This window comes from Dama dama, chromosome 21 (genome assembly GCF_033118175.1).
Source record: "Dama dama isolate Ldn47 chromosome 21, ASM3311817v1, whole genome shotgun sequence".
Lineage (NCBI taxonomy): Eukaryota > Metazoa > Chordata > Mammalia > Artiodactyla > Cervidae > Dama > Dama dama.
The window spans coordinates 71,171,321-71,275,612 of NC_083701.1; the positions used below are offsets into that span (position 1 = coordinate 71,171,321).

A 104,292-nucleotide genomic window follows, 5' to 3' on the forward strand; every position below is an offset into this window, starting at 1 on the left:
CGCTAGTGGAAAAGAATCTGCCTGGCAATGCAGGAAACATAAGAGACATGAGTTTGATCCCTGGGTTGGGAAGAACCCCTGGAGAAAGGAATGGCAACCCACTATAGCATTTTTGCCTGGAGAATCTCATGGACAGGGGAACCTGGTGGGCTATACTCCATAGGATCTCAAAGAGATGGACACTACTGAAGCAATTTAGCAAGCATGCAAGCTTTCATTAAAAGTGGGAAGTTCAGAGTCTTCCCATTTGCATAGTGAATTGGAGCCACTGTAGCCTGAATATGAATGGAGATATGGTAATTCAGTACCATGAACTGGGAAATGCATTTTAATTACCCCAGGCATTTTCTTTTTGAAAACAAATTGCTTCTGTTGTTATGACAATATGAGATCATGAACCCATTCACCTTAATGGTGGGTAATAAGGCCTATATAGCTAGTCATAAAAACGCTTTGTTTGCAGTGCTGTTTCTAGAAACTCCTATCTTATGGAAAAATCTTTCTCATTACTGAAAGCTTTTTAGTTATTTAAGAATCCTGGAAATGAAAGGATTCCCATGAACTTAAGAACATCCTTCTTACCTTAATTAAGGAATCAAAGTATTTGAAGACAGTGGTAAGAATTATTTCTAAATTTACTTAAAATCTATATAAACTATACATTTTTTTGCTGGTACCATAAAGTAGAATTTAATCTGGAAATGGCTGAAAATCATCTGAAAAAAGACACTGTATGTACAATGAGGTAACAGTCTGAGACAATAGACCAATAATAGTTTCAAGGAAAAATATTTTCTATTGAATGATATTTCTTCCATTAAATATATATATACATGAAGTCACTCAGTCATGTCTGACTCTTTACAACCCCATGGACTGTAGCCTACCAGGCTCTTCAGTCCATGGAATCTTCCAGGCAAGAGTCCTGGAGTGGGTTGCCATTTCCTTCTCCAGGGGATCTTCCCAACCCAGGGATTGAACCCAGGTCTCCTGCATTGCAGGCAGACGCTTTATTGTCTGAGCCACCAGGGAAACCCATTAAATACATATATATTATTTTTTTTAAAATCTCACCTTAGAAAATGAAAAGGTAAAATTTAAGAGTAGTGAATGCAAATTAAGGGAAGACTAATAACCTAGTTTTACAATTAGATTAGCACAAAATTTAAAGGCAATGCATTCATAGCTAATGAGGCTAAGTATGAGTTGCCACAAGTTGAGAAAAATAATCTGGAAATAAGTATTAAAATTTAAAGTATGCACACTTCTGAAATAGCAGTACTATTTTTTGGGACTCCATCCTGCTCTAATAAAAAATACATGTATTGGAAATTCTCTGGCAGTCCAGTGGTTAGGCCTTGGAGCTTTCACTGTGGTGAGCCGAATTCAATCCCTGGGACCCTGGTTGAGAAACTAAGATCCCACAAAGTGAAAAATGTCAGTTGCTCAGTGGTATCCAACTCTTTGTGACCCCATGGACTGTAGCCAGCCAGGCTCCTCTGTCCATGGAATTCTCTAGGCAAGAATACTGGAATGGGTAGCCATTCCCTTCTCCAGGGGATCTTCCTGACCCAAGAATTGAACCCAGGTATCCCACACTGCAGGTAGATTTTTTTTTTACCATTTGAGCTACCTGCAAGCTGAGGGCCAAAATACAAACAAAACAACAACAAAAAAATACATGTACCTAAGATAAATGGATAAAGGTATATGTTGCATTGTTATAGCATTGTTTGATGCTGCAAAAGGAAAAAAAACTAGAAATAAATCGAATGTCTATAATTATAGTTAATCAAAAAATATTATTTGACTATTAAAAATTAGGTTATGATCTTAATACTGGAGGAATCCTTTGATTTAATAATAAAAAGTTATGGAGTAATATGAAGAATATAGTCTCTTTTCTGTGAAATCAATTTTTAAATAAAAACCATATGTGCATATTTGTGTATTTATACAAGCATGGAGCTTTTAATATTGATTGCCCAAGGTAGTCGCAGTACTAAGAGGTGATTTAAAAGGGAGCTTTAGAGCTCCATAATCTACAGTACTTCCTCAAAAGCCACTCTACAGATACATAAAAAGAAGGAAAGTGCTTCCCTGTTAGTTCAGTGGTAAATAATCTGCCTGCCAGTGCAGGAGACACGGGTTCCAAGCCTGACTCGGGAAGATCCCACGTGCTGCGGAGCAACTAAGCCTGTGCACCACGACTGCAGAGCCGCAGCTACTGAAGCCCGGCGCCCTGGAGCCCATGCTCTTCAACAGAGAAGCCTCCACAACGAGAACCCCAAGCACAGCAACGGGAGGGCAACCAGTGAAGCAATGAAGACCCAGCGCAGTCAAGAATTAAAAATTAAAAAAAAAAAAATTAAAAAGAAAAAGAACTAAAAAGAGTGTTCCTGCTATTTGCACACAACTCCAAGAAAAGTCACCTGTTCCTTTCTGCTGCTGCTAAGTCGCTTCAGTCGTGTCCGACTCTGTGCGACCCCATAGACGGCAGCCCACCAGGCTCCCCCGTCCCTGGGATTCTCCAGGCAAGAACACTGGAGTGGGTTGCCATTTCCTTCTCCAATGCATGAAAGTGAAAAGTGAAAGGGAAGTCGCTCGGTTGTGTCCGACTCTTAGCGACCCCATGGACTGCAGCCCACCAGGCTCCCCCGTCCATGGGATTTTCCAGGCAGGAGTACTGGGGTGGGGTGCCATTGCCTTCCTCAAATCTGTGTGACTTGAAGAAAATCAGTCCGTTTGCTCTGTAATTTCTGAACCTAATCAAATCACTACACCTAAACAATGCTGCATGGAAATTCTGAAGTCTTCTTAGCTTCAACAAAGTGAAATGGATAAGAGACAGCTTTTTCACATACATCTTTTTTTTTAAAAAAATTGTTACCATGCAATATTTTCAAAACTTAAAATGATACTCCAAAAAAGTTGTGATGGAACTAATTAGGAACTTATACCGCTGTGTGTTGAACAGGGGAAACGGGGAAGGAGTGTTCAGGAGAAACTGTTCAGTGTTCAGGAGGAGTGTTCAGTTGTAACTACCAAAAGTAATAGAAATGTTAGTTGTCTTTTAATTGGTTTGTTCATGTTCCTTCATTGTTTTCCCCAGCATTTTTTTCCCTTCTCTCTGAACTGTACCCAAAGTCTAGACATTCTTAGCTGTTAGGACTAGAAACAGTCAAAGTTCTTCCTCAGACCATTCTATAGTCAATTCTTTTTCACTTTCTCTTTGAAGTTTATCTTCCAGCATTTGTTTCCAAATTCACATGCTATATTTTTTCTTATAAAGTACCTGTTGCTAATATAGTGGCAAACTAGATTTAGGATTAGTCTTCCAGAAATTATGAATTTGCCCAAGCTATTGGTCTTTCATTCCCATGACCATTTCTCCTTACAATCAAAGTGCCCACCATGGAACAAAGTTTTCTCTGTGCCTATTATCTAGGAAAAGTTACATAATTTAAGCTTCAACTCTCATGAAAGCAAATCAGGAAGTTTATGCATACATAGTATCTTGTGAATAATTTCAATATATCTAATATATCATGTGTGTGTGTGCGTGTGACTGTATCCCCATAAATGTAAGCTTCAATAAGGCAGGCATCATGTCTTTTATTTCATCATTTTCCAGTGTCTAGCAGAGTGCTTGATGTAAGTACTATTAAATGTTCACTGGATACATAAAAGTATAAACAAATGAACATTTAATGAATGCCTACTTATTCCAAGAATACAGTTATTTGGGCTTCCCTGATAGCTCAGTTGGTAAAGAATCTGCCTGCAATGCAGGACACCCTGGTTCCATTCCTCAGTTGGGCAGATCTGTTGGAGAAGGGATAGGCTACCCACTCCAGTATTCTTGGACTTCCCTTGTGGATCAGCTAGTAAAGAACCCACCTGCAATCCAGGAGATCTGAGTTCTATACCTGGGTTGGGAAGATCCCCTGGAGAAGGGAAAGGCTACTCACTCCAGTATTGTGGCCTGGAGAATTCCATGGACTGTCTAGTCCATGGGGTTGCAAAGAGTCGGACATGACTGAGTGACTAAACTGAACTGAACTGAACTGAATCAGACACTTAAGATACATCTTCAGTGGACCTCAGTTTTTAAAATATTCAAAACCAAATACTTTAGAAGTCTTTCAGTTCAGTTCAGTTCAGTCGCTCAGCTGTGTCTGTCTCTTTGCAACCCCATGGACTACAGCACGCCAGGCTTCCCTGTCCATCACCAACTCCCAGAGTTCACCCAAACTCATGTCCATTAAGTCGGTGATGCCATCCAACCATCTCACCCTCTGTCATCCCCCTCTCCTCCCACCTTCAATCTTTCCCAGCATCAGGGTCTTTTCAAAAGAGTCAGTTATTCTCATCAGTGGCCAAAGTATCAGAGTTTCAGCTTCCGTATCAGTCCTTCCAATGAACACCCAGGACTGATTTCCTTTAGGATGGACTGGTTGGATCTCCTTGCTGTCCAAGGGACTGTCAAGAGTCTTCTCCAACACCGCAGTTCAAAAGCATCAATTCTTCAGTGCTCAGCTTTCTTTATAGTCCAACTCTCACATCCATTCATGACTGCTGGAAAAACCATAGCTTTGACTAGACAGACCTTTTTTGGCAAAGTAATGTCTCTGCTTTTTAATAAGCTGTCTAGGTTAGTCATAACTTTTCTTCCAAGGAGCAAGTGTTTTTTAATTTCATGGCTGCAGTCACTATCTGCAGTGGTTTTGGACCTCCCAAAAATAAAGTCTGTCACTGTTTCCATTGTTTCCCATCTATTTGTCATGAAGTGATGGGACCAGATGCCATGATCGTAGTTTTCTGAATGTTGAATTTTAAGCCAGGTTTTTCACTGTCCTCTTTCACTTTTATCAAGAGGCTCTTTAGTTCTTCTTCACTTTCTGCCATAAGGGTGGTGTCATCTGCAGGTTATTGATATTTCTCCCAGCAATCTTGATTCCAGCTTGTGAATCATCCAGCCCAGCATTTCTCATGATGTACTCTGCATATAAGTTAAATAAGCAGGGTGACAATATACAGTCTTGACGTACTCCTTTCCCAATTTGGAACCAGTCTCTTGTCCCATGTCCAGTTCTAATGGTTGCTTTTGACCTGCATACAGTCTGTAAGTAAATAATAAATCATCATTTATTATATTAAAATACATAACATGTTCAGTTAGATTTTTCTTTCCCCAATTCTCATGGTAACTTCCAAAAACTTCTGAAAATCTCTTTAACAGAACTTGCTTGGCATAGCAAAAAGGAGAGATACGTGTGTTCCAGCCACTGAGCAGGGTCTTGCCTCATTAGCTCACCTCAGTATGGTTTCTCTTTCTTTAATTTGCTAAGTCTTTCTACACCCAAAGGAAGTAAACCACAGTATCTCTAAAGATCATTTCCTTCTCCTTACATTTTGTGATTTTATAGTTTAAATTCTGTCACTTTTCAATTATAATTCTGCTTCAAGTTGAAAAAAAAAAAACATCATCCTGCTTTCTCATATTGGCAAGGCTTGTTTATATAAACAATCTTAACAAATACTCATGTGATGGTCCTCAACAAGCACAAAATAGAGTAGCTATTGATACCAATAGATTCATTGCATATGTTCATCAAATTAATCTAATATTTGCTAAATTTTCACCTGACTTTGTTCAAACAAATAACCGAAATGTCTTGGAGAAATCACACACACACAGAGGCACAGACACAATGTAAGCATCCTTTATGTGGTTCTACGCTTCATTAGCTTTCCTCTTCCATCTGCAAGTCAAAACCTCTTCACACACGATATTTCACTATACTCTTCAGGAATAAGATCCCTTTCGGTCCTGAGAATGTGGAGGGAAATGAGTGTTCTCAGCAAGCTGTCTCCAAGCTGAGGCTTTCCCACCACCTGCTGCTTTCTGCACTTCACAGCTAGGGCTCCAGCTCGCTTTCCTGGGAGGAGAGGAGGAGACGGGAAGGGAGGGGTGGAAGGTTGCTGCAAGGGCGGGATTGAGGGATGGGAGGCCGGGGCAGGCGTGGCCCGGCCCGACTGCGGGATAAATACGGAGAGCGGGAGCCGGGGCGCAGAGAGGACTCCCGGGGACGCCTGAGCCGAGCAGCACCGAGGACAGCGACTGGCGGCGCCGGCGGCCTGCGTTCCCTTCTCCTGCAGCCCGGGATTTCTTCTTACACACACACACACACACACACACACACACACACACGTTCACGCTCGCGCACGTGCACAGACACACACGCACCTATACCCTGAGGCTCTCAGCCCACTTCAGCGCGGACACACACATACTCCACGCAGACCACCCACTCCGCTCTACGATGGCAGAATCCCACCTGCAGTCATCTCTGATCACAGCCTCACAGTTTTTTGAGATCTGGCTTCATTTCGACGCTGACGGTGATTATCTTTTATCTTTTTAACTGTTCGAAGAAGCTTGTCCCACCCTTTTCCTTTCCTTGAGCCTCCTGATCCGATTATCCTTCATTTCTTTTCTTTGCTTCTTCCCCCATCTCCCTAATCTCTCTCCAGTTGGCTGCCAACCATGAACTTTAAAGTTTATGTGATGTTTCTATGTTATCCCAAAACCTTGAAAGTTTTTTTCTTTCTTTCTCCAAGGATGATACTAATAGAAGGTGGGGGGCTGGGGTGGAGGGTAGCGAGAGCGAGAGACCCTACCCTGAAAAGTTTCTACGGCTGCACTCATCACCCCAACCATCCTCCTTTGCCCTTAGTGGGTCTCTCCCAGGAGGGGACCGCTGCCCTGTCGTGTATCTTTTGCGGGTTAATCAATATTGAGGCCAAGATAGGACCTCTCCGGTGGCCGGAAAATAGCTGTTGTGGAAATTGAACGGGGAAGAAACTTAGAGTGCAATGTCTGACAACCGGGGGCTTCTTTGTCTTTACAGGAAGTGGTTACCTGGAAGGAAAGGAGCTTCAGAACCTGATTCAGGAGCTCCAGCAGGCGCGGAAGAAGGCTGGTTTGGTAGGTTGAAGTTTGCAAGGGAGGAAAGAGACCTTTGCCCTTGAATAAATATTCTAGCATTCTCATAAAGAACTAGCGAAATCAAATGGTTTCCGGGAACGTAAACATTTATTTACTGAAAAGGGGAGAAAGAGTGCCTTTTGAAATTGTGTAGGGAGAAAGAGAGGGAGAAGGAGGGGGAGACGCAGAGACAAAGGAGAGAGAGAGAAATTCCTTAAAGGGAAAAAGCCCTACAATATGAAATCAGAGCTTTTAAAAGATTGTATACTTGTGTTTTAATCGTACTTAAAAGGAAAGTGTGGGTGAGACCTGTTAGCAGATCACCACCTCTTCTATTGAGTTCAGTTAGGTAATTTTTAACCTCTCTCTAATAGCCTGAAAAGTAAAGGAGTAGAAATACATTTCTGCCCCTTGGAGGTCAGGAAACCAATCTGCAGATTATGGATCTCTTATTCTATTGCCAATTATTATTCTTGTAATGTTGATGTGGTTGGAGTGAGAAGAAAATGTCTCTCCTCACTGGGGGTTAATTTGTACAACTTTGCAACATAATAATGAGCAAGAAATTTAGCAAAAAGGGGATTCATTTCTGTTGTGAGGAAGAAAATCAAAAGTTAGAGATGTAAAAAGTAATTTTAAGAACTTCACACATTTTAAACATGCAAAGTGATTCTCTAACGGGAAGCAATTAGTGGCATTTTGAAAATAAGCTATATTTGTAATTTAAGCTATCAGTTAATTTTTACTAATTGTGAATAACTTCCTTTAGGCATAAATTAGCCTGTTAAGAAATGATATTCTCAGCATAGAGATTTTACATTATATATAAACAAATATATATGAAGATACAAAGATATATCTTTAGAGGAAAATATAATTGTGTGAGCTTTTAGCAAATCACCACCTCCAGCACTGAGTTGTATACATAATAGTATACATAAATATGGGCTTCCCTGGTGGCTCAGATGGTAAAGAATCTGCCTGCAATGCAGGAGACCTGAGTTCGATCCCTGGGTCAGAAAAATCCCCTGGAGAAGGGGATAGCAACCCGCTCCAGTATTCTTGCCTGGAGAAACCCTTGGACAGAGGAGCCTGGTGGGTTGTGGCCCGCAGGATCACAAAGAGTTGGACAAGACTGAGAAGTATGGTGATACATATATATATCTATACATATAATTCACTAATAGTCACCTTTTTGTTCTATCTAAATTGAAAATTGTGTGGCACACATCTCTGTACAACATATCAAAAGAACGCCTAGCCCTCCAGGCTCCTCTGTCCATGGGATTCTCCAGGCAAGAATACTGGAGTGGGTTGCCATGCCTCCCTCCAGGGGATCTTCCCGACCCAGGGATCGAACCCAGGTTTCCCGCATTGCAGTCAGATTCTTTACCATCTGATCCACCAGGGAAGCCCAAGAATAGCCTATCCCTTCTCCAGGGGAATCTTCCAACCCAGGAATTGAACAGGGGTCTTCTGCATTGCTGCAGGCGGATTCTTTACCAGCTGAGCTATCAGGGAAGCTCCAAAAGAATGCCAGAGGACACTAAAATGATTTATAATGCATTAAAAGCTATCAGTTGCTAAAATCCAGTGATTTAAATCAAACAGATTTAAAACCAGAGAGCACTCTGGGACCCTGGGTCAGGAATCTACCCTGGAGAAGGAAATGGCAACCCACTCCAGTATTCTTGCCTGAGAACCCCAGGGACAGAGGAGCCTGGCGGGCTACAGTCCATGGGGTCACAAAGAGTCGGACATGACTGAGCACGCACACGACACTCTGGGAATTGTTTTACCAGGTTTGATATTACATAAATTTGAAAGTGTAATAGGACGGGATCAAATAAAATTGAAAATGTTTTATATACTCTCTCCATACCATCTTATACATTACCATGTAAATAAATTCATGCAATATTATCATTATAGATCTATGTATCTTTGACTAATAATACAAAACATTTTCATCTACAGTTAAAATACATATATCTAAAATATCTGGTTGGGAAATCTTTCTTACCATAAAACTTCTAATTAAAACCTTTAAAGATGTTTCCAGCAGCTAAATGATTATATTTTAATTTTTCTAGAAGTAATTTTAAATATTTATTTTCAGCTTAGGAATTCAGACATTTAGAAACTCTATACATGTTTTCAGATATTTCTTTTCCTCTTCCCATTTTAATACATATACTTTTTGTAAACAATGACTTGTTAGAGTTTTTTAAATTTTAGATCTTAATTATTTTTTTCTACTGCTAAGTTTCCAATCTTAGAATATTGGAAGATGTTATTGTTGGATTATAATCCAATAGTACCAAATCTGAGCACAGGTTCAGGATTATATGAAGTTGCTTAATAGCTTGATTATTGTAATATAGGTTTGAATAGTTAAAATCTAAATCAAGATATGAATTGAAACATTCATGTACTGGACAAATATTTCACTACTGGCCTCACTGTATTAAATCAACTTTTATCTATTTTTTCTTCTCTTTTTTTTTTAGAACTTAAAGGTTGAACTTATAAACCAGGTTTCTTTGCATTTCTAGCAATAGGATAACAGGTTTTACTGTATTAATGGAAAAATTATTTGGCTTAGCATATTAATAATGTGAAATTTCAAAAATTTCACTAGTATTAACTGTGGGTGAATATAACATTAATGAAATATAATAACTCAATATACTTTCAGAACTAGCATTTTTAAAATTTACATTTATTTTTTTATAAAGCTTTAACCTATTATCATTATCATTGTAATTATGTTTTGCACTGTTTAAGGTAATAAAGGCAAGTTGAAATTAATCCATATTGGAAGGGGTTTTTTAAGCCTATTTTAGGCTGCCTAACTACTGTTTGTTACCTTCTATTAAAGATATTTACCTTTAACCAAAGTAGGATTTTGTAACACTGGTAATAATAATATTCAGCCTCAGTACAGTCCTCACACTCTATTAAGATATTTATCCCTAGATCAAATGTGTGTGATAGATGCTATCACCATTTTGTTAGTTATGATAAAAACCAAGACCTTAATTTACTTTTCCAAGGACACAGAATAGGGCATTCATAAAGGCTGACCTATTTTACATCGGCTTCAGTTAATGCAATAGGGCTATTTTAAATGGGCTATGTTGAGGACCCAAGGGTATAAATCCAACTTCCTGAATACTAGTTCTATCTATGTTCAGGTCATTAGTTTACTGTTCAGAGCTATCTGTTCTGTCAATATGTGAAGAGGTTATGTAAGCAATAGAATAGATTGAAAAAGATAAGTCAAACGAGATGAAAGCTTTCACTTCGTCCCTCTTCAATATATCTTCTGTACTAACTAAATGGGAGCAAGAACATCCTCTCGGTAGAAAATGGAAACAAGGAAACACTGGAGAACTGCTCCCTAAATTACTCTTGGAGGCAAAGATCCTCAGCATATAGTCAGTAATCCAAACTAAGGTCATCAGTATTGCCTGTTTCTAATGAAAGTACAAATTGATCGAGTCATTTTTGTTAATCTGACACAAATTTTTCTGATTTTTAATTTGTAAAAGCATTTCCAGCTTCTTCCACACTGGAAACTGTCTTTGTTTACAAATGCGTTGCTTTTGAACATTCACATTTGCTTGTCCAAATTGAAAACACAATATTAACTTCCATGGATAAAGCATGTTATAATAAGGAATATGTTATAGGATAATTAGTACAGCAATATAAAATAATCTTCCCGGAAGCAAGTAGTGGTAAGGTACATTCAAAAGGATCACTATATTTAAATTCACTAAAGGCTATGAACAGAATAATTCTGACTACATTATTAAAGGATAACGTATTCTCAAAACTAATAATAGAAGATAAATCATAATGACTGATTCAGAAATTATGTCTTTCATTTCAAACCAGTAAAACTGGTGCATTAGTTATATCCTAATATTCATGAAAAGGTTAATCAATATGCATAATTCTAAACGATTCTAATTCCAGTTTTTCTTTGTAAAAAGTTATTAACATGATAACAAGCATACTGTTTGCTTTTTTAAAAAAACCTTCTTCTTACCTGGCTTATTATAATTTTAGGAGTTATCACCTGAGATGAAAACTTTTGTGGATCAGTATGGACAAAGAGATGATGGAAAAATAGGAATTGTAGAGGTAAGGAACTTATGCATTGTTCTCACATAGTTTTAATAAGGGAGCTTTTTGGAGTTGTATTCAACTCAAACTTGATAGGCAAAACCTGTTCTAAGAGGCTTATTTTACTTACATAACATGCTATCTTTTGTTCAGAGATATAAAATCAAAAACTGCTCAGAAATGAAACAGACCTAAGAATTTTCATAATCCAAGCCGAAATTTAACATATTACAAAACTAAGACCTAAAGAAGTCAAATGATTTGTCTCTGGCTATGCAACTGTCTGCTGGCCCTGGTGCAGTTAGAGATTCAGGTCTCCAACTTCTGGGTGAGTACTTGTCCCATTACGTTACCAGCCTCAGTTCAATAAAACGCTAACCAAGAACCATGGTTCGCTGGTATTTCTTATTAACAGTGCAGAATTTTCTGTTAGAATATAAAATGAACTATTTGCAGTCCCTAAAGATGATATCATGGCAAAAAGTTGCATTTTGTTTTCTGAAGTTCCATTTTAAATTGCCAGTTGGCCATGTAAAAACACAAGAACTCAAAGTGAGTGAATATTTTATGATGTGTAGGTATAGTTTTCTTTTGAGTCTTTAAAAGTTGAAACTTGGGTGTCAAATCTTATCTTTTCCTAGTGAGGACAACTTTTTTGTCTATGAATCAAGGAAGCAAAACTTTGACTATACATTAACTCTTTTGCATTCTTCAGATATGTGAAACGGTACTTTTACTTTTATAAAATCTAATGTCTCAGCTATTTTCTTTATCTTTGGAACTCATTAGAGAAATTGAGTGGATAACTTTGTCCAGAAAAATTAATAAGGTCATAGTTTAAAATATATCAAATAATAGACATAATTATGTTCTTTATATAATGTTCCTAGTGTATTAGATTGGGAAGTATTCTTAGTCATAATTTACCTTTGATTCAGAGAACTAACCTGGTTTTCAAAAATTGATGTTATAGGACACCAGTGATGTCAATGTGAAATATACTTATTTTTAAACAGCTACTACAAATAGAGTTAAAGAAGGACATACTATTATTATCTTTGTAATTAAAATATTTCCCTGGAGTATACACTTTTCCCTTTGCCTATGCATAACTCATTACTATATAAGTAGATAAATTAATAGTAATGGGACTTATAGATTGACATAGAGGCCAACTAATCAAGCTATGAATCATCAAGGATAAAAAATAACATTGAAATGAACATAAATGAGATGACATAAATCTAATTATTCAAAACTAGTCAGAAATTCTGAAATCAGTAAGATTATAGATGCGGCTATTTGAGAGTTTGGCATATTTTATAATTCTAGTACAGGAAAGATTGTCGTCTTGTATTTAATGTATTTCACCTTAAGGACTCTAATGGACTCAGCTATTTTTAATTTCTTCAGTGACCCTAGGTTGCAACAGTAGCACAAAAAGCATGGATCTTATTCGCATAGATTCTACATTTTTAAAAGGATAAGATGAATAAATCTATTTTGAATCTATATTTTACTGCATATTATATGGAATAACCATTCATGAAGTATTATTTGAGGTCTAATTTGAATGAGAAGCTAGGAGTTACTACCAGATACATTTTCCTAGAGATTTGATGTAAGGAATTTCCATAGAAGCTTGGGAAAGAAACTGTTACATGAAAGAAAAGGATTTCTGTGTGAGGAAAGATAGAGATAGTTAACAAAAGAGAATGAAGAAGTTAATGAAGACTGAAATGAAGACTTGAGGAACTTTTATAGCAATAACAGTAAGAAAGAATTTTCATTTATTTGTATGACATTACACAATTATGGAACCCACTCCAGCACTCTTGCCTGGAGAATCCCTGGACGTAGGAGCCTGGAGGGTTATAATCCAGGGCAAAGAGTCGGACATGACTGAAGGGCCTCAGCATGCACACAATTATGGAGTGTTTTCAAACATGTGATCTCATTTGATCCTCATAACAAAATAAAATAAGCTTATAGTTGAGGAAAGCTGTAGCTTAAATAGAATTTCAGCCACTTTCCTCTAAACCACTCAGCCTTTTCTTTTTTTTTTTTTTTTGCAATTAATAATCCACATATTTTCTGCATCAAAAGAAAATATGTTCAAGCTTCTGTTCATTGATTACTTATGGCAAGGCTTAAATTTAGCCAGGTTGAACGGGGATGCACAAAGTATAGAGCAGTTATTTGACCCAATCACTTGAAACATGATTTGGGAAGAACTGTCAATCAGTGAAAGCAGAAAGAGTTTAAAGGAAGAGAAGGGAACCCATGTAAGACTTAATTAGAAAGTTTAATTATTCCAGGACATGGAACTTATTGTTGCATGGGACCCAGAGGAAAAGTTAACCAAGATTTCTCACTTTAAGGGTAAAGAAATCGAAGCTCAGAAAGGTTGAATGATGTGTCTAAGATCCCACCGGCAAGGAGTAACAGAACATTTATATAGGCCTAGATCTGACTCTGATTCCAGAATGCTTTTTATTAATCAGAGTTATCAGCCAAGACACAGAAGGAAGTGAGGAGGGTCAGTACTTGGAGAAAGGAGGAGGAGAGAGTGGGGGAACAGGGAAGAGCTTGCTGCTGTAGTTCACAGACAGGTTGATCGTACTTAACCTGGTTAAGGAGCAGGGATGAGAAAAAAGGAGAGATTACAAAAATCATTGGAAAAAAGGAATCGAAAGCTACAGATTACATGTGCAAAATGGGGAAATGGAGAATGGGGAATGCCTGAATTTATAATGTGCCCTCTGGTGTCACCAGGAGATTGTGTTAAGTCAAGTTCATCCTTTCTGTTTTCCAATCTGACACATTTCACTTGCTAAGAAATCCTATGTATAACATGGAACATAAATACACGAATTTCAGCCAGCTTTGAAGGAATAAAAAAAAACCAGGTTTTCCAAAATTTATAATAGTTTACAGATTCCTATCAGCTCACATCAAGTACACCATAACTTTCATGTTCAAAGGGAAAAGAGATTAGATTTGCTTATGTATTGCCCACTTAGTAGGTGTATTCAGGGGCTCATCAAAATCTAATCGAAGTAAACCAAATGGTATTTATGTGGTAGTCTGCTTTCCAGGTCAAATTGACTTGGCTTTAATTGAAATGTGTTGTTCAAAAGATCAGAAAATATAGTGGGTAACTTTCAAACTTTTGTTTTAAAGAAGTTGACTGACACTTTCCAACAACATGCTCTTACTACCTAGACATGTAAAAACATGTAAAAAGAAGGGTAATGTATGAATATGCTTTCTTATGAACTTTTAAGTTTCATGTCTTTTAAATAGATTTTCAAATTCACACAAATACAGCTTGATAATAAAGAGATTGTTGATACAAACTCAAAACAGGAACTCTGAAATTCTGAGAGAATTTAACAAATACCATGACAGTCAAAATGTTCTAAATTTATTCAGACTAATAGCTCTATTGCAGAGAAGATTGATTAAAATAGTCAAAGAGGGAGACTGAATGATTTAGCAGATAATAGAAATTCCTTCTCTGGTGCTCACATTAAGTATAGATGTTTCCCTTAGCTGGATGTCAAATCTGCAAACTTTTCACCTGATCGCTTGGGCATGGTATGAGAAAATAGCATCCTCTCGAGTTTTACTGTGTCTATTTGTCCAGGTCAGTGCACCCACCGGAAAAATAGATCTGAAAGCTATTTCAGTTGTAAAATTGTAATAACCCTCCCAGGGAAGCAGGCATTCTTCTAGACTTTCCTTCTTTTCTTGATAGTGGGATTTAAGCATGTAAGTTTAACCATAATAAATGTAATTTTTTAAATAGTAAGCTAGTTTTCTACCTCAGGCTTCCCTGGTGATTCAGCAGTAAAAAATTCACCTGCAATGCAGGAGGCTTGCAGGAGGTGAGGGTTCAATCCCTGGGTCAGGAGTATACCCTGGAGGAGGAAATGGCAGCCCACTCCAGGATTCTTGCCTGGAAAATTCCAAGGACAGAGGAGCCTGGCGGGCTACAGTCCATGGAGTTGTGAAGAATTGGACACGCCTGAGTGACTAAGCATACACAGTTTTCTACCTCGGAGTTCGGGGAAATGACTGACAATAGAATCTGATTTAGAACTTCATTCTTGATAGATTTTTTAAAAATAGCTTATTAAGACTGAAGATTTTAATGGAGGGTGATAGTTAAAGGACAAGAGTCTCAAAATCAAAAAGTCAGACTGATTTCAAATCTGGCTCCAACTATAAGCTATGTGATAGCAGGTCATTTACCTTCTCTGAGCCTCTTGTTTCCTTGGCTGTGAATGAACATGGATGACATATGAATATCAACATCAGATAACACATGTCAAAAATAGATAAGCCCTGGTACACTATAAAAACTCAACAAATGTACTTGCTATTATTATTAAAAATAAAAATATTTCATTAGAAAATTTATGCCACTTTTCTTAATGTCAATCTTTTCTCCACTCTTATAACTTGTCAAATTCAAATTATTAAATTCAACTAGCCTTTAATTTGTGTGAAAAGATTATTTGCCTTTAAAATTTTCCAATTTCCTGGACTCACTTCTCATTGGCTAGAAAAATATTTCTTTGGCTTCCAAACCAAGAAAGTGAATGTTTTACTAATATGTGTCGAAAGAATCTAACATGCACCAAGACTGTCTTCAAAAATTATGCCTTGTGTGTGCTTTAAAAGATATACCTCAGGCATTTATATTTCTTGTAAAATTGTCCTTCACATGTCCTCTCCTAGCACCTAGCGTGTAGCTTTACCACTGTAGTTATCTCTTGCTTTGAAATTGTCTGAAATAAGATTTTTCATTATCTGCCTCCCTGTAAAGTTCTTACTGTCAGTGACTATGACTCCCCAGCATGCAGTCCAGTGCCTTGCAGGTTCTGAATCATGGCCACATGAGCCACAGCAAGGGATTTCAACCTAATCCAAAACATAGTCAAGAGCTCCATATTATGGCTAGTAATAGAAGAGAGGTGGTGAAGATCCCTGTTCTGGGACAGGTTGGTTCCTTTGGGGACCGTATCTGAGTTGAAGAGAAGCAATGAGGAAGTTTATTAGGAAGTGCTCTTGGAATCAGTGCCAGTCCAAGGGAAATAAAAGAACAAAGCTGGGCAGAGCGAGACGCTGGGCTGTGATACAGTCTCAACTTTGGCTGACCTTACAGTGAGCTCTGAACTGGGACAACCCTTCAGAGATGTCCCAAGTTTTGAGTGAGAGAGCTAGGTTTTATATCCCCATGTGCATCTTGGGGTCACAGCTCTCGTCAGCCCAGGTAATCTCCCCAAGAGACCTGCCAGCTGAGACCACAACAACACTCCTAGCACCTAAAGAGAACTCTGATGGCAGTCACAGTGGCCATCCCAACCCCTATCCACAGCTTAGCAGCAAGCTATTTGAATTCTCGCAGCCTATGCTGACCCTGGATGGTCAACTGCCCTCATTCGTTGGTTGAGTACAATATCTATGGAAATTCTTGCAGGCGCCAGGCAAAGAAACATTAATTAAGTCACAGACCCTTTCCTCAAGATGTACATAGACTGAAAGAGAAGACAGGCAAGTAGAGAGAAATTTTTGCCTTCCCACTCTCAGTGACAAGCAATCCATTTTTGTAAATGAAGCTTTGAAAGATTCTCCTAGTAGCCACAGTTATCTGCCTTCCATTCATTTCCTTGCTTCTCTTAACTCTCTTCTCCAACCCATAATAAAGGTTTGAGAGTTTATTAAAAAGCAGGCAGGCAGATTGAAAATTAAGAAATCACCAATAATCTTGGAACAAGTAATACAGAATACTACTGTTAACAACAGTGACTTAGCGAAATAGAGGCAACAACAGCCCTACTTAACAGCTTCTATAAAAGACCTCAGGCACCTTGTAGATATGGTCATAGAGTCGACAGCTGGAGAGTTACTGCCCCCAGCTCTGAAATTTGAATATTGATTCATATGCTTTCCCTAGTGGTCCAGTGATTAGGACTAGATGCTTTCACTGCCAAGGGTCTGGGTTCAATCCCTGGTCCAGGAACTAAGATCCCACAAACCACATGATGTGGCAAAAAAAAGACACACACAAAAAGATGATTTGTTATGTTATTTGTTTGTTGTGAAGGGGCTTCCCTCATAGCTCAGTCGGTGAAGAGTCTGCCTGCAAGGTGGGAGACTGGGGTTCGATCCCTGGGTTGGGAAGATCCCCTGGAGAAGGAAATGGCAACTCCCTCCGGTATTCTTGCCTGGAGAATCCCTTGGACAGAGGAGCCTGGTGGGCTACAGTCCATGTAGCTTCAGAGAGTCAGACATGACTTAGCAACTGAGCACACAGCCACATCTTATCCACACGTACTTATTGCTTCTTTCTTAGTGGCTGGTTTGACTTATGACAGTGTTTTATGTGTTTAAGACTCATTGCTTATGTTTATAAAATATGATGGCACTGATAAAAAATAAAGGAAAAAAAAACATGGCACTGTATTGAGTTTAACATTAAAAGTTCAATTAAATTAAAAGATTGACTATGTTGCATGTAGATATAATATGTATTTTATTATAATTAAACCAACTAGAACCAAAATAGCAGGGGTGAAGAAATACACATTTATACTAAACATGAAGAGCAGTTTTACCATCTCTATATTTGACATTCTTAGAGACCTCTGGACTTTATGCAAGTTATGTGAAGTTTAATTTTTGAAACAGAAGAGGTTAAAATTTCCCTAATTTTACATGTGGTCATTGCTTGCTAGTTCCATCTTTTAGTTTTTCTGTTTTTATCTATTTTATGGGTTTTGATAAGTAGATTTTTTAAGAAAAATTATGATTTTGTTCAAAACAATGTACAGTAATTTTGAAAATCCAAGCAATATAGAAAATCACAATGAAGATAAAAAATATGCTCACTACAAATCATGTTAAGTAGGTATTTTTAATGAAGTAAAATTATTAACCAATTCCAAACATTTATGTCAAGCACCTAACATGCTGAGCACCACACCAAGTATTCAGGGGATGCAAACAAAGAATAGTCTTTGCCCTCCTGAAATGGGTGGTCTATGGGTAGGTCTACCAAAAGCTTACAAAGTGGTATCTGACAATTTACATACCAATAAGGAAAGAGTTGGCACTGGCTATTTCCTGTTTCCTAAATCAATGCTTGCATTAACACATAACCATACTAGTGACCTTTGTTTGGAAATAAGAAAATGTTTTCTGACAGTCATATCAAACATCCTAACAAGATATCTGGCTCTGCCCCTTAGCTTCATCCCATTATTAGTGCCTGAATGATTCTAATTTGAGATATTATTTCAAAGGTCTAAAAACAAGATAAGTTAAAGGACATATACAGCATAAAGAAGCTGAGGTTACTTGCATATAAGATAGAATGATGCATTTTATATTTTAAATTTTTTAATGGACCTAAAAGGACAATTTTTTTTAAAGTGTGAAGAGTCTTATATAATTTGGTGGACTTGTGGCATATATACTCACCTAAAGGTTAATCTAGTCCACAGGTTTTTTAGTCTAAAATTCACAGATGAGGGTCCATGCCTGTACTTCAGGGAATTCACCAACTTCTGGAAATTAGATGAAATATAGTGTTGTAGGTTCATTCTTTAATGGTGAAGGTGCAGTGATTCTAACAGATTCTCAAAGTCATTTTGAACCCAATACATTTAAGAGACACTGGTTTCTATTTCAACTCCTCGTTTTAAGTGACGAGCATGCTAAGTTCCAGAAACGGCTGAGGGAGTTGCTGGGGACCACAGCTAATTAGCAGCTGCCCAGGAATAGAGCACACACCTTCATTAGGCCACCAGTCCAGCTCCCGCCCCTCCTGCGCACAATAGATAGATTGTACTCATCTTAAAATGGGATCTGGAGTCCTTCCCTTCTCCAAAAAAAAAAAAAAAAAAAAAAAAAGGAGCACTGAAGTTACAAAATGAGACCTTAGGAGAAATGTCATTGGGTCACTCAAGGGAGATCATCAAATAAAATTTAAGCCCTGGACTCAAGCAACAGATGTCCTTTTAGCAGACGCCAAACATTTGAGAACTGATATTCCCATTCAGCTCCCACTGTTCACTGTTAAGTGTCTTTTCCCATCTCTCTCTCTATTGTTTTACAATTGTCCTGAGTTTATATTGCATGCATCTCCTAACAAGCTTTCTCCTCCGACTTCAGAATTCATTTTTGGCCTTGTGTCCTCTCTGCTACGTTCATGTCTCTCAGCTTCTTCTTTTATGAAATGTATGGCCCCACATCATCCTCTGGGTCGTCACAGGAAAAGACCTGATCTGTGGCCCGGCAAAGATGCAGGGGCCGAGCCGCGGGATGAGCCTGCTCGTGTGTCTAGCGATGAGAAGTGTCAGCCACGCTTCCTTGAGCTCCCTGGGCATGCCTGCTGCAGCCTCCTCGCTGACCCGAGAACCGGTCCCTCGAGGGCAGCAAGCGCTGCAAAACACCATGGCACTTTGTAGGGACAAAGTATCCGAAAGGGAAAATCGATGGCCATGTTGCTCCTCTCCTAGTTTTCCGGGTAATAAAATTATGGTCAAATAAAACTAAGAGCAGGAAATGAGGGAGACTTGCGTTCAAGCTCCTTTCACCAGCTTCGTCCATCTTTTCCAGCTGGCTCACGTGTTACCCACAGAGGAGAACTTCCTGCTGCTTTTCCGATGCCAGCAGCTGAAGTCCTGTGAGGAGTTCATGAAGGTATGGGAAACCTCTGCCACCGAGTGATATCTTCAGATATCTGAAAGTAGGGACATTGTGACCTTTTCTAACGTGTTTGGTCTTCCTTATCCAAAATTATTTACAGACATGGAGAAAATATGATACTGATCACAGCGGCTTCATAGAAACCGAGGAGCTTAAGGTAAGCAAACAAAAATGTGCACATTTTTCCCTTTCAAATACAACTATGAGTTTTGTAGTTTTAAAAAAAAAAAAAAAAACTTCCCACAAAAGAAACTAACGCTAAGCAATGGCACATTTTCATCCAATCTTCCACATGGTTAATAAAGTACCACATCAAAAAAGAGACTGCAAGTACTTCTTGAAATTCTGTTTAGCAACTGACATTTTCTGTGCTGTGTACAAATTGTTAATAAGGGAAAGATAGATGATAGAGAGATAGATATATGATGGTACACTAAGCCAAATAAGTCAGATTATTTTCGTTAAAATTTGACATTTTATTTCATAAGGTAAACAACTATATAGATGTCTGTTTAAAGATAAAGAAACAACTCTTGGACACCAATTGTATGCCAGGCACTTTATACATGTCTTATTTAATCTTCATGTGAGTTCTGCGGGATTAATGTTACCTCAGTGAGGAAAAAAGGGAAGAGAATTTAAGCGTTGAACTGAAGGCTATACGGAACAGGGCATACAGCTGTGATCTGTGAACTAGTTTGCTTCCAAGGCCCCTGGCTTACTGCATCTCAGTAACAACAAGAAAAACAGTCTTCATAAAATCAAACTTCTGAAAAACTGTAACTTTGAAAATGAATTCAGCAATTCATATCTCAGAAATGTACATAGGAGCTGGTAGGAGAGGAGGGAGATAGGAAGGAAAAGGTAAGGAGATCTGAAATCAAGTCTTGTCTCTGGACAAATCTCTTTATCATTCTGTCTCATTTTTTCATCCTTTATTTGAGGGTAGTAACACCTACCTCTCAATTTACTATGAGGCTCAAGTAAGATGTTGCATCTGAAAGATTTTGTGAAATACAGGTAATATAAATTATATTATCCATGAACTCAATAATTTACTAGCCTTTCAGAAATACAAAACCATCTTTCTCTCATTTCTCTAAATTGACCTCAATACTTCTCAGTCTGAAAGACTCTATTTTCTCTATCTTTAGGATATAGAATAACTAAAAGAGAAACAAATATTGAGCACCTGCTATGTGGCAGGCATAATACTAGATGCTTAAAATGTATTTTGACATTTAATCCTCAAAAGAAAATTTGCAGGGGGGGTATTATAATTCCCATTATACAAACAAACAAACTGTAATTCAGAGAAATTAGATAATTTTTCAAGAGTACTCAGCTGCTTGGGAAAAGAACCTAACTTTGGACATAGACTATCTGATAATAGTAATAATTTTCTTCCCCACAACATCAAAAGTTTTCAGCTTTAGTCACCAAGAGTTACCTCTTATGCTGTTATGTATGTAGGGAAACATGAAAATCAAACATGGTTTCCTGGTCATAGTTTAACATTGTTTGAGTTACACGTATTTGTATAATTGAGGGCTTCCCAGGTGGCACTAGTGGTAAGGAATCTGCCTGCCAACGCAGGAGACTCAAGAGATGTGGGTTTGATACTTGGATCGGGAAGATCCCCTGGAGGAGGCCACGGCAACCTACTCCAGTATTCTTGCCTGGAGAATCCCATGGATGGAGAAGCCTGGCGGGCTACAGACCATGGGGTCGCACAGACTGAAACAACTTAGCACACATGTATAATCACAAAATTGCTAAAGCATATGGAATTAACAACACTTAAAAATACAAACATTTTTCACGTGAAATCACCAAAAACTATATTTTTCACAAATTTGTAATTCAGCAACCCACAAGGTGACAGTTAAATTACTGTGTTTTTATTCTACTGGACCAAAAAAATTCTTTTAAAAATCATTTCAAGTTTAGAATGAAACTTTAGCTCATTTCCAATACTGACCTTCTTTGTTCTAAATTTTATTCTCAGAAGAGATTCTAAATAGAAGTACTTCTCTTTGGGGAATTTTGAAGATAAGTTGGCATTCTTTTTTAATGGATCTTTCAAGAAAGCTAATTTTAAGATTCCATAATGGAGTAAAACATTGCTTGCTCTCAGACATGACTTTGAATCTCAGCGTCCTGAAGTTTCTCCCAGGCTATTTTTGTGACCACCATTTTAGTCTCTGATGAGGATTTTTAACCCAATTAGTCTCTGACAAAAGCCTCATATGGTTCAAAAATAAAATTCATCCCCAACAGATAACTTCGAATTTTCCATGCTTCACTTTGAATTTTAAGTGGAATGTTTGAAGTGAAAATAAATTTATGAAACCAAGAAAAAAGTCTCCTTCCTTGAAAATAATGAAGTTAGATCATCCCAGCAGAACTAGAAAATTTGGGAGGCAGATAAATGACATCAAAGCTGAAGAAACCCAATCCTTCGGTAATGTCTTAACATATCAGCTCAGTTTTCCATAATTTCAGTAATTCATTTTCTGAACAAATAAAGAAATTGCAAATGAAAAGCACTAGACAAAGTGAAAAACTATTGTATTCTTAAGTACTTACATTGTCATTTATATGGCAAGCTTTTGAAAGCTTTTCTTTGATTTATTTCTCTGGTGAAAAAATTAAAATCACTCCTAAACTCCAACTGTCAAATTAATAATCATCTTTTTTTTCATCCTTCCCATATTAATTTCTGCTTTGATGTGATTCATATCCTTCAAGAATTAGGTAACGCCTGCAGCCAACTATTTTAGTTTGAACAGTCAGGTGAAACATTCTAACCAAGGTGCTTTGGGCTGCATCGAACCTAAAAGCTAATCCAGCCTCTAGTGAAATGTGCTTCACACTGGCTATACACTGATACGGAAATACAGATTGTAAGGGCAGAAAATGCACTTGAAATTAAGGGTAGATCTCCACCTTGTATACTAATAATCGTTCACATACCTCAGAAAGGTATAGGGGATCCATTCTGTTTCTTGGGCTTCCCAAGTAGCTCATAAGCAAAGAACCTGCTTGCCAATGCAGGAGACATAAGAGACACAGGATCAATCCCTGGAGGAGGGCATGGCAACCCACTCCAGTGTTCTTGCCTGGAGAATCAATCCCGTGGACAGAGGAGCCTGGCAAGTTACAGTCCATAGGGTCACAAAGAGTTGGACAAGACTGAAATGACTTAGCATGCACCCAGGCATAGTGTTTCTTATTTCTCAGAGAAGAATCACATGAGTATCTGTGAAGATACCATTAGGAAGACATGCATCCTTTGGGCTAGCTGGCTTTATAAGTTTTTACTCTGAATCCTACATGGCGCACAATCTTAACTTTTCTTTAAATTGAAATCATAAACACATAGCATACCATAGCATGGTCTGACCCATCAGGTCTCAATAAAAGGCAGATGTCATGCCTCTCAAGGGAGCGTCACTGCTGGATGCCAAGACGTCCTCTCCTAGTGTCCTCCTTTCATCCAGTCCTATTCTCAAAAAGAGGCTTTCTTTGTATTCTTGGGGTGTTCCATTCCAAGGCAGGCTGTAAAGAAAGCAGATTGTTATTGATGAACTTTATCTGTTTTTTGTCTTAACAGAACTTTCTAAAGGACTTGCTGGAAAAAGCAAACAAGACTGTTGATGATACAAAACTAGCTGAGTATACAGACCTAATGGTAAGACTGATCTTGAAAAGATTATAGCCAAGAGCCTATGAAATATTACGGTGTTCTGGCTAATTCCCAAGACTATACGGGATGAAATAAATAAACCATGGTGTGGGCATTATATGCATACATGTATCATTTCATTTGAAAAGTGAAATACCTATGAAGCTTCTACCTTGTAAGGCTAGCTTCAAGGCTTCCTTGTATGAGTGTTTCCTTTCTTGTGGAGTTAGGTAATTTTCATCTATCAAAAGATCACTTACTCAAAAATTTATTCTGTAAGGATTGATTCATATTTTCTGCTTATACTCTTTGATGCTGTAAAAGAGGAAAACAAAGTAAATATTTATTTTCTTATTATTATTTGGAAAGTTTCAGGATGTGCTATGTAGTGCCAGACACCATATCTCCCACATCTTGATACATACAAACACATATTTGCAAGAAAAATAAACAATGATGTTCCAGAAGTCTAGCGTAAGATCACTTTTACTCTATTTTATATTGTTGTGATAAACTTTGGTAATTGACAAGTCATAGAATTGAAATTTTGCACTGAAAGTTTAATAAATGCTAGTTTCTAGAATTTTGCCGCCTATATAGGTAACTGATTACTCAAACTTCTTTATTTTGAATTTCCTTCTCTATGCAACAAATATTTTTTTTTCAATACAAAATAATGCCTTCTGTCTTTCAGCTGAAATTGTTTGATTCAAATAATGATGGGAAGCTGGAATTAACTGAGATGGCCAGGTGAGTTTAGGAACTATGCAAATATTATCATTATAAGCTGACCTTTGTTAAAAATCTAATGCAGTTATATAATGTTTTTCTCTTAAAAGATTACTACCAGTGCAGGAGAATTTTCTTCTTAAATTTCAGGTATTTCTCTTTTTCTCTACCATACATAACATTTCTCAAAAGGTTAAAATGTGGGATATCTGCCAAGGGAAGCACAATGAAATATAATTGTAGCATTTTAATCTTTGCCCTCTTCTCTATCATCTAGGGAGTCAAAATGTGTGGGAAAGAGTTCAATAAAGCTTTTGAGTTATACGATCAGGTAAAAAAAAAATTGTTTCTTATCTGTAATTTGATTTTTTAGAAAAATTCGGAATATGCTCAAAAAGGGAAAAAGCCTCAAACTCAAGGTTATATTTAAAGAAACATGAGCTATTAAAATTACTCAGCCCATTTATTCTTGTCATAGGAAATGAATTACGTTATATCCCAAATTAGACGAATTTGATTCAAATCCCATGCTACAATTTATCTCCTGTGAACTGTGAATAAGATACCAAACTCCTCTGATCCTTAATTTCCTCATTGGTAACCAAGAGATAATAATACTCAGTCTGCAGGGTAGAATGAGGGTTGAGCTAGATGAAAATATCCTGCAGGGATTCTCCCACGTAGGGTATAGTGAGATCACGTGTGTGAGGAAAGGTTGTGCATGACGTCAGTAGTTAACACGCTTTGTTCCTTCTGATTTCTCTCCTCCTGGACCAGGCCAGTCCTCTGGAGGCCCTAGCACAGCTCTCTCACTGCGTAAGGTGATAATGGCCCGCCTCTATTACCGGCCGGGAATATACTTTCCCCATGCCTATGTCCTCCCTCCAGCAAAACACTTGTGATTAATTTCTTACTTCAACGAGAGGTAGTGATATTGTTAACATACAGGGAAATAGTAAATGTAAAATCACTTTGAAAATTTCAAAGCATTTTACAAAGGTAAGGTCCTGAATGAGAGGAAATTCGTATCCGTTTTGGAACTTTGGAGCAGTTAAAAATTTGAGGGTCTGACCTACGAGGTTAGCATATCTGCCAAATTTGCAGTAGGCAGATTTTCTGAGGATTTCAATTATTTCCATTTTACTACCTTTGCCTTTTTTATGGGTGAGCTTGCTTACATATTATTTTATTACCCCTCCCATAGGATGGCAATGGATACATAGATGAAAATGAACTGGATGCTTTACTGAAGGATCTGTGTGAGAAAAATAAACAGGTAATCTAGTTACCTTGCCATTTCCTTCTTAAGCAAACTTGATGGATCCATCCAGATGCAACCACACATCTACTTTGGAGAATCTACTTTAAAACTTTATAGAGGAGAAGTAGATTTCAGTTCTTAACTTGATTTCATACTGGTCTGAATCAGTGTTTAACTGTGATAAATAGATTTGAAAAGCTACCTTGTGTTTTATTCACATTTGTATAAGAGTTTAATCCAACTCTTCTTAATGGATTGGTATAACAAGCAGCTCTGCCTCATATTTTATTACTTGACAGTGGTTAATTCACTTCCACGTTTAACTGGATTATAATACCGTCTATGTCCTATTTAGGATCTGGATATTAATAATATTCCAACATACAAGAAAAGTATAATGGCTTTATCGGATGGAGGGAAGCTATACCGAACGGATCTGGCTCTCATTCTCTCTGCTGGTGACAACTAGGGTTGAAGACTATGACCACTCATTAGTGATACATTGTCTCTAAAAAATAACTGTGCACCATAAGGATGTAGGCTGTCTTTTCTTTTGTATCTGTAAATTTAACTGCATATAGATAATTATCCAAGATCTGTGGCACAGTCTTTTCAAATTGTTTCTATACTCTTTGTAATGTACAGTTTTTGTAACCATATGACTGAAGGAGGATGTCTATGCTTAGGCCAGTCAATACACCCAATGAAAAAAAAATAACCTAACATATTCTTCCTTCCGTACATGTCGTTGGACAAGACTTCCCTCAGAAATCCACCAGGATTAGTCTCTAAAATCCTAGTCTCTGATGTGTGTCACTGTTGAATAGAAGGATTATACGTAACAAGCTAAGCATTCTTATTTCAGACAATCTGAAGTCTGCCCAACAAAATGGTTCTAAGCTGTATTTCCAATTGGAAGAAATGTGCTTTTGCATCTAAAATACCAAACTATCAATCAATAGTTAATCACGGCTCTATGAGGTTAATAGTCTCACTTCACTGGGCAAGAATTTAGTGAATCAGCAATACTTCTACTGCTTGAATTCTTATCAATCTACTGGTTCAAGTTGATTTGATGACAAGGAAAGGCAGACAATGCATAGATCTACCTAATTCTACGTTTGTATTTGTATTTATAAGTCTACTGTCAAAGAGTATGACCTCAACCCATTTTCTAACTGGTTTCATGTCCTGCAGCCTATAATTATTCTAGGAAACTGCTGTTTTATGTCATAGTCTATGTACTATCTGATTAAATTATATATCAAGTATCCTGGTGTTTACTTTGCATACTTCTTGGATTTTCTTTCTGTGTAGAACTGTTCTTCTCCACCAAGGGTAACTGTTGCCTCTGAAAATAATTTTTTTCTGGATACGACAGCCCTATTTTTACTACATAAGTGAATTTTAAGGTAAAATTCATGGCACCCTGATTATTGAATGTTACACAAACAATTTTGTCTATTCTGTGAATTCTATATTTCATACTGATCAGCATTCAAACTAGTTCTATTTCTATCTATAGTTTCAAATGAGTTAAAAAGAACATCTGGAAAGAAATGCTAATGCAATCATTTATCTTATTTAGCAAGGGTAATTCTAAAACATTCTCTTGACACACATTCAAGCCACAGTTTCATATTTGTAGCTAGAACATACTATACTGGTTATAGTTGACATGTCATGCTTGGTGATTTCTCATTTTTTGATTGTGAAGCAGGGAACTATGAGAGATGTGTCTCTGAAATTTATAGTCACTACCAAAGAGTCAGTGGTTCTGGATCACTTTGAATGTTGCCATTCTATAAATTCAGCACTGATTTTCTCAATTCATATAAATAACAAAAAGTGAGGTATTTCTTTCCCCCAAGAATGAACAGAAAAGAGATTGCCAAAAAATAAAATTTATCATATGATTTCAGTGGTAGACTGGCTTTGCTTTTAGTGTGTAAATGGAAGCACTGGACTTAGGCTGAATTTAACTACTAAGAATAAATAAAAATGAAAATAACTTTAATAATTTCTTGTATTTTTGTTTTCTTCCTCAAAAAAGTCAGTGAACATGTAACCCATGATCAATCCATGGGAAATGTAGGTTACCAAAATTATTACACCCTAAGACATCTAATGGACTTCCATGGTGGCTCAGATGGTAAAAAATCTGCCTGCAATGCGGGAGACCTGGGTTTGATCCCTGGGTCGGGAAGATCCCCTGGAGAAGAATAGCAACCCAGTCCAGTATTCTTGCCTGGAGAATCCCCACAAACAGAAGAGCCTGGTGGGATACAGTCCATGGGGGCACAAAGAGTTGGACATGACTGAGCGACCAAACACAGCACAAGACATTTAAATAAATGTACACCTGCCTGACTCATTATTATTGACTTATGGGATGCCTCATTGAATTAATAGGTGTCTCTGACATTAAGATTTACAAAGGAATCTCAACAAACATAATCAAATATTCATGAAAGATGTTCTCTAGAGAAGTAGGAAGAGTGCAGAATTTCCCTACATTTCATCTGCGGGTGAACAGATGTTCATTGCAAAGTATACACCATAACTAGACCAAGTTTGGTACTCTTACAATAATAGCAAGGAAAAAGAAAGAAAAGCAACAACAAAAATTCTGATAGGAGTATGTCTGAGGGAACATTTTAGAGTGCTGACAGTAATAAGGGCCACAAATTGAGCACCAGGCCCATCAGGGTGGACTTTAACTCCTAAGCACTCCCAGGGAAAATTCTTACAACTCAGCTAAATTAGTCACAATTACATACAGGTGACAGGCCAGCCTCCTGGAGCAGAGAACAGAACGAAGAATGGAAAATGAATGTGAAAGAACAAATGTAAGATAACTTGTATAACACCTTCCTCATATCACGAAATCCATTCCAAGTATGTTACCAGTCTAAATGGGAAGTGTATGCAGACAGAAAGAGAATATCTCTAATACTTTAAGCATGTAAAAATTCCTTAACCAATTATGAAAAAGCAGACTGAAAAATTGAACTCTATTAAAATTAAGAACTCTGTTCCCAGAAATATACTATTAAGAGAGCAAAGTTGTTTGTAGCTTCAAAAACCAAACACCAGCGTGTGAAAAGGTATTCATGTTGGCTCACAGTCTTGAGAGTTTCCCAGGTGAAACCCCAAGCTGGCTCCAGTACACAGGGCATGAAGGGGCCTAAGAAAGAGGCAGACCACTCCAGGCTGGTAGGTGGCAGTTTTAGTAAGGAAGGAAACTGACATACAAGCTTGGCTGGGGTATTAAGTGAGTAGACCTCCACACTCACCCACCCGAATCTGAGAGTTTCCATAGAGCCTTGACCCTGGGTTCGGTCATGCATTCAAGCCAGGTGGTCTCACAGTACATTACTTAGTCGTGGCTGAAATAGCTCTGTTGTAGGAATGTCAAATGGACATTCCAGGAAGGAGGGAGTGAGGAGCCTGGACTCAGCTCTTGGGTCAACCTGCAGTCAAGTCCACTTGATGACCTCCTTCAACGATTTGTAACACTGACAAAGGTACAAATATATAAACATTGTTTCCAAAAAATAATGTTTATATTTAACACAACATAAAAATGTGTAAGAGAGCTGAACAGGCATTTCACAAATAAAAGGATATCTAACTATTCAAAATAAAAATAATCAGCTTTATTAGTAGTCAGGAGCAATCAAATTAAAATAAGTGGAATACTACCATGCACTCACCAGAGAGGCTAAAGTTAAAGAGGTTTTTGAATGCCAAGTATTGGTGAGGTTGTGGCACAGTGAACGTGTTTACACACTGCTTGGTGGGAAGTTAAGTTGTGAAGACCTTGAAAAGCCATTTGGCAGTATCTACTAAATTTGAATGCACGTATACTTCATGGGCTTCCCAGGTGGCTCAGTGGTAAAGAATCTGCCTGATGATGCAAGAGACACAAGAGGTGCAGGTTTGATCCCTGGATCAGGAAGATCCCCTGGAGGAGGGCATGGCAACCTGCTCCAGCTCCAGTATTCTTGCCTGGAAAATTCCATGAACAGAGCCTGGCGGGTTACGGTTTATTGGGTTGCAGAGACACGACCGAGTGACAAAGCACACACACACTTCACAATCCAGAAATGTCACTTTTAGGCTTAGCAACCTAACAGAGAAAGGTGTGTGTGTGTCTTCCAAAAAAAAAAAAAAAAAAAAGGATGCTTAAAGCAAGCAGCATAATATTTGACATAACCCAAACTAGAAACAATTCGATGTCTACCAACAGCAGAACAAATAACCCAGTATATTCCTATGGTGAAATGTTATGTAACAATGAGAATGAACACAGGGGACAAGCCTACACATGGATGTCACCAGATGGTCAACACCGAAATCAAACTGATTATATTCTTTGCAGCCGAAGACGGAGAAGCTCTATAGAGTCAGCAAAAACAAGACTGAGAACTGACTGTGGCTCCCACCATCAGCTCATTATTGCAAAATTCAGGCTCAAATTGAAGAAAGTAGGGAAAAACACTAGGCCATTCAGGTACGACCTAAATCAAATCCCTCATGACCATACAGTGGAAGTGAGAAATAGATTGAAGAGATTAGATCTGACAGAGTGCCTGAAGAACTATGGAGAGAGGTTCGAAACATTATACAGGAGGTGATGTCCAAAACCATTCTCAAGAAAAAGAAATATAAGAAGCCAAAGTGGTTGTCTGAGGAGGCCTTACAAATAGCTGAGAAAAGATGAGAAATGAAAGGCAAAGAAGAAAAGGAAGGATACACCCATATGAATGCAGTGTTCCGGAGAATAGCAAGGAAAGATAAAAAAGCCTTCCTCAGTGATCAGTACAAAGAAACAGAGGAAAACAATAGAATGGGAAAGACTAGAGATCTCTTCAAGAAAATTAGAGATACCAAGGGAACATTTCATGCAAAGATGGGCTCAATAAAGGACAGAAATGGTATGGACTTAACAGAAGTAAAAGGTATTAAGAAAAGGTGGCAAGAATACACAGAAGAACTATACAAAAAAGATCTTAATGACCCAGATAACCATGATGGTGTGATCACTCACCTAGAGTCAGACATCCTGGGGTGTGAAGTCAAGTGGGCCTTAGGAAGCATCACTACGAACAAAGCTAGTGGAGGTTATGGAATTCTAGCTGAGCTATTTCGAATCCTAAAAGATGATCCTGTTGAAGTGCTGCAGTCAATATGTCAGCAAATTTGGAAAACTCAGCAGTGGCCACAGGACTGGAAAAGTGAGTTTCCTTCCCAAAGAAAGGCAGTGCCAAAGAATGTTCAAACTACTGCACAATTGCACTCATCTCACACACTAGTAAAGTAATGCTTAAAATTCTCCAAGTGAAGCTTCAACAGTACATGAACCAAGAACCTCCAGATATTCAAGCTGGATTTAGGAAAGGCAGAGGAACCAGAGATCAAATTGTCAACATCCACTGGATTATAGAAAAAGCAAAAGAGTTCCAGAAAAACATCTACTTCTGCTTCATTGGCTATGCCAAAGCTTTTGACTGTGTGGATCACAACAAACTGTGTAAAATTCTTAAAAGAGATGGGAATATCAGACCACCTTACCTGCCTCATGAGAAATCTGTATGCAGGTCAGGAGGCAACAGTTAGAACTGGACATGGAACAACTGACTGGTTCCAAATTGGGAAAGGAATGTCAAGGCTGTGTATTGTCACCCTGCTTGTTTAACTTATATGCAGAGTACATCATGGGAAATGCTGGGCTGGAGGAAGCCCAAGCAGGATCAAGATTGCCTGGAGAAATATCAATAACCTCAGATATGCAGATGACACCACCCTTATGGCAGAAAGTGAAGAAGAACTAAAGAGCCTCTTGATGAAGGTGAAAGAGGAGAGTGAAAAGTTTTAACTCAACATTCAAAAAATGAAGATCATGGCATCTAGTCCCATCACTTCATGGGAAATAGACAGGGAAACAGCGGAAACATTGTCAGACTTTATTTTTTGGGGCTCCAAAGTCACTTCAGATGGTGACTGCAGCCATGAAATTAAAAGTCACTTGCTCCTTAGAAGAAAAGTTATGAGAAACCTAGAGAGCATATTAAAAAGCGGAGACATTTCTTTGCCAACAAAATCCATCTAGTCAAAGCTATGGTTTTTCCAGTAGTCATGTCTGGATGTGAGAGTTGGACTGTGAAGAAAGCTGAGCACTCAAGAATTGATGCTTTTGAACTGTGGTGTTGGAGAAGATTCTTGAGAGTCCCTGGGACTACAAGGAGATTCAACCAGTCCATTCTAAAGGCGATCAGTCCTGAATGTTCATTGGAAGGACTGATGCTGAAGCTGAAGCTCCAATATTTTGGCCAACTGATAGGAAGAGCTGAGTCATTGGAAAAGACCCTGATGCTGTGAAAGACAGAGGGCAAGAGGAGAAAAGAGTGACAGAGGATGAGATGGTTGGATGGCATCACCGACTCAATGGACATGAGTTTGAGCAAACTCAGGGAGATGGTGAAGGACAGGGGAGCCTGTCATGCTGTAGTTGATGGAGTCGCAGAGAGTTGGGCACAACTTAGCAACTGAACAATGACAAAGCAATTGCTATATAGAGAAAATCCAAAAATATAAGAATACATGTTTTATAATTCTAAATAGAAACTTCAAAAGCAGCCTAACTTAGGTGTTAGAAGTCGAAATACCAGTCAGTTTTAGGGAGGAGAATGGAGTCCCAGTGGGGAACGTAAGCAAGGCTTCTGAACTCCTGGTGACATTTTGTTTCTTACCTGCTTAGTGGTTATACAACCAAATTCTCTTTGTGAAAATTCATGATTTGAGTATTTTTAGCAATCATAGTGAAGTGAAATGAAAGTCACTCAGTCGTGTCTGACTGTTTGTGACCCCATGGACTATACAGTCCATGGAATTCTCCAGGCCAGAATACTGGAGTGGGTAGCCTTTCCCTTCTGCAGGGGATCTTCCCAACCCAGGGATCGAACCCAGGTCTCCTGCACTGCAGGCAGATTTTTTACCATCTGAGCCACCAGGGAATCATAGGTCACTTAAAATTATTTTTGAAAAATTAATGGTGTCCAAAGCCTCCCTGAAAAAGCCAGCTATATAAAGATAAGGAAAAGCACATTCATAGGATAAATAAACTGCTAGTACAAAGGCCCTAGGCCAAATAATTCTGAGGAATAGAAAGAAAGCTACTGGGAGCCTGGGTGAGGGGAGAGGGTATATAACATAGAGGAGGCAAGATCATCTCTACCAGCATAAGCAGTTGAGATTTTTGTATTAAGCACCATGTTTTCTGTCTCCAGACCCAAGGATTATTTTACTGTACACTTGAGAACTGCAAGACCTTGGAGGGAAATTGAAGCTAAAGGGATTGATGCTGTGAATGAATTTATGAAAATACAAGAAACATTTTTATGTTCAGTTACAACAAAATAAAATTGATCAAGAACCAATCCCCCCCCTGAAAAGTTAATGGGCCTTTTTCTTTTCAAGGCTTTTCTAATAGAACTGTATCTCATAAAGACCTTACTGTTGTCTCCTTGTTTAAATGATGACCCCAAGAACCTGGTCCAATTGAGCAGGAAACATAAGCTTAACTTAATCATACGACCTTGGTCAAGTCCTAACTTCCTTGAGCTTCAGTTCTGTTTATAAAATGAAGGGGTTGAAGGGGCAGAGTCCAGATGGAGGAGAGGGAGCACATGGAGTCCACATTTCTGCACCACCAAGACACTGCCAGATGCTTGTGGGAACCTCAACACCCAGGCAGATGGGTTGAACCCCTGGGCAATAGTGCAGGACTTTGCAGGGAGGGAGGGGGAAGAAGCGGAGGCCAAAGGTGGTCAGCGCCCCTGGGGGCAGCTGGAGGAGGGGGGTATCCATACACCGGAAGAGGCACACTTACCTTGAGGGGCCAGCGGGGGCAGGAAGGGACCTGGGGTTTGGAGGATCAGAGGGGAACGTGGCTCACATCTCCCCACTGACTCAGCCTGGGGGGCCTGCTGAGGCCCTGTGCCTGGTCCTCCACCTTCCAGGGCTCCCTCTGCTCACAGGGGTCCTGGGGGGCATAGGAGGGTGGTGAGGAGGAAGAGACAAGCTGGATGGGGAGGGACCCTTGGGGAACAGATATCAGAAGTCACTGGCTGTCCCCCAAGCATCCAGCCCGGGGCAGCCTGTGGAGGCCCCAAGCCTGATACTCCACGGACAGAGGCGCTTTTTTGTTTTTGTTATTGGGTTCTGTTTCACCTTCCAGTTGTTTCATATGTATATTCTCTAATATATGTTAATCTTCTCAGTTTATTTGGTATTCTTTGTTACTGTTGTTATTTTATTTTTTCTGCCACACTGCACAGCCTGCAGGATCTTGGTTCACGGGCCAGAGGTCACGCCTGAGTTCTTGTACAGGAGTGCCAAGTCCAAACTACTGGACTAACAGAGAACATCAGAGCCCAGGGGATATTAATCAAAGTAAGGTCTCCTGGAGGGCCACGGCTCAACACTGAGACCCCGCTCTACCCAACTGCCTGGAATTTCCAGTGCCAGAAACTTCAGGCCAAACAACCAGAAGACAGGAAGCTATCAAAAAAAAAAAAAAAAATGACATGACAAAAAGTTATGTTACAGACAAAAGACCAAGGTAAAAATCTGTAAGACTAAATACATGAAGAGGAAATAGGCAACCTGCCTGAAAAAGAATTTAGACTAATGATAGTAATGATTGAAAATCTTAGAAATAGAGGCACAGATTGAGAAAATATAAGAAATGTTTAACAAAGACTTAGAAGAACTAAAGAACAAACAGATGAACAGCACAACAACTGAAATGAAAAATACAGTAGAAGCAATTAATAGCAGAATAAATGAGACAGAAGAACAGATAAATGAGTTGGAAAGTAGAATGGTGGAAATAACTGCCAAAGAGTGGAACAAAAAAAAAAAAAGAGGGAAAAAAATTGAAGACTTTCTTCGAGATCTCTGGGACATCACTAAATGCACTAACACTCGAATTAGAGGAAGAAGAAGAGAAAAAGAAAGGATGTGAGAAAATATTTGAAGATATGATAGAAAAAAATTTCCTAGCATGGGAAAGGAAATAGCCACCCAAGTCCAGGAAGACTAATGAGTCCCATAAAGGATAAACCCTAGGAGAATCACATCAAGACACGCATTAATCAAACTAACAAAAGTTAATTCAAAATTAAATTCAAAGAAAAAATGCAGCAGGGGAAAAGCAAAAATAATATACAAGGAAATCCCCATAAGGCTCTGAAGAAGCTTTGCAGGCAAGAAGGGAATCGCAGGATATATTTAGTGATGAAAAGGAAAAACATACAACCAAGATTACTCTACCCAGCAAGGATCTCATTCCGATTTGATAGGGAAATTGAAAGCTTTACAGATAAGCAAAAGCTAAGAGAATTCAACCTAACCAAACCAGCCTGAAAAACAATGCTAAACGAACTTCTCTAGGTAGGAAACACAAGAAGAAAAAGAATCATACAAACAAAACAATTAACAAAACGGCAGTAAGTACTTATTAATAATTACCTTATATGTAAACAGATTAAATGTTCCAACCAAAAGACATACACTGGCTGAATGGATTAAAAAACAAGATCTGTGTATATGCTGTCTACAAGAGACCCACTTCAGACCTAGGGACACATACAGACTGAAAATGTAGTGACGGAAAATGATATTCCATGCAACTGGAAATCAAAAGAAAGCTGGAGTTGTTATTCAGTTAAGTCGTGTCCAAGTCCTCGTGACCCCATGGACTGCAGGACACGAGGCTTCTCTGTCTTCCACTGTCTCCCATAGTTTGTTCAGATTCATGTCCATCGAGTTGGTGATGCTATCTAACCATCTCATCCTCTGTCCCTCCTTCTCCTTTTGCCTTCAATCTTTCCCAGCATCAGGGTCTTTTCCAATGAGTCGGCTCTTCGCATCAGGTGGCCAAAGTATTGGAGCTTCAGCTTCAGTATCAGTCCTTCCAATGAATACTCAGAGTTGATTTCTTTTAGGACAGATTTACTGGTTTGATCTCCTTGCTGTCCAAGGGACTGCAAGCCAAGAAGACTCTACAGCACCATAATTTGAAAGTATCAATTCATCTGCACTCAGCCTTCTCTATGGTCCAACTCTCACATCCATACATAACTGCTGGGAAAACTATAGCTTTGACTTTGTAGACCTTTGTTGACAAATTGATGTCTCTACTTTTTAATCCACAGTCTAGTTTTGTCATAGCCTTCCTTCCAAGGGGCAAGCATCTTTCAGTTTCATGGCTCCAGTCACTGTCCACAGTGATTTTGGAGTCCAAGAAAATAAAATCTGTCACTGCTTCTACTTTTTTCCCTTCTATTTTCCATGTGTGTGTGTGTTTTTTTTTTGAATGTAAAGTTTCAAGCCAGCTTTTTTACTCTCCTCTTTCACCTTCATCGAGAGGTGAGGTTCCTCTTCCCTTTCTGCCATTAAAGTGGTATCATCTGCATATCTGAGGTTGTTGATATTTTTCCTGAGAATATGATTCCAGCTTGTGATTCATCTAGTCTAGCATTTCGCATGATGTACCTTGCTTACAAGTTAAAAAGAGTGACAATATACAGCCTTGACATACTCCTTTCCCAATCTGGAACCAGTTGGTTATTCTACGGCCAGTTCTAGCTGTTGCTTCTTGTCCTGCACAGAGGTTTCTCAGCAGGCATGTAAGGTGGTCTGGTATTCCCATCTCTTGAAGAATTTTCCACAGTTTATTGTGATCCATACAGTCAGAGGCTTTAGCATCGTCAATGAAGCAGAAGTGAAATTCGCTCACTCGTGTCCAACTCTTTGCAACTCCATGGACTCTACAGTCCATGGAATTTTCCAGGCCAGAACACTGGAGTGGGTTAGCCTTTCCCTCCTCCAGGAGATCTTCCCAACCCAGGGATCGAACCCAGGTCTCCTGCATTGCAGGCAGATTCTTTACCAGCTCAGCCACAAGGGAAGCCCAAGAATGCTGGAGTGGGTAGCCTATCCCTTCTCCAGCGGATCTTCGAAAACCAGGAATCGAACTGGGGTCTCCTGCATTACAGGCAGATTCTTTACCAGCTAAGCCACAAGGAAAGCCCAAAACGTGTTAGTCATTCAGTCATGTCCGACTCTTTGCGATCCTATGTATATTCCAGAAAAAAAAGTTAAAAGAACTGAAGATAGTTACATGGGAAGACAGCTTACCTGGGGATTTCAGTGTACTCCTTCATATATAAATTATACACACAAATTACTTTCATAAAAAATAAAGATTAAATGAAAAAAAGGCAAAAAATTGAAAACATACCAAAATGTTAACAGAAGTTTTCTTTAGGAAGTTAGCTTTCAAATCTTTTATTCTTCTGTATTCTCACGTTTTCTAAGATAATAATTTCTTAAAAATCAAAGAGTGGAAAAACAGAAGGGCCTTGTCTTTCATTTGTGTGCTTGACGCTTAACATGGTGTTTTTAGTTACCTCACTTAATCCTCATAACAACCCTGTGAAGCAGATATTACAATTTTCAATTTTATCATGAAGAAAATAAGAGTGATGAAACTTACAAAAGGTCATTTATGTAACTACTGTCACTTTTTTTCCTACACCATAAAAAGTATTGATAATTTAAAAATAAAGAAGAAAGATGTGGATAGAAGAGAGGAAATGGTTATTTTTAAAGGTAAATGGAGATAGGTATGGGGCCCCAGTGAAAGGCAAGATTATCATACACGTAAAGGATACTCATTCTAAACCGTTTATGTACACAATTTAATGTAATTAATGCATATAATTAACTGTCAATGTAATAAAGATTTGTATATCAGGCTTATAGTATATAAGTTCAAACAGGAAAACTAGATTCTTTTGCAGGAGGTAAGATGGAAGCTGCTGGTGCCCTCTCTTAGTAACTTAGGCAGTGGGGAAAGTCAGCCTGGTGAGCATATAATGAATGATTCCTAAATGGCAACCCACTCCAGGATTCTTGCCTGGAGAATCTTGTGGATGGGGAATCTGGGGGGCTACACAGTCCATGGAGTCACAAAAGAGTCGGTCATGACTTAATGACTAAACAACAAAAATGAAAGCAAAATACTTTTTTAAAAATATAAACTCAAAATTATATCTACATAGACTTGAAACTGTGAATTTTTTGTTATTTGATTCTTAGGATGACAAATTAGTCAAATTAAATATGGAATAAAATGAAATTATACATGAAAAGTTTTTATAAGCTTTGTTCATCTTTTCTACACAGAGAATACACACTTTATTTTTTTTTTTTAGCATTTATTATTCTAGTAATTTTATTTTTTTCAAAACAAGCATTTTATTAAAAAAATTTTTTTTCTATTCTTTTCCAAATTCGTTTCCCATTTAGGTTACTACAGAATATTGAGCAGAGTTCCCTGTGCTATATAGTATGTCCCTGTTGGTTATCTATCCTAAGTATTGCAGTATATACATGTCAGTCCCAAACTCCCAGTCTACTCCTCCCCACCCCATCCTTCCCTTCTGGTAATTGTAAGGCATAGAGAATATATACTTTAAATGCTGAGATAAAATGCTACCTACTAGGCGTCACTTTCTCTAAACTCTAGAAACAGAATGAATTACTTCCCCCTCCATAACACTGCTGGAATATTCATCACAATGAATCATAAATAATTATTTACAAGTTTATCTATCCTGTTAGATAATGAGTTTTAAGAGTGCAAATGCTGTAGATTATTCATGTTTTATTCTTATTGCCAAATAAAACTTCTGGTTACAAAATAGGTCCTGGCAAAAACTTGTTTGAATTAATACTAAGTTAACTGAGTTAATACTGAGTTAAAACTGAATTAATACTGAGTTAAAGAAGACGATTCATAAGTACAATGAAAAGGAAATACACTGAAAAGACAGAATCCATTATTAGATTTATTGGAAATCCTCTGTTTTCTTTTAGACACCGTCACCAAGGCCATCGTTTTAACATGTAACTCAAATGCTACTTCCACCCTTAAGTTTCTCCTGATTTTCTCCAGTTACAAATATCTGTTCCTTTCTCTGCACATCTAAACACTTTTCACTTCTATTAATAGCCTTTCACTTTCCTGTTTTTATTTTTTTAAAAATTCTTTAAAGAGACAATATCCTATCTTATTCATCTTTTAATGTACAAGATCTACCTACCATTGGCCTAGCATATAATACACATTCCAGGAATGCTTGCTAATTAACAATTTATTAGACCTGAAAATATTCAAATCATTATAGACAGTCTGCATAATTTCCATTATAACCAAGATGAAGGCCAGAGTAGTCTTAGGAGCCTTTGGTCTTCCTGATAAGTCCTTCTATTACGTCCCACTGATCCTTGGTGACCTACCACAAGAAGAAAAAGTCAATTTAATGAGGTTCTTGTGTGTTTTTAAAGCTTAGTATCCTCACTGTTAATATTGTATTGCATTCACAAAATGGCATTACCTTCCTCAGACTGTTGAATTCCCCTGAAATAAGTACTTCCTCTCCACCATCAAATCTGATTACCTAAAAAAATGATAATAAAAGCTGTGAAATTAACTTCTTTTTAAAAGTTTTCTGAACCATTAGCCATTTCTCCCTCCTAACTGGCTGGAATATCTCTTTGACACTTTCAATCCAAGCACAAGTTTTAAAGACAAAACTGACAATTAAACCTAAATTGATTTACTCTCTTAAAAATCCTCTCTCCATCATTTCTATGATTTCAAATTCTACCCAGTCTTAAAGATCAGCTTAAAGGCATGTCTACCAGAGCTATTTGCATTTAATAAAATTAATTTATTAATGAATCAGCTCCATAAGCTTAAATTATATTAGTATTTCTATATTATAAATAACATACTAAATACAGCTCATTAAATAATTTAAATCATATTTACATTCAACATTGTTGGGATTGGTTCTGCAATCCACCTTCCCACCCCAAATCCACCTCCCAAAAGTGTTGAGAGAGAAAACAATGCTTACAGCTCCATTAATCCAAGAAGCATAATCACTACAAAGGAAAGCAGCAAGATTTGCAAGTTCTTCCACAGTGCCCAGCCGACCACAGGGAATTCTGTCAATCATTTCTTTTTCAAATGCTCCGGTTGGGTCAAGACGGCTAAAGGCACCCTTAGAAGTCAAGAAAATAGTTAGGTTGCTTTAAAAAAAAAATCCTATTTAAGAAATAAATTTGCAATAGATGGAATGTTACTAAGGTAGCCTGTTCATATCTTACTCCCTATAAGCAAAAAGTTTTGCCAAATTCTTTCATATTCATTTTGCCTAATATTGACCCTTAAAAAAACCACTAGAATATATAAATTTTCTCCATTAGTTTCTTCATAAGTAAAATGAGGATGCCTGTCTGAGATATCTCACAAAATTGTTGCCTGAGAAATGAGAAAATGAATACAAAAATACTCTGAAATATGTACAAGTTTAACGTGATGGAAGGAAGGAGGCTACTGTCACTTGATTTAACAGAAAAATGACCCAAGAAGAAAATATTTAAGAGGAAATTCCTTTTCCTTCTCCTTTTTTTCCTCCAAATCATAGGAAAGGAACAAGTATGTAGTAATATCAAATTCAAGTAGGTCCTAGAGAGAGAAAAACCATAACTAAATCTGCCAAACAATTTCTGCCTTCTGTGAATGATGAGGAGGAGCAGACCAAGATAAAGTATGCACACCTGTGCTCTTGAATATGTGAGTTTGCTCAGTCGTGTCTGACTCTCTGTGACCCCACGGACTGTAGCCTGCCAGGCTCCTCTGTCCATTGGGATTCTCCAGGCAAGAATACTGGAGTGGGGTGCCATGCCCTCCTCCAGGGGATCTTCTCAACCCAGGGATCGAACCCGCATCTCTTATGTCTCCTGCATTGGCAGGTGGGTTTTTTTTAGCACTGGCACCAGTGGGGAAGCCCAAAGTATGCATGCACATTGATTAATTGAAGTGATTGACTTTTCCTCCACGAGTGCCTGGAAGTCTAGGTGACGATTCTTTCCAGTAACACAGACATGAGCCAGAGCAAGCACACACAGGCTCCTTGTGAGCCCTTCAGCTTTCCCTAGACAGGTATAAAAAAAAATCATAGACAAATGTCTCAAACCTGGTTCTATCAGTGCTGACTACAGAGTTTCCATACTTCAATTTTCTTTTAATTTCTTTAAAATTATATGCTTGTCATTTGCATAAAACGCATACCTAGACTGCTAAAGCTCCTGGATGGCAAGCATTTTGTCACAACTGTTTTTGTATCTTTCTCAGCACCTCTGCACACACAAGGCACTCAGTAAATATATGTTAAATAAATAAAAAATGCAGATGACCTTTCCTAGATATTGAGGTCCTAGGATGAAGTTTCAATGACTGTTTAATCCTTTTCAGACAGTGCTTAACACAGTGATACTCTGAATCAATTTTAATATGTGCATTTGAATTATTTTTCCATTAATTTTATCAATTTTTTATAATTTAAGTGCCAAACAAATAAGATGTTCAGTCAAGTTTCACTTAGGCAGGTTTTCTATTTTCCACCCTTCAAACTACTTAATTAATACAACCATCGTCATGTTAATACTTAACAACCCAGAACCACCTATAAAGCAAATGTTCCTTAGCATTATTTTCCATTTATATAACAATACTGGAGTTGGTAGCTATTCCATTCTCCAGGGTATCTTCCTGATCCAGGAATCAAACCCAGTTCTCCTGGATCGCAGGCAGATTCTTTACCATTTGAGGCACCAAGGAAGCCCCCTCAGTTTATTAAGTTAAAGTTAGCAAATTCCACCTGGGCCTTCAAAGCAACATTGCAGGTGGGATTAGAAATTCCTGCTTTGCATGAAAACAAAAAAGTATGAGAAGAAAGTTATTTGGGATAATGTGAGAGAACAGAGAATCTGTGAACTTTTTCAGCAATGTCTATAATAAATAGTGATATAATAATATCACTTATAGCAATGTCTATAAGTGATAATTATAAGTTGCAATGAATATCTGATCATAGGTAAATTACATGCCATCAGAAGAATTTTTAATACCAGAGACATGGGAATTAGATGATATACATAACTGTTTAAAGTGAAAACGCACAGATATGACTCAAAGAAAATGCTACCTATTTTCTACATATAAGATCAAGCTTATATGATAAATTTAGAAAGCATCTCTAACATTTAAAATATAGTTACATTTCCATGATTTTAATAAAAGGACATCAAAGTAAGAACCTGCAAAATATATGAAAAAATAAGAAATATAACAACAGATCATTAAAACAAATCAGGCAAAATGCCAAAGTTCATGGCATAGAAGATCCCAGAAAAATTATATTAAGACACTGAAATAGACCTTGTGAAGGAGTTGTGTAACTGCTATTTTCTTTCCCAGCTCCTTATTTCTTATGTTGGATAATAACAAAACCGTCTTCCCTTCTACCAGGGCTCTAAACTCCGGTATCTTTGGAAAATGCTGCCCATTACAGAACATATGTATTAATCGTCCACTCCTTAATCACTCAAAACGTGATCATAAGCAAACCAAAACTTACTTTGGTTTTTATAGGCCCTGGTTGAATCACATTGAATCTCATTCCATATTTACCCCATTCAGCTGCAAGAGACCTAAAAATTCAAACAAACAGTACCGATTTAAAAAATATTATACTATTAATTACAAATACTATTAACCAAGACTTACTACATGCCAGAGACTACAGCTCCAGTAGGTAAGCACTACTATTATTCCCTGTGTTACAGACAAGGAAACTGAGGCACAGAGAAAATAAATCATTGGCTCTGGGTCATATGGCTAGTGAGTCTTCAACTTCCAGAAGTCTAGCTCTAGAGTTTGTGCCCTTAGTCACATGCTTCTGTATTATATAACATTTACATTCTAGTGTCCTAGGCACTATGCTAGACTACCTACCACTCACATTTTAGTACGAAGACCAATATCAGCATACATTTTTAAAGAGGGTAACACTATTTAGCATAAAGAACTGAGAGAATGATGTCTCTTCCTCACATTTTCTGGAGTTCAGTCCTGCACTTATAAAGTTCAATGCAACTTTACTTTTAGTACATTAGACCACAGTGTCTGCAACATTACAAGTGCCTTCATTGAGTAAATGATGGAAACTGTAAAACGTGCCAATATTACTCAGACGAAGAAGTACCCATCTCTACCAGGGGAAAGAGGGAAGGCTTCCTTCGGGAAGTGAGAGTTGAGCAGACACTGGAAGAAGGATTAGGAGGTTTCTGTGGGAGTAAGGGGAAAAGAGAAGAGGATGGAAGATACTGGAAGGGAGGGTGGAGAAAAGAAGACTGTCCAGGTACATGGGCCAGTGGGTGTAAAGGACAAAGGCAAACAATACGCAGTCTCCAGGACCTAAAAGGCCTTATCTGGTATGACTGTGTGCTACAAGGTATGGAAGAGGGCTGATGGGAACTCAGGCTGGGGAAGAACACACACATTTATTGAGCGTCTACTATGTGCAATTCACTGTGTAGTAATACAACATCAAAAAAGCAGCACAGGATCATGGCCCTTAACACGAAATTCAAATATCTAATAAGATCGCGGCAAAACAAACACAGATATTGTACAAATGGTATCAAAATAGTCAAGTTCTTTTTTTAAAGCTCTTATTTCCAATATCATTTGACCTTAAAAATGGTAATTCTCTCTCTTCAGACTAAGTTTAAATTGCTGAGTAAAGTACAATTCTGTCTCTCAAACAAATGTGTATTATTAGCTTACATGTTAAAAAGTACCTTAAAACTACTCAAGAGAACCATGTAGTTCAGCAGGAACTGAGCATTGGTTATGTACCAGATCTTGCTGAGCAATGAGCAAGATGAATAAGATCTGCTTTCTTCTCTCACAGTACACAGATCCTAGTGGGGAAGTTATATAGCTTTAATAATATATTAAAAATGGTCTACAATGCCCCTCTCTGTGCGCCTCCATTTTAGAATCTACAACACAAGATAGCATTTATTAATATGTTACTCTTCTCATTAGATTAGAATAAACAAAGTTTTAAAGATGCAAAGGGTTATTGTTGCTCAAGTTGCTAAGTCCTGTCTGACTCTTTGTGACCCCATGGACTGCAGAATGCCAGGCTTCTCTGTCCTTCACTATCTCTCAGAGTTTGCTCAAGTTTATGTCCATTGAGTCAGTGATACGACCCAACCATCTCATCCTCTGCCACCCTCTGCTCCTTTCGCCTTCAATCTTCCTGAGAATCAGAGTCTCTTCCAATGAGTCAGCTCTTCCCATCAGGTGACCAAAGTGTTGAAGTTTCAGCTTCAAAATCAGTCCTTCCAATAAATGGGTTGTTATCTTTAGGACTGATTGGTTTGATCTTCACACAGTCCAAGGGACTCTCATGAGTCTTCTCCAGCACCACAGTTTGAAAGCATCAATTCTTTAGTGCTCAGCCTTCTTTATGGCCCAACTCTCACATTTGTACATGACTACTGGAAAAACCATAGCTTTTCTATATGGACCTAAGTCAGCAAAATGACGTCTTTGCTTTTTAATGCACTGTCTAGGTCTGTCATAGCTTTCCTTCCAAGGAGCAAGCGTCTTTTAATTTTGTGCCTGCAGTCACCATCTGCAATGATTTTGGAGCCCAAGAAAATAAAGTCTGTCATAGCTTCCAATTCTCCTTATTTGTCATGAAGTGATGGGACTGGATGCCATGACCTTTGTCTTTTGAATGTTGAGTTTCAAGACACCTTTTTCACTCTCCTCTTTCACCTTCATCAAGAGGCTCTTTAGTTCCTTTTCACTTTCTACCATTAAAGTGGTATCATCTGCATATCTTAGGCTGTTATTTCTTTCAGCAATCTTGATTCCAGCTTCTGATTCATCCATTCTGGCATTTTGCATGAGTACTCTGCATCGAAGTTAAATAAACAGGGTGACAATATATAGCCTTGTAGTACTCCTTTTCCAATTTTAAACCAGTTACTTGTTCCATGTAAGGTTTTAACTGTTGGTTCTTGACCCTCATACAGGTTTCTCAGGAGACAAGTAAGGTGGTCTGGTATCCCCATCTCTTTGAGAATTTTCCACAGTTTGTTGTGATCCACATAGTCAAAGGCTTTAGCACAGACAATGAAGCAGAAGTAGATGTTTTTCTAGAATTCCCTTGCTTTCTCTATGATCCACTGAATGCTGTCAATTTGATCTCTGGTTGCTCTGCCTTTTCTAAACCCAGCTTGTACATCTGGAAGTTCTCAGCTCATGTACTGCTGAAGCCTAGCTTGAAGGATTTTGAGCATCACTTACTACTATGCGAAATGAGTGCAGTTGTGCAATAGTTTGAGCATTATTTGGCATCACCCTTCTTTAGGTTTGGAATGAAAACCGACCTTTTCCAGTCCTGTGGCCACTGCTGAGTCTTCCATGTTTGCTGACATATTGAGTGTGGTGCTTAAACAACACCAACTTTAAGGATCTGAAATAGTTCAGGGGGAATTCCATTGCTTCCACCAGCTTTGTTCGTAGGAATACTTCCTAAGGCCCATTTGACTTCACGCTCCAGGATGTCTGGCTCTACGTGAGTGACACCATCATGGTTATCCCAGCCATTAAGACCTTTTTTGTATAGTTCTTCTGTGTATTCTTTCTCCCTCATCTTAATCTCTTCTGCTTCTGTTAGGTCCTTAATGTTTCCATCATTTGTCGTGCCCAACCTAACATGAAATGTTCCCTTATATCTCCAATTTTCTTGAAGAGATCTCTAGTCACTTCCATTCTATTGTTTTCCTCATCTACGTCTTTGCATTGTTCATTTAAGAAGGGCTTCTCATCTCTCCTTGCTCTTCTCTAGAACTCTGCATTCAGTTGGGTGTATCCTTCCCCTTCTCCCTTGCTTTTTGCTTCTCTTCTTTCCTCAGCTATTTATAAGGCCTCCTCAGACAACCGTTTTGCCTTCTGGCATTTCTTTTCTTGGGGGATGGTTTTGGTCACTTCATCATGTACAATGTTACGAAGCTCTGTCCACAGTTCTTCGGACACTCTATCTACCAGATCTAGTCCCTCAAATCTATTTGTCACCTTCACTGTATAATCATAAGTGATTTGATTTAGGTCATACCTGAATGGCCTAGTGGTTTTCCCTACTTTCTTCAATTTAAGTTTGAATTTTGCAATAAGGAGTTAATGATCTGAGCCACAGTCAGCTCCAGATCTTGGTTTTGCTAACTGTATAGAGCTTCTCCATCTTTGGCTGCAAAATATATAATCAGTCTGATTTTGGTATTGACCATCTGGTGGCGTCCATGTGCAGAGTGGTCTCTTGTGTTGTTGGAAGAGGGTGTTTGCTATGGCCAGTGTGTTCTCTTGACAAAAATTATGTTAGCCTTTGCCCTGCTTCCTTTTGTACTCCAAGGCCAAGCTTGCCTGTTACTCCAAGAAATGAGAAAAAAAATATCCCAGAGGAGGTTGTAGGAGAGCCCTGAAGGGAGGTGAAAGCTATTATAGCAAATTCTAACAACAGCACAATCTAGGCAGAGACATATGAAAGTGCATGATGTGTTTAAGGAAGTATAGAGCACAGAAATAACAGTGATTAAAGCAGAGGAAAAATGGTGAAAGGATACAAGCTCAGGGGAGAATGAGGATTGTTCTGTTTCCATTCCTACCATATCCGTCTACCTAGTAGAAGTGCCAGGTACACAAAAGGTACACAGTAAATATTGATCTAATAAGCCAATGAATAGAGAAAGGCCAGAGGCAAGTCTGTTTAGAATATCATACTGAGTTTTGGCTTTTATTCCAAAGATGAACAGAAAAATGATATAAGGTTTTTAGCTAGGGAATTATAACAAGCAGATATACATTGTTAGAAAGATGAGTCTGGTGGGAACATGAAAAAAAATAAACTGGCAGCAGAGAAACATATTATGGGGCTATTACAATAAAAACGAAAAGCAATGATAAGAACTTACATTAAAACAAAGACACTGGGGAAGTCCAATGGGGAACAAATTCAAAAAGCAATCATACGCTGCTGAGAAAAAGCCGAAAGACCTGACAAGTGGGCATTGTCTATGCTAGTTCTATCAGTCCTGTATAATAGTGGAGCAAGTACAACAAAAGGATGAAAGCATATTCAAGAGAGGTCAGAGGGGGCACTAGAGATACATGGACACTCCAGTCTAAGTTCCTATCGGTCCTTTTCTCAAACTTTATAATACAGTCGCACTGGATAAGTGATTAAAATTAAGTAATAATTAGTTTCTCAGTCACAGTAACCACAATGCAAGGGTTCAGTGGCCACTTGTAGCTATTGGATAGTACAGATCTACAGAATAGTTCAATCACTTCAGAGAATTCTAGTGAACAGTGCCGCTGTAGACAAACAAGACCTATTCATGAGACGCAATGTCCCCTGGCAAATCCAAATTAGTCATTGTTTTAGTTTTCTCTGGAAAGAAACAAGAAAGCAAGAATTTAGTTACACAGGCTTTCAAAGCACATCATCTTCAGGGACAGGATTAACTTGACAGCACTTATTAGATTACTATATACACAGTCATATAAGATTAACAAGATAGTACTCACTTGTTCAAGGCCTCCACTCCTGCCTTGGCAGAAGCACTTGGTACTACAAAACCTGATCCAGTCTCAGCATAGATGGTTGTAATAGCAAGAAATGATGCGCCTAATATTTTTAAATGATACAGTAATTAACAACACAGCTAAGCCAATTCACATCAGGAAAACATTATTTAAAATAATGGGGTCTGATTCAAGAGGGTGTAACAAAAGCTGAAGAACTTTTTAAAACTTTACTAAGGCTAAATTAATGAAACAGTAATCTACTAAAATTGCCTCATCTTTCTTTGCTAGTAATCTTGCTGTCATTCAGGATGGCCCAATCTTAAACAAAATTCTAGGCCAGCCTATACCTAGGCTCAAATCTCAGAGGCCCTGCATAACCAGCTGGATAGGATTTCCATTAGCTATCCACCCATTTAAACAAGAATAAATCAGAACTAAAACCAAATTAGCAGGGACTTCTGCCTTCAGCACCACAGACTTGCCTTCCTCCTGTAAACATAAAGAAACTGTAGCAAATATATGATACAACTATTTTCAGATACTGTTTAGCAGGCAGGGAAGACAGCAATTTCTGAAAGAAGAAAAACAAATGAAATGAGCCATAAGATCACATTTGATATAAAGGTCCTATACATATACTACAGTATGTACTACATGTATATACATATTATAGTATATATTACAGTCTATATAGTATATATCCTATATACATGTGTCATATAGACTGTCGCACAAGGAGTGGGAAAACAGTAAAATATAGCATTATCACGGTGTTTAGGAGACAGACTGGAGTTGGGGGAGAATGAGGAAGTTTGAATTTGTGAGGAGATTTACCCCAAAGGAGAACATATGTAAAGATAGAGCCTCATCAATCTGCATAGTGTATCCTTGAGTCTGGTCAGACACCAAAAGGTACATGTTAGGGTAAGAGTCCATCAGGTCAGGCAAGAACCTGGGCATCATAGCTGAACAATTCCCATAGTGCACATAGGGCTGGGAGATGAGTGAGTCCAAGGAGCCTTGTTGAGTATCGGGGCTTTCAGTGGAATGTCCAGAAAGGCTGTGCATCAGTAGGGGGGTGTTTGTTGCTCAGCTGCTAAGTTGTGTCCAACTCTGCAACCCCACAGACTGCACCCCAGTCTTCCCTGTCCTTCACCAACTCCTAGAGTCTGCTCAAATTCATGTCCATTGAGTCAGTGACACCATCCAACCATCTCATTCTCTGTTGCCCCCTTCTCCTCCTGCCTGCAATCCTTCCCACCATCAGGGTCTTTTCCAATGAGTTGCCTCTTTGGATCAGGTGGCCAAAGTAGGAGGATTTAATTAGCCCAAAGTAAAGTCTACTCTAGATGCACCCAAATAAAACTTAAAAGTGAACACTGAACTAATGAACCTGATCCACAAGCTTTTAATTCAAAAGGAAATGAAAATGCATACATATATGTGGACACACCACATACATACACACACATGCACACACCTCAATGACATAAAATTTATAGCATGCAACCAAAAATTACTACACACAAAAAGATACAGACACAACCAGGAAAAAAAATCAGATAATAGAAAGTCTCTCAGAAATGACATCAAAGGTAGAATCAGCAGATGAAGACCTTTCAGATGATATTGCACGCTGAATGGCTACATGTAAAAAAAAAAAAACATATCCTCATACTGTATACAAAAATAAACCAAAAATGAATTAAAGACCTAAATGTTAGACCTAAAACTATAACAGTCCTAGAAGAAAATAAGGCAGAACACCCTTTGACATAAATCGCAGCAGTATTTTTTTAGATCTGTTTCCTAAGACAAAAGAATAAAGGCAAAAATTAACAAGTGACATAATTAAACTTAAAAGCTTTCATACAACAAAGAAAACCATGAACAAAATGAATAAAACCTCCTAAATGGGAAAAAATAGACAAATAAGATAACTAATAAGGGGCTAATAACCAAAATATGTAAATAGCACATGCAACTCAATATTAAATAAACCAAACAGCTCAATTAAAGAATGGGCAAAAGACCTGAATAAACTATCTCCAAAGAAGATATATAGATGGCCATCAGACATAAGAAAAATGCTCAACATTACTAATCATCAGAGAAATACAAGTCAAAAGCACAATGAGGCATCACCTCACACCTGAAAGAATGGCTATCACCAAAAGTCTACAGATAACAAATGTTGGCGAGGATGTACAGAAAAGGGAACCCTAATATGTTGTTGATGGGACTGTAAATTGCGGCAGCCATTATTGAAAACAGTATGGAGTCCTCAAAAAATTAAAAGTATTTAATTACTACATGATCCAGTAATTCCATTGCTGGAAAGAAAGGAATGAAGAACAGGAATATACTAATTAGAAAAGATAACTGCACGCCAGTGTTCATAGTGGCATTATTTACAATTGCCAAGATATGGAAGCAATCTTAAGCATCAATCAACAGATGAATGAATAAAGAAAATGTGATGTACATATACACAATGGAATATCACTCAGCCATAAAAAAGAATGAAATTGCAACATCTGCAACAAAATGAATGGTCCGAAAGAGTATCATGCTTAAGGAAATAAGTCAGTGAAAGCCAAATGCTATATGTTATCACATATCTTTGGAATCTAAAATCTAAAATGTACTCAACTGTGTGCTCAGTCGTGTTCAACTCTTTGCGACCCCATGGACTGAAGCCCACCATGCTCCCCTGTCCATGGAATTTTCCAGGCAAGAATACTGGAGTGGATTGCCATTCCCTTCTCCAAAATCTAAAATAAATGAATATATATAACAAAACAGAAGCAGACCCATGGATATAGAGACCAAACTAGTGGTCACCAGTGAGGTGAAAAAAGAAGGGAGTGGTGAGATAGGAATATAGGATTGAGACACAAACTACTGTGTATAAAATAAGCAACAAGGACACATTCATTGTACAGCACAGGAAAATATAGCCATTATTTTGTAGTAACTTTAAATGGAGTATAATCCATAAAAATATTGAATCACTATGTTATGCACCTGAAACTAACATAATATTTTAAACCAACTATACTTCACAATTTCTAAATTATTTTTTAAATATAAATTTATTTATTTTAATTGGAGGCTAATTACTTTACAATATTTAAAAGATAGTAGAAAAGACTTCTGTTCAGGATGTCAGAATAGAAGTATGTGTGCTCATCTCCTCCTGCGAGACCACCATAATCACAAGTAGCTATTGTACAACCATCAACGGAAGGACACTGGAACCCACCAAAAAAAGATACTCCAAAGTATCTTCTTTGTCCAAAGACAAAGAAGAAGCTGCAGGGAGATGGTAGGAGGGGCACAATCATGATAAAATCAAATCCCAACCTCACTGGATGGGCAAGCCAGAATCTGGAGAAAAATAATACCAAAGAAGTTCTCCCACTGGAGTGATGGCTCTGAACCCCACGTCAGGCTTCCAACCTTGGGATCCAACAAAGGGCCTGGGAATCCCCAGGGAATCTGACCTTGAAGGCCAGCGGTATCTGATTACAAGACTTCCACAGGACTGGGGGAAATGGAGACTTCAGTCTGGAAGGTCACAAACAAAATCTTGTGTGCACCAAGACTCAGAGAAAAGCAGCAGTAACCCACAGGAGACTGAAGCAGAACTACCTGCTAGTGTTGGAGGGTCTCCTGTGCAGGCGTGGATCGGCAGAAGCTCCCTACAGGAAGCGGGGAAGAGGCAGCGGCAGTCTCGGAAGGTCCCCCTTGATGTAAACGCTCTTGAAGGTCACCAGTAACCAGACCAAGAGCCCACAGACCCAAGGGTGGGTTGGCTCAGGCCAGAAAACTACCAGGGAGGGGACACAACCCCACCCATCAGCAGGTAATTGAATTAAAGCTGTTCTGAGCAAAGCTCTGCCCACTAGAGCAAGACTAGTTTTTCCCACCAGCAGTCCCTCCCATCAGGAGGCTTACACAAGCCTCTTTCTTAGCCTCCTCCACCAGCGGGCAGACAGAAGAAGTAAGAAGAACCACAGTCCCACAGTGACTAAAACAAAAGCCACATTAAAGAAAGTTAATCAGCATGAAAAACCAGGAAGTTGTGTCCGGATGAGGGGACAAGATCAAACCCCAGAAAAACAACTAAATGAACTGAAGATAGGTAACCTTCCAGAAAAAGAATTCAGAATGACAGTGAATATGATTCAGGATCTGGGAAAAAGAATGGAAGACCTACAAGAGCTAAAGAACAAACAAACAGAGATGAATAATATACTAGAAGGAATCCATAGCAGAATAACTGAGGCTGAAGAATAGATAAATGACCTGGAGGACAGAATGGTGGAAATCACTGCCACAGAACAGAATATAGAAAATAGAATGAAAAGAAATGAAGACTGCCTAAGAGACCTCTAAGTGAAGTTGCTCAGTCGTGTCCGACTCTGCGACCCCATGGGCTGTAGCCCACCAGACTCCTCCATCCGTGGGATTTTTCAGGCAAGATACTGGAGTGGGTTGCCATTTCCTTCTCCAGGAGATCTTCCCGACCCAGGGGTTGAACCCAGGTCTCCGGCATTGTAGGCAGACGCTTTACCGTCTGAGCCACCAGGGAAGTCCGAGGACAACATTAAACACCTCAACATTCACATTACAGGGGTCCCAGAAGAAGAGAGAGAGAAAGGATCTAAGAAAATATTTGAAGAGCTAATAGCTGAGAACTTCTCTCACATGGGAAAGGAAATAGTCAGCCAAGTCCAGGAAACACAGAAAGTTCCAGGCAGGATAAACCCCAGGAGGAACACACCGAGACACAGTGTAATCAAGCTGACAAAAATTAAAGACAGAGATAAAGTGTTAAAAGCAACAAGGGGGAAAAGACAAATAACCTATAAGGGAACTCCCATTAGGCTATCAGCTGATTTCTTAACTAAACTTGTAAGCCAGAAGAGAGTGGCATGATATATTTAAAGTGATGAAAAGGAAGCAACTACAATCAAGAATACTCTACCAAGCAAGACTCTCCTTAGGGTGTGATGGAGAAATCAAAAGCTTTCCAGACAAGCAAAAGTTAAGAGAACTCAGCACAACCAAATCAACTGTAAAACAAATGCTAAAGGAACTTGTCTAGGCAGGAAACAAGAGAAGGAAAAGATCTACCTATAGAAAATAAACCCCAAACAAGAAAATAGTAATAGGATCATATATATATTGATAATTAACTTAAAAAAAATGGATTAAATATACCAACCAAAAGACACAGACTGGCTGAGCAGATGAAAATATGTGCACATATGTACTTCCACTTACCACATCACTCTGCTTGATCCCCCAAACTGTATGTAATTATTTTATATTGTTAGGTTAATCATGTTCCCATTATGACTTGCAACAGTAATTATCTTTCATTTTTTGTCTGGCTATTGATTGTGAAAACTGATCAACCTCTTTTACTATTGTGATTATGTAACCACTAAAACCATAATCACAGAAAACTAGCCAATCTGATCACACGGACCACAGTCGTGTCTAACTCAATGAAACTAAGCCATGCCGTGTGGGGCCACCCAAGATGGACGGGTCATGGTGGAGAGTTCTGACAGAATGTGGTCCCCTGGAGAAGGGAATGGCAAACCACTTCACTATTCTTGCCTTGAGGACCCCATGAACAGTATGAGAAGGCAAAATGATAGGATACTGAAAGAGGAACTCCCCAGGTTCCTGGGAGGGATTGGGGGCAGAGGAGAAGGGGACGACAGAGGATGAGATGGTTGGATGGCATCACTGACTCAATGCACATGAGTTTGAGTAAACTCCGGGAGTTGGTGATGGACAGGGAGGCCTGGCGTGCTGCGATTCATGGGGTCGCAAAGAGTCGGACACGACTGAGCGACTGAACTGAACTGAACTGAACCATTACTCACTTAGTACCATTGTATCATGACTGGTCAATAGAAAATAGAAATCTATATCACCAAAAGTAGCATTTAATAGAAAAACCTGTAATCATTTTTAAAAATCCAGATGCATATCAGTATTACCTTGGAATTCTTTGAAAAATACAAATGTCCAGATGTTACTTGTTTTTTTTTTTTTTTTTGTCCAGAGTTTCAGATATGTTTCTAATGAGCAGTGATGTTTAAAAACAACTGGACTCTATGAGGATCTTTTACTTTTATCTAGTTTGTTTCAAATTTTCTATTTTACATTCAGTGCTCCCATTTCATTTAGTTTATGTTTTCCAATTTCTCCATCTCCTCTTTTTTTTTTCCGATGTTCTTTCTCAAGCCTTTAACAAGCATAGTAGAAAATCTTTTGTATGTATATGTATATGAATAACATAGAGCTTCCCTGATAGCTCAGTTGGTAAAGAATCCACCTGCAATGCAGGAGACCCTGGTTCAATTCCTGGGTTGGGACGATCCCCTGGAGTAGGGAAAGGCTACCCACTCCAGTATTCTGGCCTGGAGAATTCCAAGGATTATATAGTCCATAGGGTTGCAAAGAGTTGGACACAACTGAGTGACTTTCACTTTCACATATAAATAATATGTATAATATATATATTTTTGAAGATTTATGAATTTTTGCCTAACTAAAAAATTTATGACATTTTTATTTCACCTGACTGACTAAGTATGAATAGAATGCTAGATTTCTAATTTTAAAAATAGATATGCAACAAGCAACAATGGTTTACTCTACAGCACAGGGAACAAAGTCAATATCTTATTATAACCTATAATGGAAAATAATTTCAAAAATAATATATGTGTATATGTATAACTGAATCATACAAGAAAATAATCTACTTTTTGAAATTCAGTAATGTTTATCTTTTTGTCAGTTTTTCTAAATGTCCTATGGAAACCAAATAACAAACGAGATACAAAATTTTAAATATAGTTGTGTAGGATATAAGATTAATATAAATATAAAACTATTGTATTTAAATTATTAATTAAATCATTCAAGACACATCTATTCTTATTTTTTCTGCAATTGATTAAATAGTCTCAGAGAAATATTAATATGTCTCATTATGATTATATATTTTTTCCTTTTCCCTTACATTTCTTCTCATCTTTGCTTTATGTATCTTTGTTTCTCTGTTGTTAGGTGTGTAATGGTTTATGATGTCTATCTCCTTTGTGAATTGTACCTTTTATCATTAAAAATATCATCTTTGTTTAAAAAAAAAAGATGGAAGAAAGAAAGATATTGTAAGTATTCTAAAATATTTCAAGGAAAACATGAGTATAATTAGAAATACAAAAGTAGAACCAAATAGAACTTCTAACACTAAAAAACATGTGAAATGAAAAACCAAATAAATGGTCTTACTTGCAGAAGAAAAGATCCATGCTCTTGATTCACCACAAATATCAAGAATGCAAAATAATGGACAAAGAAGGGATAAAGTTTGAGGGGGGGGAAAAAGGCAGAACATCAATAAGCTGTGGAAGTCTCTAGCATGTCAACATATATATAATTGAAGTCCCAGAATAAAGGAACAGAAAAATCATTTGGAGAAATAAAGACTACAAATGTACTATATTTGGTAAAAACTACAGCCTCTAGAGACCAGATAACCTACTCCTTTATCATTACTTCTGTTATTACCTAGAAAGGGTCTATGATCCTCTGGATCACAGAAAAAACCAGATAATTCCAAAAAAACTTCTACTTATGCTTCACTGACTATGCTAAAACCTTTGACTGTGTGGAAGTCAAACTGGAAAATTCTGAAATTCTGAAAGAGATAGGAATACCAGACCATCTTACCCGTCTCCTGAGAAACCTGTATATGGGGCCAGAAGCAGCAGTTAGAACAGGACATGGAACAATGGACTGGCTTGAAGTTGGGAAAGGAGTACATCAAGACCGTATATTGTCATCCTGCTTATTTAACCTATATGCTGAGTACATCATGCAAAATGCTGGGCTGTATACTCACAAGCTGTAATCAAGATTGCTGGGACAAATAGCAACAACCTCAAATATGCAGATGATATCACTCTAATGGTAGAAAGTGAAGAGGAACTAAAGAGTTTCTTCATGAAGGTGAAACAGGAGAGTGTAAAAGCTGGCTTAAAAACTCAACTTTCAAAAAATGAAGACCATGGCATCTGGTCCCATCACATCATGACAAATAGATGGGGAAAAATTACAAACAGTGAAAGATTTTATTTTATTGGGCTTCAAAATTACTGTGGACAGTGACTGCAGCCACATAATTAAAAGATACTTGCTGCTTGGAATAAAAGCTATAAAAAACCTAGACAGCATATTAAAAAGCAGAGACACTACTTTGCCAACAAAGGTCCCTATTGTCAAACCTATGGTTTTTCCAGTAGTCATGTACAAATGTAAGAGTTGGACCATAAAGAAGGCTGAGAGCCACAGAATTGATGTTTTTGAATTGTGATGTTGGAGAAGACTCTTCAGAGTCTCTTGGACTGCAAGGAGATCAAACCAATCAATCCTAAAGAATATCAACCCTGAATATTCATAGGAAGGACTGATGCTGAAGCTGAAGCTCCAGTACTTTGGTCACCTAATGTGAAGAGCTGACTCATTGGAAAAGACCCTGATGCAGAGAAAGATTGAGAGCAGGAGGAGAAGGGGACGACAGAGGATGAGATGGTTGGATGGTAACACTGACTCAATGGACATGAGTTTGAGTAAACTCCGGGAGATAGTGAAGGACAGGAAAGCCTGGCATTTTGCAGTTCATGGGGTCGCAAAGTGTCAGACACAATTTAGCGATCGAACAACAGACTAGGAGGAGATATTCTAAATACATACTATTTCTCACAAAGTACTTAGTACAGAGTCTATAAAAAATTTCTACAAATCAATAATAAAAATGTAGAGCAAAATGGAACAACAGACTGGTTCCAAATAGGAAAAGGAGTACAGCAAAGCTGTATATTGTCATCCTGCTTATTTAACTTACATGCAGAGTACATCATGAGAAACACTGGAGGAAGCACAAACTGGAATCAAGATTGCTGGGAGAAATATCAATAAGCTCAGATATGCAGATGACACCACCCTTATGGCAGAAAGTGAAGAAGAACTAAAGAGCCTCTTGATAAAAGTGAAAGAGGAGAGTGAAAAAGTTGGCTTAAAGCTCAACATTCAGAAAACTAAGATCATGGCATCTGGTCCCATCACTTCATGGCAAATAGGGAAACAGTGGAAACAGTGGCAGATTTTATTATTTTGGGCTCCAAAAATCACTGCAGATGGTGACTGCAGCCACGAAATTAAAAGACGCTTACTCCTTGGAAGGAAAGTTATGGCCAACCTGGACAGCATATTAAAAAGCAGAGACATTACTTTGTCAACAAAGGTCCTCTAGTCAAGGCTATGGTTTTTCCAATAGTCATGTATAGATGTGAGAGTTGGACTATAAAGAAAGCTGAGTGCCGAAGAATTGATGCTTTTGAATTGTGGTGTTGGAGAAGACTCTTGAGAGCCCCTTGGACTGCAAGGAGATCCAACCAGTCCATCCTAAAGGAGATCAGTCCTGGGTGTTCATGGGAAGGACTGATGCTGAAGCTGAACTTAGATGAGAAGAATATTTTCCAATCCTTTGGCCACCTGATGTGAAGAAGTGACTTATTGGAAAAGACTCCGAAGGTGGGAAAGATTGAAGGCAGGAGGAGAAGGGGACGACAGAGGATGAGATGGTTGGATGGTAACACTGACTCAATGGACATGAGTTTGAGTAAACTCCGGGAGTTGGTGATGGAGAGGGAGGCCTGGCGCACTGTGGTTCATGGGGTCGCGAAGAGTCAGACACGACTGAGCGACTGAACTGAACTGAACTGAAGACTTTCAGGTTACAGCATCTATAACTGACAGGAATTTTGGCAGAAAAAAAAACTGGCTCCATCTTTTAAGAAGACTGAGCTAATACAATTTTAATCAAGTCCATAGAATTTTAATTTTAATCCAATGTGATGAGTAAAAATAGATCAAAGTCCATATTACAATGAAAGACAAGAATGAGAAAAGAAAGGAGAGTCAGATAGAAATCAAGAATAACAAAGATGGGCAGGGGATGAAATAAAACAGCCAAGACAGGGAAATACCAAGTGATGAGAGAGACCAAGATGAAGAAATAAACAGAGAAACAAAAGTGAAGAGTTGATAGAGAGAGACAGACAGACAGACAGAGAGGAACAGAGAAATGAGCAATAGGTATGAAGAGAGGAAATCAGACACAGTGTGGATAATTCTCAAATACACTTGAGAAAGGATATTGTAAGAAGAGATACAAGAATCCTGGGAGAGAGAAGAGGTCAGCCCACACTTCTCTGTCTCCCCGCTCATTCATCCCTCTTAAAAAAATTTTTTTTAAAAAGCAAATTCCCTATCGCAATCATATTTGCTTTGCTATAATAGGAATTTAAACATAGGGTTTCAACTTCAATATACAATGGGGAAAAGATGGAAGTTGTTAGCACATGTGTAGAGTAAAAGTTAATGCCCCTCTAGAATCCTTCTGTCTGTTCCTACATCCTTTCTCAAGCTGATTTGAGAGTTATCCACACTGTTCTGAAGAAGAAATTGAATCTAATGAGACAAAGCTTTGAATCAACAGTAGGAAACTGATCAGCTCCATGCCATTCCCCTCAAGCCCCAAAGGACATCCTTCAAGTAACACAAGGATACTTCCTCCCTGTCCTGGTTCAGATTACTCTATCACCTCTCTGAGAGAATACCTGCACCCTTCAAGTCCCAGCCACAGCCTGGTCAGGGACAGTGTCTTGCTCACCTCTGTCATTTGGGCATGCAGCGCGGGGTATGGTACACAAAAGTCATCAGTAAGTGTTAAGTGAATAAGTACACTGGTTCTAGACACACTGGTTTTTCCAGTGGTCATGTATGGATGTTAGAGTTGGACTATAAAGAAAGCTGAGTGCCGAAGAATTGATGCTTTTGAACTGTGGTGTTGGAGAAGACTCTTGAGAGTCCCTTGGACTGCAGGGAGATCCAACCAGTCCATCCTAAAGGAGATCAGTCCTGGGTGTTCATTGGAAGGACTGATGCTGAAGCTGAAACTCCAGTACTTTGGCCACCTGATGCGAAGAACTGACTCATTGGAAAAGACCCTGATGCTGGGAAAGATTGAGGGCAGGAGAAGGGGATGACAGAGGATGAGGTGGTTGGATGACATCACCGACGCAATGGACATGAGTTTGAGTAAGCTCCAGGAGTTGGTGATGGACAGGGAGGTCTGGCATGGTGCAGTCCATGGGGTCACAAAGAACTGGACACGATTGAGCGACTGAACTGACTGTACAAGGACTGTCATTGCATCATTAAGTATCCCAGGGCTTAGCACAGAACCGGCACACAGTAGGGACCCAATTAATCTGTGAAGAATAAATAAACATACCTTTCTGGGCTTTGATTAGTTCTTTCCCAAATGCCAGAGTCACAAAGGCTGTGCCATTCAGAACTATGTCAGTTATTGTCTTCCAAGCATTAGGAGAGAGTCTTTCGGAGGGAGAAATAAAATTCCCTGCTGCGTTGTTTATCACAACCTAATAAGTGAATAACGCAAGTGACAGGAACTTAGATGAGAAGAATATTTTTCCTAAAGGGCTTTTATTTCTGAAACTTATCCAAATAATATAGTAAAACTCAAGTTCATAGTCTGTTATTAAACAATACTGTGACATTTGGTTCAGTTTTACCTTCTGTGAGCCTGAAAATTTCCTATTATTTACCAAATTTTGGAATTCTAATCCCTGTCTCAAAATTAGGGTAGAGTCTATTATTAAAAATATACATATAGATTAAGCATGTCTAGGATGTGATTATTTATTTCAAGGAATCTCAGTTAAAGTGCCTTTAATTTCTGGTATCATTTTGGCTTAATTTAGCTAATGAAATTCTTGGTTGATGACCTGCTTCTTCAATAACAATAAAAATTCCACTTAGTTCTATAGTCGATACTGATATGTCCAAAAATATATTTAATATAGAAAAGTGCTCTCTTTGAGACTACTGGAGAAATGGCTTCTTTCCAATATGTGAACCAAACAAAAGCAAAACATCCACGTATATCTCAGGTCTTATAAGGAGAAATCTGTAGCTTTTTTGTAGGTTTCCTTGTTTGTATTATTCTCCTCTATGGACAGAGATAATCGAAAATTATAAAGAAAAGCAAAGAGCATGAATCATTTAAACTAAATATTGTGCTCTTGGATAGCTACTCTTATTTCTTAATCTCATTAAATAAAGTGAAATAAAGTTTGTTCTATATGACTGTAAATGTGTTTTTAAAGTATTCCTGAAAGGAAATAGTATAGCAGTCTACCTACTCTGTTCCCTAGCAAAAAGAGCTGGCTTGTTGCTAGCAAAGGAAAACAGGGGCTTCTTAACACAGCACTTGCTCAGCATCAATATTTTATTTCATTAATACACCTTGGTAGGTGCTATCAACATCAAACACCTCATACCATCGCCTCATCACCATCAAACTTACATCAGGGTTTCCGAAGACTTTGATCGTCTCTGACACAGCGTTTTGCACCATATCAGGGTCCCTCACATCACACTGAATTGCATGAACCTGCAAAATAACAAACAGAAAAAAGATTTCTACATTTTTTCAGACTTCTTAATCCATAAGCATGAGTTACTGACTTAAGCATGTTATAATTCCTAAATCTGATTTAAATAACTTTTTAATGTACCTTATTTCCAGTTTGAGAAGATATCTGCTCCGCAGTTGCTTTCAAAACATCAATTTTTCTAGAAATAAACACATGGTACTTTGTATGAGTTCTGAAATAACTTCACGTTATATTTTTCTTTTTAATTTCATAAATTAAGAAAGAGAATTTACAGCTTAAAGACATGCATTTTGAGGACAATAGAAAAGCTAAATCTATAAACAAGTTAGTTTGAGTGCATTTATTTTCCGGAAGTTAAATTGAAGCAATTTTCATATTTCTGACAATAATTGATAGAATTACTATTAAGCCAGTTCAATTTTAAATTATTTCCTTAATTATATTCTCTTCTATGTGTTTTCTTGCCCAGGCATACTTTAGAAGGAAAATACATTCCTGGAATGATGTAAGCTGAGGTTAAACTATTTTTTAAAAATCTATGCTATATATAAAATCTATGTTACCAGATTTTATACCAAATTGATGGGTTTGGACAACCTATATGTATTCAGAATCTTACAGTCTTCAGAAAAAAATATACACAAAAAAGCAATGTAAATCACATAGTATTACAAAGAAAATAATATATTAACACCCTTAAAAACACTGCAACATAAAAAATAAATGTTCTGGCCAATTTGCGTTAAAAGAAACATCTGAAAGAAATTCCTTTGGGCCCTTATAAATCACACAGTGACTTACCCAGACTATTACTTAGCCTATCTAAAAATGTATAGTATTCCAAACTGAAAGAAGGGATAGATTTTTTGGCCAGTCTCTAAACCTCTAACTTGAATAGCTATAAGATACAAGGACATGCCTAAATAAATTCTTTCCACAAGGCCTCTCCCTTCCTATACTCATCACAATAGATGTTTTGAAATATTTGCCCATCTTATAGGAAATGGAAGCATTCTATCCATTATCCTGGTGCAAGGTTAACTAGCTACTGAATCAGTGATTATAATCACTCTCATTGAAAACAAAGGAGCCTCAATAGAGTACTTTATTACTTTATACACAGAAAAAATTCTGTCACTGAATTTATAAAGTATATTATCAGTTCCATCATCAATCATTACTTCTATCATCACAAATAATAACTGACTTTTTCCAAGAAGATTTAAATAATCTGAAGAATATTTCACAGGGATTAAGATGCAAATCAAACAAATCTGGCAAAAAGTGTTTTCAACACTGTAGCACAGAATTATTCCATCAGTAGACTCTTGCCAGGCAACTCACTGAGACTCACTTACCGGCTGGCTATCACACACTGCGCACCCAGGCTGGACAGATAAGTTGTCATTCCTTTTCCAAGGCCAGTGCCTCCCCCGGTAATAAATGCCACTTTTCCTTGAAAACTATTGGGTGGTAGCATCACTTTTGGAAAAGGTGGAAAGAATTTAGACTGCACAGCTTCATTGTTTGGATATAATGTTTTTGTTCCATAACTGAAAAACTAACAGAAAAAAAATGAATTGAAATATGCATACTTGTATTCCCACAAAAGATATGAGTTTTTAAATTTATTCTTTAATATTAGTCAAATTCTTGGATTAACACAAACACTGTAAACATACTGGTACTGTATTTAATCAATTTTTATACTTTTCTGTTGGAATGTTAAGTAACATAGAATGCTTTAAAGCATGGGCTTTGGAGCTAGTCTACACAGGAGAGAACTTTCTCCCTAATCATACAACCTTCAGCAGGTTATTTAATCTCTATCTGCCTCAATTTCTTCTATAATTGGAAATAATGACAGAACCTTCCTCACAGGTCATTATAAGGATTTCATGAGACAATATAAACAATAAACTTAGAAAATTGTATAGCACATAGAAAACGTGTTATATATGCTGGCATTGTTAGTTTATGTGTTTAGTTTCAAGTTAACTTGAAAAGAGCTTAAAGCATGTTTGTCTTTTAACAAGAACAACTTGGAAAAAAATCACATTCCATCTTCTGAATCACTTAAGAACATTATAAAAGTCCTCTATAAGGTTTATCAAATCAAATGCCTCTTCTCATGTTGTCTTTGAATAATAAATTTAGAATGGGAAAAAATACTTGTAATAATTAAAATGGGGGAAAATATAAAACCGTTTTCAACTAAAAAAGTATTTGCACTGCTCTATCTTATATTTTAAAGCTTACCCTCATGTTGTTTATTGAAAACACTGCTATTCTCTCATTTTTAATTATGAAAACAAACTTTTAAGTGTTAAACACAGTAACAGATAAAGAGCCAATAATATTCATTAAGAGTTTACCACGTATCAGGATTAGAAACTAATTGTCACCACCCCATGAAATAGATATTATTTTTATCCCCATTGTACAGGAGGGGCCCAGAGAAGTTAAATATGTTGCCCAAGTTGCAAAACCAAGTTTATAAAACCTTGCATGTTGTCTCTCTATATTCACTGAGATCCTACTGAGTTTAATGATCACACTATTTGGGTATCTGATATTCCCCATCAGGTCATGGTTGTAAGATTAAAACTTCAGAATATATAATTTCCCACTAGAGCATTCTTATACATTAAATGGGCTGTCATTATTTGTCTTGAGATATCTAGAAATTTACTGTAAAGAAATAGAAATGTAGTCAATAACTTAGGATAAGGCTATTCACAAGCAGAAATTGAACAAGAAAATGCTTATAATATGATGAGGGAAAAAAAGAGAAATATACAGGATGTCCTGAACTATAAATAAAAATGTATGCTTAGAAAAATGACTAGAAGGAAATAACAACAGTAAGTAGTGGATTCAATATTTGCCAAGTGCCAGGTCTACTTAGGACTTTCTACAACCCTATAAGGTAAACTGTATTGTTACAATAGAGTGGGAAAGACTAGAGATCTCTTCAAGAAAATTGCAGATATCAAAGGTACATTTCATGCATGCATGAGTACAATAAACGACAGAAACAGCAAGGACCTAACAGAAGCAGAAGAGATTGCAAAGTGGAAAGAATACAGAAAAAATAATTATACTAAAAAGGTCTTAACAACTCAGATAACCATGATGGTGTCGTCATTCACCTAGAGTCATACGTCCTGGAATGTGAAGTCAAGTTGGCCTTAGGAAGCATTACTATGAACAAAGCTAGTGGAGGTACTGGAATTCCAGCTAAGCGATTTCAAATCCTAAAAGATGATGTGGTTAAAGTGCTGCATTCAATATGTCAGTGAACTTGGAAAACTCAGCAGTAGCCACACAGCTGGAAAAGATCAGTTCTCATTCCAATCCCAAAGAAGGGCATTGCCAAAGAATGTTCAAACTATTGTACAATTTCACTCATTTCACATGTTAGTAAGGTTAAGGTCAAAATCCTTCAAGCTAGGCTTCAAAAGTACGTGAACCAAGAACTTCCAGATGTACAAGCTGGTTTAGAAAGGCAGAGGAACCAGAGATCAAATTGACAATATTTGTTGGATTATGGAGAAAGCAAGGGAATTCCAGAAAAACATCTACTTCTGCTTCATTGACTCTGCCAAAGGACAGACTGGATCACAACAAACTGTAGAAAATTCTTAAAGAGATGGGAGTACCAACTACCTTACCTGACCCCTGAGAAAACTGTATGTGGGTCAAGAAGCTACAGTTAGAACTGGGCATGAAACAACTGACTGGTTCAAAATGGAGAAAGGAATATGACAACGTTGTCTATTGTCACTCTACTTATTTAAATCTATGCAGAGAACATCATGAGAAATGCCTGGCTGGATGAATCACAAGCTGGAATCAAGATCTCCAGGAGAAATTACAACAACCTGAGATATGCAGACCGTAACACTCTAAAAGGAAGAACTAAGAGCCTCTTGATAAGGGTGAAAGAGGAGAGTTAAAAAGCTGGCTTGAAACTCAACATTCAAAAGACTAAGATCTTGGCATCCAGTCCCATCACTTCATGGCAAATACAAGGAGAAAAAGTGGATGCAATGACAGATTTTATTTCCTTGGGCTCCAAAATCACCAGGGATAGTGACTGCAGCCATGAAATTAAAAGACACTTGCTCCTTGAAATGGAAGTTAGGAAGCCAAACCTAGACAGTGTATTAAAAAGCAGAGACATCACTTTGCTGACAAAGGTTCATATGGTCAAAGTTATGGTTTTTCCAGTAGTCATGTATGAATGTGACTGTTGGACCATAAAGAAAGCTGAGAGTCAAAGAACTGATGTTTTTGAATTGTGGTGCTAGAGAAGGCTCTTGAGAATCCCTTGGACTGCAAGGAGATCAAACTAGTCAATGCTAAAGGAAATCAACTATGAATATTTATTGGAAGGACTGATGCTTAAGCTGAAGCTCCAATACTTTGGCCACCTGATGTAAAGAGATTGGAAAAGACCTTGATCCTGGGAAAGACTGAAGGCAAAAGGAGATGTGGGCAACTGAGGATGAGATGGTTAGATACCATCACCAACTCAATGGCCATGAATTTGAGCAAATTCCAGGAGATAGTTGAGGACAGAGGAGCTTGGCATGCTGCAGTCCATGGGGTCACAAAGAGTTGGAGACAACTTAGGGGCCAAAAACAACAACAACACTGTTACTCCAATTTTACAGATGAGAAAACTGAGGCACACAGGTAGGTCAAGTAACTAACTTTCAGAGGCAAATAATGAAAGCAGTAAAGATTCAAATCTAAGATGTATCTGACTTCATTCATTACCTTTCACAGTCATCATGTATGACTAGGTGATGGGATAATAGAAGATTATTTGTTCTTTTTGTTAGGTTGGTTGATTTTGAGTAATTTCAAATTTTATTCAATAAATATTAATATGATTTGATTTTTAAACCAGGGGAAAAAAGTTACTGAAGGATAAAATTTGAAAATGTGTATAAATGATAAAGAAAAATTTGCAGATCTGGTAATCTTCCAAGCTGCTCATTATATTTCCTTTACTTTCATGTTGACAAAGTCTTGAAGGACTTCTTACCTCTCCTTGTTATTCTCTGGAACTCTGCATTCACTTGGATATATATTTCCCTTTTACCTTTGCCTCTCCTCTTTTTTGTCAGCTATTTGTTAAGGCCTCCTCAGACAACCACTCTGCCTTCTTGCATTTCTTTTTCTTGGGGAAGGTTTTGGTCATCACCTCCTGTACAACGTTACAAACCTCCATCCATAGTTCTTCAGCCATTCTGTCTACCAGATCTAGTCCCCTGAATCTATTCGTCACCTCCACTGTATAATCATAAGCAATTTGAATGCACTAATGGCTTTCCCTACTTTCTTCAAATTGAGTCTGAATTTTACAATAAGGAGCTGATGATCTGAGCCACAGTAAGCTCCAGCTCTTGTTTTTGCTGACTGCATAGAGCTTCTCCATCTTTGGCTACAAAGAATATAATCAATCTGATTTCGGTATTGACCATCTGGTGATGTCTATGTGAAGAGTCGTCTCTTGTGTCATTGGAAAAGGGTGTTTACTATGACAAGCGTGTTTTATTGGCAAAACTCTGTTAGCCTTTGCCCTGCTTCATTTTGCACTCCAAGGCCAACCTTGCCTGTTATTCCAGGCATCTCTTTACCTTCTACTTTTGTATCCCAGTCCCCTATGATGAAAAGGACATCTTTTTTTTTTTTTTTTTTTTTGGTGTTAGTTCTAGGAGATCTTGTAGGTCTTCATAGAACCATTCAACTTCAGCTTCTTTGGCATTAGTGGTTGGGGCATAGACTTGGATTATTGTGATGCTGAATGGTTTGCCTTGGAAACAAACTGAGATCATTCTGTCATTTTTGAGATTGCATTCAAGTACTGCATTTTGAACTCTTTTGTTAACTATGATGGCTACTCCATTTCTTCTAAGATTCTTGCCCACAGTAGTAGATATAATGGTCACCTGAATTAAATTCTCCCATTCCTGTCCATTTTGCTCACTGATTCCTAAAATAATGCTGTTCACTCTTGCCATCTCCTATTTGACCACATCCAATTTACCTTGATTAGCATGCATGCACACAAATGGTGGAGTAAGGTAACACCTGAGTCTGAGTTGACTCAACACTGCCCACAACAGGTCCGGAGACCTTCCTACAGATATTGGATGACTTTCTGAGCAGGGAGATTGAAGAAAACTGTGTGGAGAGGAAAACAGAGGAATCACAAGGATATTCTTCATACTGCCACTCTCTATATATTTTTCTCTTTTTTCTTATGTTCTTATGTTGTCCTTTCTTTACTACTCCATTAACTTTCACTTTTTAACCTACTTTTTCCAATTTTAAAACATCTTATTTTTTTAAAATTCATTTCATTTTCCCCCTGTTTTTAGGGTACTGTGTAGTTATATTGCATTTCCCCCCATGCTTTCATTTTGCATTTTTGCTAGTCAAGTTTTTACTATACATTTTCACTTAGGGGCTTGTTTACTGGCTTGACTGCTCTCTTCTTTTTTGACTCTAGTTTTTATCCTTTTTTCTGTTTTCTCTCTTCTTTTTTTTTTTTTTATTTATTTATTTTTATTATTATTATTATTTTTTTTCCAGTGGGTTTTGTCATACATTAATATGAATCAGCCATGGATTTACATGTATTCCCAATCCCGATCCCCCCTCCCACCTCCCTCTCCACCCGATTCCTCTGGGTCTTCCCAGTGCACCAGGCCGGAGCACTTGTCTCGTGCATCCCACCTGGGCTGGTGATCTGTTTCACCATAGATAGTATACATGCTGTTCTTTTGAAATATCCCACCCTCACATTCTCCCACAAAGTTCAAAAGTCTGTTCTGTATTTCTGTGTCTCTTTTTCTGTTCTGCATATAGGGTTATCGTTATCACCTTTCTAAATTCCATATACATGTGTCAGTATGCTGTAATGTTCTTTATCTTTCTGGCTTACTTCACTCTGTATAATGGGCTCCAGCTTCATCCATCTCATTAGGACTGGTTCAAATGAATTCTTTTTAATGGCTGAGTAATATTCCATGGTGTATATGTACCACAGCTTCCTTATCCATTCATCTGCTGATGGGCATCTAGGTTGCTTCCATGTCCTGGCTATTATAAACAGTGCTGTGATGAACATTGGGGTGCACGTGTCTCTTTCAGATCTGGTTTCCTCAGTGTGTATGCCCAGAAGTGGGATTGCTGGGTCATATGGCAGTTCTATTTCCAGTTTTTTAAGAAATCTCCACACTGTTTTCCATAGCGGCTGTACTAGTTTGCATTCCCACCAACAGTGTAAGAGGGTTCCCTTTTCTCCACACCCTCTCCAGCATTTATTGCTTGTAGACTTTTGGATAGCGGCCATCCTGACTGGCGTGTAATGGTACCTCATTGTGGTTTTGATTTGCATTTCTCTAATAATGAGTGATGTTGAGCATCTTTTCATGTGTTTGTTAGCCATCTGTATGTCTTCTTTGGAGAAATGTCTGTTTAGTTCTTTGCCCCATTTTTTGATTGGGTCATTTATTTTTCTGGAATTGAGCTGCAGGAGTTGCTTGTATATTTTTGAGATTAATCCTTTGTCTGTTTCTTCATTTGCTATTATTTTCTCCCAATCTGAGGGCTGTCTTTTCACCTTACTTATAGTTTCCTTTGTAGTGCAAAAGCTTTTAAGTTTCATTAGGTCCCATTTGTTTAGTTTTGCTTTTATTTCCAATATTCTGGGAGGTGGGTCATAGAGGATCTTGCTTTGATTTATGTCGGAGAGTGTTTTGCCTATGTTCTCCTCTAGGAGTTTTATAGTTTCTGGTCTTACATTTAGATCTTTAATCCATTTTGAGTTTATTTTTGTGTATGGTGTTAGAAAGTGTTCTAGTTTCATTCTTTTACAAGTGGTTGACCAGTTTTCCCAGCACCACTTGTTAAAGAGGTTGTCTTTTTTCCATTGTATATCTTTGCCTCCTTTGTCAAAGATAAGGTGTCCATAGGTTCGTGGATTTATCTCTGGGCTTTCTATTCTGTTCCATTGATCTATATTTCTGTCTTTGTGCCAGTACCATACTGTCTTGATGACTGTGGCTTTGTAGTAGAGTCTGAAGTCAGGCAGGTTGATTCCTCCAGTTCCATTCTTCTTTCTCAAGATTACTTTGGCTATTCGAGGTTTTTTGTATTTCCATACAAATTGTGAAATTCTTTGGTCTAGTTCTGTGAAAAATACCGTTGGTAGCTTGATAGGGATTGCATTGAATCTATAGACTGCTTTGGGTAGAATAGCCATTTTGACAATATTAATTCTTCCAATTCATGAACACGGTATGTTTCTCCATCTGTTTGTGTCCTCTTTGATTTCTTTCATCAGTGTTTTATAGTTTTCTATGTATAGGTCCTTTGTTTCTTCTCTCTTCTTTTTATAAGTGTGTGAGTTTCTTTGGGTGTTATTGGCTACTGAGTGTTGCTTTCACCATTGGTCCTGGGGTTTTGTCTTTTGTGCCGCAGGGCCTATGAAGTCTTGCTGCTACAGTTAGGGGTCAAGCCTGAGCCCCCGAGGTGGGAGACCCGAGTCTAGGACTTGGGACCACCAGAGCACTCCCAACTTCATGGAACATTAATCGATGAGAGCTCTCCCAAAGGCCTCCCATCTCAACACTAAGACCAAACCCACCCCAAAGCCAGCAAGCTCCAAATGTCTCATGCCAGTACTTTAGCAAAACAGGAACACAACTTTTCTCACTAGCAGAAAGACTGCGGAAAGCCTCACCAAGGCACAGACACCCAAAAAACATGACTGGAAATGGTACTACCCTTCAGAGAGACAAGGCCCAGCTCCATGCACCAGAACACACCAGCCAAGAGACTTTCACAAGGCACTGGTCCAACTCCACCCACGAGGGGCAGACTCCACAACTGAGATGAACTATGACCTACCATCAGGCAGAAAGGAGACTCCAAACCCAGTAAGTTAAATAAAATAACAAGAGAAACATGCAGAAAATTTAAGGACCATGGTAAACAAAACAAAACAAAAACAGAAAAACAAGGCCAAACAAATGAGGAGGAAATAAACAGCTTACCTGAAAAAGAATTCAGAGTAATGAACGTAAAGATAATCCAAAGTCTTGGAGATAAAATGAAGGCACAGATAAGTAGACTGGAAGCATGGATCAAGAAGACACAAGAAAAAGTTAACAAGGACCTAGAAGAATTAAAGAATAGACAATCAGCAATGAACACAATAATTGAGATTAAAGATACACTAGCAGGAACCAACAGCAGAATAACTGAGGCAGAAGAACAGACAAGTGAACCGGAAAGTAGAATGGTAAAAATAAGTGAAGCAAAGCAGAATAAAGGGAAAAGAATAAAAAGAAATGAGGAAGTCTCACAGATCTCTGGGACAACATTAAGTGGACAAACATTCGAATTATAGGGGTCCCAGAAGAAGAAGAAGAAAGAAAAGAAATGGCATGAAAAAAATATTTGAGATTAGAGTTGAAAACTTCCCTAACACTGGAAAGGAACTAGCCTGCCAAGACCAGGAAGCCCAGAGAGTCCATACAGGTTAAACCCAAGGACAGAAACCCAAGACACACATTAATCGAACTAACGAAAATTAAATACAAAGAACAAGTATTAAAAGCAGCAAGGGAGAAGCAACAAATAACTTACAAGGGGATCCCCCTAAGGCTAACAGTTGATTTTTCAACAGAAACTCTGTAGGCTAGAAGGGAATGGGAGGCTATACTTAAAGTGATAAAAGGAAAAAAACCTACAACCAAGATTACTCTTTTTAGCAAGGATCTCATTCAGATTTGAAGGAGAAATCAAAAGCTTTACACTCAAGCCAAAGTTAACAAAATTCAGCACCACCAAACCAACGTTACAACAAATGCTCAAGAACTTTTCTAGACAGGAAACACAAGAGAAAGAAAAGGTCTACAAAACCAAACAATACAAGACAGTAAATGGTAATAGGATCGTGTGTGTGCATACTCAGTCACGTCAGTCATGTCTGACTCTTTGCATCCCTGTGGACTGTAGCCTGCCAGGCTTCTCCATCCATGGGATTCTCCAGGCAAGAATACTGGAGTGAGTCCCCATGCCCTCCAACAAGGGATCCTCCCAACCCAGGGACCAAACCCATGTCCCTGCATCTCTTGCACTGCAGGCAGATGCTTTACTGCTCATTCACCAGGGGAGCACAGACATAACAATAATTATCTTAAATGTAAATGGCCTAAATGCTCCAACCAAAAGACACAGAATGGATACAAAAACAAGACCCCTATATGTGTTATCTACAAGAGGTCCACTTTATTTATTTTTTTATAGCTTTTTTTTCCATTTATTTTTATTAGTCAGAGGCTAATTACTTTACAATATTGTAGTGGTTTTTGTCATACATTGACATGAATCAGCCATGGATTCACATGCATTCTCCAACCCGATCCTCCCTCCCACCTCCCTCTCTACTTAATTCCTCTGGGTCTTCCCAGTGCACCAGGCCCAAGCACTTGTCTCATGCATCTAACCTGGGCTGGTGATCTGTTTCACCATAGATAATATACATGCTGTTCTTTCAAAACATCCCACCCTTACCTTCTCCCACAGAGTTCAAAAGTCTGTTCTGTACATCTGTGTCTCTTTTTCTGTTTTGCATATAGGGTTATCATTACCATCTTTCTAAATTCCATATATATGTGTTAGTATACTGTAATGGTCTTTATCTTTCTGGCTTACTTCACTCTGTATAATGGGCTCCAGTTTCATCCATCTCATTAGAACTGATTCAAATGAATTCTTTTTAACGGCTGAGTAATATTCCATGGTGTATATGTACCACAACTTCCTTATCCATTTGTCTGCTGATGGGCATCTAGGTTGCTTCCATGTCCTGGCTATTATAAATGACCCAATCAAAAAATGGGCCAAAGAACTACACAGACATTTCTCCAAAGAAGACATACAGATGGCTAACAAACACATGAAAAGATGCTCAACATCACTCATTATCAGAGAAATGCAAATCAAAACCACAATGAGGTACCATTACATGCCAGTCAGGATGGCTGCTATCCAAAAGTCTACAAGCAATAAATGCTGGAGAGGGTGTGTAGAAAAGGGAACCCTCTTACACTGTTGGTGGGAATGCAAACTAGTACAGCCGCTATGGAGAACAGTGCGGAGATTTCTTAAAAAACTGGAAATAGAACTGCCATATGGCCCAGCAATCCCATTTCTGGGCATACACACCGAGGAAACCAGATCGGAAAAGACACGTGTACCCCAATGTTTATAATAGCACTGTTTATAATAGCCAAGAGATCCACTTTAGACCTAAGCACAAATACAGACTGAAAGCAAAAGGCTAGAAAAAGATGTTCCATGCAAACAGAAATCAAAAGAAAGCAGGTGCAGCAACACTCATATCAGATAAAACAAATTCATGTTGATGTACGGCAGAGACCAACAGAATACAGTGGAGCAATTATCCTCCAATTAAAAATAAATAATTCTTTAAATGTCAATTTGGTGAAGACCAAGCAATCTTATTTTTCAAGCAACTTTGCAAAGTACACACTTTTGCATTTCTAAAGGAGTTCATATAGCCCATGAACAGAGTAAGCCTGCAATAACTACTTTGGAATTTATTTTATGCAGTTGCTAGAAGGCGTTAAGTCTGTGACATGCATGCATTCTTTTCAGTGCCCAGACCCTACGGTCACTTCAGCATAACTGACATGGTTCATAGTGTCTGGAAATATAAGGAGCAGACAGGACACTATTTCCTGCAGAATAAAAAGATCATCCCACCTGCTAATGCCAATAGTGTCAGTATACTACAAACTTTAACAAAATTGAAGAGCCCAGATTCTACCCATTCCATTGCTTGCCACAGGCTTTATTAAACTCAAACTCCACACCTGTGTGGTTTGCACGAGCACCTCTACCTGCTCCTTCACTTAAGCCAGGCACCGTACAGAGGCCTCTGATATTCTAAGCTTCTGCAGAACACAGATCTCATTGCCACAGCAACGTGAAGGTAAGGCTAAGCAAATAGAAAAGAAAGTTAGCTGACTCCAAGCTTCAGTGTCTAGACTGAATTATGTGGTTGTTACCAGTAACAAAACAAAACTACACTTTTGAGTGATGATACATCTCATAGCAATGAACATCAGTCCTTGAAAAAGTAGCTGCTCTGTGTTACAGGGTGTACTTGCTAATTTTTATTACAGTTCTTCAGTTCAGTTCAATTCAGTTCAGTCATGTCCGACTCTTTGCAGTTCTTACCTGTATGCAATTAGATGTAGGTGAAATAGATGCTTCACCAATACTATATAATCAAGGAAGATGAAGTCAAAGAGATAAATTAATAGGCAATTTGAAATTTTCAAGTGGAGTTTTCACTCCTGTTTGCCTCTCATTCAAGTCATCTCCTGTTGGTCCCTATCACATTAGCCAAAACTAATATGACTAACTTTTTTGAACCAAGAAATAGAAACCCTGCGCTTGAAAGGGATTTGTTTTGATTTGGGAATTTGCTTCTATGAAAAAGCACAAGAGACAAATATGATATTATAATTAGGTATACTGTTAACTCATTTTATTTTTAGCAAGTTTTTACTGAGCGTATGCTATACCCAAGACACTCTTCCAACCAATGGCAATATAGCGGTGAGCAAAACAGATACGATATTCCACCCACAGAGAGATTATCTCTGGGATGAGGGCAGATAAATTAAGTGAAATATATAGTATAGTAAAAGCTAATGTGCTGCTGTGGGGAAAAATAAGGCATAGAATATGGGTAGAGTGTTGCTATTTTAAATAGAGTGGTCAGCAAAGGTCTCACTGAGGTGACATTGAACAAAGACCCAGAGGGAGTGAGGGGCTGAGTCATATGGTTCTTTCAGGCAGGGGAAAAGCTAAGAGCAAAGCCCCTGAGAAGGAAGCCTACGGAGCACATGAAGAGTCAGAGGGCCAGTATGGCTGAAGTAGACAGAGGAAGGAGACAGAGGGAGAGAGGTGAAGTCAGTGAGGTACAGAGGACGGGATCCCAAAGGCTGAGTCAGCCATGACATGGACCGACATTGTTACTCAAGTTGAGTGGGAAACTCTCCAAAGTTTTGAGCACAGGGCTGTCATGACCTGCCTTAGGTTTGTAGAGATTTGTTCTGATTACTAAATTGAGAAGAAAATGTAGGAGGCAAAATTGAAAGCAGGGAGAGTAGGTAAAATGTTTTGTCCCAGGCCAGGCAAGAAATGATGACCTTGACTGAACACCACCATAGAAGGAGTGGGAAGTTAGCAAATAAAATTACGTGCAGGTGAGAAGGTCCCAGAAAAAGAAGATGCAGTGAATTACTATTTCCTCTCGCCTCAAAGTCCAACCTCGGCACACCTTGACCTATATCACTAAAAGAAGACAAAGAAGTCTCTCTCTTTAATCAAGGCTATTTGGTGGACCGAAACTTTTCCACTTCTCTCACCTTCATCTCAGTATCTCAAGCTACTTTTGCATTGCATTTGTGTTTTAGAAAGACACAACGGTGAACTAGAAGGAAATGGAGATGAGTGAGACAAAAGTCAGTAGTCTGGGTGAGAAATAATGAGGACAGCAGAAATCAAGGCAAGGCAATACTTTCCACACATGTTTAACACGTTGGTTAGCCTGAACTCAGAAGCCAACCAACTGGAAATGGTAAGCAAGGAGGGGAGAGCTGAAGATGACAGAAGTTAAATAGTGTAAACAACTGTAACGGAAATGACTCGGTTGATCTGAGAAGACTCAAGTTGGAGAACTGAAAATAACTGGTTCTGTATCAGAAATGTTTCACCTGGAATGCCTGTGGAATATTCAGGTGGAGATATCTAATCTGGAGTTAAAAATATAATTTTAAAGCATTAGCAGAATAAATCAGGGCTAAAGGTGAACGGCAACATCATTTCACAAATTGTGAAAGCCTACAGTTCTATCACAGCTTTCGATGCAAGATAGCATAGGAGTTTTCCCCATTCTGGAAGGGATCAAAGTACAGTTGTCCCCTTACTCTTAACTTACTTAACTTACCCAGGCATCTCTAATGTCAAAGTGCGTTATCATTTTAGGAAGAGAATATAGGACAGTTAAGTTTGCTGCTTATTTTCCACCTGGAATCTTCTTTACAAACTAAGGGCTGGGTTTCCCTGGTGGCTCAGTGGTAAAGAGTCTGCCTGCCAATGCAGGAGACACAGGTTCAATCCCTGGCCCAGGAAGATCCCACATGCCAGGGAGCAGCTGAACCCACGCGCCACGACTATTGAGCCTGTGCTCTGGAGCCGGGGAGCCACGACTCCTGAGCCCATGTGCCGCAGCTACTGACTCCCACGCACCCTAGAACCGGGGCTCTGTAACAAGAGAAGCCACTGCAATGAGAAGCCCGAGCTCCTCAATGAGGAGTAGCCCCCGCTCTCTGCAACTAGAGAGAGCCTGCATTCAGCAATGAAGGTCCAGTGCAGCCATAAACAAATAAACAAAACTAAAAGAAAAAAAAAAAAAAAACAACTAAGGGTTGCCAAGGATTAATGACATGCCTTCTAATATGGGCACCTAATATAGTCCATCCCTCTCCAAATTGCACGTCAGTATCTTTCCTCTCTGTCTCCTGTCTGACTTTAAAGACTCCTATCTTCCACCATTCACAAATACTAAAGGTCCGTGCTACATCATCTCCTATGCGGTCTCTGTCCTCCAGTCCGCTTTACCCCGGCACGTCTGCGACACTGCTCTCCAGAGTACTGCAAGCCGGCTTGTAGCACTTCTCTCTTTGACCTCCTTCAGGGATTCCCTGCATAAAGTTCAGATTCCTTAGCTTCACCCAGCACAGCAAGTCATCATGACCTGGCTCTTGTCCATCTGTCCAGCCTTATCGCCCTTTGCTTTCCCCTCCTTAAAATTTATACTCAGATGAACGAAATATTCAGGGCTCCCCAAATACCAACTATGTCCACCTCCCTACCTTTATACAAATGGATCTCCACCAACACTCAACATGCATCATTCAAAGGCTAAGGCCTTCGCTAACACTCCTGACAGACTTATTCTCCCCACCACCTCTACAATTTAATCAAATCACCTGTACACCAGTTTAGAAGTCCTAGAGGCCATTTAACATTTTCAAGACACATCATTTACCCCTCTCTTCTCTCTGGCTCCCCCTAGTAAATTCTCTCAGAGAGGAACATTTTCCTTAGCTCAGGGCCCAACGATAGAAATCTAGACTTCATCTCACACCATGCACCCAATCCACTGAGTTCATTTTAGTTCTAAATAGCTACAAAAACTGCCCTTAGTTCAGACCCCTGTCACTTTTACTTATACTCTAGGATCCCCATCTCAAGTCCCACCTGATGACATTACTTTCCTGCTCCCACTTCTGATGGTGCCATTCGCCTCCTCAGCCTGGCCCAGCCTTCCTTTCTCACCTCCTACCATGAACCAAGCAACAGGGACTCTCGATTTACCACTTGAATATCACCTGACTGCAAGCCTCTCACGTACTGCCATTCCCCGGTTGAGGCCACCACGGTCTCTTATCCGGAGAGAGGCTTGCCCAAGTGGCCTCCATTCTCATGCTGCTCTCAGGCCTTCAGGACAAAGCTCTGACTCCTTCCTGGGGCTCACAGGCCTCCCCAGCCTGTCTCTCACAAGCCACCTCCTTACCTGGGACCTATAACTCTAGCCTGGGCCTCCACAAAGGCCACTCTGCTGTCTAGAACTTTCTTACTCTTACTCCTCCCCCCTGGCTAACTTCCACAAATCCTTCAGGTCCTAGTTTAAATGTAAAACCCCAAAATGATACTCCTTAAAACTGCACACTTCTCCCACTGTGAGTGGGAGTGTCTTCTTCCCCAGTCCCGATGCTTCACTTCCCTCCAGGAGGGAAGATGTCTTAGTTTAACTCCAGGCTTCTTTTGCCCCTTAGTCACCCAGTCCCCCTACAAATGGTTTACCTGACCAGAAAATTTGAAGAGAATAATTGGGCATGAGTAGTTCTTCTTAAACCTTCTACCTCTTGAAACCAGAATTGAAAGAGACATGTTTAGAATTGAAAGAGATACCCCAATGTTCATCGCAGCACTGTTTACAATAGCCAGGACAAGGAAGCAACCTAGATGTCCACTGGCAGATCAATGGATAAGAAAGCTGTGGTACATATACACAATGGAATATTACTCAGCTATTAAAAGGAATGCATTTGAATCAGTTCTAATGAGGTGGATGACACTGGAACCTATTATACAGAGTGAAGTAAGTCAGAAAGAAAAACACCAATACAGTATAGTAATGCACATATATGGAATTTAGAAAGATGGTGATGATGACCCTAAATGCGAGACAGCAGAAGAGACACAGATGTAAAGAACAGACTTTTGGACTCTGTGGGAGAAGGCAAGGGTGGGATGATTTGAGAGAATAGCATTGAAACATGTATATTACATGTGAAATAGATCGCCAGTCCAGGTCTGATGCATGAGACAGGGTGCCTGGGGCTGGTGCACTGGGATGACCCAGAGGGATGGGATGGGGAGGGAGGTGGGAGGGGAGTTCAGGATGGGGAACACATGTAAATCCATGGCTGATTCGTGTCAATGTATGGCAAAAACCACTACAATATTGTAAAGTAATTAGTCTCCAATTAAAATAAGTTAATTAATTAAAAAAAAACAAAAGCCTTCTCCTTCTTGGGAGCTAGCCGCCCTCAGAGGGCAAATGTTCCTCCTAAGGTGATTGTTGTTGTTCACTTGCTAAGTCCTACAGCCTCATGGACTGTAGCACACCAGGCTCCTCTGTCCTCCACCATCTCCCAGAGTTTGCTCAGATTCACGTCATTGAGTCAGTGATACCACCTAACCATCTCATCCTCTGCCACCCGCTCCTTCTTTTGCCTTCAACCTTTCCCAGCATCAGGGTCTTTTCCAATGAGTAGCTCTTCATATCAGGCAGCCAAAGTATTGGAGCTTCAGCATCAGTCCTTCCAATGAATGTTCAGGACTGATTTCCTTTAGGATGGACGGGTTTGATCGCCTCATAGTCCAAGGGACTCTCAAGAATATTCTCCAGCACAATTTGAAAGCATCAATTCTTTGGTGCTCAGCCTTTTTTATGGTCCAAATCTCACATCAGTACATGACTACTGGAAATAACCATAGCTTTGGCTACACAGACTTCGGTCAGCAAAGTGACGTCTCTGCTTTGTAATATGCTGTCTACGTCTGGCACAGCTTTCCTTCCAAGGAGCAAGCATCTTTTAATTTCATGGCTACAGTCACTGTCCCCAGTAATTTTGGACCCCAAGAAAATAAATTCTGTCACTGCTTCCACGTTTCCCCCTTCTATGTGCCATATTATATCATAATGCTACTAGACTGTCAAGCTTCATGAGCAAGAATCAGTTCTTTCTCCTGCTTGGATGGCTTAGTATAGTGCTAATATGTAGCAAATGTTTAATCTGCCACATAAATAAGTGAAGCCCACCATGCCTTGGGCCCTCAGCAACCTGTTCAGCCTCATCTCCATGCACTTCTCTCTGACTCCAAAACTTCACAAACTCCACAATGCCAAACCACTTGGATTTTTAAAACTTGGCCATGCTCCTTCACTTCTTGAAACATGCTATTCCTTATATTAATATCTAGATTGTCTTTGGGGCCTCATATAATTCTATTCCAAAAGTGAGCTCGGAGCCATCTCCTTCATGAAGCCCTCCCTGTCTCCTTTAGGAACATACTGTTTTGTTCATATGTGCATTCTAATAACACCTCTGCATTTTCACAGTCTATTGATGTCTCATGATGACCCACTGAAATGTATTTCAGACAGATTCTGAATGAGGACCCAGTAAGAAATATGCCTTACACACAACACAGTACATGTATCCCATCGTGTAACAGATGTTAGTTATTTACTCTGTGCTATATGGCAATCCACTCCACTACTGTTGCCTGGGGAATTACATGGACACAGGAGCCTGGCAGGACAGAGTCAGACATGACCAAGCTACTATCACTTCACTGGGCACTATTCTAGGCCTGGAGATACAGCAGTGAACAAATCAGATGAAAATATTTGCCTCCAAGAAGCCTATATTCTGAAATTTTGAGTTGGGTAAAGAAAGACTTCTTAGGCTTTCTGGATAGAAAAAAATAAAATAAAGAAAACTCGAAACATAAACAACGAGGGAAAAAATCCAGCTGGCTTTATACTTCTCCCTGACAAAATTCAGCATCAGAAGAAAATGAAACAATGTTGATTAAATTCAATGCGAAAAACAAATGTGATATAGCCAAGAAAAATATGCCTAGTCAGCCATCTCTTTGTCTACAAACAGATGCCTGGGATGAAGCTGGCCGAACATTAACCCTGGTTATTTCTGACTGGCCAATTTGCAGACATGTATTATTTTGTTTGTTTTAATTTAACTATTACTTGAATTCATAACTGGCCCAGTATCATTTTCATAAAAATACTAATTACTCTTGATTTTTTTAAAAAAGTGGAAGTCCCTCAGTTGTGTCCGACTCTGTGTGACCCCATGGACTATAATGGAATTCTCCAGGCCAGAATACTGGAGTGGGTAGCAGTTTCCCCTGGAAGATCTCCAGAGGATCTTCCCAACCCAGGGATCAAATCCAGGTCTCCCGCATTGCAGGCGGATTCTTTACCAGCTGAGCCACAAGGGAAGCCCCCCCCCCAAAAAAAAAGGGAGGAGGGAAAGGATGGCTGGCAGTGTGCATCAGAGATATCAAAGAACCATAAGTTTTTAAAAGTTCCACAAATTGTATGCTTAACCTTACCATATAAGGTGAATTCTTGTATTTTCTATTCTATTCCATTTTGCTTTTCTTAAACTCATTTTGTTCCACTAAATTATTTGAAGTTCCAATCATGAGTTATTATTCATAACTTGAAAAATATACAAGAGGCTATTAATTCAAGGATGGTAGTGATAGTTTCCAAGTAAAGATTGTCAAAGAATGCCCAACACTTCTTGGGCACTTAATTAGCATTTCCTAATAAACTACTGAATGAGTGAATGTTTTCCTCAGTAAAACTGAAAGCAACTTGAGAGCAAATTTTGTATTTTTTGAACCTTTGCATTCCCATGGCCAAGCAAAGAGCTGCTGCTGCTGCTAAGTCACTTCAGCTGTGTCAGACTCTGTGCGACCCCATAGACGGCAGCCCACCAGGCTCCCCCGTCCCTGGGATTCTCCAGGCAAGAACACTGGAGTGGGTTACCATTTCCTTCTCCAGTGCATGAAAGTGAAAAGTGAAAGTGAAGTCACTCAGTCATGTCCAACTCTCTGCGACCCCATGGACTGCAGCCCACCAGGCTCCTCTGTCCACGGGACCCTCCAGGCAAGAGTACTGGAGTGAGTTGCCAGTGCCTCTCCGCAAAGAGCTAGTTCTCATTAAACGCGGTACTGAACGGAGCCCTAGTAGCCAATAGCACAATATGGCACTTCATAAATAGTGAAAGTCACTCAGTCATGTCCGTCTCTTTGGAACCCCATAGACTGTGACCTGCCAGGCTCCTCTGTCCATGGAATTCTCCAGGCCAGAATACTGGAGTGGGTAGCCAGTCCCTTCTCCAGGGGATCTTCCCAAACCAGGGATCGAACCCAGGCCTGCTCGCATTGCAGGGGATTCTTTAACAGCTGGGCCACCAGGGAAGCTCACTTCATAAATAGATGTATGAGGGATGAAACATTTCTCAGATTCCTTCTCAGATTCTTGATAACTAAAATATTTAAATCGGGGGCTTCAATTGTAACAATTTGTATTTGCCCACAAAAACATGTTTCCCAGAACAACCTGCCACTTCACAGATGTGAAAACTTTTCTACGCCCAGGAATTCACACTCAAGCTTGTGTGGGCCAGGAAGGGGAGAGACACCACTTATAAGGAACTCTCTTGCCTTCAAACCTCCATCCTCAAAACTTCCATTTTTCTTAAGCAAAGGAACTTCAAAACTGTGATATTACAATTAATTTTTACATGAGATTCATTTTCTCCATTTCATGCTATATTGTATAGTGATGTCAGAAGAGCTGATGTCTGTGTGACCTTATTACTACAATTCTAACAATTTGTGTTTTTTAAGAAAATGTCTGAAGATTTCTCTACTTCACAGAGTTACTATAGGATTCAAATGAAGAGTTCTTTAAGAGGGATCAGTGTGTAGCCTTCTTTTACAACCTACAACCCAAATCTTTGTAAGAGAAAATACTATCAGCAACACCCTGGCCGTGAACAAATCTCACTTTTTAAAAGGAAGTTCTTATGTCAGAGACTCATAGTATTTCCTTGTGTTCACATCTGGAATTTGAAATTTGTCCATGTTTTTCAAAAAAATTAAAACATGGCTACTCATTCTATCTAACTGAAAAAAGTTTTTTTTTTTTTTTTCCCCCACAATTGTCAGATTAATTTTTCTACTTGGCTAAGGAAATTGTGAATTCAGGTTTAGTTTAGCGTAGCTCACTAAGATTTCTTTTCACTTGATTGGGGAAAGGGGTTGTCTGGAACATCATTACTTCTTTCTTCCTTTCTCTTTCTTCCCCTCTCCAGCTGTTTCGTCTTGCCCACTTTAGACTATCGGTCTAGTGGAGAGATGTTGACAAAACAAACAAAATTATGAGAGAAAAAGCGGTGGAAGCCAGCCTGAGATGCAGCTCTCCCAGTATTAACTCCAGGCAGGGAAATTCAAACAGCTCGATTTGCTTTCTTTTTTTCTTTTTTATGTGAATGGGTTCGTATGGGCTTCCCAGGTGTAGCGCACAGGTAAAGAATCCACCTGCCAATGCAGGAAGCAAAGGCGCAAAGAGATGAGAGTTCTGCTCCGCGGATGGGGAAGACCCCTTGGAGTGGGAAACGGCAACCCACTCCAGGCAAGAGCATGGAAAATTCCCTGGACAGAGGCGCCTGGAAGGCTACGGTCCATGGGGCCCGCGACGAGTCCAGCGTGACTCAGCACGCACTCACGCCAGGTTGGTGTTAATCTTTGAACACAAACAGGTGAACGAATTTCTTCGTTTAAAAAAAGGACTCCATCTAAGGCCAGTGTTTCCTCTGGGCCCCGCTCCCCACCCCTCCCGCTCCCGCTCGTCACCAGGCCGGCCGGTGTGTGCGGGGTCCTTCTCTCTATTTACATGCAACTTGGACTCTTTGCGATCTCATGGACTATACAGTCCATGGAATTCTCCAGACCAGAAAACTGGAGCGGGTAGCCTTTCCCTTCTCCAGGGGATCTTCCCAACCCAGGGATCGAACCCAGGTCTCCCGCATTGCAGGCGGATTCTTCACCAGCTGAGCCACGAGGGAAGCCCGACTCTCACTGGAAACTCACAAGAATGTGCAACTTGTGAGAACCACGCAGGCGCTCACCGTGCCCCTCCACACGGGCACAAACGTACCCCAGGGCTTCTCCCGAGGGCAGCTGGACGTGATCGTCCCCCTTCATCCCAGTGCCGGGAAGCCGCAGCCCCCCGCCCCGGGCCCCGCGCCTGCAGGACCCCCGCGCCTCGCTCCCCGCACCGGGGCCGCGGGGCCCCACGGCGCTCCTCCCCGCGCCCGGGACGCCGCGTCTGCGCTCCGCGCGCCCCCCGGACGGGGCTCTTGCAGGGGACACGCAGGACCCCCGGCCCTTTCGGCGCTGCCTTACCCTCCGGGGACCGCGACCCCAAGAAAAGAGAAGCTGGCTTAGCACCGCCATGTCGGGCCTCCCCAGGTCTGGCCGGAAATGCGCGCGCGAAGGGAGGCGGGTCAGAGAGCCCCAAGTTGGCAGGACTGGGCTGGCCGGGGAGGACCCGCCTGGGCGGCTGGGGCTCCCCGCCCCACCCCGGGTCAGAGCCCAGGCCTCTCCAGCGCTTCGTTGTGCTCCAATTACCTTTGTTTTCCCGATTGCTGTTGTTGTTTTAATAGGGTCTTTAATGGAGGTTCATCTGTCCCTCTGTGAGTGCCCGACTTACCGTGCCAGAAAAGTCTGAAGACTGCAGAAATGCGCGACATGGATACACGTGGGATTTAGCGACTAAGTCCTCTCTGACTCTTTGGCACCCCCATGGACTGGGTGGTAGGGTAAGGGAGTTAGAGAAGGCGAGGTTCAGAAAAAAGAACCAGACCGGCACTTTACGGGAACAGATCACCTTTAATGAGGCGAGGAGGGCAGCAGTCAGACCAGTGAGCTGCCGCACTAACCCGAGAAAAGAGTAGGTATTATACAGGCATGCATGTGGAAATCTGCTGTCCTAAGGGGGCTGTTCTTCTCCGAGGTTGTTCCAAGTAGTTATCTCTTAAAGGGCTGAGGCAAGGAATTCTGGAGATCCGCCAGAGCTCTGGGACCTGCTGGGAGCTGGGCTAATCAACCTTAATGTCCATTTTTTCCCCTTCCGTTGAGAGGGTTCTTTGTTTTGCATAGAATGGTGGGGAGGACCTGGAGGGGAGTTCTAACTCCCGGCTGTTTTGAGCTGTGTAACTTTCCTTCAGTAGTTGCCAGCCAGGCTCCTCTGTCTGGGATTTCTCTGGAGTAGGTTGCCATTTCTTTCTCCAGAGGATCTTTCTGATCTGGAAGTAGAACCTGCCTCTCCTGCATTGGCAGGCGAATTCTTTATCCCTGAGTCACCAGGGAAGCCCTTTGTGTACACTGCCAGAGTGCTAATCCCTTTTCAGTAGTTTATGTTTATTCTTTAAGTGAATGTTTATGTCGAAGCTGAACCACTCATCATCAGAGTAATAATATGTTAGAGTTAAGACACAATCTCTCTTTGCTTAAGGTAAGTGGCTGAAATCTAATAGAAGCTGCAGCTTCTGGGCAGCTTTGACTTTTCCAGAGATACCCCGCGCTTTGTCTCTTGGCAGAGAAACAGCGGGAGTCTGACCCTCCTGCTTTGGCTTTTTCTCACCAAGGGATTAGTAATATACACTTCAGAAGTAAAGGCAGCTCTCTGTTTTATCATCCTACCTCTTAGTGTAATGTACCTGTTGACATCCGGTATAAGCACAGATCACATCTCTTCCTCACTTCTAAAATGTGAATGTTATCCATACCTGGAGGAGGGCCTGGCAACTCGCTCCAGTATTCTTGCCTGGAGAATCCCAAGGACAGAGAAGACTGGCGGGCTAGGTCCATGGGTTTTGCAGAGTCGGGTACAACTGAAGTGACTTAGTACCCTTGCGTGCATACATACCTAACTCAAGGTTGTCGTTAACATTAGAGGAGGATGCTTGTGAAGTCCCAGCGATAGACTGGTGATTGGTATAAAACACAGAGTTTACTGAGTGCCCTGCTGTTTCTAAGTGCTGAGAAATTTAGAAAGTAGCCCAGACCAGACTTTGAGAACCCAGCCTGCTGCTCACAAGCAGACAACAGCAGTCTCTTAGCTATCCCACTGAATACCAACCTCAGAAAGATCACTCGGCTAAGAAGGTGAGACAAAGCAAACCCACTTCACAGTTTTGTCTAAGCACAGAGGAAAGGAGTTCATTGTTGTCACCAACAAGTACCTGACCACCCAGCACTTGGCCCAGATAAGTGACTATTTGTTTACCAGCTGCAACTTTAATTTCAATTTAGTCTCACTGTCACTATGGATACCACATCATGGACACAGCCTTGTCCTGGTGAAGGGGCTTGCATAGCTCAATGAAGCTATGAACCCACAGATGGATCATGGTGAGGAGTTTTGATAAAATGTGGCCTGCTAGAGAAGGAAATGACAATGAAATCCAGTATTCTTGCCTGGAGAACCCCATGGACAGTATAAAAAGGCAAAAGACACTTAAAGATGAACTCCCCATCAGTAGGTGTCCAATGCACTACTGGGAAAGGACAGAGAGCAATTGCTAATAGTTCCAGTAAGAATGAAGTGGCTGGGCCAAAGCAAGGATGACATTCAGCTATGAATGTGTCTTGGTGGTGAGAAAAATCTGATAGTATAAAGAATACTACAGTATAGGAACCTGGAATGTTTGGTTCATGAGTCGAGGTAAGTTGGCTGTGGTCAAGCAGGAGATGGCAAGATGAACATTGATATTTTAGGAATTGGTGAACTAAAATGGACAGGAATGGGTGTATTTAATTCAGATGACCATTATCTCTACAACTGTGGGCAAGAATCTCTTAGAAGAAATGGAATAGCCCTCACAGTCAACAGAAGAGTCTGAAATGCAGTACTTGGTTGTCATTTCAAAACCAAAAGAATGATCTCAGTTCACTTCTAAGGTAAACCATTCAACATCACAGTAAATCAAATCTATACCCCAACTACTAATGCCACAGAAGCTGAGGTTGAATGGCCCTATGAAGACCTACAAGAACTTCAGGAACAACACCAAAAAAAAAAAAAAAAAAAAGATGTCCTTTCGTGATATGGGAGTAGAATGCAAAAGTATTAAGTCCAGAGATACCTGAAGTAACAGGCAAGTTTGGCCATGGAGTACAAAGTGAAGCATGTCAAAGGCTAGCAGAGTTTTGCCAAGAGAATGCACTCATAGCAAACACCCTTCTCCAACAACACAAGAGACAACTTCACACATGGACACCACTAAATGGTCAATACCAAAATACATGCATTATATACTTTGCAGCTGAAGATGGAGAAGCTCTATACAGCCAGAAAAACAAGATCTGGAGTTGACTGTGGCTCAGATCATAAACTCCTTATTGCAAAATTCAGACTTAAATTGAATAAAGTAAGGAAAACCATTCAGCCATTCAGGTATGACCTAAATAAAATCCCTTATGATTATGCAGAAGAAGTGACAAATAGATTGAAGAGACTGGATCTGATAGGCAGAGTGCCTGAAGAACTATGGGCAGAAGTTTATAACATTATACAGAAGGCAGTGACTAAAACCATCTCAAAGAAAAAGAAATGCAAGAAGACAAAGTGGTTGTCTGAGGAGGCTTTACAAATAACTGAGGAAAGAAGAGAAGCAAAAGGCAAGGGAGAAAGGCAAAGATATACCCATCTGAATGCAGAGTTCCAGACAATAGCAAGGAGAGATAAGAAGGCCTTCTTAAATGAACAATGCAAAAAATAGAGGAAAACAATAAAATGGGATAGAATAGAGATGTCTTCAAGAAAATCAGAGATAGTAAAGGGAAATTTCACGCAAGGCTGGGCATGATAAAGGGCAGAAACAGTATGGACATAACAGAAACAGAAGATATTAAGCAGACATGGCAAGAATATATAAACAAGAACTATACAAAAAAGGTCTTAATGACCTGGATAACCATGATGGTGTGATCACTCACCTAGAGCCAGACATCCTGGAATGTGAAGTCAAGTGGGCCTTAGGAAGCATTACTATGAACAAAGCTAGTGGAGGTGATGGAATTCCAGCTGAGCTATTTCAGATCCTAAAATATGATGCTGTTAAAGTGTTGCACTCAAATTTGGAAGTGCTGTCAGCAAATTTGGAAAAACTCAGCAGTGTCCATAGGCCTGGAAAAGGTCAGTTTTCATACCAGTCCCAAAGAAGGGCAATGCCAAGAATGTTCAAACTACCATACAGTTGGGCTCATTTAACATGCCAGTAAGGTTACACTCAAAATCCTTCAAGCTAGTCTTCAGCAGTACATGAACTGAGAACTTCCAGGTGTACAACCTGGGTTTTGAAAGTGTAGGGAACCAGATATCAAATTGCTAGCATTTTTGGATTATGAATGGATAAAATAAGGACATTGCAGAAAAATATCTACTTCTGCTTCATTGGCTATGACAAATGACTGTGTGGATCACAACAAACTGTGGAAAATTCTTAAAGAGAAAGGAGTACCAGACTACCTTACCTGTCTCCTAAGAAATGTATATGCACATCCAGCAGCAACAGTTAGAACCAGACATGAAACAGTGGACTGGTTCCAAATTGGGAAAGGAGTACAACAAAGCTATATAGTGTCACCCTGCTTATTTAACTTCTATGCAGTGTACATCATGTGAAATGCCAGGCTGGATGAATTGCAAGTTGGAATCAAGTTTGCCAGGAGAAATATCAACAACCTGAGATAAGCAGATAGTATCCATACTAATGGCAAAAAGTGAAGAGGAACTAAAGAGCCTCATGATGAAGGTGCAAGAGGAGAATGATAAAACTGACTTGAAACTCAACATTTGAAAAGCAAAGATCATGGTATCTGGTCCTATCCCTTCATTGCAAATAGAAGGTGGGAAAGTGGAAACAGTGACAGAGTTTATTTTCTTGGGCTCCAAAGTCACACAGGACAGTGACTTTGAAATTAAAAGATGCTTGCTCCTTGGAAGGAAAGCTATGACAAACCTAGACAGTGTATTACAAAGCAGAGACATCACTTTGCTAGCAAAAGATGTTATAGGCAAAACTCTAATTTTACCAGTAGTCATGTATGGATGTGATAGTTGGACCGTTCTGATGGCTGAGAGCTAAAGAATTGATGCTTTCGAATTGTGGTGCTGGAGTAGACTCTTGATAGTCCCTTGGACAGCAAGGAGATCAAACCAGTCAATCCTAAAAGAAATCAACCTTGAGTATTCATTGGAAAGACTGATGCTTACGCTGAAGCTTCAATACTTTGGCCACCTGATGTGAAGAGTCGACTCATTGGAAAAGACCCTCATGTTGGGTAATATTGAAGGCAAAAGGAGACGTGGTCAGCGAAGTATCAGATGTTAAATAGCATCACCAACTCAATGGCCATGAATCTGAGCAAATTCTGGGAGGTAGTGGAGGACAGAGGAGCCTGCTGTGCTACGGTCCATGAGGTCACAAAAAGTGGTACAGGATTCAGTGACTGAACAACAACAACAACATCAACACTGTAGATAAGATTTATTGAGATCCTTCTTCATAGAAGTTTGTGAACTGTGAGCTTCCAGATGCTCAAGCTGGTTTTAGAAAAGGCAGAGGAACCAGAGATCAAATTGCCAACATCTGTTGGATCATCAAAAAACCAAGAGAATTCCAGAAAAACATCTACTTCTGCTTCATTGACTATGCCAAAGCCTTTGACTGTGTGGATCACAACAAACTGTGGAAAATTCTGAAAGAGATGGGAATACCAGACCACCTGACCTGCCTCCTGAGAAATCTGTGTGCAGCTCAAGAAGCAACAGTTAGAACTGAACATGGAACAAAAGATTGGTTCCAAATCGGGAAAGGAGTACGTCAAGGCTGTATATTGTCACCCTGCTTATTTAACTTATATGCAGAGTACATCATGTGAAGTGCTGGGCTGGATGAAGCACAGTCTGGAATCAAGATTGTCGGGAGAAATATCAATAACTTCATATATACAGATGACACCACTCTTATGGCAGAAAGCAAAGAAGAACTAAAGAGCCTCTTGATGAAAGTGAAAGAGGAGAGTGAAAAAGCTGGCTTAAAAAACTCAACATTCAGAAAACTAAGATCAGTTTTGGTCCCTGCCTTCTGTACAGTGTTACTAACTTCTATCCATTGTTCTTTAGGCACTTTGTCTATCAGATCTAATCTCTTGACTGTTTGTCACTTTCACTGTATAATGTAAGGGATTTGATTTATGTCATACCTGAAAGGCCTAGTGGTTTTCCCTACCTTCTTCAATTTAACTCTGAATTTTGCAATAAGGAGTTCGTGATCTGATTCACAGTCAGCGCCCAGTTTTGTTTTTGCTGGCTGTATACAGCTTCTCCATCTTCAGCTGCAAAGAACATAATGCGTGTATTTTGGTATTGACCATCTGGTGATGTCCATGTGTTGAGTCATCTCTTGTGTTGTTGGAAGAGGGTGTTTGCTATGACCAGTGCCCTTTCAATGGCAAAACTCTGTTAGCCTTTGCCCTGCTTCATTTTGTACTCAAGGCCAAACTTGCCTATTACTCCAAGTATCTGTGGACTTCCTCCTTTTGCATTCCAATCCCCTATGATGAAAAGGATATCTTTTTGGTGTTACTTCTTGACGGTCTTGTAGATCTTCATAGAACCTTTCAACTTAATCTTCTTTAGCATTAGTGGTTGGGGCATAGACTTGGATTTCTGTGATTTTGAATGGTTTGCCTTGGAAATGAATTGAAATTGTTCTGTCTTTTTTAGATTGCACTCAAGTACTGCATTTTGACTCTTTCATTGACTATGAGAGTTGCTCGTTTCTTCCAACGGATTCTTGCCCACAGTCATAGATATAATGGTCATCTAAATTAAATTCACCCATTCTCATTCATTTTAGTTCACTGATTCCTAAAATATCAATCTTCACTGTTGCCATATTCTGCTTGACCACTTCCAATGTTCCTTGATTCATGGACCTAACATTCCAGGTTCCTATAAAATATTCTTCTTTACAGAGTCAGACTTTGCTTTCCTCCATTAGACAGATCCACAACTGGATGTCATTTTCACTCTGGCTCAGTCTCCTCATTCCTTTTGGAGCTGTTTCTCTGCTCGTCTCCGGTAGCATATTGGACACCTACTGACCCGGGTGGGGTGGGGGGCTTTCATCTTTCAATGCTGTATCTTTTTGCCTTTTCCTGCTCTTCATGGTGTTCTCAAGGCAAGAATGCTAAAGTGGTTTGCCATTCCTTTCTTCCATGAACCAAGTTTTGTCAGAACTCTCCACCATGACCTGTTCATCTTAGTTGGCCCTGCAAGGCATGGCTCATAGGTTCATTGATTTGCCCAAGTCTGTGATCCATATGATCCTTTTGGTTAGCTTTCTGTGACTGTCGTTTTCATTCTGACTGCCCTCTGACGGGTAAGGATAAGAGGCTTGTGCAAGCTTCCTGATGGGTGGGGCTGTGCTCCCTCCCTGTAGTTTGGCCTGAGGCCCAACTATGCTAGTGGTAATGGTGATCGCCCCCAAAAGGACTTATGCCAGGATACCATGCCTCCCAGGTCTGCTGCATTCAGTGCCCTGACCCCGTGGCAGGCCAGTGACAAGCCAAGCCTCCACCAGAGGCTCCCAAACACTCACGGGCAAGTCTGCCTCTGTCTTTGGTGGCAGCGTTGCTCCTCTTTCCTGGTTTCTGGTGCACACAAGGTTTTGTTTGCGCCCTCTAAGAGTCTCTGTTTCCCCAGTCCTGTGGAAGTTCTGCGATCAAATCCCACTGGCCTTCAAAGTCAGATTCCCGGGGGGATTCCCGTCTCTTTGGGAAGTTGTTGTGGGGCCTTTCACAGCAGTGTGAGAACTTCTTTGGTGTAGTCGTTCTCCATTTCGTGGATCGCCCACCCAGTGGCTCTCCACAGAGGCTAATGGCAAGCTCCTCCAAGAGGACTTTCGCCACATGCGGAGCCTCCCAGGATGGCTGCTGCCACAGTCCCTGTCCCCAGGACAGACCACTGCCAACCCCCGCCTCTGCAGGAGACCCTCAAACACTCACAGGCAGGTCTGGCTCAGTCTCTTTGGGGGTCATAGCTCCTTTCCCTGGGTCCTGGTGCACACAATGTTTTGTTTGTACCCTCCAAGCATCTCTGGTGGGTGCATTAGTGCTGTTAGGGAGATAACCTTCCTAATTTATCTGAAAAAATGACTGGAAACCTAGGAGTTTCCAATCTTTGAAGGGATCAGATACAGAGAAAAGGTAAATGTTTCAATTTTGCTTACAAAAGTATAATTTTGCTATATTATGAATCATAATTAGTTTGAGGGTAAGGGTTTCCTTACACCTGAAAAACACAGATTCAGGCCAGTAATTTTTCATGTAGAAACCATAAAAGTTATAAGCACATTCACCAGCCCATGCAGTCCTTTTGTTAACATTTTGTGAAGTCATCCGTTTTCCCATTAGAATCCTTCAATTTTTTATCTAGTTCAGCATTATGGTCTGAAAGTCAGAAACTGGTATTTATTCAAATTTATTCAAATTTCTATAAATTGCCTTCAAGAGGAGGCATTTTTGCAGAAGTATCAGAATAAAACCTTAACTGTCTATAATGACAAAACCCTTAAGAAGTCATGCTTAAAATCTGATTACAATGCACTTGACAAAGAAACTCAGTTACTGCTGTCACAACACTTTAATATAGTAACTAGAATTATGGCTGATAACATTTTACCAGAACACATAAGAATTTTAGAAACTCCATATAATTTCTAGGATATATACATATATGTAATATTTACCATATAATAAGTGTAACCTTTACCACATAATATAACCTGAAGATATTTACTACTCATTTGACAATATTTCCCATGTAATTCAGCATATCAAATATACCTAATTAGCTTAATATCTCTCTTTGGGATGTTTCAAGGGTCCTTTGAAGTATTATAAAGGTAGCTAGAGGTCAAAAAGGCTTCATTAGAATTTAAGAAGTTTTGTCCATAAATATCAAAAGGGCTTAGAATACTCAGCCAGATAGAATTGTAAGTCTCTGTGAAACAATAGTTATTTACTTAGCCAAATTAACAACAGAAGATTTCAAAAGCAAATACAGAACAGATCAGTTAAAAGGAAAAGAAACTTAAAATCCAATTATTATCAAAGGCAGTTCAACATCTAATGAAAGCTTGTCCTCTTAACAGAGAGAAAAGGCAAATTCAAGTTTTGTATCAGCTTACTTTTAAATTAATTTACTAAATTAAATTTATTTTAAACTTAGTCAATCCTGATGAAGCCCAAAACTCTTTCTCAGCGTCCACTTTCCACAAAACTTTTTATCACTTTCTGTACCCATTACGTTATTCTCCCATCCTGAAGCAGTCACTTGTAAGTCAGACCTACTTCCTTTTAGCTTAATAAAATACAATTCCCTTTCTCATACCTTCTTTACAGAAAACACTTCCTACTTCCCTTAAGCAACTAAGAACTGACTTTTATATTAGCATTCTGTAGATTGATGAGCATTAATACCCCTGATAATTTCCAAAAACCTTTGCTTATCTTATAGAAAACATCTCAGGATAGCACCATACATTTTTCATTAATAGTCTAAAATTTCTTTAGTTTCTCTGTAAGAGGAAATTAGTATTCAATAATAAATGCAAAATCTTATTTTGTTTGGCAATGACCTACCTATTCAATAAACTTCCATTATTTAGTTTAGCACAACTCTAGAAATTTCAACTTACCAAAATCCTGGGTCAGGAAAATCCCCTGGAGTAGGAAATGACAACCTATTCCACTTTTGCCTGGAAAATTTGATGGACAGCAGAGCCAGAAGCTGCCGTCCATGGAGTCAAAAGAGTCGGACACAACTGAGCAACTAAACCACCACCACCACAATGCAGCAGAGAGACTAATGGATATTGTTAAAGCATAATTATTCTTAACAGAGTTTATCTAAAAACTTATCTCATTTACATTTTCTTTCCTTAAACACTTCTTCACATTGGTACTTTCCTTGCTGACAAATTTGTAACAGATATAACAGGATTTTATTTAACTTATATTAAACCTAGGCAGAATGAAAATATTATGCTTAATATTAATGACTCTTAGACATGTTTATAATAATTAGATTAACAAACAAACATTAATACCAGGTAGTAATTTAATACTGAATATTTCCCAGTTCATGTGAACCTGAAAATCATTAATTATGACTTCAGTAATTCATAATTGCTTAATTTCTCTTGTATTTAGAATTGTTTTGTTTGTAAGTGCTTACTTTTCTTTAGGCCAACTAGATTAGAGCTCATTTACAAATTAACCTCCAGCAATATTATCCAAAGACAAAGACACATACTGAGGCATATATATATCCAAACATACACAGCGAGAGATCTAGTTTCATTTTCTAAACTTAGTCATGAATCAGATATCACAATATAAAACTCACTGATTTGTAAATAAAGAACTAAATAGCCTCTTGATGAAAGTGAAAGAGGAGAGTGAAAAAGTTGGTTTAAAACTCAACATTCAGAAAACTAAGATCATGATATCCAGTCCCATCACTTCATGGCAAATAGATGGGGAAACAATGGAAACACTGAGAGAGTTTATTTTTTGGGGTTCCAAAATGACTGCAGATGGTAACTGCAGCCATGAAATTAAAAGATGCTTGCTCCTTGGAAGAAAAGCTATGACCAACCTAGACAGCATATTGAAAAGCAGAGACGTTACTTAGCCAACAATGGTCCATCTAGTCAAAGCTATGGTTTTCCAGTAGTCATGTATGGATGTGAGAGTCGGACTATAAAGAAAGCTGAGCACTGAAGAATTGATGCTTCTGAACTGTGGTGTTGGAGGAGACTCTTGAGAGTTCCTTGGACTGCAAGGAGATCAAACAAGTTAACCCTAAAAGAAATCAGTCCTGAAGATTCGTTGGAAGGATTGATGCTGAAGCTGAAACTCCAATACTTTGGCCACCTGATGTGAAGAACAGTCTTGTTGGAAAAGACCCTGATGCTGGGAAAGATTGAAGGCAGGAGAAGAAGGGGACAATAGAGGATGAGATGGTTGGATGGCATCACTGACTCAATAGACATAAGTTTGAGCAAGCTCTGGAAGTTGGTGATGGACAGGGAAGCCTGGCTTGCTGCAGTCCATAGGGTTGCAAAGAGTCAGACACGACTAAGTGACTGAACTGAAACGAACTGAATTCTAAATAACAACTGAAATAAGAAAATTTTAAAAGACTTTGTTCCTCCCCTCATTGCCTCATTTTCAGGAATTAGATATGGTCTAGATAAGGTAATCAGATATCTAAAAATGATTTATACATTAGAGATGCAAAAATGATTTAGACACAGCCCCTACCCTTAGAAACTAGAAAGGAAGGAAAGAAAAGGAAATTAATATTTGTTCAACACCTACCATACATAGTATGGTATCTCATTTAATGCTAACAATAATACCTCAAGAGAGTTATTATTTAAGCCCTATTATATGTCAAAGGAGACTGAGCTACCTTTGTTAGCGTGTGATCTGGAGGCAGTTAAATCCTAGCTCTATTAAAACTATGCTCTAGCTTAACATTAGTTAGAAAATAATGGCAGATTAATGGAATTTGGGGAGAAGACAAGATGGTCTCTTAAATGCTTTTAAGATAAGGTAGGTGAAGGAAACAAAGAAATTGAAGATAGGTTGAGAAAGAGGTAATTCATAAAGCAAAACCTTAGTGGGAATGAGAGGAGATGGACTTAAGAACAAATGTAGGATTTGATTCCAAACTGAAATGTCAAATCACACCATGAAACCAAATATAAGAAGGCTAGAATAAGGGACTTCCTTAGTGGTCCAGTGGTTAAGACTCTGCCCTTCTGATGCAGGGGGGTTTGGGTTTGATCCCTGGTTAGGAAACCAAGATTCACATGCCACACAGCACAGCCAAAAATTTTTAAAAGAAGGTAAGAGTGAGGTATAGGTATAGATTTTAAAAGAAAAGAAGTGTGTCTTATGATATGGATTGATGTAGAGTAGGATCAAAATTGAAAGGAAGTCCTTGTATCAATTTCCTCAGTAAGATATGATGCTGTATTCTTAGAAGGAAGCTTGGAGATGACTAGATTTGAGGAGACTGGCAAAAGTGTGGAATAACTCTTTCGTTTTATAGAGAATGAATTAAAAAAAAAAAAAAAACAAACGAGGAAATGAGATTGATGAACAGTTCTCTGTAGTTCAAATGATACTAGAGTTTATGAGCTTGCATTCTTTTCATATTTTCAAAGATAGGCAGATTTTATCCAGAAGCCTCAGTATAGAAGGTAGCTGTGTGACTGACACATGACCGAAGGGTTGTTCGGACTCATAGAAAAGTGAGCTGTAGAGCCCAAAAATGAGAGCCAAAAGCTCTGAAAATAAAAGTTATTCTGAGAGCTATTCTTAGCACTAAAAGAGATGAGCTAAAAGTAAACGTAGTTCAAGCTACAGATCCTGATGTCTATTCTGCATATGATGAGGATAGAAGGATACTGATAACCCGTGTAAAGTGGAGGACTCAAGTGGCTGGGTATCCAGAAGAAGCTAAACTGCAGGTGTAGTAGGAATAAGTTCCAGTCAGAAAGGAAGATATTGAGGTTCCGGTGATAGAAAGAACTGAACTCTGACCATCAAAGAGGTAGTATGTGTGAAACAGAAATGAAAGTAACAGGAGTTAAAAGTCAAAGAAATGTGAGCCTAGCTGGTAGAATACATTGTCCAGGTATTTCTTACAATTACTTGAGAATGACAGCAGGAATTGGGATGAAGAAGAAAACCCTCGCATAGATGGTCCTCAATTGTTGTTGTTGTTCAGTCACTAAGTCATGTCCGACTTTTTTGCGACCCCATGGACTGCAGCCCTCCAGGTTTCCCTGTCCTTCACCATCTCCTGGAGTTTGCACAGACTCATGTCCATTGAGCCGGTGATGCCATCCAACCTTCTCATTCTCTGTCACCCTGTTCTATTCCTGCCCTCAATCTTTCTGAGTATCAGGGTCCTTTCCAATGAGTTGGCTCTTTGCATCAGGTGGCCAAAGGATTGGAGCTTCAGGATCAGGGTTGCTTTCCCTTAGGATTGGCTGGTTTGATCTCCTTGGCATCCAAGGAACTCTCAAGAGTCTTTTTCTCCAGCACTACAGTTGACAGTAACTATAACTTTATAATACATCTTGATAGCTGCTAGTCGTAAGTACTCCAGCTTTATTCTTCCTCAAAATTTCCTTGACTATTCTCAGCCTTTGAATTTCCATATAGATTTTAGAAACTGCTTATTGATTTCCACTCAAAAATTACCTGGGACATTGTATCAAATTTCCTTGAATCTAAAGATGAATTTCGGGAGAAGTGGCATCTTAATGTCAGGGGAGTGTGTAATTTCCCTGGTTCTGTCTTGTCACAATAAAAATTTGAAGCGATGGACGTTAACGTCCTTGGCGTGTCACAGATCTCAGACAGACCGTGTTATTGCTTTCAGACAGATCAGTGTTACAGCTCCGTTTTACCACTCAGTTTTATTTAGAAAATAAAAAGAAAATACATCCTTGAGCCATGAGGGCATGCCGACCCAAAAGACATGAAGAGAAGAGTGAGAGAAGGAGAGAGAAAGACCCCAGGCCCTTTGGCTCCTCTTTTTATTTGTTTTTTTCTTCCCCCTGGGCCTGCCTTATGTAAATTGGGCTAGTCAGGAGGGTTTGTTCTACCTGAGGTCCTCACTCCAGTCCTCAGACCTTCCTTTGGTCTATTTTCGCAGGCTTTTCCCTTCCTTGTCTTTTAGCCACCAACATTCTGGACTCCTTTTTCCTCTTCTAACTACTTAACATTAGCAATCCATGAACATGGTATATTAACTTGCATTTATTTAGAACTTATTTTAATTTCTGTCAGTAATTTTTTTTAGTCAATAATGTTCTGTATCACATCTTTTGATTGGGTTCTTATAAGGTATTTGATGACCGTTGGTGCTATTATAATTATTTTTTTAAATGTCATTTTCTATTTATTTTCTGGAATAAAGGTATACAATTGAATTTTTTAGACATTGTGTTCAGTGACCTTGTTAACATACTTTCCAGTTCTTTTAGGTTTTCAATATACATGAGTATGCCGTTTGTGAATAATGACTGTCATTTCTTCCTTTCCAATTCATATGCCTTTTCTTTTTCCCTTTTACTGTGTTGGTTAGAGCATCCAAAGCCACGTTTAAAACAAGTGGTATCAGCAAATATGTCCTTATTTCATTCTTGATGTCAGGGGGAAACATTAAATAATTTACCTTAGGTATAATGTAAGTGGCAGGTTTTTTTTTTGGTAAAGTAGATTAGGCAACTACTGGAGTATTAAGGGAGCTTCCCAAGTGGTCCTAGTGAGAGAGTTAAAAGTTAGGCAGTTCAGGGGCCTTTAAGGAGTAGGTGAACTTTCTCACTCAAGCTTTCCTTAAGCCTTGTGCAAAAACATATCTTGCCCAAGAACTGGCCTTTCTTTAGGAGCTAATGATGACAAAGCACAGTGTCTTACTCAAGGGAATGCTTTTCTTAGATTCTATGTTAATGATTATAATTGTAATAAATCTTGCTTGAGAGCCTGTTCTCAGTAACAATATATCTCACTCAGAAACATGTTACAAAGAACATGTTCCTTCTAGCTAATCTTGTACTGAAGTTATTTTAGAATGTGCGGCTTGGGAAAGGATCCAATGGAACTTGTAGTCTTGAAGTGTTCTTTTTATCTATTCTCGGCAGCCAGTTGAAAAGTATATAATGCCCAAGCCGCTTCCAGGGCCTTTTGCTGGAGGATTTTTCTATCTTTTCACTTTAATATAACTTTACTGCACAAAAGACTGAGACTGTGTCTTTGCCCCCGGAGTGAAATTTTCTCCTTCAGAGACCAAAAACTCGACACCAACCACTGTAAACTATCACTAGTGTTAATTTTTTTTTTTCGCTAGTGTTAATTAAAAAACAAAACAAAACAAAACAAAAAACCCTGCCAGTGCAAAAGACTCAAGAGATGTGGGTTTGATCCCAGAGTTGGGAAGATCTCTTGGAGGTGGGCATGGTAAGCCACTCCAGTATTCTTGCTTGGAGATACCTATGGATAGAGGAACCTGTGAAAGGTTTAGGCAGGAAGGCCAGGGGTCTCCAAACGGAGGAAATAGGCTGCAAGTGTCAGACATTTTAAATCTCTCTTAAGCAGCAGGATGAAACAAACTAGCATTATATTTTTTTCCCTTCTCTCAGTTCAGTTCAGTTCAGTTGCTCAATCATGTCTGACTCGTTGCGACCCCATGAACCACAGCACACCAGGCCTCCCTGTCCATCACCAACTCCTGGAGTTTACTCAAACTCATGTCCATACAAATTTAAAAGGTGTTTCTCTTAAAATTCTGTGTTGCCATAATGACACCTGGTTCTACCTGAACTTAACTTCTCAAACCTTGAGCTAACCAATGCATTTTTCTTATGAAAATGTTTGTCTTAGGCTATGTTAATGTACTATGTATTTACCCTAGACTCTGTCTAACTTATATGCAGAGTACATCATGAGAAACGCTGGGCTGGAAGAAGCACAAGCTGGAATCAAGATTGCCGGGAGAAATATCAATAACCTCAGATATGCAGATGACACCACCCTTATGGCAGAAAGTGAAGAAGAACTAAAAAGCCTCTTGATGAAAGTGAAAGAGGAGAGTGAAAAAGTTGGCTTAAAGCGTAACATTGAGAAAACTAAGATCATGGCATCTGGTCCCATCACCTCATGGGAAATAGATGGGGAGACAGTGGAAACAGTGTCAGACTTTATTTTTTGGGCTCCAAAATCACTGCAGATGGTGACTGCAGCCATGAAATTAAAAGACACTTACTCCTTGGAAGGAAAGTTATGACCAACCTAGATAGCATATTAAAAAGCAGAGACATTACTTTGCCAACAAAGGTCTGTCTAGTCAAGGCTATGGTTTTTCCAGTGGTCATGTATGGATGTGAGAGTTGGACTATAAAGAAAGCTGAGCACTGAAGAATTGATGCTTTTGAACTGTGGTGTTGGAGAACATTCTTGAGAGTCCCTTGGACTGCAAGGAGATCCAACCAGTCCATCCTAAAGGAGATCAGTCCTGGGTGTTCACTGGAAGGACTGATGCTGAAGCTGAAACTCCAATACTCTGGCCACCTCATGCGAAGAGTTGACTCATTGGAAAAGACCCTGATGCTGGGAGAGATTGGGGGCAGGAGGAGAAGGGGATAACAGAGGATGAGATGGCTGGATGGCATCACTGACTCGATGGGTATGAGTTTGAGTAAACCCCAGGAGTTTGTGATGGATAGGGAGGCCTGGCGTGCTGCGATTCATGAGGCCGCAAAGAGTCAGACACAACTGAGCAACTGAACTGAAGTGAGCTGTCTTCAAGTCAGTCCTGCCTAAAGGCTCAGAACCGACTTGACAAACCAGTATGTTATACTCATGCATTGTTCTCCTAATCTATGTTAATGAAACTGTATATTTCTATGGAAATCTGCCTATCTTCAAGATTTATGTCAATCGCTTTATGGCCCAGGATGACTCACTTGGTGCCAATGTAATCTCAAAATGCATGTTGTGGGTGAGGGGCCAGGTGCCATTCTCTGAGTTTTGAGACATTTCCTCTCTCTAATTAGCAGACTACTAGTAGCTATATAACATCTGGCTAAAGACTAGCAGGGGGGAACTCATTCTGCCCCCTTCTGATGCCTATGTCAGAAGCTTTCTCTATCTCTTTTATACTTTAATATAACTTTATTACACAAAAGCTCTGAGCGATCAAGCCTTGTCTCTGGCCCCGGGTTTGAATTCTTCTCTGGAGGCCAAAATCCTGGCCTCTTTCTTGGTTCAGCAATAACCTTTCACCTGGAGGGCTACAGTCCATAGAGTTGCAAAGAGTTGGACTTGACTAAAGCAACTTAGCAGGCAAGGCAGGAGTATTAAGAGAAGAGCTTGCACCAGCAGGGTACAAGTAGGAATGGACAGGATGGATGACTCCCCAGTATTTAACTCCTTACTAGGTGACAGTGCTTCCCAGGTGGAGCAGTGGTGAAGAAGGAACTCATAGGGCCTGGACTCCATCTCAGGCCTGTCCGTGCTGACCATGCTCGGCCGCCTCTCCAGTGGACTCTGAACTCTGTGCTTCGTTCCTACAGAAACGACAAGAGAAGGATAAGACCCCTCTGTGCAGGGCAATCCTGAAGATCATATCCAGGTTACTCCTCACCAGAGAGAAAACATACTCTAATGACCCCTGCCTCCGGACAGGTCATACATTTTTTTCTGTATCTATCAGAATGTAACCACAGGCTTATCGGTTATTAACTGGTTGGAATGTAACCGCGGGCTTATTGGTTATTAACTGTTTGAACACATAACACATGAATGACGGGGTTATTGGGATTGTATTTACCCTTCCTTTGTAAGTCTCAAGGAATTTGGGGTGGTGGGTTCGGACACGTACACATGGGGTATAAAAGATTTTCACAAATGCTGGTTGGGGTCCTTGGCTAAAAGGAGACTCTGCCTCGGGCCCGCCGGTGTAATAAACTGCACTCCACTATTTGCATTGTCCTTCTGAGTGAGTTTGTTTCCCGGAATGTGTGGCTATAACAGTGGTAAATAATCCGGCTGCCAATGCAGGAGGAAAGAGACAGAACGGGCTCCATCTTGAAAGCAGGACTCTATCTTGGGCCGGACTGTGGACTTTGAGCTATATGCCCAGTATCTATGGAAACGACATACCAACTGGAAAATCAGGCCCCGCAGAAGGAAGAGCCCCAGGGCTCGTACCTATACTCTCCATCTAAAAAAATACCCTAATTATCTGTGTAACCGAATAGAATCATGAATTCTATTATGCTTATTGGGGTATGACCACAGGCCTATTGATAATTGTCCACTGTTAACTACCTAGGCTTAAGGCATATGAATCACGGGTTAACTATGACTATATCTTTCTTTTCCTTTGTTCCTTTGTATAAGGTTTTCACAAACACTGGTCGGAATCCTTGGCTAAGAGGAGACTCTGCCTTGGGTTCGCTGGTATAATAAACTGCACTCCACTATCTGCAGTGTCCTTCTGAGTGAGTTTGTTTCCCAGAACGCATGACTACAACGTTTGGTGCATTGGCTGGGAAACTCCTCACTTTGAGGAGAAAAGTCCCATTTGGGACTACTCCAAGGCCTTGTGGCTTGAATCTTCTAGAGGGGGGAAGGTGCCTTGCCCTTCTGGAAGGATTCTGTTTCTCAATGCCCAGACCTTTCACGTTAGCAGGTGGTGGACGGCAGCAGGGGAACTGAGCGCTCCGGTGAGGAGGAACCCACCAGGAAGGGTGGAAGAGGAAGCCTGATCACCCCCCTGGGAGAGACTAGAAGGGGCACGGACCCACAGGAGCCTGGAATAGGCAGGAGGCAGCGATTGCTTAGCACGCAGGTCGACGAGCATGTTAGGGCTTAAGAAGGAAATTTGTGAAGGTCATTAGGAGGTGGTGTCCATGCCGTCTTGGGGAAAATTATTACCAAGCAATCGCCAGGGGGTTGTTAGGAGAAGAAACTTGGTCTTCGTGTGCTCATACTCTGCCCTCTCCAAGGAAGTGTCCCATCTGCTGTGAAACTCTTGACCCTCTCGGAATTGTCAGGCAATCCCTCCAGGCTTACAAAATAACAAGTTCCAGTGGTAATAGAACTCTTCGAGTGGGCTCAGTTCAGTTCAGTTCAGTCGCTCACTCGTGTCTGACTCTTTGCGACCCCATGAACCGCAGCATGCCAGGCCTCCCTATCCATCACCAACTGCTGGAGTCTACCCAAACCCATGTCCACTGAGTTGGTGATGACATCCAACCATCTCATCCTCTGTGGTCCCCTCCTCTTCCCGCCTTCAATCTTTCCCAGCATCAGGGTCTTTTCAAATGAGTCAGCTCTTCACATCAGGTGGCCAAAGTATTGGAGTTTCAACTTCAGCATCAGTCCTTCCAAGGAACACCCAGGACTGCTTCTTTAGGATGGACTGGTTGGGTCTCCTTGCAGTCCAAGGGACTCTCAAGAGTCTTCTCCAGCACCATAGTTCAAAAGCATCAATTCTTCAGCACTCAGCTTGCCTTATAGTTCAACTCTCACATCCATACATGACCACTGGGAAAACCATACCCTTAACTATACGGACCTTTGTTGGCAAAGTAATGTCTCTGCTTTTTAATATGCTATCTAGGTTGGTCATAACTTTCCTTCCAAGGAGTAAGCATCTTTTATTTTCATGGCTGCAATCACCATCTGCAGTGATTTTGGAGCCCCCCAAAATAAAGTCAACCACTGTTTCCACTGTTTCCCCGTCTATTTGCCATGAAGTGATGGGACCAGATGCCATGATCTTAGTTTTCTGAATGTTGAGATTTAAGCCAACTTTTCCACTCTTCTCTTTCACTTTCATCAAGAGGCTCTTTAGTTCTTCACTTTCTGCCATAAGGGTGGTGTCATCTGCATATCTGAGGTTATTGATATTTCTCCTGACAATCTTGATTCCGGCTTGTGCTTCCTCCAGCCCAGCGTTTCTCATGATGTATTCTGCATATAAGTTAAATAAGCTCAACCAACTATTTACTCTCCCTCTCGGTAACCCCTCAAGATGAATGGAGGTTGCAGGATCTCCTGGAAGGGAAACTAGATGGGCTCGACAGTCGAGAGAGAGAGTGTTAACTCAACAATTCCCTGAGGTCTGGGCGGAAGACAATCCCTCCAGGCTTACAAAACAACAAGTTCCAGTGGTAATAGAACTCAAAAGAAAGTGAAGTCACTCAGTCATGTCCGACTCTTTGCGAACCCATGGACTGTAGCCTACCAGGCTCCCCTGTCCATGGGATTTTCCAGGCAAGAGTACTGGAGTGGATTGCCATTTCCTTCTCCAAGGGATCTTCCCAACCCAGGATCGAACCCGGGTCTCCCGCATTGAAACCCTATACAATTACGTCAGCACTCCTCTTGGGCCTGCCAGACCTTGCTAATCCCTTAACTCTCCGTGACTGAAAAGGACAAGGTAGCTATGGGCATGTTGTCCCAGACCATGCAGACATGGGACAGACCCGAGGCTTAGCTCTCAAATTGGCTGGACAATGTTGCCACTGGGTGGCCGAGATGCTTACAGGCAGTTGCTGCAGTTGCCTTACTGGTCCAGGAGGCAACCAAGCTGACTCTGGGCCAAGATTTGATTGTAAAAGTCCCACATGAGATCAACACTCTCCTGCGAGGGGACCTACATACATGGCTGTTGACATCCTGTTGACATTACTCAGTACCAGGGACTATTACCCCATGTTACTACTGAGCTTTGTCAGGTCCTGAATCTGGCCACTCTCCTTCCTGTGAGAGAAGGTGGGCACTCAAATGAGCACCAGGAAATCCTAGAAGAAGTTTATGCCAGCAGACCTGACTTGGGAGACCAGCCAATCCTGGACCCAGATTGGGTCCTGTACACCAATGGCCTCAGCCTGGTGAAACGAGGACAATGACTGTTGGGATATGCAGTGGTCATGGAAGAAACCATCGCTGAGGCTAGCTCTCTGCCATCACACTGGTCTGCTCAACGGGCCGAACTATATGCTCTAATCTGGGCCCTCCAGCTGTCAAATGGTAAGAAGACAAACGTTTACACAGACTCCAGGCATGCTTTCCACATTACATGTACACGGGGCTCTGTATAAGGAGAGAGGCCTTCTGACAGCTAGTGAAAAAGATACTAAAAATAAGGAAGAAATTCTGACCCTATTAGACGCTGCCTGGGAACCAGAAAGGGTCGCAGTCATACACTACCGAGGACATTAAAAAAAAAGATGCCTCCCAGGCTTGGGGAAACAGACTGGTAGATAAGACCACTAAACAAGCAGCTGAGGGCTTGAGGGTGACAAGTGAAGCCCCTATTAAAGCTTTCGTATTGGCAGAACTAATGGCCTGAACTAATGCCAGACTCTCCAAAATACGCTGAAGCCCAAAACCAACTAGCCAAAGCGGAAGGGGCCATTGAGACTGAAAAGGGATGGTGGGAATTGCCAAGTGGCAAATTATTGGTACCGGAGGAGTTGGCACCCACTCTGGTGAGCCAAACTCACCAAGCAACCCACCTAGGCCATGATAAACTGGAAGAGCTAATTTGAAAATATTTCTTGGGTCCCCACTTCTCTTCCCTATGCAGGACAGAATCTCAGGGCTGCACTGCCTGCTCACAGGTCAATGTTGGCTCTCGACACAGACAGAAACCTCCAGGGATTTAGGTAAAAGGCACGCTGCCCTTTGAACACCTGGAAGTGGACTTCACTGAAATGAAACCTCACCGACACTACCCTTACCTGCTGGTCATGGTATGTACGTTCTCGGGATGGGTAGAAGCTTTTCCTTCCTGGACTGAAAGGGCATCAGAAGTAGTCCGGTGCCTGCTTAGGGAGATAGTTCCCAGATTTGGATTTCCTACCAGCATTGGATCGGACAATTGCCCGGCTTTTGCAGCTGACTTACTACAACAAGTAAGCAACACTTAAAACATCAAATGGAAACTGCACATTGCATATAGGCCCCAGAGTTCTGGGATGGTGGAATGAACCAACCGGACACATAAAGAGACACTCTCCAAATGGATCACAGAGACTGGCTGCTCTGGGTGGACTTGCTTCTGATGGCTCTGCTCAGACTCAGGATGACCCCACCGTCCCATGGCTATTCTCCATACAAAATTGTGTATGGGAAGCCCCCTCCCATAATAAAACAGGTGTCAACAAATTTGCCTCTCGTAAGGGGAGATGAGATTTCACAGCAGATGGAACAACTGGGTAAGGTAATAAATCAGGTAACTAAGTTTGTACAAGAAAGGGTGCCGTTCCCCCTTGGGGAACAGATTCATGAATTTGTGCCTGATGATCAGGTGTGGGTCAAGGAATGGAAACACGCCTCCTTGACTCCACATTGGAACAGTCCATATACTGTTGTTCTAACCACCCCTACTAAGTTGCAGGTATCACTTCCTGGATCCACCACACGAGGGTGAAAATAGCAAACCACGCAGACCCGGAGGACGCCAAATGTTCTACACAAGAGGACCCCACTGATCCCCATGAAACCAAGATCATCTTAAAAAAGAAGAAGAGATGAAGCTCTACAATCAACTGCTGCTACAAGGACTTGCCGGTATCAGCACAAAGAGGGACCTGTGCTATAATTAAAGTTGAACTTTGTGTGTATATTCCTGATTTATCTGGCAATGTATCAGCTGCTTTAGATGACACGAAAACCCAGGTAAAAGCAATGTCAAATGAAAACATTCCTTTCTGGACTTCAGTCCTATCTCGGGTGAAGGGTGATTTGTGGAAAACTATATTCACCATTGCTATATTTCTGCTTTGTGGGCCCTACATTTTATAATGTATTATGAACTTTGTAACCCAAAGGTTGGTGTCACTCTCCCAAATTGGCAGAGAGCCAGGGTATAATATATCCCTATGAATGATGCTCATACTATGAATTAAGAGCATCAAGAAGGGAGAATTAAGGAGGAAACAGACAGAACATGCTCCATCTTGAAAGCAGGACTCCATCTTGGGCTGGACTGTGGACTTTGAGCTATATGCCCAGTATCTGTGGAAACAGCATACCAACTGGAAAACCAGACCTGCCCCCCCCGCCCCCCCCCCCCCCACAAGGAAGAGCCCAGAGTTCATACCCAGACTCTCCATAGTCTAAAACAATACCCTAATTATTTGTGTAACCGAATAGAATAATAAATTCTATTATGCTTATTGGGGTATGGCCACAGGCCTATGGATAATTGTGCACTGTTAACTACCTAGGCTTAAGGCATAGGAATCATGGGTTAACTTTGATTGTATCTTTCTTTTCCTTTGTTCAGACTAGTATCACACAATTTGGGGAGCTGGCTACAACATCAAGACACACTGGTTGATTCCTGGGTTGGAAAGATCCTTTGGAGTAGGAAATGTCAACCCACTCCAATATTCTTGCCTGGAAAATTCCATGGATAGAGGAACCTGGAGGGCTACATACAGTTCATGGGGTTGCAAAGAGTTGAATGGGACTGAGCATCAAGCCATGAACATGAGCAGAAGAAAGAACAACGTTAAGAAGCAGACAAGTTAGGAGAAGTTGACTCGTGCTTGAAGAAGTGTAAAAATAATGAGTTTATTTTGGGTGAAATTCTTATATTCACCATAA

At 39.7% G+C, this 104,292-nt stretch overlaps 2 protein-coding genes across 2 annotated transcripts; one reads left to right on the forward strand and one right to left on the reverse strand.

Annotated features, from left to right (window-relative positions):
* Positions 1–6,097: 6,097 nt before the first annotated feature.
* CALB1 (calbindin 1) lies at positions 6,098–26,971 on the forward strand. Its single transcript, XM_061122874.1, has 11 exons — positions 6,098–6,405; positions 6,915–6,991; positions 11,069–11,143; positions 19,757–19,840; positions 19,947–20,003; positions 23,463–23,540; positions 24,229–24,284; positions 24,374–24,413; positions 24,541–24,594; positions 25,468–25,539; positions 25,880–26,971. Exons 1-11 carry the CDS (start codon positions 6,327–6,329, stop codon positions 25,991–25,993), a joined length of 786 nt encoding a protein of 261 aa, XP_060978857.1. The 5' UTR covers positions 6,098–6,326; the 3' UTR covers positions 25,994–26,971.
* Positions 26,972–38,434: 11,463 nt separating this feature from the next.
* Positions 38,435–81,533, reverse strand: DECR1 (2,4-dienoyl-CoA reductase 1). Its single transcript, XM_061123816.1, has 10 exons — positions 81,409–81,533; positions 61,059–61,261; positions 59,821–59,878; positions 59,610–59,696; positions 58,515–58,662; positions 47,120–47,219; positions 42,090–42,162; positions 39,522–39,668; positions 38,997–39,059; positions 38,435–38,894 (listed from the first exon to the last, which is right to left on the reverse strand). The coding sequence occupies exons 1-10, from the start codon at positions 81,457–81,459 to the stop codon at positions 38,835–38,837; spliced, it is 990 nt and encodes a 329-aa protein (XP_060979799.1). The 5' UTR covers positions 81,460–81,533; the 3' UTR covers positions 38,435–38,834.
* Positions 81,534–104,292: the final 22,759 nt, after the last annotated feature.

Bases quoted from the DNA above. Each gene is read 5' to 3' on its own strand.
- DECR1 (XM_061123816.1), bottom strand. From the start codon at position 81,459: ATGGCGGTGCTAAGCCAGCTTCTCTTTTCTTGGGGTCGCGGTCCCCGG. The intron at 58,663-59,609 runs GTAAGTTTGATG...TTCACTTATTAG, and splicing joins AAGTCTTCGGAAACCCTGAT to GTTGTGATAAACAACGCAGC. The intron at 47,220-58,514 runs GTATGTTTATTT...TAAAAATATTAG, and splicing joins ACTAATCAAAGCCCAGAAAG to GCGCATCATTTCTTGCTATT.
- CALB1 (XM_061122874.1), top strand. From the start codon at position 6,327: ATGGCAGAATCCCACCTGCAGTCATCTCTGATCACAGCCTCACAGTTT. The intron at 24,595-25,467 runs GTAAAAAAAAAA...CCCCTCCCATAG, and splicing joins CTTTTGAGTTATACGATCAG to GATGGCAATGGATACATAGA. The intron at 25,540-25,879 runs GTAATCTAGTTA...TGTCCTATTTAG, and splicing joins TGTGTGAGAAAAATAAACAG to GATCTGGATATTAATAATAT.